Source organism: Panicum virgatum, chromosome 2N, assembly GCF_016808335.1.
Source record: "Panicum virgatum strain AP13 chromosome 2N, P.virgatum_v5, whole genome shotgun sequence".
NCBI classification, from domain to species: Eukaryota; Viridiplantae; Streptophyta; class Magnoliopsida; order Poales; family Poaceae; genus Panicum; species Panicum virgatum.
In genome coordinates this window covers 58,750,740-58,888,491 of record NC_053146.1, presented here as the reverse complement: position 1 = coordinate 58,888,491, position 137,752 = coordinate 58,750,740, and the positions used below count along the sequence as shown (strand labels likewise).

Below are 137,752 nucleotides of genomic sequence, written 5' to 3'. Positions count from 1 at the left end.
TCCATCTCTAGCTCTACCCCAACTTGCTTGGAATGAAAGTTTTTTTTTTGTTGTTGCTGTATCCCTTGGTTACCTATGATGTGGTTGATCGTTGATGTTTTTCAGTTATGTTATTATTATGTAGGTGATATGTTCACTGAGGAACAGAATGAGCTGGTAGAATCAGCTGCAGAGATGTTGTATGGGCTGATTCATGCACGCTACATTCTGACCAGTAAAGGACTGGCTGCAATGGTATATATTCTGCTCTAACTGGTGTATTTACACTGATAGAATTTTATTTATTGGGTTGCTTTTGGGGGCAGCTGGAGAAATATAAGAACTACGACTTTGGGCGGTGCCCACGAGTTTACTGCTGTGGTCAACCATGCCTACCAGTTGGACAATCGGATATCCATCGGTCTAGTACTGTGAAGATATACTGCCCCAAGTGTGAAGACATCTACTACCCACGGTCCAAGTACCAAGGCAGTATCCTAACCATTCTCTTATTAGACTGTCTTAATGCAATAGTGCGTGTTTTTCAAACTTCGACCTCTTTGTGAGAACTCAAAACAAAGGGTACCTTTTTAAGTTTTTATTAAATCTGACACTCATATCATATGTGCTAACACCCATTCACCCACGTCTATGTCCGTTGTCATGAAACACCATTAAACAGTAAACTTTTTTACATAGCCATCAGCAATCGCCATGTGTTTTCAACCCCAATATTGTTGAGTACGTGGAATCTGCTAACTCGCTTGTGTGTTATTGCGGTTCCAAAGTTGCAGAATATTGCCATTTTGTTATATTCTGCTATTTTCTTAACCTTGTCCAGACATTGATGGTGCATACTTTGGGACAACATTCCCCCATCTGTTCCTGATGACATATGAGCACCTCAAGCCCCAGAAGCCCTCACAGCGCTACATTCCTCGCGTCTTTGGCTTCAAGCTCCACAAGCCATGAAACCTCATGTATGAGGCTATTAAGCTCCACAAAGATGCGGCATGACGCTGGGGAAGATGGGAGTTCTGCAAGGTATAGAAACCCTTGAAGACATATATAAGAGCACCATTGGCAAGATCAGCAGATCGGTAAAATTCTATCATGCTGCATCACTCGTGTACCTAGGCTGGGCACGCCTATCCAACATTTGAATGTAGCTCTTAAGGACATCGATGTTGTAACTAACTGCAGTTCTTTGATTATTAAACCAGGACCTCCTACGATGTAGAGTATGGGCATTATTTTTAGCCTTGCGCTGAAAATCGTTTGCAGTTCTATATACTCATCCCATGCATGGTTCTCGTAAGAAAGCCCGAGTTGTGATTTGTGAGGGGTGTGCTGTTTTCTTTTGCTGCGCTCTTTTATTCGGTGGCTAGTTAAGGCCGGTGTCTCTTTGGTTTGTGGCCACACGTTGTACTTCACCACATTTAAGGTTAGGCGGTTAGCCATGTTTGATTCGAGTTTGGCTTTAGTTTGGTTCAGAGCCACATCTGTGTGAGGGTTTGTTTATTAGTACCACACAGGAGACTAGGTGGTTTGGCATCTCTGTCGTGATCTTGTGAAGTGTGTTCTGACGAGCTAAGTAACTGGCATGACAGTTTCGCGATGAAAAATTCACAATATTTGTAGGATGGACAATTTCACTTCTCACAGTTCGATCTCGATCTCTCTCTTTGTAGGACGGACAACGTTTGGCTAGTGGGATCTACCCGACGACCATACATACTCCGGTTCCTCGATATTTGTCATTTTGGGATAGGCGTGCAGCCAACACATTTTAGTTTGATCGTCAGACCTTATTGAATATTTGAAATTAACATACGTCTACCGGGGGCGGGGTTAGCTGGAGCATTAAATTAGCAGATCATCCTATTATCCCAGCAGAAGGGCCCTGTGGTATAAGTGAGCAAGCAGCATAGGGTCAAGTTGAAGAGTCACCCTTGCTATCATCATCAGTTGTTTAGAACCATTACAGCGTATTGATTCCGAAGCGTAGTATATATTGCTCTTGAAAGTAAATATAGTAATATCGACATTTTCATCCATTTCATCTGGTTGAAGGTCCAACTCAATGAAAACTGAAAGCGGCACCAGATCTTGAGCTCAGAGGAAAAATATTCACTAGTACAAAAAGAAATCCATGCAGGATTCAGGTAAAAAGAAGAAACAGAAGTCCATGATTTAGATGGAGAATAATTTATTTAGGATCATTCCCTCCATCCCATGTCCATGAGTTTGCAAACTTCCAACTCACATTCTAAAAATGTGGACGCAAAAGGCAGACGCAAACAACTTAAGGTGTCATCAATTAACTGGTCAATGCAGCATTGAGTGCACTGTGGACATCGACTCCGATCTGAGCCTCAGCCTTCTCCAAGTCAGTTGAGGCTGACCCAAGCTTGGCAGTGAAATCAGCGAGACCCTTCTGGACCAAGGCAGGGTCAATCTGATCCACAGGGACCGCCTCAACAGCCACAATGTCAGCTATGGAGTTTGCATGGACAAATGCAAACCCACTGCTCACAAAGTACTTGGTCACATCATTCCCCTCGTGTACTGAGAGAACACCAGGCTTGAGCTCAGCGATTGTGGCAACATGGCCTGGCAAAACACCCATCTGACCAGTTGTAGCTGGTACAATCACCATGTCAACCTGAAAACAAGTGGAAACAGAACCATATCAATAGAAGGCAACCGAAGAGAAAAACTATTGTCAGATCAGCTACAGCCTACAGAAGAAAGCAACCGATGCCGAACATGGCCCATTAAGATAAGCTACACAAGAAAGCAACCAATGCCAACACGGCACTTAACCATATCATAACGAAACGGTAAAGCAATGTAATCCAGACACCAAATCCTGTTAGATAGCAATCGCAAAACAAGACGGTAGAGATCAAATCCTAAAATCTATACACCAACAGTCATAATTAAAAGTGAAAGAGATGTAATTTGTGTGGAATAATTGCTTGATTAATTGGGAGATACACAGGTTACATATATAGGGCTGAGAATAGCTTGGGGCTAAAGGAAACCCCGAAACCAAATCTACTCAGGACTCTAACTAACCATATCTCTAGCTTGGGGCTAAAGGAAACCCCGAAACCAAATCTACTCAGGACTCTTAACTAACCATATCTCCCTAACCAAACACAGGGCCGGCCGGCTTATACATGCCTAGCGCAGGACCCACACACAACTACACAAGTATATACAGAATCTGTCTAACACGCCCCCGCAGTCAAATCGTCGGGTGACCGAACATTAAGACTGGACCTAAACTCCGTGAAGACGGATGAAGGCAACCCCTTGGTGAAGATGTCGGCGAACTGAGATGTCGTCGGGACATGAAGAACACGCACATCACCAAGTGCAACACGCTCCCGAACGAAATGAAGATCGATCTTCACATGTTTGGTGCGCTGATGCTGAACGGGATTGGAGGACATATAGACAGCACTGATGTTGTCGCAGTACACCAAGGTTGTCTTGCGCAAAGGAGTGTGCAGCTCAGACAGGAGTTGGCGTAACCAGGTGGCTTCAGCAACTGCATTAGCGACAGCTCGATACTCAGCCTCTGCACTGGAGCGAGAAACAGTGTTCTGACGCTTGGACGACCAGGAGATCAGATTATCACCAAGGAAAACGGCATAGCCTGAGGTAGACTTGCGTGTATCTGGACAGCCAGCCCAATCAGCATCAGAATAGACCACCAAATCTGACTGAGAAGAGGGGCGCAGGAACAAACCCATATGTAATGTGCCACGGACGTAACGCAGAATGCGCTTCAGAGCAGTGAGATGAGGCTCCCGGGGATCATGCATGTGAAGACAGACTTGCTGAACTGCATAAGAGATATCTGGCCTGGTGAAAGTAAGATACTGGAGGGCACCAGCAAGACTGCGAAAATCCGTGGGATCTGAAACAGGAGCACCATCAGCTGACAACTTGGGATTCAGGTCTACAGGAGTCGCACAAGGCTTGCAATCTGCCATGCCAGCCCGCTCAAGGATCTCAATCATGTACTGCCGTTGAGATAGAAAGAGATCTGAACCCACTCGTTGAACCTGCATGCCAAGGAACTGATGAAGGGCGCCAAGATCCTTCAGTGAGAATTCCTGTTGGAGAGAGATGATGGTGCGCCTCAGAAGATCAGCGGAGGAAGCCGTCAAGACAATATCATCAACATACAGCAAAAGATAGACCATATCTTCGCCACGATGGTAGATGAACAAAGAAGTGTCTGACTTAGCTTCGACAAAACTAAGCTGCAGAAGATGTGAAGCAAACCGGCTGTACCATGCACGAGGCGCCTGCTTAAGACCATAAAGTGAGCGATTAAGCCGGCACACATAATCTGGATGTGCGGAGTCCTCGAATCCAGAAGGCTGAGCGCAATAGACCGTCTCAAACAGATTGCCTTACAAGAAAGCATTGTTGACATCAAGCTGATGAACAGGCCAGGAACGTGACAGAGCCAGAGATAGAACCGTCCGAACTGTAGCAGGCTTGACCACCGGACTGAAGGTTTCAGCAAAATCAATTCCAGGACGCTGAGTGAATCCACGAAGTACCCAACGAGCTTTATAGCGCTCAAAAGATCCATCAGTCTTGAATTTATGCTTGAAAATCCACTTGCCGGTGACAACATTACACTGAGATGGTCGAGGAAGAAGATCGCATGTATTATTAGACAGGAGGGCAGAGTACTCAGCTTCCATTGCAGCACGCCAATTGGGATCAGCGAGGGCGGCACGATACGTCCGAGGAATCGGTGATAAGGGCACCGCATGATACAGAGCCGGCAGGCGAATACCACGCTTGGCCCTAGTGACCATGGCATGCTGGTTGGTCACAGGGTTGACTCGGACGGCGCCACGAGGGAGGGGAGCAGCAGGTGTAGTCGTGACGGGCGCTGGAGCAGCAGGCTGAACCGCGGGGCGCCGGGAGTACACCAAGCCAAAGCGTCCCAGTGACTGTGCAGCATCAGGACCACTGGGGGAGGATGAAGCCGTGGGTGGCGACGGTGCCGTGCATGGCGCAGCTGAACTCGGTGAAGAATCCGCGCATGGCGCAGCAGAGGGCGTCGTGGCCGCGCGTGGCGCAGCAGGGGGGGGTCGAGGCCGCGCGTGGCGCAGCAAAGGGCGTCGAGGCCGTGCGTGGCGCAGCGGGAGACGTCGGGGCCGCGCGTGGCGCAGCTGGTGCAGGGACCGCAGGTGGCGTAGGAGGTACATCGCTGGGAAGGGTAGCAACCATGCGGGACTGCATGTTGCTTACGGTAGTACCTGCAGGCAGCAAATGCGGTGATGGTGGAAAAGGAACAACCACCGGATTAGTGAACTCGTCCAAAAAATCGAAATCCGCACGTGAGGGAGAGGGAGATGTTTCCGCAAAGGGAAAGGAAGTCTCCTAAAAAATCACATGGCGAGAGATGATGATCCGATTAGTATGACGGTCAAGACAGAGATAGCCCTTGTGGTGAGGAGAATAGCCAAGGAATACACACAAGGCGGAACGAGGAGCGAGTTTATTTGTGGCGGTGGCAGAAAGGTTAGGGTAGCACTTACACCCAAAGACGCGCAGGTGGTCATATGACGGTGGTGTCCCAAAGAGGGAGAGATGTGGAGTAGAAAAATCGAGCGTCTTGGTGGGTAGAATATTCAGGAGATATGTAGCAGTGTTAAGTGCGGCAGCCCAAAACCTGGGGGGGATGCTAGCCTGAAACAGAAGGGAACCAACGACATTATTAATGGAACGAATAATGCGTTCAGCCTTACCATTCTGTGGTGAAGTATGGGGGCAGGACATGCGCAGACGAACGCCATTGGCGAGGAAGAAGATGCGCGAGCTGGAGTTATCAAACTCCCTGCCATTGTCACACTGAAGGCCCTGCACACTGGTGTTAAATTGTGTGCGCACATAGGAAAAGAAATCAGACAAGGTGGAGAAAGTGTCAGACTTAAGGCGGAGAGGGAAGGTCCATAAATAGTGAGAAAAATCATCAAGAATAACGAGGTAATATTTATGACCCGAGACGCTAGTAACTGGCGAGGTCCAGAGATCACAATGTATTAACTCAAAGGGGCGCGAGGCGCGGGATGATGACATATGAAAGGGAAGACGAACATGACGACCAAGTTGACACGCATGACAAATAGAGTTGCTAGCACTTTTATTAAAGCGAGGAGGTGCTAGATGCTAGGAGGGCGGATGCCGGAAGCTGCAACGGATAGAGAGGTCCGGAGCTGTTACATCTGACGATCTCGTTCCGAGTGGGAAGATCCTTCACAGAGCAACCAAAGGGGTCAAATTCCACAGTGCAGTTATTGTCGATAGTGAATTGACGAACGGAAATAAGATTCTTAATAAGGTTAGGAGAAACCAAAACTTTGTTAAGATGGAGGTTATGTGAAAGGACAGTACTGCCGGTGGAGACCACGGGAAGGAGATTCCCATTGCCAACGATGATAGATGAAGGAGAGTGATTAGAAGGAATAGTGGAGGTCGAGAGTATACCAGCATCGGAAGCCATATGAGTGGTAGCACCGGTATCAAAATACCAATCTTGTTGCGGCGGCTGTTGGAGCAACATGGTTTGGAATTGGGCCGCTAGGGCCTGCTGATCCCAGCCCGGAGACAGAGGCGCAGCAGGGGAGGGAACACCCCACTGGCCAGCCCATTGGCCAGGTGGGCCGGCGACGTAGTTCTGGTGTTGAGCTGGAGGAGCGGCCCGCGGAGGCATCGGGGCCCGTGGACCCGGCCACATGTAGATCGCGCCGGTCCACGGGTTGTAGAAGCTGGTGCCGGTCGGTGGAGCCGTCGCAGGGGAGGAGCCGCCGCCAAATGCGTTGCCGGAGGCGCCGCCAGCGGAGGAACCCCCGCCGCCGCCGCCTTTGTTGAAGCGCTTGCCGCCACGCTTGCCGCGCTGGAAGCCGCCACCCTCGGAGTTGGACGCCGACTGTTGTGGCATCTTCGGGGAGGAGTCCTGCTGCTGGGGTGGTTGAGGCGGCGCTGGGGTGGGTGGCTTGGATCCGCCAGAGCCGCCGGTGCTGGAGCCGGAGAGGACGGTGAGGGCAGCGGCGGGGGGAGCTTTGGCCATGGTCAGCACCTCGAGACGAAGGTCGTCGCGCACCTGGAGGAAGGGAGAGGGGTGTTGCGGCGAAGATGAAGACCAAGGACGCTGAAGCGCTCATTGAGCCCACGGATGATGTTGAGGACGAGCGTCTCCTCGGAGATCGGTTGGCCGAGGTCCCGAAGATCTTCCGCCATGCGTTTGAAGCGGCGGCAGTAGTCGATGACGGAGAGATCTCGCATTGGGAAAAGGCCCGGAACTCTTGGTCGGCGTAGAGAGCTCGGGTGGTACGGTTCCCAAGGAATTGTGACTCGATGGCGAGCCAAATCGCACGAGCGGAGGCGCCGCGCTCGGAGACAGAGTCGGCGAGATCGTCGGAGATGGCGCCGAGCAGCCAGGTGCAGACGACACAATTCATCCGCACCCAGGAAGGAGAAACAGGGGCGACGGCGTCGGAGAGAACATGGCGTTCCAGCGAGTACTTTCCGAGGACGTCAAGGACTCCTTCCAGCGGGCGTAGAAGGTGGAGTTGACATCCAGGAGCAGCGGGACGAGAGTCCGGATGTTCTGGACAGAGACAGCTTGCGCATGGAGATTGAGGAGGACGGCGGCCTCCTGTTGGAGAAGAGCGGCCTGGAGGTCGATGTCGTCTTCGCCATGGTGGAAGGCGTCGGCGTCATCTTCCTTGGAGGGCGCGGCCGCGGCACGTTCGGCAGCAGCGCGCTCTTGCGCGGCACGGAGACGAGCGGCGGCGGCGTCGAGATCGGCCTGAGCGGAGGCGGCCTCCCGCTCAGCTTCCTCGGCGCGGGCCAGAGCAGCAGCTCGGGCTGCCTCGGCTGCGCGTGCTTCCTCGTCGCGTGCAGCGTCGGCAGCAGGTTTGGCGGCGTCATCGTCGCCAGAAGTTATGGCGCTAGGCCGGGCGGGCGCGCAAAGTGCAGCGCCAGCGGGCAGCGCAGAGGCGCGCTAGGAGTAGCGCCGGTGAGGTGGGGCGCGCATACAGCGGCGCCAGCAGCGGAAGGAGAAAACCTAGTCTCGTGATACCATGAAAGAGATGTAATTTGTGTTGAATAATTGCTTGATTAATTGGGAGATACACAGGTTACATATATAGGGCTGAGAATAGCTTGGGGCTAAAGGAAACCCCGAAACCAAATCTACTCAGGACTCTAACTAACCATATCTCTAGCTTGGGGCTAAAGGAAACCCCGAAACCAAATCTACTCAGAACTCTAACTAACCATATCTCCCTAACCAAACACAGGGCCGGCCGGCTTATACATGCCTAGCGCAGGACCCACACACAAGTATATACAGAATCTGTCTAACAAAAAGAGTTACATTCTGACATAGGTTTGTACGACACACAAATAAGCAATGTTCAAAATGATCTTGATGGAAAAAAATTCCCCGTGGATTCAACATTAACAAACCCCTGGATTATAATTGTACTTAGATCAACCCTCTGAACACTAAGATCAACAATACCACAATCCATATGAAGCAGTTTCAGGCAACTATTCATCAAAAAACATGAAAAATATCTAGTGATTGGTGGCATATCATGGTATGAGAATTGGTGAAAGGACACAGCCATTGATGTCAGCAAGCTGCTTCTACAAATAACAAACAAATTCGCACCAATTAAACTACCGCTTTGTATATTCACGAAAAGAACAAGAATTATGAACACGAGCAAAGCCAATGGTGGCACCAAGCTACCTTTACACTAAGAAACCAATTCACGCAGATTAAGCCGCTACTTGATCTATTCAGGACAAAAACAAACAACTATTTATGCCACAAACTGAAAAGCAATTAGCAGACAACAGATTAAGATGGAGTTTTATAGCATGGAGCTTCAAAACGACACTAAATCTGTCCAAGTGATGACCTTGTTTAAGCAAGACATGCACAGTTACATGATAAGAATTGGTACAAATCTAGATCACTTATCCTTGATTCACCATTTCAACTAAAGAACTACAGATTGAAAATAAACATTTAAACAAAAATGAAAGCAGCAGGCAAAACACTGTAGGCACCAATATGATAAAGGAGAAAAACATATAATAGGATTACATCCGATGTATCATGCTAGTAAGAATTAACTTTGATCATACAGACATTGAGATGAGGTAATGAATTGGTGAAAGCAAATTCTGCAAGGAATCCGAAATGATGAGACATGAGACACAGAATCCTTCACCCCCAGAAAACAAAAGGATGAAAGTGCATAAAAGGAAGCTAAGCAGGTAGGCATGTATTTTGGCTGCTTAAAGATATTCAACCAAGATGAACTAAAATTGCAGCAACTCATATACATCCAATAACCAAAATAAGAGGAACCATTATCAGCAGTATTGCAGTAATCGTTCGCAACCACAGAAGTCAAACGCTGTAACTCATCAGTTAAGTGACTGAAGCCAACCAACACCGTTTATCTTGACGGCTACACTACATTGACCAATACAAGGGCAACATCACAAACAATGCAATCTCCTTAACACGAAAGGTGGGCTGATTCCCTGGCCGGGCAGCGTGGCCACGTCGCCCGTTGTTCCCGGCCGTCGGATCGGCCGGCCGGACGGCCTAGATCTTGCTTTTCCTGGTCATTTTGCAAAAAAACCCTCAAACTTTATAGAAATCAACCCGCGGTCCAACTTCCTCTCTCAGGAATTTTTTCAAAAAAACCCTCAATCTTTCTCAAAATCAACCCGCAGTCCAATAGTCAGGGTTAAGAAAAATTTGCAAAGAAAACCTTAAGTTTTTATCAAATCAACCAGCCATCCTATCCTCTCTTAAGATTTTTTTTACAAAAACCCACAGATTTTAATTAAATCAAACTATAGCCCATTCCATCCGTTACTTCTACACAAGTAACATTATACGTACAATTTGAACACCAAAACGCATTGAAATCAAAAGTTGCTCAACATAGAATTTAATCAAAAATTCAAAACCAATTTTATCATAGAACAAATTTTAAAATTCAAAGCACTTTCGCAATTCGTTAGCACAAACGCTTACATGCAACCCATTGTACCTACAATTCGGACACCAAAACGTCTTCAAATAAAAAAGTAATCAACACAAAAGTTGCCTAGAATTTCAAAATCTACAACTTTAGCATATAGTAAAGTTTTGTAAATTCAAATCATTTTTGTAATTCGTTCAGCATAACATCTTATTTTGCTTAAAAATATAATAGGGTACCACCGTTCTTCTATGTCTTCTCATGCTATGTCCATAATAACGCATTATATTTTAATATAACCACTACTTTTCTAAATAAATAACACGTCTATTAATCGCAATAAGATTTTATAAATACGTTAAGTATCAGACTAATTGTGCTCCGTCCTCCCTAATAAATTATCTTACCCCTTCTTTCACCACAAAAAATATAGCAACAAATGTCATAGCTCCATTTCGATATCCAAAATAATATAGTACTTAAAATAACGTCACCATAATAGAATGCCCCAAAATATATAAAAAGTGCAATAGTGGACTGCAGACTATGACACCTACGCTTAAAGAAAAACCTACTACATGCATCAACTAAAATTCACATCAACTACAATCGTCCCACCTACATTGCAATCCCGAAAGAAACAACCAAAGAGTGTATCAAGCTACGTACATTCTTATTTCACGTATGAAATAAAGTTTCACCAAATACAATAAAATGGTCACAAACAGGCCTTGCGCGGCAATGCAGCGTGGCCTTTCTAGTACCTGATTATTTTCTAACAACCACTCTAAATGAGAAAGCCTGTAGGAACACGTGAACATTGATCGCATCAAAGACACTTGACCTCAACAAAACTCACTGCACCACCTTACATCGAACCCACAGCCGCTAACCAAAACACGACGACCCAAGACGAAGGTTCACACCGGGCCGTGTGAACCAGATCAAGGCGGGGGCATGTATCCTCAGAACATCGCCTCCATAGGCCAAACCAATCCCCAGATCGCGCAGACCACAAACCCTAGAAACGCCCAAACACACAGATCTGGAATCAGAAATGGCGGAGTGGGCGGGGGCTGCGGACGGCAATACCTCCTTGTTGGCGATCTCGGACTTGTAGGGGAGGACGAAGTTGACGGTGAGTTTGGTGGGGATGGTGGCCGGCGTGGGCGGGCGCGGCTGCATCAGGGAGATGGGCGTCTTGGGGGGCTCGAGGTTGGGGGCGACCTTCTTCCACGCCTCCACGAACGTGGAGTCCTCGGCGGCCTCCGCGGGCACCTCCGCCGTGGCGAGCGCCCGGCGGGCGGCGGGCGCCACGGCGGCGCGGGAGGCGAGACGGCGGGCGGCGTGGCGCAGCATTTTTTTTCTCCCTCTACTACCCTCTCTCGTTTTCCTCTCTGTCGTCGCTTGGCCTCGCTGCCCTTGCGGATTTCGGCGGATGCGGCCGTGGGGAGTGGGTGCTGTTTCCAGCAGGTCTCCTGACCCACTGGGTATGCGTAAAATAGGTAGCAGAGTGTTACTGTTCACCAATGCGGATGCCCAAATCTGAGGACGAGAGAGGATGCGGATTTCTACTATTTCTCTCTCCGTCCCGCAGGTCCCTATTTCTTCTCTGCATAGTGAAAAAAGTTGACCGTGCCGGAAGCCACAGTGTTTTGCGCGGCTTGCGGATGCGAACGTCTTAGGCTAGCTCCAACAGAGCCCCTATGCGTCCCCCCACCCCACGTAAGGGGAGGTAGGGGGAGGTTTGGGGGGAAATCCGATCCAACGGTTCCCTCCAGAGCTCCCTCTATATACGGGTTAGTTGAAACTCCCCCCATAGGCGAGTTCCAACTCCCCTTATATCTCTAATCACACTGTTTCTTCGCGATATTAATCATGTTTGAGCCCCGTAACATGATGATAATGTGTATTATGACATTATAAATATTGTATGATTTTTTTTAAAATTTAAAAATATTAAATAAATAGTTAGTTAATGAGTGATAGTATATAGGGGGAATGTTTGGAGAGAAGGAGTTATAGGGGGAATAATTTTTTAGAGTGAGATAGTAAAATATAGTAAAAAGTACATATAGGGGGAGTTGAATGGGGGAATAGTTGGAGAAGTCTTATCCGTGCCCTTTTACGCGTCCACATCCGTGCGCTGCTGGAACGAGCGTCTTCTCTCCGCAGCACCTGTGGTGGGCCAGGGTGCGAATACGCCGTGTTTTCCGCATTCGCCTTGCGTCTTTGCTGGAAACATGAAGCTGGGGATTCGGGCGATTTTGGAGAGTGAAGAAGAGGGATGGGAGAGATGTTGGGCTGGGCTGGGCTGATCTGCTCGAGCTGGACCCGAAACGAATTTTTTTGGGCTGGGCTGAGCTCGGTGCTCAGATCACCTACTTTCTATCTCAAGTTTTATTCCTTTCTCAAAAAAAAAACAAATCTTCATTTTATTCAAACAGCTCTATAATATCTGAGTTTACCTTCCTCTAAAAAAACAAAATCTGAGTACATCTGACCCACAAAGAACGTTTTTCACCATTACTGTGATTTGGTACAACTATCGACGAAGCCATCCACGAGACATCTAGTAATGGCTCCATGCTGGGGGCAAAAAGGAGCCATTCCACTATGGCCCTTTCACTGTGCTGGAGACTGCTACTGGAGTAGTGTAAAAAAAAAACACTGTTGGTTGGCTAGTAACTGCTACTGGAGTAGTGTAAGAGGAAAACACTGCTAGCTGACTATACTAAAGCAGAACAGAGTCTATGTTCTGATAGGTTCAATCCGAGCACCTCTACAGGTTTCAGGTTTCAAATGGACATTTCTTGACACCCAAACTATAAAAAAATATTTCCGCTTGAGTTATTGCAAATACTGTTCACTGACCATCACAACAGGACTCTGGCATTGTTACCATATCCAACGGAACCAGTGGACAGGTGTACATATTTCTCTGATTTCATTTGCATAGCACAACACCAACAAATCACATTTATGGAAACACTTGCTTAAATATAGAGGAACAAATATGGTATGCAACAAGGAATGATCAAAGCATTTCTCATAATTAACCAAATTATATAAGTAAACCCCCAAAACGATCAAACCACCCTAGATATGACGACCAAATAAAGTTGCACAAAAAGCACTCCCAATTTCCAATCATCCCAAACTCTACTCTCGCCAACATCACCTACACCATTTCAGTGGCATAAATATCAAAACTATATCGAATGCATACATAATGTAAAGGTTAAATATCTTGGCCATGTGCGCTATCCGAAAGGGTTGGCCACCCCCACCTATAGCACCTCTATACAAAGCCACTCTGCAGGGGCCTTCGTGGTACCATGGAGTCATGTAATCGCTGCACCTTGACTTTTGATGGCAGCAAAAATCCTTGAATATTCACATCATACCACTATAGGCCCCGACTGCCTTTCTATACAGGTAAGGGATGAAGGTAGCGCCATCACCATCTCTCGATGCACAACACGACACCTGTCGTCGTCAAACCGCATAGTGAACTACAACGATCAAGAACGAGATAGTTGCAATCCTTGTTCTTCCCAGCACTGGCCGTTGGTCAATAGCCATAGCCATCTTGTACAAGCCTGCCCCGACAAATATCCAATACATAGTGTGCCATGATGCTTGTTTTCGATGCTTGCATCCGATGTCTATGCACCATCAATCCGAAATAGTGCAGAAGGGCACAACCTGTGGGCCAAAGTTGCAACCCACCAAACTTCCAAAATGTGGCTTCAGCCAATCACAAGCTTCCGTTATCACTGTGGAGGTTGGGTGTTATAGTGTGCATAGGATTGAGAGTATAGGGGGTTCATCATGTTCTGCAAAAGCGCAATAATAGTTATGGCTACTAACTTTCAAGTAATGAAGGAAACACTGGATGCAGATACAGGAAGACAACCGACCTGTGACTGGAGAAGGCCAGCAGATGCCATTCCATAATGCATCTGAGATGACTCATCTTGCGAGGGATCATTGTATCCCGTTTGTGTAAACATTCCATGAGAACCATGAGCCATGTGATCCTGTATCATATCAACAGGTTTAGGAGCATACATATGCAAGGGGCACGCTCAAGAATATGTTATTTGACATAATAGTGATGAACTGATATCAAGAAACAGACCTGAGATACAATGTCATTGGTTGTACCAATGTGGGAGTATCCTGGATGTGCATTTTGGTTCATATAATTCCCAGAGTATCCAGATTGGGGTGCTTGTGTAAACTCAACACCATAACCACCTTGAGAAGCCTGTAAATGGGAACTTTTACGAGTCAAAAAAAAGAATAAATAATTGGTTGATTAAATTTCACAAATCCATTCAGCAGATGTATAGATATAGTAAAAATTGCATATGATTAGATGTAGTAAACAAACCTGTGTAGAGAAATCTGCGATGTTGTAAGGCACATGAGATCCTTGACTCTTGAAATCATCTCCGAAGAAGTCCTAGCAAACCAACAAATAAGTATTGCATGAACGGAGTACAAATAAGATAATAATGTCAGGCATCATTTATTGCCATTACCTGAGACATCCCACCAATGGAAAAACCATCACGGAATGTTTGACTGAGTCCTTGGACAGGCATCTAAGTTGCAAAGGAAAACGTTACTATGTGACTATACTGTTATTTATAGTATTATGAGATAGAAACAAGCAAACCTGTGTCATCAATCCAGTTTGGGACATCTGGACTCCACCAGAAGGCTGACTACTAGGATTCTCCAAACCAGGGTAGTTAAAGTTTGACCCCATGCCACCCATAGCCTGTTGAGAATTCTGTTGATGAGCAAGGTGGCCACCAATAGGACCACCCGTATTGGAACGAGGTGCCCCAAAATTTCTACTTCCAGGTTGAGGCACTGGTGGAACAGCTCCAATGGGCCCATGCATTCCACGGGTTGGAATTGCATATGGTTGAGAATGTGGAGCCCCAGGAAATGGAGGAAAAGGCATTCGAGGTACAGCATAGCCTGCTGGGTGCACACCAGGTTTATGAACTCCATTTGGCGGACCATAAGGAACAAATGATTGTCCTGTATTTGAGGGGGAGAGAGGTGTCACAGGTTGAAAGGAAAACTTTTATGTAAAAAAATACATGAATGTGTAACTGTATATACCTTTCCCCCTACCACTTCTTTTATCTGCTGCTGGGCTGGCCCCAGCCCCAAAGTTGGCTCCATGCGTAACACCTTGACCACCACCCAGGAACAATCTCCGGTCATTATAGATCTATATTTACAAAAATAGCATTGATGAGAGAGAAAAACAAACATATCAGAATGCATCGCAGCAGTGATCTGGGGAAAAAACGGTTGAAAAAACGGTTCACCTTTTTTGGCTTCTGAAATTGCACCATACTCTGCTTTAAGTTGTTTAAAGGTCCTTCTACCAGACACTCATGCTCCTAAATACACAATAGTTCAGTATGAAATTATGAATCTCAAAACAAAACATGATTGATGGTCATTCACAAATCCTAAGTGTTTATAAATTGCCACACTTCACCCACAAAAGAACCAAAACCAACAATCTAAATCAACATCCAAATGTATGAAAGGAAAGCTTACCTTGTAATGTGTCAACAAGCTATTCCAAAGGGGCTGCTTGCTCAATACTTTTGGGTTACCAAGAATAACTATGCCATACCGTGCACGAGTTAGCGCAACATTTAACCTGCGTGGATCATTGAGAAACCCAATTCCCTAAGAGCATAGAGAAGGCGTCAGTTTACATGGGCATGCTACAAAACAGTTTGCTCATTAAGGACTAACAGGTAAGAGCTACAAGCAAGAAGGTAATTAAATGCTGCAAATGAAATGGATAAGGCAACGAAATAAATGAAATAGATGAGCAGCCAGGGATACTACATATCAACAGGGACAAAATGGATTCAAGTATCAACTCACACAAACAGTTCACATAGTAAAATGAACATTCAATGGCTAGTAAACTTGTGCAAACCACCACACAAACAGCACATAAGCATACCTGGTGCTCATTGCTTCTAACGCACGACAGAATAATGTAGTCTTTCTCTCGTCCCTGAAAGGAGTCTACACTTGCTACCTGAAAGAGGTGCAGAACTTAAGAAAAACAACCTTCTATAAAGGGATTAACACTAATTTTTTACATGTTTTATCACCAACCTCAATTTCCTTGTAAAGTTGTTGGCGAAGAGAGCCATTCCTTGACATGTAATTTACAATATATGCCCTTTGTCCTTCATAAGGTGTGATAACTCCAATCTGTAATTTCAACAATACACGAGTGTCGCCGTGCCAGGGATTATGTGATGTTCTCCATAAGGAATATTCTGGTCATAAGATGAACAGGGTAAAAATACCTGGCTTGGTACAACACCACTTCTTAAAAATGTTGTTACAATTTTTTCGACATTTGCAGCTTCAGTTCTATTCAAATATGATGTCCCACTAGCACTGATCTCTTCTTGTCCCATCTGCAGAAAATTGTTATAAATATACATGCAATTTGGAAGAGCTTTTGTGTCTCAAACATGACAGATAAAAGATTGTCGAACAAGCTACCTGCACATAGAAGAACATAGGCCGGTTTGGAACAGGCCAAGGAAAATCAATTCCAGATGATTGCCTCTCATTAACAGTTACTCCATTTTGCAGTGTGCCTTCATAGAAGCAGTTGGACGGAAATTCTGAGAGGCAAGGGTGCATTCTATACTGGACCTGTAAATCAGAAATTATTAATTTAGAATGATCGCAGTTGGGCGGATGGTATAGAGTAGTTGTCCTCTAAGTTAATTACTGCAGTCATTGCTTAATGCTTTGGCATAATTAATATGAACAGCAAAAATCAGGCATGGACATCACATTTAGACATTCATTTACACTATATGTGGTTATGTTAAGTATCAAAGATCAGGCCCAATGATGGTGGAAACGCCTTTACACAACATTACAAGTTCTTTCTATAAATGTCTTTTCTTTAGCATCAAATATTTATTCTTTATCCTGAAAAAATATACTTCGACTGCTTTTTGAACTATATAAGCTTGTCCTAAACATCATACATTTGAAGATGGAAGAAGTACAAGTGCTTGCATGCGTAACACATCAATGCAAAAACGTGGTATGATCCATATTAAAAATCTAATGAAAAACCAATAGTTCCCAAATGACCAAGTTTCAGGAATAACCATCTCTACAGAAAATTTGACATGAGAGAACTATCAAATGGTTCAGGCAAAACATAGCCTTCATATATTACTAACATTGCGGGATGAAGCTGGGAAAGAATTATTAACACCAAGGTAGCAATTCTGATACATAACACAACAAACGCAAGTATACCTGTAGCCTGAATGGCTTCACTCCCAGGATAACAAGGCGTTCAAACAGAGATTGTGCTAACCCTGCACGAGCTGCTTTTTTGCACATAATGACTGGACCCAATTGGCAATGATCTCCAACAAGAACGGCCTAAATGCATTATAGTATAAATATAGGATATAATAAAATAAACCTTAATCAGCAAAACTATTGTCGTTACCTGCTTGACACCGAGCACCAAAGGAATAAGACATTCAGGCTCTGTTGCCTGTGTGGACTCATCAATAAGAACCTGATAATAAAGTTCACCATTGCTTCAGGATATATAACAGAAAAGACATCTATGTTAAAACTAATGCAGGAGCAGGTGTATAATCGATTAATCGTTACTTGTCGGAAACGGAAGTTTGAAAGGCGGGGATCTCCAGCACCAACACAGGTGCAACAAATGACATCAGCACTTTGCAGTATCTCTCTTTCAGTGGCACGTTTTAGTGACTTGTACTTCTTCTCATCACTACTGGACAATTCACCTACCAAAGCAAAATATGTATGTAAGAATGCTCAGTCAATAAACTCTGCTATTAAGGGCACATTGAAATCCTCAAAAAATGGTGGATTGTGGCAGACTAACATCACAACATGAATAAATTACCTTGCTCATCTTTCAGTTGTTGTAGCTTGTGCAATTCGCTCTTTTCAGATGTATCAAGGTGCCTAACCTGCATGATTTAAGATATGCATTAGCAATATTCACAGACAAATTTCCATCAAAGCAACCAGATAAAGTTATGGATGTACCTGATAATGAAGTGTAAGATGCTCAACAGGAGATGAAACAGCTTCTCGAGATTTTGCACACAGCCTAACAACCTGAAGCCCAAAATCACAATTAATAACAGATCCATCCATCCATATAAGGACAACAGCCACAAGAAAAGCTTAAAGAACTAAACATTTACTGTTCATGACAGATTCACAGGAGTCAATCATCCAAATGTACAGATCATGCTCAGTTAATCATCCAAACAGCTACGGAATACATTTTTTAGACTAAATAGCAACAGCATGCTTAACAGGAAGTAGAGAAGAAAAATGAACCCAGTGGAGAAACTGTTTAAAGCTGAAATTTCAAGTAGAGTGCAGCCTTAGGGTTATCCAGAACGGATAAATTCCAAGCAGGCTTCAATAGTTCAGTGTACCTTGAGACCTGTTGAGCTTATCTTCTCCGCCAGTTGATCAACAGCAACGTTACTTGGTGCGCATACAAGAACCTAAGATTTGGAAGATAAACATGGTCAAAGAGGTCAAACAATTCTCGCAAAATATATCAGCATAGCAAATAACAGACTCTTACAGCCTTATACCTGTCCTTGACCTTGTTTTGCCATGTGATATACAATTGCAGCAGATGTGACAGTTTTTCCAGTGCCAGGTGGACCTTGAATCAAACTAACTGGCTTCTGGAGGACACTTTTAACTGCTAAAACCTGAACATACACACCACGAAATTCAGAGGACAGCATCAGATCAACCCATACTAACAAATGGATTATATCAGCAGAACGCTACAGATCTTCTGCACACTTAAGAAGAAATGGTAGTAGACAAATATAATGTACCTGGGAAGCATTTAGTTCTGGAAGTCCTGGTGCACCAAAGCGTCTTGGCAAGGTATTACGGATTATTTGATGTTCAACTTCATGTCCCAAAAGGTGATGGTATATGTATCTGTGTGATAGAACAGACACATGTAAAACTTTGTTAATAGTGATACAGCTGTGACAAACACTTTAGAAGAATGGAATTATACGAGAATGATCTCAAATACAAAACTACTACTAACTATTAAGAGTGAAATGCACGAGTGTTTCTTAAACTTGTCATGTCATGGAGTGCCATCCAGGCATATGAACTAGGAAACTTCTTATAAGGGTCTAAACTTGTTAAAATGCATCATATGGGTCCAAGGTACCTAAAATACCTCTAGGATTTTGACTTGTCAATATGAGATCTCCACATTGACATGCCGCATCAGGAACAGGTGGAGTATTTTGGTCAATTAGGACATAGATCATAGATGACAGATTTAACAAGTTTAAGGACCCGAATCTGAATTTTCGACCATTACAAGTTCAAGGACCACTCGGGCATTTCACTCTACTAAGAATATTCTGCAATATGAATAGTTGACAAGTGTAGATCAGAAACAATCCAATAGTTCACCAACTAGCTAAAAATTCTCATTTGAAGCACTTTTTGGAATTAATATGGCCATTTTTAAACAAAGAGCCTAGATGTTCAATCAACTTTAACATGTAAACTGAATAACTTAATCCTGCCCACAAGACCACACATTGAACTCACCCACTGACACTTGTCTCATCCACGGCGAAAGTTTTCATGGCTCCTTGCATTCTATCAAAGCTAGTACTTTTCCAAACAAAATCCACACTGAATCCAACACTTAGTTCAGTGGGTACCCCCTGAAATTCAGAGATACAATTACAATAGGCTGAGCGGAGCTAAAAAGAAACAACCAAAACAAAGTACTTCATACCTGACTAGCACGAAGCTCAAGTGCAACCTCCTCTTGGGCAGTGAGCTTAATCTGGAAGAACAATGTTCTTAGCATAAGGTCAAATTAACCCAACTAAGACTATCAAGCAATTATCAATATGTTTCTAGTACACATACCACATGTCCCACAGACTGCCATGTGGGATGTGAACTATCACCAGGATATCTCAACCGCAGCTCATCTCCAGGCACAAGCCTCAACTCATTATCTTCCTAAAATACATAATTGATTTCCCATGTTAGGCAAAGAATGCACAATGCAGAACCAGCATAGCCAATGACAAATGATGGTGTAAATTCACTAATCCCATTTATTTCAGTTCTTATTAAACAAACCTTTGGAAAGACAAAGTAAGCTACACGCTTCTTGTTCAGCCCAATATCCCACCGAACAGTTACATTATCCTTGCTCTGCGACTCTTTCATCATCTGCAAAACACAAAACGATATTGCAATTCGGTTCTGTGATAGAAAAAATAAAAGAAATATGAGATCATACCCAGAACACAGTACCTTGTCATAATCAGCCTCGAGCTTTATCAGCGGAGCAAAAACATTTTGATACTGGAAAAAAAAAGAGGATATGCTAGTTACAAACTTACAATGATAGACAAACAAATGAGATTTGAAAGATTGCCAATAGTAGAAAGTAATCTGAAGAAATAGAAATGCAGAGATGTTTAGATTTACAAACTTCTAACCTGGTAAGCATCTTCATATTTCAAAACCACGTGCTGAGGTTCATCATCTACACCAGGCTTTTCAAGGTCTTCAAGGGAGGCATCAGGATTTGTCTTCCAGAGCTCTTCTACTTTGTTAATTTGCTGAGCACTAATTTGACGAGCTCTTAGCTGCTCCTGTTCTGAGGGTACCTGGAAAGAAGTAAATTGCTCAACCATCAGAACGTTAGTAGCTTACAGCAGCGCACATACGCATGGTATACCAACCACATAAAGCATCATGAGAAACACTTGCCTTTACAAGCCATGACAAGAAACACCTGTCATCAATAAGTGGACACCACTGACTAAGATCCCAATTCATATCCTTCAATGCATTAACACTCAAACATGGCTCTCTGCACAAAAGAACAACAACATTCTCCGACTTTGCTGAGATAAACCCAAGAAGAAATACATTCCGACAACCACAGTTATAGCATTCAAGAATTGTTTCTCCCAAAGGGCTATCCTTGTGAAGGCACACTTCCTTATGCTTGGCCCTGACCTGCAAACAACAAATGCATGATTATGACCATCTGCATAGCATTGTTTTGTATAAATAGGTGAAAGCAGGTGGATTCTGGCACAAAAGAAACGATGCACTTAAGCATGAGTGATCTAACCTGAACTCAAGATATTTATTATGTGCGCAAAGCTGAAGGGTTTGTTTGACAGAAAGTACAGTAGGCCTAATGTTGACTACTAGAGGATGAAGCGAAAGATTCAGCCTACATGCCACAGGCGGTTGATTTACATATACATATTCCTTGGAGCATATTCTTTCTAGAATAAGTTCAACCAAATACAATATCATCACTTTTTCCATTCTCTCTCCTTCATTTCCCTTGTAAACGGCCTTATGGCTCAGCTTTTGGAGTAAGCATTTATGCGTTCACTTGCTCCAGTTCTTGGTTTACTTAGACAAGCTCATAGCACACAGCAGCAGGCATAGATGCCTCAACACCGAAGGTGTGCCAAGGCTACAGTGTGGGTGGTCTTAGTGGTAGCTAGCAACACTATTTTCTGGGTAGCTGCAGAACCTTACAATAAGCAAATACAGTTCCAACATAACAAGTTCAAAATAAATGTCAATTTTTTTGAACAGAAGATACAACATATCCATGTTGACATTGAATGCCCTATTCCTATACAACTTGACATGGTCTTAACTGAAAATACAGTTGAATCACTTTCCTAGCAAACTGTTTGAATGATGGTACCAGAAATCCACTTGAAAACGACTGGTCGAGTGAACTACTTGCTAATAGGAAACATATTTGCCACAACATGCAGCAACTGTGCATTAAAAAAAACAATGCAAATTTTAATAGAGAACAACAAGTGTCAACCAAATAAGCAGTTCACCAATATTTTCATTCCCACGGCAATATTTCCCTTATATTGGGTGTTTTTGACATCAAAATTCAAAAGAGAATTAACATGACTCAAAGTATCTTACCTACAACTATTTCACCAGAAAATCTTCCTAATCTACTGAAATATCAATCCAGGATGAACACTAGGATTAGCAAATTGCAGAGACTAGATTACTAGAAACACAGCTATCAGCTCTTACGACACAAATTACAGGATTTAACTACTGTGACTCATTGCATTAATTTTAAAATGTTTGTGATCACCTCAGCTACTCAAACACATACTACCAAACATGCAACTGCGCCATCTGAACTAATGTTTACTAATATAACTGCAAAGTACAGCCCAATAAAACATACCGCCTTCTTTTAGCAATCCCAAACCCAAAGGTTAAAATTGATGCAAAGTGGCAGGACATGTCAGTTTCTAAGCAATTATAAATGGAATAAACAGCTAGCCAATCTTAAACATTAACTAACCCATCCTCGTTTACATAAGCAAACTACGCTACAGCATGACAAAAGGTAAGGAAACAGACCAGGTGGTTGACAATGTGGGAGCCGGAGGTGTTCCCCCGCGAGTTGCAGAACCACTTGCGGCAGGAGGGCACGTTGCACCTGGCCACGCAAGCGGGGTTGTGGATCCCACAGTACCGGCAGGCGTGCTCCACGAAGTCTCCCTTGCCATAGTCGTACCCGTCCTCCCCGGCGCCAGCGCCTACAGGATCCTCGAAGCTGAGCGCGGCGACCCCGGAGGCGAGCCCATCCGCCGCGGCAGACGTTCGCGCCTTGGAGGCGGAGCGCGGCGACGGCGAGGAGGAGGAGGCTGGCGGGGTGGGGACGTCCTGCGGCGTGAGATCGGGCTCCGGGGAGGCCGCGTCGGGCGGCGGCGGCGGCGGCGGGGCCGGCCAGGACGACGACGAGGACGCGGTGGCGGCGACGGGCGGCAGCGGTGCGGATCGTGGTGGCGGCTGGGAGAGCTCCGGGAAGTCCGGGTAGTCGAAGTCGTCACCCTGCGTATTGAACTCAAGGAAGGTGTAGGCGTCGCCGGCGGCGGAGGCGGAGGGGTCCGGCTGCGAGGCCGTCTCGTAGAGGTCGGCGGCCGCGGCCGCGGCCGCTGCGGAGGAGGGCGGCTGCGTCGCCATCCCCGCCGGCTAGGGTTAGGGTTTTGCCGCTGCCGACGCAGAGAAGGGCCTGGGGGAAGACGGGGCGAATCGGGAGGGGGGAAGGGGAGAGGACGACTCGGGGCGGAGAGGATGGTGAAAGGGGGTTGGGGCGGTTTGATTTGCTTTGGCTTTGCTTTGCTTTAACCGTGCGGCGGGGGTGATGCAGAGGAGTAGTTTCGTCTCGTCTCGGGATTTAGAGATTGCAAGGGTGCACGAGAGAAGTGGGGGCACACCGGTATGCCTACGACTACGAGTCTACCATGCGACGACTACGGGGCCACTACGCTGCGGTGCGGTGAGCTGTGACGTAAGGTTGCGACCGGGCCACCATTGTGGTAATTCGGCCCACCTGTCTTGTGTGGCCCAGCTATCTACGCTGATAATAAGTTGTGGATCGATTTTGGCGCGATGAAAAATGCTAAATAATTTTAGCTTTCTCTCAAAACAAATAAAGAACGGGTTTCTGTTTTCAAAAGGTAATAAATGATTACAGTTTTCAAAGTAACAACTCCAAGGAGTGGCGGATCTAGGATATTTGAATATAGAGGACTTGTTTTCCTCTTTTTCTTCCTCCTCTATTTTCTTCCTTCTTTCCTTCTCACTCGTCTTCATTTATGGTTGAAAATTGTTGAAGGCTTTGGAGCTTCCTGGGCTGCATTTTCTTCTTCCTCGTTTCTTTCTTTCTCTTTTTCATTCATGGTTGCAAAAAATGTTGAGAGCTTTGGGGGCTCAATGGCTTGCATGAGGTTAGGACGGGCTCCAACCCCCCCCCCCCCCCCCCCCCCCAAAAAAAAAAACCGCGCTAGATCCGCACTCACTCCAAGCCTTGAAATCATCTGCACTGCTTGTCATCCTCGCAACTATAGATCTACATCCAATTTATTTGTTTAAAAATAATTATAGGCACATATGGCTTTCTTCAACTTCGATCCCATCACAAAGCCTAGGCTCAACTCAATAAGAACGCTCGCCAACGTCGCCATCCCTATTTCAAGGAGCGAGTACCCGCGGTCTTGAGAAAACACTTTGACGAATCTTGTTTTTTGCTGTTTTGATGGTATGCGAAACCATAAATCAGTATGATTCCAAAAACAATTCATGTGGATGTGGAGTATAGATAGGGATTCGAACCAGCATGTAGCATTTGGACATGCAAACAAAACAAGGATATCTTGGTTGGAGACTTTCCTATTTAAGTGGTAAACTTGATAAGGGTGCTCGTCTTTTTCTTGCATCAAATTCAGAGGGAAAACAATATATAACACGTAGGCCAGATCCGTGCTCAAATGCTCAAAGCTCGAGTCCAGGGGCGAAGCCAGGAATTTTTGGGGTCGGGGTCCGATGCATTCGGCCGGGGTCCACCACACATATGAACAGTACTAAATAGTGATTCCCCCTTGATTTTGACGAAATCCGTCGGGGTTCGACGACCCCGGTGCCTCCATGCAGCTCCGCCCCTGGTCACTAAGCCACCGGAGCTGCTAGTCATTATACCTTCGGTTGTCCCTTTGCTACAGTTCAGTCAGGGTGAATCGGAGGTGATCCTCTGTCCGGCGACCAAATCGACAAGTTCTCCTCGCCTCCGGCGGCCTCGCCGGCGCTGGATGTTGGAGGAACCTTCGATTTGGTTGTCCGGTGTATATACCCTATACTACTACTACTAGGCTTAATTTGAGTAGGCTAGGGTTAGGTTGCTCGCCGATATTGATGTTGGCTAAGCCATGGGAGTTGCCGGCGGCGTCGTTCTGGCGGCGTCTTGGCGTTCTCCTTCTCCGGCTTGGCGAGGAGGTCTTCTCCGGCGCCGGGGTTGGGATCTGCTCCGCTGGGCGTGCGGGGCTTTTGTTCCTCCTCGGGCTCTCTGCTGTTGACGCCGTCGGCGGTGTCTTCTTCGGCGGCCTTCGAGTGAGGGTCTGTGTCTGGATGGCTGCCGGGGCTGGCCTTCCTGGACTTTGGGGCCTGCTGCGCTGGCTCCTTTCCTCCATCATCCATGGCGTGAAGATGGTTGATGGTCATTCAGAGGTTGAAGATGCGCCCCTACAGGAGGTATGTGGCGCTGGATCTTGCAGCATCCCAAGATTTTGGAGTCTTCAGTTGTGGACATGGGTGGATTTGCTCTGTTTTGGTTGTCACCGGATGGAGCAGCTGCTTGGAGAAGATCCGGTGTTCGTGGGTTGGATCTTCTAGGGCATTCGTTTTGCTTTCGGGCTGTCGGCATGGTCAGCAACTGCGGATCTCTCTTCCGGGTCGTTGATGTGAAGCGTCTCCTCATAAGAGAAGACTTAAAAGTGATACAATATCAGTCTCAGGAGGCTGATAACACTTTTATTACATCAGATGGTACATCACCATACAACTCTACGCGGAAGTGGGCAGTGAAGCGCCACTATCGCGAGAATAACAACTAACACCCACACAACGATATTAACTATGAAGAGGGGGTCATCAGAGTCTTGCGTCATACGGAACTTCCTGCGGGTGACCCTATCCACAGGCAAGGTTGGGTGCAGGACGGAACCTCTGCTCAACGTCTTCAGGAACGAAGTATGGATCTTCCTCTGTAAAAAAATAAGAATGGGGTGAGTACAAATGTACTCAGCAAGTCCAACTACACCCACGGAGGGGTATAAACAGAATATAATACACAGGGTAAATCAAGGATAAGACTATGGTTTAATTTGTGGAAAGCTAATTTTTATGCAGGGGTTCATTTGAAAGAAAGGATTTTCAAAGCAAGTTTTCTTGTACCGAGTAACACGTAGTGTTGATCCACACAGGATCCAAGTTTTAAGTTGCTACCGAACTCCTCATCCGTCGTAGCATACGGCACAGCTACCGGACACTTTTCCAAAACAACTCACGCCAACCCATCCATTCCCAGAAGAAATACTAGTTGTGTGACCAAACCGTAACTCGCCCCGTACCGTGGGCACGGCTATTCGAATAGATTTTAACTCTGCAGATGTGTGCAACTTTACCCACAAGCGGGGTACCGTAGCACGATCACCGTAGTGTCGGTGCAGATCCCAACGAAGCCATTACCCACCTTAGCTAGACCTGACTAGCCACCACGGGATCCACCAAGGGGTCATCGACCTATCTCCGAGGTTTAACCGGGGCCTAAGTTACACAGAGCTTATCCCTTCTCCTTGGTCACCTGTTGCACTCAGCTCTCCTGATGGCTATCAGACTAACTAGTGGAGTTCATGCTAAGCCGTTACCACATACAACGGTCGAGTGGTTTGCACGATAGTTGAGTTAGGCAAGATGACACATCAACTCGGTCCTTAATTGTGACAGGATGGATATCTCCCAACCTTCTTGCTCAACCACAACGGTACGAGCCGCCAACGTATGACAATCCACTCAGGGAATGCCATTCATACATCCCATCCTTCTCTTTAGTTTCTTAAATACCCCATCTTTCCCTTTTTCACAAACTCACGCATTTTCCTTTTTATAAAACATGGTGTACCACATTTTAAGTGTAATAAAACGAGTACCGGGTCCTAAGCGGCGTTCCAGCAGCGATTAACATCCAAATAGAATAAATCATATCTTGACATTAATCTAGGTGGTCAAGGAATGATTATAACAAATCAAGGGGTGGCTATCCAACCATGTTTTCAGCAATCAAAACATATGCAAGTTTGTAAAGCAGGCCAATAGGTTGTGTTTATAAAACTGGGTTAAATATGCAATCAAAGGATGAGATTGAACTTGTCGTCTTTAAAGCCTTCCGGGAAGTCCTGATCGAGGTACTGTCCTTCAGGTTCGGGGTCGCGGAACTGGTCCTCGTTCGCCTGCTTGCAGTACTGCTCGTTGATGGGCTCTCCCTCGTTCACACCGTGATCTACAACTCACACAAACAGGCACACAATTAAGAAAAAGAAATAAAAGTTTTATCGCTGAGCTCGATTCGAAAACAATTAAGATATGAGTATAGGAGTAATATTTTTGGGTGGTTTTCTATTAGCATGGCCAAAACTAAAATAGGAATGGCGTGGTAAAGTTTCAGGTCGATCGGAGATTGTTTGGCGCATGAAATGATAGGTTACAGAGAGGTTTAGGGGTTGGACGGGGGTTCAAGAGCCTTTTTGTAAATATTTTTGAGTGGCAAGGGCTTGGTTGTAATTTTAGAAAATAACTGGGCTATTCTGAAAAAGGTCAGGGGTTTATTTAGAATTAAGTTTATATGGTGGAAGGGTTTGTTTTGGAATATAATAGAGGGAAGGGTTTCTTTTGAAAAGGGATAGAAAGGTGAAAGGGCTCTTAATAGAATAGAGCGAAGGGGAGGGGCCTAAGGGCAAAACAACCCTTCACCCCCTACCTCTCGACAGAGAGCAGAGGAGGGCGCGGGGGGGGGAGGGGGTGCTCCTGGCGCCGGCGGCCCAGGGCGCGGGAGCGGCCGGGGAGGAAGGGAAAATGGAGAGGAGGCCGCGAGGAACCTATTCCCCACCTCGATTTGGGCCGGGGCGCGGCGAGGAGGCGGTGCTACGAGGGCGGGTGGCGGCGGCCACAGCGGCGCAGCAAGGCCGGGGAGGACGGGCGCAGGGGCGGCGTGGCTTGTGGTGGTGGTGGCCGATGCGAGGGGCCTCTTTATAGGCGGAATAAGGCGGTGGAGGAGGGGGTCCGCGGTGGTGATCGGCCGGCGAGCTCGGCGGGCGCCATTAATGGCGTTGGGGCCGGCTTTGCCGCTTGCGGGCGTCGCGGGGCGGCGTGGGCGTCGAGGACGTCGTCGTGCAGGGGAAGACGAGCAGTGGAGGAGGGGGGCCGGTTGCTGTGCCTGTCGTCGTGCTGTTCGCGGATAGTGCGGCTCGGGCGGCGACGTCGTGCTCGACGGCGGGCGGCGCGGCGAGCACAGGTGACGGAACGAGTCAGGCAGCGACGAGCGGCGCGGCGGGCATCCTGGGCATGCGGAGCGCACGAGCAGGGCGAGCGCGCGCGGGGCAGGCTCAGGGGCGTGCGCATGCGCGGGCAGGAAACAGGGGAGAAGGAAGGAGAAAGAAGAAAGGAGAAGGAGGGAGAAAAAAGAAAATAAAAAAAGGAAAAGGAAAAGGAGGAGGAGAGAAAAAGAGAGGAGTGCGGCAGGATTCGCGGCGGGCGGTCGCGCGTGGGCGACAGGCAGCCGAGCGGCACGGGATGGGACGACGGCATGGAAAAAGAGGGAGGGGTACGGTCGGCGGAAAAAGGAGAAGAAAAGATGGAACGACAATTGAAGTCGGGTGTCGGGACGGTGAAAATTTATGGGAAAGAATTAGGGTTTAGGGTTAATTGAGCTCAACGATGAAAAAGTTTTGAAAAAAATATTTTAGCGCATGATTTAATTTGGTGAATTTTTGGGATGTTACAAATCTACCCCACTTAAAATGAATCTCGTCCTCGAGATTCGGCTGGCACCTAAACAGATGGGGAAATTCCTTCTTCAGTGCATCTTCACATTCCCATGTAGCTTCTTCTACTCCATGTCTGCTCCACTGAACTCTGCAATTTCGTACTTCGGAGTTTCTTGTCCTCCTGGTGACAGTGTCCAAAATCTTGACAGGTATTTCTTGGTACCGAAGGTCTGTCTGTAGATCTATCTCTTCTTTTGGCACATGCTCTTTCTCCGGTACTCTCAAACATATCCTTAGCTGGGACACATGGAACACCGAGTGTATATCCGACATTCCTTCTGGTAGCTCCAGTCGGTATGCTACGGCTCCGACTTTCTTCAAAACTTGGTACGGTCCAATGTACCGAGTGGCCAACTTATCTTGTACCTGAAATCTTCGGGTTCCCCGAAAGAGGAAGGGGTACGGTCGGCGGAAAAAGGAGAAGAAAAGATGGAACGACAATTGAAGTCGGGTGTCGGGACGACGAAAATTTCTAGAAAGGAATTAGGGTTTAGGGTTAATTGAGCTCAACGATGAAAAGGTTTTGAAAAATATTTTAGCGCGTGATTTAATTTGGTGAATTTTTTGGATGTTACATGATGTCCTCATCGACGGCTGCGGATTGCATCTCTGGGGAGATGCATTGCTCCCCTGTGAACTTTTACTTCTGGGTTGGCGGCTCCGTCGCTAGCTGCGGAGCTTCTTTCCGATCACCTATTTCGGTGATGGTGGATTTCTTTGGTGTCTTTCTTTTTCTTCGGTGGCAGAAAAAAGAAGACGGAAGACACAAGAAAGAAGGAGTTTCTCCACTTCGCCTGCAGGAGTGTTGGCCGCCATTCTCTGGGTTTCTGTTCTCGAGTTTGTTGCTGGGTGTTTGCATGTGCACGCCGAGTGTTTGTCTGTGCGGCCTTCTATACGAAGCGTCATATAGGTCTGGAGTTGAGAATTTAGACTATTCAAGACTTTTAGATGATCAGGTTGTATTCCAGCGTGTTTGTAATCTGATGATGTACTCAACTATGGTCTAATATATTCCTTCTTTCGTCTCAAAAAAAAAAAGAGTCACTAAGCCACCAATTTTCTTTAGATGCGTATTAGGATAGACACATGTGGGTAGTAGCAAGGTTTTAGGATATACTAGTATAGCACTGAGTCAAACAATCGTGATCCTTCCTTGTATCCTATTTTCATATTACCTTATATTGTTTCGTTTGAGAGTTGCATACAGCTCCACGAGGACCTCACAGGCTCACATAGGACCATAATCCTAACAATAAAAAAGCTTCGTATAAAATCGAGTAATTTATATGAGAAAATGAGTTTTATTAATTTTATCTTGATATGTTTTTACTCTTTTAACTAACATGTGTAATGTAACCATTGGTTTATGTGAACTTTATAAAATTGAGATGTGATAAAATATTAAAGTAGACTGAAATAAAATCCGTCATTAGTCTATTTGATTTTTCAAAGTCCCAACTAACAATAGTTTGTAAAAAAACAATATTATAGGATTGCATTTTACAATATGTTACAAATATATGTTTGCAAAACATGACAGGATCATAGTGAAATGTGACCCTAGTAAACCAGAAAAAACTTGTACCCTCCTATTACTTAATCTGGTAAAGTCAGTACCCAAAGATATTTTTAAAAAATTGCAATTCATTTTCCCACACTTTTTTCGTAGTTTTACTTAAATCCCTAAACCCTCAAATCGTTCATTTAAATCCGTAAACCATATTAAGTAGTCTATCTGGGGTGTCATTCCGGCAAATATTTTAAAAAAATATCCCTACGGAGTTCCATCTCCTATTTGCTCCTCCGTACGTTTCTTTCCCCTTTCTCTCCATGACTCCATCTCCATTTCATGGAGCACGTCGGCTACGGCCCCCGTCGACGAGAACAGCCAGCGAATCGATGCGCGGGATGGCTTGGCGATGACGGTTACGAGGTCGTGGAGCTCAACACCGTGAGTTGCTCGGGGAGGGTTTCCTTTAACGGTGACCGAATGATCACTTCCTGCGGACAGCGGCCACGACGTGGTGTGGGCGAGGGCGGGGTTGTCGGCCACGTGGCGGCGTGCGCGACCTGCCGCGCGGCAACTAACGCCTGGACATCAGGTCTCTAATCAACTGAGCTCTGATGTCAAAGCCTTTATTTAGTTGTTTTCAAAATTCCAAAATTTTACAAGATTTCCCATCACATCAAATCTTTAAACGTATACATGAAATATTAAATATAGTTAAAAAATAATTAATTATACAGTTTGTATATAATTTGCGAGACGAATCTTTTAAACCTAATTAATCCACAATCAGATAATAATTATCAAATATAAATGAAAATACTACAGTATTTTACCTCCTAAATTTAACAAGCCCCAAATGTTAGAGCATCTCCAAGAGCTCTTGTATTTTATTTGCTAAATTTGAAGGTTGTAGACCATTTGTAAAAGTAGAAAAGCATCTATTTCTATGGAGTAATCCAAGAGATTAGCTAAAATTTGATGGTTATATTCAAAATCGTGGACTGAGGAGTGGGAAAGGCGGCCGTGCAGGCAGCCGGCGGCGGAGCGGGCGCAAAGACTAGGGGCGGCGGCCGCGCGAGCTGCCGCAGCGGAACGTACGCGTGGGCTGGGGTTGGCAGCAACCATCGCCGGTCCTGACCATGGCCTTGTTCTCCGCCTGGTACCACACGGGCTGCACCATGTGGTCGTTGCGCTCGCGGAGGAAGTCGGCCGATGTTCACCAGTAAGCCGGCGGAGCTCGAACCTCTCTTCCGTGCCGTGGAAGCTGTCCAGGTGCGCCTCCAGGTTGTGGTAGCACGAGATGTCCATGGTCTTCTTTAGGAACGGCGATGCCTTATGGTCCAGCGCCAGCAACACGCCTAGGTGACTGCGAGGCAGCCGCTAGCCGCCGACGGTGCAGCAGGCGCGCGGACTGGGAGGCGGCCGCGGGAGCAGCCCATGGCGAAGCAGGTGCACCGCACTCCCGGGGACAAGGGGCCAGCCGCGCGGGCCGCCGGCGGAGCAGGCGCGCTGCTCATGTGGACTGGGAGGCGTCCGCGCGCGCAGACTAGGGGCCGGCCGTGCGGGCCGCCTGTGGCGGAGCGGGCTCCCAGATTCGAGACGGCGGCCGCGCGCACAGACTGCTCCTCCCGTTCGCCTCGTGCTCGTCCAGTTCCAGCCACACCTCGCACTCCTCCAGCTCCGGCTCGCACCACCACCCCTCGTGCTCCTCCAACTCCCGCTCACACCACCAGCACCGGCGCTGGCTAGGCGGTTCGCCTGCTTCGTCTGCAAGACGCGGCGCTAGCGGGGAAGGCCCGGCGGCGGAGGGACGGGGCGCAGGCATGGGAGGCTCGGCGGAGGGACATCCCTGCCTGGGAGCGCGGGAAGGTGGGGCCAGAAGCGCCGGAGTGGGATGGCGAGTGCCGCACGCTGGGCAAAGATGCCTAGCGGAGGCGGAAGAATACAAAACCAGAATAGATGACGAGCTGTTTGCAATAGCTGTTGGATGTCATTTTTTCTCCTCTTTTTGCTTTTTTAGCTATCCCACACCATATACAAGAGCTCTTGGAGATGCTGACTCCAGGAGCAGATAGCTAGTTCCTGAACTCGATGAACAAGTGAATAGCGAAAAGATTGACCCGGGGCGCCCCGTCGTCCTCCCGGGCGGCTCCCCCGTCGCGCCGCCTCTACCCCACCCCGCCGCTGGCTCTGCCTCCGCCGCCGCCGGAGCTGCCCGCCGGAAGTCCGGCGAGCGGCGAGGAGGGTGGCGGCGGGGCCATTGTTTTCTCCATCGTTTCTGTCGTTCCCCTTCTCTCTCTCTTCTTTCTTCCCCGTTCTTGCTTCCTCCATGGACCCTAGACATGGCCGGCGGTCAGATCCGCTCCTCTGGAGGTCGAATCCGCGCGCTAGTGGGTCGGATTCGGGCTCCACCGGCCGCTCCTGGCTGGTTCCGGGGTTGCCGGCCTCGGCGGCCGGCGGGCCCTTCACCTAGCTTCAGGGGTGCCCTCCGCGGCGCGGCCCACTGCGGAGGCGGCCACGGTGGTGGCGTGAGGCGCTGCGGGTGGCTCCGTCGGCGTACGACACGGCTACGACGTCCTGCGTCGGCAACCTCGGTGGCGGTGTGCGCCTAGGGGTGGTAATGGGCCATGGCCCTAGTGGTCTCTTCACAGCCCAATAAAACCCTTAAAATTTTTAGTTCAAAAATACATATATTTAGAGCCCGGCCCTTTTAGGGCCCGATCCTTAAATTTTCTAGTTCAAAATGTTGGGCCCTTTACCACCCCTATGTGCGCCCCCTGCGGGGGTGGCCACGGCGGCGGCATGCGGCATGCGGCGCGGCTGGCTGCTCTGGCGGCTCGGCGGAGGCCCCCTGTCTCACCGCACTCCACGAGTTGCTGTGTCCGCACAGAAAACTAGCGCATTGGCTCTTGCCGATTCCACCGTCCCAACTCCAAAATACTGTTTTAAGAAGCAAAACATTTTTAACGATGAAATATCTAGGATATCACTTGGCTATCGCCGTGCAGGACTTATTATAGCTTACAAAAATTCCAATACATGTTTGGTCCACATAGGAAACATGACTCAAGCTAACTGCAACAAGACAGAGATGAAAAATATATATAAGTTCAACATGAACCAATCACTAGCTCTAATGCCCAACTCGAATGGTAAGAGTTCGCAGAGCCAACCCAACTGTACACTGTTGCTAGCTTAGACCACTGAGAAAATAACACTAGAAAACTCATAAAACGTATCATTCCAACGCAAATGGTCCATTCACCGGGTAAAGACTGGTGAGATTCACTGGTGAGAGACAATCAACTCTCCTTCCTGAGGAACAGCAGAGATAACGTGTTCCAACACTCAGGGTCTCGAGATCATAAGCAGCAAGTGTCAGGGGCTGCAACTAACAACTGCATCCCCCAGCCTGAGCCTGAGACTGGGATGAGTTCGCATTGCCGGACCTCAAGTTCACATCAACCATGTCTTCCTGCTTCGCTGATGAGAGGGTCTCCATCCCAGGAAGCGCAGCCGCAATCTTGCGGAACAGAGCCTGTTCACAAGTTAGTGGTGGTCAATGCAAAACAACACGCACTTCCTAAAGAAAAACACACTACTTTGAACTTCAGAGGGAAAAAATTGGAAGCTCTAGAAGCATGTTATAGATATGAACCAAACTTGCAATACTAAATGAGGCATATTTATGAAGATACCTTAATGTTAAACCCAGCTTTAGCACTGGTTTCGATAAACATCACACCAAGGTCATTTGCCTTGCCTTCCCCTTCCTCTATTGAGACTTGCCTGTTCCATGAGATACAACAGAATTTCAGCAAGAATATAAGAGGACCATAGTTCTTCAAGCTATATTAAGCCCTCAGTGAAGATTGACTATACGAGACCATTGGTAGGATATCAATATATGCCAGATTCCAGTTCAAGTAAAAAAAGAAAAGAAACATGCACCTCATTCCAAAAACTTGCACCAGACATTACAAACAGGGCCTGCTTGCAAAGAAGGTTTTGGGATCCAAATCTTTAGGTTTTAGACATTGAGTACAGATGAGAAGTAGACCCTTTTTTTTCTAGAAGAATCTGCTACCCAGACACAAGACTTAGTGTTCATGTGATCGATTCTGTGTTGCAACAGCCATCACTATGGCACCACATACCATAAGCTGCCTGATAGCTCTCTTTTCAGCCCCATAGCATAGTAGAAGAAATAGGAAGTAAGGAAGTAAAGATTTCCTTTAGTTATTGCACATTTTTCTCTTATTTGCTTACCTAATGTAGCACTAGATATTGATCTGGAACTACTCGTTCAAGGTATCTTTTGTATTTTAGGACTTATCTATCATCCTTCCAAATCTAGTTTTAAGTGTCTACTCCTTTCAATCCCAAATATCAAGTCCATTTGGCCTTAGGTCAACCTTTTTGCCTTTGATTATCAATTAAATAGACTGATAATGTGAGATTGATGTTACTAGATTCATCATGAATTATACTTTCATAATATATAACTCTTTAATTTATAGTATTATATTCTTACAGATATTGTTGAGTACTTCGTCAATGTCCTAAAGGATTTATAATTTGGGGATCAGAGGGAGTAATTAGTAATTCCAACCATATCAGATAAAATAGTAATCTGAAGAAGAGCGACAGGAGACAAATAGAAAAGAAAGAATTTTGAAAGATTGATTCCAGCTTTTTCCCAGGGGTCACCCCAAGATCTGTATTCCAACTGAGATTGGGCTGAGGTCCCAGGTCCAACTTGACATACTCAGAGGTCGTCAGAGCAGATAATATTCTTCGGAATCAGACTCTAGGATACCATCCAACTAAAAATTTCGACGTAGTACAAAATGCAGTTATTTGATTTCGCTTGATTCACTGGGTTCGCGGAATCCAACAATACGATAACCGAACTGCCAATTTCAGTTCCACAGTAGATAACATAAAAGACATCTAGAGAACTATGTCTGATATTATCACATAATAAAATCTAAGGGTTTGAAATCAAACAACGGATAGATAGGAATGGCGATACAATAGAAAACAGTTAATAATGTAAACACCACTCACCTCTTGTCAACAAGGTCAGTTTTGTTCCCAACAAGCACAATGATAACATCACTGCCCCTCTCAGTGCGAACTTCCTCTATCCATTTTGATGTATTTAAGAAAGACTGCCTGCCTACAACATTGAACGAATAAAGCTAAGAACAGTACAGTAAACTTTGTGTACCGATCTAATCGGAAAAACAAGCCAACATAAAGTTCCTAGTCAATCTTACAACCAAATTTTCTAAAGAAATTAACTATGTGCAGCATCTTTGTGGATTCATAATCAGAAAGAGGGGGGCAGAGAGGTTACTTGCAACATCGAATACAATGACAGCAACTGAAGAGTCTCTGATATAGCTTGGAATTAAACTCCTGAATCTTTCCTGTCCAGCAGTATCCCTGCAAGAAAAGAATAAATGCATAAGGTCAGGAGTCAGTAGATCTCAAGGGGGATATATACAGACTAACAGATGCAGCAACAGTCACCATACCAGAGTTGGAGTCTCACGGTTCTATCTTCAAGGTACATTGTCTTCGACAGGAAATCAATACCAATTGTAGCCTGCGTCCAAGAGGGAAATTTGAGCAACACTCGATACGCAGAACAAAACTTACTCTAACAAGCCAATCATCAGAGGAATAAATGCAATAAAACAATACTAGTCTACAAAATGCTAAAACAACGTAATAGATCCAGCAACCATAGAATCCAGACAAAGAAGCAATCGACATTAGTTGAGACTCAAGACTAATTTAAAGCCTTTAAAATCATAATGACTGTGAAAACAATTATAATGCACGCCAGAGCTTCCTGCAAAATGCCAAGCCTATGGAGATGACAGAAGTCCCTTGTCAAACTAGCATCCTAGGACAGAAAAAACAATTTGCCTTCCTTACATGTAGGACAGGTATTCAGTGGCATTCTATACACACCACAATCTCTGTCCCAACTGCCCATACACTCACAGATTTAGACTCAGGCATCCCAGAAAATCTCTATCACAGAACAATTTCGAGAGCTAGTCATCCAATCATAGCATCGACATACGACATTGGATCAGTTTCTAGCGCTTTAAAGGTGAGCACACATTATCGGTATCCTAAATTAAGGGGCTAGCCATCAAGGAGCCAAAGCCTTTTAAAGCACTGCATATTCCACGTTCCACCACACATGTAACTGCAACGGTAGCAGAGGTACAGATATGCCAAACCATCCTCCTCGATCAGGGATCATGAACATTCTATTGTTCCGTAAAATAGCATCATCACAGACAAAAAAAAAGGTTTTCTACGCTTAACTACCGAACCACCCGATCCAATCTGGCGCGGAATAGATCACCCTCCTCCGGATCGCATCGACCTACCGATCCGCCCGCGCTGGATCTGGCCCGGCCGCTTGGATCCAACCAACTAACCAAGCCCCGACGCGGCGAGATCACACGACGAACAGCACGCGAGGGATCGATCGGGCCGCAGGGAAGGAGGGCCCGAGGCGGGGCGTCGTACCTGGTAGGTGTTGTCGAACTTGTCGTACATGAAGCGGGTGATGATGCTGGTCTTGCCGACGGACTGGTCCCCAAGGAACACGAGCTTGTACTTGGCGAGCGCCGACACGGGAGCCATCTCCGCCTCCTCCTCCTCCTCCTCCTCCTCCTCTTCTCCCTCCCACGGCAGGCGGCGGCGGAGAGGTCAGGTCAGATCGGATCCGGCGGGGGAGAGGGGGATCTCTCTCGCTCGCTCGCGCGGTCGGCGTGTGTGTGTCCGCCCCCTTGTCTCTCTCTCCCTCGCGAGTGTGGCGCTCCCCCACCCTTCCCTTTGCGCGTCTGGTCGTTTGCCTCCGAGATTGGTGTCCGCCGTTTATTAGCCCTTCGCGGAGAAGGCGGCCGGACCGGACGGCAAATGGCACGAAAGCCTTTTGTTTTGTTTTCATAATAATATATAAATAAAAAACATGATACTGTACAGTCACTGTGCTGGATAGTGATACGGATCCCGTGTATCTGGGCCACAGCCAGTTCGATTTTGAGCTACTTAAAAAAAATCAACTTTGGACAAAAACAATCAGATGACCTGTATCATAAGATTTAAATAAAGTAGATTACATAGTTAAAACAGCCATAAACCATTTGCGACATGTATAAATGGACGCCACAGAATAATTATGAAGCATTGTGAAGATGCCATATGATCAATTTTATTTTATCTCTAATTTTCTTATCGTTGGATATAATAGAGTTCTAACTAATATTTTTTCTGCCCTATCATTCGTAGACATCTTATTATATCTCTAACATCTCCTGATAGCTAAATAAAATGATAAAACTAATAGGGTAATCATTTTTTGAAGGTTAAATAGTGTAATGATAAGATACCATACAAATCAGAATTAGGAGATGCTACTCACCCCATTTTTTTTAAGGTGCACATACATTTCCAAATCTCATTTCGTGACTAACAATTAATCTCATCTAGTATAAATTTTATAATTAAAATGTGATATTATTTCTCCATATCAGTAGATTTTTTATTATTACGATTTTGTATTAATATTATAGCATAGTATAAGTAAAGGATCAAATTGTGAGTACCTTTTCACTTGGCTACAATTCTTTTTAATGGAAAAAATAACTTTTAGTGACTATTCTTATCTGATGGTCAACTTATATCCTCTTTTTTAATATATAGTTGGTGACTCGGTGTTTTAAAAAAGATAGTGATTATATCCTTATGTAGTTTATTAACTATATCAATATATTTTAGGAGCTTTATTTTAGTTGTAGAACGTTCATAGCTATCCTTAGACAAATCTAATGTTTTTTTTCCTTTTGCTTTCTTCGTGACTATGGCCGTGTACCTTTTGATTTTGGCGCTAGGTTCCTCCCTATCATGCGTGCTTCTTTCATTTTCTCTCTCCATTGCTCTATGCGGGTGCTCGAGGAGTTGGTGTTAATTGGTTAGGGCCTGTTTGGCAGGGCTCCGACTCCTCCAAAAACAGCTCCGGCTCTGGCTCCCCTAATGGAGTGGCTTCTCTGGTGGAGCTGGAGCTGTTTTAGAAAACGTTTGGCAAAACAGCTTCACTTGTTGGATTGAGGTGCTAAAAAGTCTAAATTGTCCTTTTTTTTCTTTTTTTCCACCTTTTTCCTTTTCTTTTTTCCTCTTCTTATCTATTTTCTTTCCATTTCTTTTTTTCTCCTCTCTCCTCTCTCCTCTTATCCAGTCGCCAGCCCCTTCCTCGCATTGCCCAGCCTCGCCGCCTCCTCCACCCAAAGCACCAGCGGCCAGCGCCTCCTCCTCCCTGCGGCCGCCGTCGGCCACCTCCTCCGCGCAGCTGCCGCCGGCCACATCTTCCCCGACCCCGCAGAGCGTGCCCCTAGGCTCGCCGCCGGCCACCTCGTCCCGGCCCTGCAGGCCGCGCCCGTTGGCTTGCCGCCGGACCCTACTCGCGGCCGCTGCCGCACTTCCTCCCCATGGCTACCGGAGGCCACGGCCTCCCCACGGACCACACGCCCCTGCGACGTCGTCGGCCGGCCACCTCCCCGCGAACCGCGCCCCGGCGAGCCCCATCCGGGGGCAGGCCATGGAAGAGCCACGGGAGTCGGACGGAGCCACGATTCGTGGCTCCACCTCGCCAGATCCGCTCCAGTCAGCGGGATTCGAGGGGCTCCAAGCTGCTCCAAGGTTGGAGCCATCCCTGAAAATGCCGTTTGGGAGGGCTCCAGCAGAAGCCGGTGTTGGAGCCGGAGCTGGAGCCCTCCCAAACAGGGCCTTAGTTTTGACTCAAGATTTCGTGACAAGTATTGGACTCCCAAACTAAGATTAATCCCACCAACGGGTTTAATGAAACACACAATATTAGCCTATCTACGATCTATTTGACCTTTTTAAGTTTTTTCTTGGGCAGAACCTTTTAAGTTTTAAGCAGCGGAGTAAAATGACAGTAGTTTGATTGATGGATCAATGAGATTATTTATACTTTTTATTTAGACACCTAGAAAGTATTATTAGGTGTATTCTAACTCAGAATATGAAAAACCCTAAGGCTATTTCCAATTGGAAGTTTCACAAGGTTTCATTTTCATTAATTGGCATGTCATATAAGATTTTTTTGATGACATTGCATCAAATATAAGAAGAGAGAGAGGGAGAGAGAGAGTAAACCAGTTCGGCTACATGAAACTATGTATACACGATACAAACCCTTATTGAGTTATAAAATTAAATATTATTTGGGGCATATGAGTTCATACTATAAAATTAGGCATTGTAGAAAATAGTTTCAAACACCATTCCATTTCTTTGTTGCTTAGCTTGAAAATATCAATATGAAATACTCCACCGAGATTAGTCTACTAGAGTATGAGTTTCATATAAATTTTGTTAGAGCTTTATAGGAAATATAGTTATTTTTCTCTCACCCAATGGGTGAGGACACCCATTTTCCAGGAAATCCACGCGTACCATCGACCTGATGCTTCCTTTTTTTTTTAATCAGTGATGCTTCCTTCTTGAAGAAAAGCATTGCCCGCTCTGACCGGTTTGCGCTTCAGAATTGCCGCCATTCGTACGAAAACCGGGTTGTCGGCAGCGCGGCCCGCGTCAACGAACCCAACCGGGCAGCGGCGAACGGCAAAACGCCCGGCCCCGCGTCGCCCACACACACGCGCGCCGGAGATAATTCGGGCAAAAGCATCGCCGACTGCTACAGCTCCACTCCTCCTGTCCGCTGGTTACCCAGGATCACTGACACCACCGGCCAGAGCCTCCCCGGGAAGAAGCCGCCGGCGCGGGGATGGCGTCCATCTCGCGGAATCTCCGGCGATACTTTGCCCCCGACCGCCTGCGCCGCCTCCTCCTCCTCTCCCAGCACCCGCGGGAGTACGTGACGGCGGAGTGCCACCGCCCCGTCGTCCTCCACAAGCGCGGGCCCGACATCCTCCACGACCCCTGGTTCAACCGGGTACGCCTCGTCTCCGCTCCGCTCCGTCCGGGTGCTCGCGGCGGCGGCGGCGGCGGCGGCGGTGCTCCCTGACTTGACTCGGTCGCGCTTTTTCGGGGGATTCTGGACTTCTGATGCTACTGGCTGGTTGCTGCAGGGCACTGCGTTCTCGATGACGGAGAGGGACCGCCTCGGCATCCGCGGCTTGCTCCCGCCCAACGTCGTCTCTTCGCAGCAGCAGATCGACAGATTCAGTACGTGTCCCCCGTCCCGATCAGCCGTTTGATTGCTTGCTCGGGCTTTTGAGTTCGCCACTTGCTGCATGAACCCCCGCGGGATCTAATTGGGTCCGCCGCTGTAGTGTGGAATGGTGTTTCGACGATTGTGGCGTTTGGAGGTGGCTTGGTTTTGAACCAGCCTCCTGGGGGCTAGGTCGAGGTTTGGAGATTGAGAATGTTCAGCTGATGCTTCAATTGGTTAGGATGTGGGGGGTGCTTGTGTCTTATAATTGTATACAGAAAGGCTGAGAGGCCTTTTATATGCTCAATTTTCTCCAGAAGCTACGGACAAACAGAAAAGCTTCCCTAAAAGTTGCAATGAAGTATGCCATATTTATGACATGAAAGGAGTGCACAAAGTTGCACATTCTTAAAAGTCACAGCTAGAGCTAGAGGAGATGCATCAGAGGCTGGTGGTATGTTAGCTGGTTTAAAGTAACTCTGTAAGCTGTTTTGGGAAAACAATATTGAAAAATAGACTGTAACTGTGTTCTGCAAATTTACTTTTAAATAAATATAAATAAATTCTAATTTATACTTTGGTTACAGTGCTTGATCTGATACGGCTGCAGAATTATGCAAGAGATGGGCCATCTGATACATATCCATTAGCAAAATGGCGCATCCTAAACAGATTACATGACAGAAATGAAACAATGTACTACAAGGTGTGTACCTTCACGGTTGCGCTTGCACACTCACATAAGCACAACCTTATTTTTTGTTGATCATGTACATTCTCCTAAGGTAACAATATATTTGATTAACACCCACAACATGTGGTGGCCATGCACCTTCTGTTTAACTTTATTACTACTGCAGTATCAAACATTGCTGATTGGAATAGTTGACTTGAATCCTACGAGTTGAATTCTACCATTTCGAAATGGTTGCCTTATATTTTTTTCATTTTTTGTTAGGTCCTAATAAATAACATTGAGGAGTATGCGCCAATTGTCTACACACCAACCGTTGGACTTGTTTGCCAAAATTACAGTGGATTGTTTCGACGGCCTAGGGGAATGTATTTTAGTTCAGAAGATCGTGGGGAGATGATGTCTATGGTGTACAATTGGCCAGCGGATCAGGTATGTAGTTGAACTATCAGTGCTTGTACAGTGTCCACTTTACTAATTGGTCTTCTGTAGTTGAACTATTCCATTGTTTTCTGTAGTACAGTTGGGTTAAGGTATTCTACTTTTCAGTCCTTTACCTTTTGGAGATCTAAAAGGATAAAAATTATATGAAACAATTCCAATTAAATAAAAATTGCTTAATCTGCCAACTTGTTGCAGGTTGACATGATAGTAGTGACTGATGGAAGCAGGATTTTGGGCCTTGGTGATCTGGGGGTGCAAGGTATTGGCATTGCTATTGGGAAATTGGATTTATATGTTGCTGCTGCTGGAATAAATCCTCAAAGGGTATGTTGAAAATGTTCTTTAGGACTCTATAATTTCAGACTCTTCCCCCTTTCCCCATCTTCCATTTTCGATTCTACAGTAAATTGGCCAAATTTTTGGCAAGCAAATAACAAAATATTTGCATGATATAATGCCTCAAAGATTGGGATTGTTCTTTTGTTGATTTGGTATTGTTATTTGGATGGAGTCAATTTGATAATAAAAAAAAAACTCAAAGAAACCCCATACAAGATATTAGTTAAAGAACTATATTGGAACTGTGTTTCTTTATGAAACAACAATAGCTCGTGAATTTTATGAGCTTTGTCTAAAATGAAACTTTCAAGCGATTTACTGCTATTTTTTTACTTGCTTATTATTGGTTTTTCATGTGGTCAACTAGACAATTCTCTTCCGTATCTTTGATTGTTTTCTTACTTTTTTCTAGGTTCTTCCTGTTATGATCGATGTCGGAACGAACAATGAGAAGCTCCTTAAGGATCCTCTTTGTAAGATCTTGGCTGAATATTTTTGTTGTTAGATTTATGATACTTACAGTATTTATTTGCCTGTCAAATTCTTAGCCTTGTTTTCGCATATTCGCCATATGAAACAATATGGTCACTCTCAAAATATAAAGGAAAAGATTATGTAACAAATGCATTGCTTGCCATGTTTATTAATGCATATAATGACACTTATTCAGACTAGATACACTGTATTAAGAAAATCTGTCATGTTATTCTAACTTATTTCCTTGTCATTCAGATCTCGGGCTACAAGAGCACCGTCTTGGGGGAGACGAATATGTCTCAGTTATTGATGAATTCATGGAAGCTGTTTTTACTCGCTGGCCAAATGTTATTGTACAGGTACTATTTTACCATTCTATGGTTCATTTGGTTAACCTTTTCATTACATATGGCTCAATCTGGAATAATATCACAAATACTTATGTTGTGTTTTTGTAGTTTGAGGACTTCCAAAGTAAATGGGCCTTTAGGCTGTTGCAGCGTTACAGAAAGACTTATCGCATGTTTAATGATGATGTTCAGGTCAGTCCTAGTTTGTGGAAATTTGTTCCTAAGATGTTCATTAGGTGTCTTCGTCTTGATGAGATATGTACTTTGTACTTTCTTTGTGATTCGCTGGCTAATAAGCGGCATCTGTAAAACATACATTTTATTTTATCATTTCAGTTCATGAATACCTCTGAATATGTAAGCAGTATTTGATACATACTTTATACCACATTAAAGTTAGCAAATTTTGATAAAGTGTGGCTAGTGTATGCTTCATGTTTATTACTCCGCCTCACTACACTCGTTATACACATATTTTCCGGCCAAATGTTTCCACAACTGTGGAACTCGTTCGCCATTGAACATGTGGCGTACCAACTTTTCCATCATGTTTGTGGCAATATGTTGCTGGAAACCAAACAAGACCTAGCTTGAGGATGCTATTGCACAATCTATTTATTTATCAAAGGATTGAACAATACTGTATCTTCAGGCTCATGTGCTCTGCATTGTAGCAAGTGCATGTTCTAGCTTTAGATACAATATTCATCAGCATATCTTTATGTTCAAGCCTTTACAAGTCAAACACAGCTCGAGTTTTGGACTTTTACATTGTTATTGTTGGATTCACAAACTTTTCATTCCAGTTGGTATATTCCATCTTTATCAAGAAGAGTCATTGAAGTGCTCTTGAAATGATTGTTCTTTGTGTACAAAGGGAACTGCTGGTGTTGCAATAGCTGGCCTTTTAGGAGCTGTACGGGCACAAGGAAGGCCAATGATAGATTTCCCAAAGCAAAGGATTGTTGTTGCTGGTGCTGGCAGGTCCGAAACACTCTCAATCCTTTTTCACTTAGTAATTAGTATAAAATTAGGGTATACACATGCTAAGTGATTCGTGGCAACATCTGTAGTTATTGTTCTGATCATAACTTATGAGTTAACATATTCAGTTCACAAAGAATCTTAAAATACGAGTAAAGTTAACACTTTGCTATTCTTGTGAAAGAAGTATATTACCTCTACAGCATTTCACTTTTTACAGTGCTGGTATTGGAGTGGTGAATGCTGCAAGCAGAACTATGGCAAGAATGTTGGGAAACAATGATGTTGCTTTTGAGAGTGCGAGGAGCCAATTCTGGATAGTTGATGCCCATGTAAGATGGATAACCAAGAACCCTTTAACGTTAATAAATTTGCAGGGTTGCCTATTATTTTATCCTATCCACTCCTATCCTTGTAATTGGATTGATAATCTAACTGGAAAGAATGGAATGGGTACTCATGCTCTAAGAAAATTAACTAGATCAATACTGTAGTATCTATAATGTTAGTGATAGTGCCTTTTTGTTCATGCAATGATTGATTAACTTTATCCAAGCATTCAAAATGTGACCTGTTGTTTTTGCTAAGTTCTGCACAGCCTAGTTGTCTGTACTTTATCAACTCGTAACCTGATTTGCTCTTCCATTATGCAGGGTCTAATAACAGAAGACCGTGCAGACATCGACCCAGATGCACGACCTTTTGCTAGGAGAAAGGGCGAGCTTGGTCACCAGGGCCTAAGTGAGGGGGCAAGCTTAGTTGAAGTGGTACTGTCTAATCTTGTACATTGTGCTGTTATAAGCATGGCAGATTACTAATTTTTAAAGGATGAATTTCCACATTTTGTGAATGATATGTACTCCCAAATGAAGTTTCTAATATGGACCTGATTCATTACTACAACATTTATTTTACTTATTTGCAAAGCTTTTCTTTACCGCGTATTGCTCTTTCCAAGGAGTCCGAAGTATGAATCTAGGTTTGAGAAGTTTGGAGAATAAACTTAATACCCCTTCACAACAAATTCTAAGGAGCATTCGTTGCTCACTATTGCGATGCAGAACCACATACAAAATGACATCACCTCATGACTTTAACACTGTTTTTCTGTGGTCTAGAGCTAATGCCATTTCATGTGGTGTTAGACGGCTCAGATAACAGCCCACTTGGGGTTTTCTGTTATTTCTGGATTTTCTTGCTTGATACATTTCTCAGTTTATGTATGTATATTTGTTTAAAAATTCAAATTTGACTTAACGAAGTGGACTTCAACTCATAAAAGAATAACATTATACTGATGTGGAATATTTTGTATGGGTACCTTGTCTGTTGTGCAGGTTAAAAAGGTGAAGCCTGATGTCATACTTGGATTATCAGCAGTTGGTGGTCTGTTCTCGAAGGAGGTAAGAGCAGTTGCATGCTAATTTCTGTTTAGTGCGAAGCATTTACTCTGATTGTACAGTACTGATTCATGTTACTGCCCTGTTACCTTTTTTTTTCCTTACCTTCTGCTGTTTTCCTTCCATGAGTTTTTGCTACTTCTTTTTTGTAAGGGAATGACATAGGGATCTTGAATTAAGAGCCACTGGCTCAAAATCAACTTAAAAAGTACAAGATTACAAACATAACCCAAATCTACAGAAATTCTCCTTTTCCATCTATTCATATTGGTAAAGACGAATACTTTCAAATAAACAAGTCTTCAAATTACTCTTATAAATAGTTGCAACTTAGAATACAAGTAAGCAAATCCATGTGTATTAAATATTTAGAGAGAATTGATTGGATCACAGTCTGTACAGACTGGGATTGCTACCTTTAAACTAGGTTAAAGTGCATTGTAGGTTCCTCAAGTTGCACATGTATGTCACTTAAGTCGTTAAACTACAGAGTTGCACGTTTAGGTCCCTTAACTCATGTAAATGGTCAGATCGACAAAGGTTGAACTCTAAAAAAATTTGTTAATTTAATATCATATAATATCTTTGGCTTGATCTAAATTATTACCACATGATGGAAAACTGATGTCTTCGGATTTTGAAGAGAAATTAAATCTTTCAAAAAAAATCTACTACCCTCCCTTTGCTATTACTTGCAAGCATGCATTCAAAGTTTGGCTTAAAGTTCGAATCTATTGTGTCACCAACATTTGCCAATTAAACAAGTTTTTAAACTGAAATGTGCAGTTCTAAAGTTAGAGATATAAGCTATTAATCCGTGTAATACTAGGGTGCTAGGATTCACCTTAGTCTATCAAGTAATATAGATGTATTATAGCACTAGTGCAAATTGTATTTCTTGCTAAAGACCTCCTGCAAATCCTATGCTTGTCCCAAGCTGTAGACCTTGTATCATTACAAGTTGATTGCATGTGCTCTAGATGTCGTACCCACCATTGTTTGATTTCGAAGCCACAACATTGACACGAATGCTCATCATGGGTACCTGTACCTTCAGGTTCTAGAAGCACTAAAAGATTCATCCTCTTCGAGACCAGCAATTTTTGCAATGTCAAACCCAACTAAGAATGGTTTGTGCTGTGTAATTTTGCTCTGTTTATTATTTGCCACTTCTTTTGTCTAATTCTGTACTCATTCCATTTTTAGCTGAGTGTACACCTGGAGAAGCCTTTTCAATTCTGGGTGAAAAGGCCATCTTTGCTAGTGGAAGCCCATTCCATGATGTGGATCTTGGTAGCTCTTCCCATTCATATTCGTTGTGACTCGTATTTATGCACAATTTTCATTTTCAGTAGTAGGATCTCATTTTTTTTTCATATATTGAACTCGGCCATTGATGATTCTTACAGGTGATGGGAAGATTGGCCACTCCAATCAAGGGAATAACATGTACCTCTTTCCTGGGTTAGATCATTAACATTATCATTGTATGCTATGAAATTGAATTTATTCTTGTGAAAATTATGATTTCATTTTGCATTCACTGCTGTGCAGAATAGGGCTAGGCACCCTTCTGTCTGGTGCTCGGCTTATCTCTGATGGAATGCTGCAGGCTGCAGCAGAACGGTGACTCCCTTGATCTCTGAGCACCTTGTAACATAATCAGGTTACTTTTTCGCATATTTAACTGTTTCATTGCTGTGTAAATTTTGCTGTAGTTTGGCTTCATACATGAAAGAAGAGGAGGTTCTCCAAGGGATAATTTATCCTCCCATCTCCAGGTTTTATAATTTTAATTCTGATTTTCCTGTTTGTGTTGTATGTTGTGCCTTCTAATATGTTCTACATGCAGAATACGTGACATCACTAAGGAGGTGGCGGCGGCAGTTGTGAGGGAAGCAGTAGCGGAGGATCTAGCTGAGGGATACCGTGAGATGGATGCACGTGAGCTTGCACGACTCAGTGAGGTGGTTAATCTCTCCACTTCCCAAGCGTAGTACATTTTGGTTACTACATATTACTGTGTTGACCTCAAACTCATTGTGATACAGGAAGAAACTATTGAATATGTCAAGACGAACATGTGGAGCCCTGAATATCCAACAATAATATACAAGGCAGACTAGTGGGGTCTGTTTGCTATTTCACATATTTTCAATGATCATGTACAATTTACTTTAGCCTGCACTCTGTATGTTACTTCAGAAGTGTAGGTATGCTAGTTATAAGCAAGCAGCCTTGACTGTTTTCGTGCATCTGCCATGTGGTAGGTCAAAGGCATACCTGAGGCCTATATTATAGGCTCCATTTGCTGACGTGTTTCATTGAGCTGAACATTTTTCTTTCTTAAATGTCAGCTGTACCATTGCTGGAACTCCAATTCATTTTTTCTGGACTGTTGATATGCTGTGTATGTTTGAACACAGATCAAGTTACAATGCAACAGGCTTTCTTTATAGTTTCTTGCTATGCCAGCTGTATGGTTATTCTTTTTTTTTTGAACGAACTAACACTGTATGGTTATTCTTGTCTCATCAGTACTTGCAATTTGCTGCTATAACTTGTTTGCTGTCCACAGTGGCGTGTGAACCCGATGGTGAATTGATACATCCTGCCAGTGCAGGCCTGTAGCCGTCCAGTTCATGGAACAGGTAATCCCTTGGAACACGCTACTTTCCCTCTCAAGATAGGAACTGTACCAGGTCTGCACTATAAAGGGTAAGGCAAACCGTGCTGTTACTGTTACTTGTCTCTGTCAGTCTGTACACATTGCCATTTGGCTCCGGTGTGGCAGTTCTAGCTAGTGCTATCCATGTCAGCTATGATGCCATGTTGGTGAAGATAGCTTGTGGTTCAATGGTGAATTCTTTTTGGTTGCGTGGTCTATGGTAGCAGTCAGCCTGGTTTCATCTCGCCTACCTTAGTTGATCATATCATCAATTCATCCGACCATTGACGTGCACATGTCAAAATTTGGATCTGGTCCATCCATGGTTTTCACTCGAACATGGGTTGTCCTGTAGATTTGTAGGGTTGGGGCTTATGCTGTTGAAGTGATAAGATTTTCAGTCAGTTTGTTTAAGCCTTGACCTTAACTGTTTTCCTCATCCCTCTTTGTTTTCTTTGGGGACAGGGCAATATCATTCAAAGTTACATTGGATATTACTTCCCAATTGACTCTGCACGGACGGTTTGCACCTATTCCTTTCAACATGTTGTTGGCAGGAAAGCACTTAGCCTTTCCGAAAGGAATGGATAGCCTGGAAAGCACTCTTGTAGTCTTGTTTCTTTCCCCGTTGTTGCAGCTGCCAATGTTGAGCTGCAGCATGCCTGACTCTGACTGCAATTTTTGTGGTAGTCAACTTCTTGCGTGGTTGGGTAATGCTCGTTAATTTGGTTACTAGTTCATTTCATTTGCTTATTTATGTTGCTAAGGGAGCGTTTAGTTTTCAATTTTTTTTTTGCGCACAGTAACTTCGAACGTTTGACCACTAATTAGAAGTATTAAATGTGAATAACTGACAAATCTCATTTCATAACCCCGGGTAAAATCGCGAGACGAATCTAATGAATCTAATTATGCAATGATTAGACAATATCGTGCTACAATAAATAACCACCAATAATAGATTAATTAGGCTTAATTGGATTGTCTAAGCTACAATAAACAACTATTAATAATAGATTAATTAGGCTTAATATATTCGTCTCGCGATTTTTCCGTCCATATGTGTAATTAGTTTTATAATTAGTCTATATTTAATACTCCTAATTAGTGTCGTAAAAGTTGCCAAATTTTTTTGGTAACTAAACAGGTCCTAAGAGTTTTTTACTTGATGTGATGCTCAGAATCGTCACAACAACGGTGACATGATCTTAGTTTAGTTCATAACACCAACAAAAAACTTTTTTCTGATGACAACTTCGAAAAAAAATATTTGATTTTGTATTCTGGACCCCTGCGGTGTCCTAAAAATGGGCCCTTGGGCCGTAGGAATTTGCAGTTCGTCGATTAAAAAAAATGTCCTCTGTTTTAGCGTCTGCACGTGTATTGGCTACTTGGAACCTTGCTAGAGTGAAATCGAATCCAGCCAGTTTGTATGTCTACTACAGACTACAGTCCCCACTTACATAACATCATTATTCATCCCTGCCAAATTCAAAGCAAGCCCTTACCGGCAGTAGCTGTCATTCCCTATTGGCACTTTTCTAAATACTTTTTTTTGTCCCAAATTATTAATCGTTTTGGCTTTTCTAAATTCATGAATAATGTTATGCACCTAGATATAATATATATAGATGCATAGCAAAAACTATAAATCTAAAAAAACTAAAACGACTAATAATTTGGGATGGAGGAAATACTCTCTTCCAAAACAGGGCAGCACTCCTTTTGGGTATGTCCGGAACACATGAAATTTTACAAGCAGAGCACAGGAATTGGACAGATTTGCAGAACGTGCAGTGCAAATTGGTTACACGTTCCACATCCTACAGCACCAAAACTCCCGTTCGCATGCAAGCAAATAGGAAATACCCCACTGTATGTAAAAGTTTTCTTTGCCAGCTGTAAAAGTCAAACTCCAAAACCAAATTCTCCAAACACGGCAAGAAAATTTCTAAAACAGCCTCCAAAAAGCGGCCACTCTTACAGGAAGAAATGAAGAAAGGATTTACAAGAACTTAAGCTGTCAGGGACGTGCACACCCAGAAGCATATTCAACAACGGCATTGCCGTCCCCATCCATTCAAAACCAAACCAGCTCGTAACTCGTGAGCAACCAAGGGGAGGCACCTCAAGTTGAACACTATAAATATATGGCTCTGTCTCTCATCTTATATATGTACAATATAATCTTCTAAGCCTTGTTGCTCGTTGCTGTACCATCGATGGCTTTTCCCCTCTGTTGCCTCTCAGCTTTGCTTTATCTATCTGTGCTCATCTCCAAGGCTACTGCAGATGCAAACTTCACGACGTCGAAAGCAGTATACTACCCCAACAAGAGGGACCGAAAGTAACATGTGCTAATAAAAGTAAGCAGTATGCTAATGATAAAAGTTTGCTATGTTACTAGGCTTGTGCAGAAATATCCGAGTAAACCATACATTATGAAAGGACAATTGTGTTTCTAACAAAGACCTTTTTAGCTGGATCATGCGAGTATGGAGCGTATGGGGCAACACTCAATAATGGCGATGTTTCAGCATCAGCAAGTCTCTACAGGAATGGGGTAGGCTGTGGTGCATGCTACCAGGTAAATTCATCTCTGCTGGTAGTAGTTGTGTAAACAATGAAACATAACTCTGCTTACACTAAAATTGTTTGCGACTGCCAACAGGTTAGGTGCACAAATCCTTACTACTGCTCCCCAAGTGGTGTGACAATTGTGATCACAGACTCTGGGGCAAGCGACGGGACTGACTTCATCCTGAGCCAGCACGCATTCGCTGGAATGGGGCAAAACAAGGACGCTGGTGCAACACTGCTGAACTTTGGCTATGTTGAAATTGAGTACAGGAGGTGCATGCATAGTAAACATGGCTACAGTTCTATACTTGAACAATATACCTCATTGCTTTCTTTGCATGGCAAAGAAGCTGAAAACTACAACACAAATGATCTTGCATAATGAGTTAATGACATGACATTGAAATTTGCATGGTTTCTCTCAACTTCAGGGTTCCCTGTATCTACCCAGGCAAGAATATTATTGTGGGAGAGAATAATGCTTGTATTCCTCCGACCCTAGAAGGGTGGGTATATATAATACCTATACATGGGCCTCTAGATGGGACTCTATACACATGGGCTCAATATACTCCAACACCCCCCCGCAGTCTGAACTACCGGCGCAGCAGTGTTCAAGACTGGACAACGAGAAAGCTAACACCCCCCGCAGTCTGAACTATCGACGCAACGGTGTTCAAGACTGGACAAGAAGAGAGTACAAATAGAGTACAAAGGGCAAATACCCCTCTGCAGCCACAACTAGCCACCGGCTACGTTGAGGCTGGATCGAAACTCCGAGAAGGTCGAGGAGGGCAGCCCTACGTTGAGGCTGGATCGAAACTCCGAGAAGGTCGAGGAGGGCAGCCCATTGGTGAAGATGTCAGCAAACTGGGAGGTAGTCGAAACATGGAGTACCCGAACATCGCCGATTGCGACTCTGTCGCGCACGAAGTGTAGGTCGATCTCCACGTGCTTCGTCCGCTGATGCTGGACGGGGTTGGTGGAGAGATACACGGCGCTGACGTTGTCGCAGTAGACGAGCGTGCTCTTGGCGAGCGGGCTGTGGAGCTCCGCCAAGAGCTGTTGTAGCCAGGACGCCTCTGCTACGCCGTTAGCGACAGCCCAGTACTCCGCCTCGGCACTGGAGCGGGAGACAACCGGCTGCCGCTTGGACGACCAGGAGACCAGGTTGCTGCCCAGGAAGACGACGTAGGCGGAAGTGGAGCGACGAGTGTCCGAGCAGCCAGCCCAGTCAGCGTCGGTGTAGACCACCAGCTCAGCAGAGGACGAGCGGTGAAGCACCAAGCCAAGGTCCACAGTGCCACGGAGGTAGCGGAGGAGACGCTTCAGCGCAGCAAGGTGTGACTCCCGGGGATCATGCATATGGAGACAGACCTGCTGGACAGCGTATGTGAGGTCCGGCCTGGTGAATGTGAGGTACTGCAAAGCACCAGCCAGACTCCTGTAGTCAGTAGGACCAGCCACCGGATCACCCAGATCAGCGGACAGCTTCGCTTGAGTGTCGACAGGAGTGGAATAGGGCTTGCAATCAGTCATCCCAACCCACTCCGGGATATCGAGTGCGTACTGCCGCTGGTGCAGGAAAAGACCAGACGGGCGAAGACAGTGACGCCCAAGAAGTGGTGGAGCTGACCGAGATCCTTCATAGCAAACTCCTGCTGCAGAGAGGAGATGACACTCTGAAGCAACCGCTGACTAGAGGCTGTGAGCACAATGTCATCAACGTAGAGCAGCAGATAGAAAGTCTCATCTCCACGGCGGTAGACGAAGAGAGACGTGTCAGATTTGGCCTCGGTAAACCCCAATGTCAGCAAGAACGTGGCGAACCGAGAGTACCAAGCCCGAGGAGCCTGCTTCAGTCCATAGAGAGACTTGTTGAGCCGGCAGACCATATCCGGACGACTCGAATCCACAAATTCCGCTGGCTGAGAGCAGTAGACAGTCTCTGACAGAGTGACGTGAAGAAACGCATTCTTCACGTCCAGTTGGTGCACAGGCCAAGAGCGCAAGCGAGAGGACCGTGCGCACCGTAGCGGGCTTCACGACTGGGCTGAAGGTCTCATCATAGTCCACACCAGGCCGCTGAGTGAACCCCCGGAGAACCCAGCGAGCCTTGTAGCGCTCCAGTGTGCCATCAGCCCGACGCTTATGCGTCCAGATCCACTTGCCAGTCACCACATTGCAACCAGACGGACGCGGCACGAGGTCCCACGTCTGGTTGGCAAGAAGAGCCACGTACTCCTCTTCCATCGCGCGACGCCAGTGAGGATCCGCCAAGGCGTCGCGGACAGAGGAGGGTACCGGAGAGACCCGCGGCTCTCCCTCGGTGGCGGAGAGAGTCGCGGCCTGAGACGTCATCCGCCGAGTCACCATGGGATGGATATGCCGAGGATCCCGATGAATGACTGGCGGGTGATATACCTCCGGCTCGGCTCGAGAGGGAGCCGGAGGAGGCGGCGGCGGCGGCGACGGCTCCGGCGTCGGCGTCGCAGGAGCCTCCGGAGCAGGAGGCGGCGCCAGTGTCGGCGCCGAACGACGCCGGTACAACTGCACTGGCTCAGCGTACCGCTGCGGTGTCGGGGTCGGCGCCGACCGACGCCGGTACACCTGCACCGGCTGAGCGTATCGCGCAAGTGCAGGTGAAGGCACCGGGGCCGCGCGTGGCGCAGCGGGAGACACCGGGTCCGCGCGCGGCACGACCGGGGACCGCGCGTGGCGCGACCGCGGGCACCGGGGCCGCGCTCGACGCAGCAGGGATCACCGGAAACGGTGCCGGCGTGCCGGGAAAACCTGCAGGAAAAGGACAGACAGGTAACGGTGGCTGAACCACCGGGTCAGTCGGAAACAGAGACTTCAGCTCGGGGTCAGGAGAAGGTGTAGAGGAGGTAGAGTAGGGGAAATCCGACTCGTCAAAGACGACGTGTCGGGAGATCAGAACGCGCGAGAGGTGAGGTCAAAGCATCCCCAGGCGAGTCCCAGGCGGCGGCGGGAGCCGGAGCAGAGGAGGGGAGGGCGGCGGCCGCTCCAGCGGCATATCCGGCGGCGGCCCTGCCCTGCTCGGGATCGAGCAGGACCAGGGAGGCGGCGGGCCTGGTAGGCCGAGCGGGCCATGGCGCCGGCGCAGAGAGAGGGGAAGGAAGGGAAGAGTGGGAGGGGAAGGAGGAGAGGGGAGGAGGAGGGGCCGGCGGCCGGCCATGGTGGCCGGCGGCAGCGGTGGCGGGCTGGAGGGTGGATAGAGGAAACCTAGGCTAAAGATACCATGTGGGAGAGAATAATGCTTGTATTCCTCCAACCCTAGAAGGGTGGGTATATATAATACCTATACATGGGCCTCTAGATGGGCCTCTATACACATGGGCTCGATATACTCCAACAATTATATTCAAGATTACTGAGAGCAGCCATTTCCCCTACTATTTTGAATTTGAGATCTGGTATCAACAAGGCAACCAGGATATCATTGCAGTCCAGCTATGTGAGGTAAACAGTAAAGCACATCATGTTGAAAAAAGACAGTAAATTTTATGAATATTCAGAAAGACTCTAAATATGCAGGAATGTAAATTGAAATTCTTAGTCCTAAATACCTGTTGATGGTTGAATGCAGACTGTAAATCTGACATGCCAGCTTCTGAGCCGAACTCGTGGTGCAGTATGGGCTGCTGTCTCCCCACCAAGTGGCCCTCTGTCCATAAGGATGCTATTTAGCAGCGGAGAACCAAATGGTGGCAACCAGAAATGGTTAGTTCCCACAAGCATAATACCACAGAACTGGACAGCAGGGGCCACGTATGATTCTGGGATCCAAGTGCAGCTGCAGTAGCTATGATTGCGGGAATATATAGCTAGTATGATGATTGATTGTTCTATAATCATGTATAATCTTGCGGCATATTCATTGTAATATCTGAAGATTTTGATGCCTATATATGAATAAATATCTCATTGAAGAATATGCAATGTACAAACTACAAAGTTTTCCGAACAATTGACAAAGCTTTGTTAGCACATCAAATGGATCTGGAGCCATCTTTTATTTGCCCACGGCGGACCAAGAATCACTGAAATGCATTGGGGGGATGGGTTATGCTACTTTATGCAGAGAAGGCACAGGTTCATCAAAATTGGAGATAATTAGCACCACAAATACATCAACTTGGCCACAGATAAAACTCTACACCATCAGACCATCATCCTTATGTTCAGTTCAATTTACAAAGGCTGGCTGACCCCCTCAATTCATAGGAGTATACAAGTTGTTGGTGAGGAGGATTCCCAGCAATCATGCAGCCCTGAACGGCTGAACTATCAAAGAAACAAACCAATTGTCAGTAAACTTTCAAATAATTGTAGTTAAAATTTATAAGCTTAGCAGCAAGATTTCCTATTTCATTTATATTTGAGAAATTAAACAATTATTAGAGGGAATGCCTAAACATCCTAACGTTTTAATCTTGTGGACAAACACAACCTGAGTCTAAACTAGTTATAACAGAAAAATAAAGGAGCAAGCAAATACTAAGAAGGAAACCACCATGTGTTTAGGAAATCTGGTTAGATGTGAAGTAAAACAAGAGATAAATTCAGCATGTTCCCCATACATATCATATCAATGAAAGACCATTTAGTTGGCCAAGTATTGGCAACTATAGTCAGGGTAAAATTTTAAAGCGTGTTCCTCCACCTTCGCTCAATTTGGGTCAGACCTTGATGCAGTAAAAATGGGTGTTCCTCTAATGCCAAACAGCTGACATTAGTGAACTGGGTGCATATATTAAGCTCACACCCCATAATATTTTGTACTATTCTAACACCATTTTTGGTCTATTCTATATGAATCATTAGAAAATCCAGAAATTTCCAAACCCACAAAACTATATACAAATAAATTTTCCTACTGCCATACCCCCAACTTTGAGGTTCGACTAACACAGTGAATTCTTCGCAGTTCAAGTCACTGCAATGCAGTGAATTCTTCGATGTTTTGTGATGGGAAATAAAATCAACTCTTTTGAGTAAATTAACACCAATTACTTACCAATGTTGCTAGTATGATATAGACTATAGATTGCAAATGTTCCATCAAAGCCCTATCAGACCTGCCATCACCCACGTGATTTCCATTCATTAAACACAGGACAGAATGATGATATGTTAGAAGTGAACGTTATAGATTATACCATTTGTTGTCTGTGCAACAGCTCCTGCTTGTGTTGTATGGCCAGGATGTTGGCTGCCTACAAAGGAAATCGCTTGACTACTTGAAGCAACAGCATGATTTCCCATATCAGGATAGCCTGTCTGTAGAATATTATCAAGATGCTTCAGAAGAACACTTGATTGGCTTTCAATATACGACATTGCCTCCTCAGATTTGGAAGCCCTTGAAGCAATCAAGCTAGCCAACCGGCACATATTATTGAATCGGGCTTCTGAGGCTGATTGCATAACACTGCCAGTTCCATAGGTTGGTTCCTCCCCAATTTGAACAGAACGGGCATCTTTTCTCCATCTTTTCAAAATATATTGTTCTGGGAGCTCTTTGATATTCTTGAGATCAAGTACCTTCAGTACATGACAGCACTGAATTCCAACAGCCTCAAACTTCTTGCAGCTGCAACTGGCTGAGCCATCTAGTGCATCAAATTTGACAATGTTTTCTGATGGCTTCTCATCAAGCACAATTTTGTACTCTGAGATTGTGCCGACCACACCACAGGGGAAGGACATGCAATTCATGTAAGTCTCAAACTCACCCTGGAACATCTTGAAAGCCTCAGGTGTATAAGCATTTGATGATTGTTTTAGCATTCGCAGTGACGGGATAGGCAAAGTAACCTGGCTGCCATCAACATCAGCGTGCAATTTCTTTGATCGATGCTCTTCCAGAATAGCCTCATAACGCCTAAAGAACTGCAGAATATCTTCTTGCTCACTGAGCTCTCGTTTCAGTTCGTTAATCATGTTATCCTTCTGAAGAGTGGTGAGTATATCAGCAGAAAAGATGTTTCTCTGATAAGGTAAAGCCCATTTTTCTTTCTCCATGAAAAGACCGCTGAGCCACTCACTCTCGCTGATGTCATGTTTCTCAGTTAGCCTTTCCCATGCTGACAAGAACTCCATCTCATCCTCATAGTCAAAGAGAAAATGGCTCAAAGCATTGCTGAAACTCTTTGAGCTTTCAAACACCTGCTTCAAGTGCCTCTTTGAATTGTGGTATATATGCCACACACTTGTGCAACGGTTGCTTCCAGGCCAGACCTCTGCTGCTGCAGCAGCACACTCAGGACGCTCATCGATCAAAATAGTTTGTGGCTGCCTAGCACGCATAGCATCAGCAAACACCTCAAATACCCATTTGAATGACTGAATGCTTTCATCATAGAGTAGTGCTGCACCAAACACAAGTAACTGTTTGTGGTTGTCTACACCAACAAACAATGCAAATGGCCGTCCATAGATATTCAATCCATATGTTGTATCAAAGCAAACGACATCCCCAAAACTCCTGAAATCAATTATTGATTTCGCATCAGCCCAGAAGAAATTTACAGCAGATTTCCCATCAGGCCCAATCCCTACTGCATAATACACTGAAGGATTCCCTAGCTGCAACCCCTCCAAGTATTGCAATGCTGCACCAGCATCACCGAGCTGCACACCCTTCCCTTGCTTCCTCCGATGCAGGTCCCCCGCCCCAAGCTCATGTGCCCGAGCCCTCATCTTATGTGACCGCAGCTTATGCACGCTCTCCGGATTGGCGAGCGGATGGTTATGGTCTGGGAAGAACTTCGCCACACGGTATGTCCGGCAGGGGGTGATCTTGATCACCATTCTCGCCTGGCATCCTGTCCGTGTTGGTGCCGGGCCGGGCCTAGGTGTGCCTGATGATCCTGCAACACCATTTGCAGTGACTATGGCTCCACCCTCTTGTTTGGCACGGTCGCTGACACCCTCGCGGGAACAAACAAAGATCCGTGACACTATCATTCCGCGCTTGCGCTTCTTGTAGGAACGGCGGACACTGAAGCCTACGTGCTCAGCATACCTGTTGTAGAAGACATACGCGTCCTCTTCGGTCTCGAAGTGCATGTCCACATGTGGCCCATCCCTTGGGTCCGGCAAGCTCGCCGCAGTCGCTATGCTGTGGTGCGATGAGCTTGGTGGCAGTAAGGCCAGAGAAACGGCAGGCGCCGCGGACGCGAGCTGGTGGTTGTGCTCGGCGACGAAGTCAGTGACACGGAAGGCGTTGGCAGAAGGGATGAGCTTGATCGTGAGCGACGCCAGGCAGCCTGTGCGCGAATCAGGGCACCGAGGCGCCGGCGCCGTTGAGGACGGGGACACGACTCTGGCTCCGGCCGCATCGTCCTGGGGCTTCTTGGGCTCCTGGCGGAACCCCTGCTTGGAGCAGACGAAGAGGCGGCGGGTGACGGTGTGCCGCGAGTTCTTGGACTTGTTGGACTTGCGGACGACGAAGCCGAGGCGGGCGGCGTAGGCCTTGTAGAACTCGTAGGCGTCTTCCTCCGTCTCAAAGTACATTCCCAAATGCGGAGAGGTGGGGACATCAGCGTCGGCGTCGGCGTCATTGCCGCCGGCGGAGGTCGATGCAGTCAGGGCGAGGTTGGTGGCGGAGGCGTCGGCGGCACTAGAGGAGGGCGAGGAGGAGGTGGGGGACGACGGCGAGGACTCGCCGGAAAGGCGGGAGGGGTCCCCGGCGGCGGACATTAGGGTTTGCGCCAGGGTTTGGAGGAAGGAGGGAGCACGAGGAGGGAGAAGGGGGACCTGCGGTCGGAAGGATCGCCTGCGAAGACGGCGGCTGTGGGTCTGTGTGTGTGAGGGTCAACGCCTGCGAGGCTGCGAAGGCAGCGGCGGTCTGCTGCTACCTGCCAGGGTCATGGGCTCATGGCTGACTCCCTTTCGAACCATTTCCATTTGCTCTTCGTGTACTATCTCCGTCCCGAAATATAAGTATTTAATGACTTCTACTTATCATATTTGACCACTCATCTTATTTAAAAATTTGAGAAAAAATAAAAATAATTAAGATATACTTTAAATATATACGATAATAAAATATGTTATAACAAAATAAAAAAAATTATAATTTTTTTGAATAAAACAAATGGTCAAACATGATCAGTAGAAGCCAACAAATGTTTATATTATGGGACGGAGGTAGTATATGCTAACCTTGTTACGGTGATTTTATTCTGGAGTAAAAGAGAATGCTTTGAGCCATTTTTTTTAGATGCTATTAAAGTTGAAAAAAAATCTCCAACATGTTAAAGATCAAATAAATATAGTACTAAAAAATAAAAGAAACTATTATCAAAAGTCATCTAGCTCCTTGCCGCTCACAATGCTCGTGACTGCATCGCCCTTGGAACATTTTATTTAGCAACAAAGCATGGAAACTAGAATTACAGAGCAATTCAATTACCTAGGAAAGAAAAAAAAAGTATTGGTCTAGTTTTTCTTTTGTTAATTTGAAGATTCCTTTGTGCTATGAATACATGTGGGCATAGATTTTTAGCAATTGTAACCATGTAGAGAGCATGCTAGTTGACTCACTAATTTGAAGGGATAAAATACCTCCATCCTGATATACCGACGTTCCTTTTTTGTGCAAAGTGAAATATAAAATTTTAAAATTCTTCTATCGTGACAATAAACGTCTCTAACCTGAAAAGACAGATGGTTGTATTTACCAAAATTGCATAATTTGCAAGGTTCTCAAACATCACTTAAGGCTAGTCTCAGCGCATAGTTTCATGGCACGGTTACTTAGTCTGTGAACTAGATAACTGTATGCCAGATGGATTTCATGGTGATAAAACTCTCCTTACATCCTATGAAATTCCATTCTTCTCTCTTCTTATCATGTCAGCAAAATTGATGATATTTAATACCATGAAATCCTCCATGAAACTTTAATTGAGTTAAGATACAGAGAATTGTTGCACAAGTTCTCGATAAATTATCCTCAAACTTTGGATAATTTCATCTACTCTAAGCTACTTAAAGCCCCAATTGTGATTTCCTCCTTTGATGGCCCCTTGCTCAGCCAATGAATTCAAATTCTGTCCAGAAATTGCATGAGATCAAAGCATACAAAAACTTGGCACAATATGACAATCCCAGGGATACAACAAAAAACTGACAAATCCAGTGTAAAGCTTCACCATTCGTGTAAATAAATTTGGGTCTTGGCACAACTGCTCATGGGAATCCATGGGCAATGGCACTGTAGCCAGCATGCTATGGCATGCCAAAATCTGCTACGACATCTGAGCTCCTTTGGGTAAGAGATCCATGGCTGGTAAGAAACCGGCTGATTCAATAGTGTTCTATGAGAGAGGATAAGCCGAACCATTGGGATTTGAGTGGTTTGACAAAATCAACTGGGATACAGTGGTAGTTTGAACTTTTTATCAGAGCATAGTCAACAGATAAGAGGTGATGAACAAGTAGTGGCAGGGCATGCTTACACAAGTCATGAATGTCTTTGTCCAACATGCAAATGCAAAGGATCTAAATAAACATTATGGGTCAAAGCAAACCTTTGCTAACTTGAGGGATCAAAATGGTCACTAGCCCTATTTATCTAATACCTGCCCATGACCTGAAAGCTCGGACATCTTCTATCCTTTTGTTTTGAGTTTCGTTTTTTGTTATGTAATGAGTTCAAATTCCTATACAAGTTTCCGAGGAAGACATGCCTGTATTTCCACTTATCACAATAAATATTATATATTTTGACATGTAACCAAGACCTTCATCGCCCTAGAAAATTGCCCACATTCAAGGAAATCCAGAATCAAGCAATCAAGCAAGTCCCTATCCATATCTAGCTCTCCATATTCGAGTATGTGCTTTATTTCTTGCCAGAGCATGGTAATCTCCCTATGCATCCATTGAAGAATAACCACACAACATGTGGCAAAATATATAAGAAGTGGGCCTGATATTTTGTTCTCTAAGAGCAACTCTAGTGTATGAAACACGGGTAGGTTCTAAAACCATGCCACGTCATGAGTGCTAGGTTAGCAAAATTTCCCCTAATATATTGCACTTTTATATGGACTAAGCTAGAATCCACAGACACACCGAGACAGCTTTTCCCAACCTCCCCCTCCTCTCCTCCCTCCTCCGCATCTACCTCTCCCCCTCCCCTGCTTCTATGCACCGCACCGCGGGCCACGTTGGTGGCGCCCCTAGCCCCCACTCACGGCCAGCATGTAGGCGCGCGTGCCGCCAGCCGCCATGGCCGTCAGAGGGCTCGAGGTCCACCCCATGGAGGAGCAGCGGTAGGCGGGGGGCGCACATGCACTCCCTGAGGCTATTGTCCAACCTATGCGGCCGCCCGTAGGAGCCTGTCGACGGGCTGTCCCCGCACTCGAAGATCTCCGAGGAGGAGACTAACCGGGTCCCCGCCGCAGATCACTACTTCAATGCTGAGGAGGAGCGGGCGGCGGAGGAGCAGGGGTGGCGGCGGCGGAGGGGCGACGACAGAGAAGCCGGCGCGAGCAGTGGAGGATCAGGCACACGCGGCGAAGAAGTACCAGGCACGGCGAAGGGATGGACACGCGCTTCCTGTCTCCTCTAGCACCGGGTGTCTAAATAAAATACCAATGCTAACAAGTGTGTCCCAACCGTACAATCGGCGCATCTCTCGGCGACCGGCAGCCGTACGATCAAGTGTGTCGCTGGGTGGGCCCCAACCTCCAGACCCACCCCTTCTCTCCTGGAAAAAAATTCTGTGGTCGACGGGTCCATGGGTGGCCGGTTCGACCCCTGGCCCCTGCCCGATGGATGCCGCGTGCCCACCAATTCCATCCAACGATCAGCTTCTGGATTTCCAGCGTAGAGCCAAAAGAGCACCGCATCGGCTCATCTCCCGGCTCCGGAAGCAGCCAGCGGCTCGGCTCTCGATCCCCCAACACAGCATTCACCAGGCGGCGGTCCAGCACTCGTCCGGCTGAGGCGACTGCATCCGGCCGGACCCCGACCCCGCGTCGCCAGCGGGGGACAAGGAGGGCGGGCGTCGACAGGGCCGTGGCGGAAAGCCCGGTGCTGGTCGGCGGCGGCGTCCGACCGGGCTCCGACCCCGCGTCACCGGCGAGGGACGACGAGGGCGGGAGGGTGGGCATCGAGGGCTCGAGGCTGCTACAGGGGCGTCGCCGACGGGAGGGCGAGAGCCCGGTGCTGGTTTTGGGGCGCCGCGGCTGCAGGGGCACATCCGCACGGGGAGCGAGGCCGCTCGCTGATGCCCCGCCCGCGACCGGCGGCCGCTGCCGCCTCCCCGCCTGGTCGCCTCCCCTCCGCCGCTATCGGGGCAAAACTGAGCCGAGCTGGCGCAGCAGCCGAGCGGGCCTGCAGCTGCGCAGTATTGCGGGAGGCGAGCCGAGGGTAATCGGAGCGAGCGCTTGGATCTTCGGATGCGTACGTAGCGCAGGTGGCGTCGATCCATATTTTTCCTCTCTCCTCCGCTCTCTCTCCCTCTCGCAGTCTCTCCCCATTTGGGCAAAATTGGCTATGGGACACCATTCAAAGATAGTTTTTGTCATAAGCCACTAAAAAATGATGTCTTTGCTCTAAGACACTATACAAGTGTGGTCATTTACTGCTGGACATTATAGCTCATATAATAGTATTTTCTATTCAAATAAGTCACCAAACAAATGTAAAGGACAATATATCCCTGCCTGTATGCCCGTCGTCTGCTCCGTCGCGTCCAGACGGACCAGCTGCTCCCTCCCACTGCCAGGGTTAACCGAACCGTCGGTAACCGGTCCGGTTTGACCGGTTACCGGTCAAACAGGTCCGGTCCGGTTCCGGTTCGGTCCGGTATGAAACCGGGCCAAATTCAAAATTTAAATTTGAATTCAAAAAATCCCAAAAAATTCCTAAAAATACTTCAAGGTGCAACGAATCTAATGGTGTCAAATTTTCTCCAAAATTCATTCGTTTAACATACCTTTCAGGCATTTAAAGTTAAAACAAAAAAGAAAAAGAAAAAAATGAGACGGCCCATTAAGGCCCACTTGATAAATCGGTCTAACCGGCCGGTAAACCGGTCAAACCGGCCAGTAAACCGGTCTAACCGGCCGGTATACCGGTCCAAAACGGTTACACATGCGATTTTAAATTTGGATTTGAATTCAAACCGGCCGGTAAACCGGTCTAACCGACCGGTATACCGGTACGAACCGGTTGAACTGAATTTTTTGAATTCAAATTTGAATTTGACCGGTTTCTACCGGTAACCGGCCAAACCGGTCCGGTAAACCGGAACCGGTGGCCGGCGGTTACCGGTTAGCGGTCGGATACGTTAACCCTGCCCACTGCTCGCAGATTCCCTCCTATGCATCCTTGCACAGCAAAGTCGAGCTCCCGCTGGTGCTATGCAGCTGCATGAGTGAGGGTGGCTTGCGACTGTTGATGGCGTGGATGCAGGGAAGAAAAGAGTGGCGACTTGCTCAGATTTGGGGGAAGATGCAACCAGTGAGGTGGATTTGGTACTTGACGAGGTGGAATTGCAGTCCACGCAGCTGAGGTCTGGAAGAAAATGAGCAAAATACTGTTTTCTTGGATTTGCTCATGTCACACAAATATTTGTTTGGATTTTCTCGGTGAAAGGACATGCGGTTGCTGCCATTGATTTCTTGTTGGTTCGGTGGAGAAGAAAAGCAGAGAAGGGAGCAGGCTCCGACGCAGGAGAGGGTGCGAGCATGCGGCCGCCTTGAGCGGGCTCCGCCGCCGAGCGTGGGAGCAACGGCCGCATATTGGCGCCGCCGCCGCGGGGAGCGAACGCCGCCTGCCTGAAGCAGCCGGTGTCCGATGGGAGGGGGCGCCGCCAAATCGATAGAACGAAGTAGCGAGGGGGCTGATTCATTTTGGGCTGGTGTCCGATTGCGATTCGTTCGGCAGTAGTAAACTATGGAGTACAATTGAGCAGGGGTGAAACAGTCAATTCATGTAACTTTATATTAGATTTAGATATAATAATAGATATAGTGTCCAACAGCAAATGACCACACGTATAGTGTCTTGAAGCAAAAACATCATTATTTTAGGGGTTTGTGACAAAAACCATCTTTGAAGGGTCCCCTAGCAAATTTTGCCCCCCATTTGCTCCCGAACCGCATCTGCTTCCGTGCTTCTTGCCGGGGCGCCGCCGCCGCGCTCACCTAGCAACGCCCGGCGACATCGTGGCCTCCACGTACGCGCGCCTCCCCTCGCCCGAGTTGGAAGGTAAAATCCCATCCTCCTTCACCCTTCTTCTCCAAGTAAAATTGCGATTTGATTCAGTTCAAAACTTACTTGAGTGCTAATTTAGGTCCGAGTTGCTTCGGTTCCATTCCATTTTTAGTTGAAATTTCGAGTAGAAAGTTTGAAGTTTTAAGCTAAAAAAGGTTTAGATTTCTTGGTGTCCAAAGGATGAAATCCCGTGTTTGGCAGCAGCTCGATTTCTATGTTGAGAGGGCAATCTTTTTTTAGTGTTGAAATGGCGGGGTGCGGCAGACGGTGGCGCTCTCGCCATTGGTGCCGCCAGAGACGTGGGTGGAGGATGAACAGCATGTGAGTGGCGGGCTGGTGGAGGTGGGAAGCCGGAGCTTCCATCGGCTTGGCCAGCGGCTATTGCACGTATATTACTGAGATCTTTACCTACTTTATAAGATGTTTCAGGTGAATACGTCAATAGAATGCTTCAAGTTTTTGTGTACTTTAGGATGCAGGTTTCTGGTATTGTAACACTGAGTGATGACACTGATTGTGCCATGAATCGAATTCAGTAGTATCACTCCATGGCACGATCTGTGTTCAGGACCAGCTGGTATCGTGCCATGAATCGAATTCAGTAGTATCACTCCATGGCACGATCTATGTTCAGGACCAGCTGGTATCGTGCCATGAATCGAATTCAGTAGTATCACTCCATGGCATGATCCGTGTTCAGGACCAGGTGGTAGTATTGTTTAGATCAATATTAGTGTTACACCACTCAATCCCAGGTCTAAGACAAAAAAAAGAATATGTGTTCAATCAGATTTAATGGCTGCAAGTTAGGGTGGACATGTGCCATATGGCAATCTAAATTCAGTGACACCAATTCACTGATTCCCTTTCCCACAAATGGCGTTTGTGCATGGCAACACCATCTCTGTTTCCCTGGCTCTTGGATTAGTCCCTAACAGATTCACCGTCTTCTCTGGCGCTAGCACATGCTGCAGGAGATGCACCGTGCCATGGTGCTACATGGCTTCACTGCCTGATGGAAGGAACTTACTTGAAAGCTTCATTGATGCAAGTGATTAGGTCATTTATATTTTTGGAACTTGATGTCGTCTCTCTAAGTGATTTTCTGCCCTGTTGGCCCGTTCATATATAAATTGTGATAAATGTGCAATGTCAATGCAATAAAACAGTAGCACGTGCGCTGCTACACTTCGGTTCGATGTTTCTTTGTTGCATTCTAACACGCTCATTTGACATGCTGCAATCTGGACAGTTTTGCCTCTACAAATATGATGGTATTTTGCCCCTATAAATGTTTTATGGCAAAAGGAAGTTCTTATTGTATCAAATATCCACTTCTCTGGTTGCTTTCATTATTCTTGTCGTGGTGTGGTAAACCACAGCCGGGTGGCGGAATGCACCCGCCTAAGCCCAGAGGGTGAGTACTCGGGGGTTAGCTAGGACTAGTTCGATCTCGCCGGAGCGTAATATCCTACGTCCACTGTGTTGTATTCCCTTTGCCTCGAGAGAGTCTGAGGGTCCGAGAGTTTGAGCGTGTGTCTGAGTCCCTCCCCTGTGTACAGCGAGCGCCTCCCTTTTATATCTCAAGGGAGGCGCGTATATGGCCGTTGGGTCCCCGACAGGTGGGCTCAAACGATGTAGTATAAAATAACATACTGTTCATACATTATGGCGTTGCAGGCGAAGTAGATCGCATTCCTGGATTTTCTTGCCTGCTCTTGGGAATCCTCCGTCCAGCATACCCATGCGCTGTCTTGTCGAAACGGCGCCAGACGTAGCTTGTGGCGTCGCCTGCAGCGTAGCTGAACGGGCCGTGTAGCTTGTGGCGTAGGCGGTATAATGGAAAAGCGTCGTGCCGTCGTATCCAATTAATGCGGCAGACGGGCTCTGCGCGGATGCGGCGCAGGCGGCTGCACTGTGCACCTCGGTAATGTGCGGTCTACAGTGAGGCCTGACAAAGGCTGCCCCGCGTGCCGCGGCGGCAGAGCACGCCTCAACCACCCGCATTGAATGCGGTGGGTGGGCGAGTCTTCCAGCGGAAGACCCGCGCCCGCTCCTGCAGGACACATGGCGCCTCCAGACCCCCCCCCCCCCGGCAGTATGTTGGTTCTACGCGCGTGGGAGGTCCGGATGGACGCGGGAGGTCCCGGACCCCTATGGGGGGGGGGTCCGAGCCCTCGGCCTGTCGGTTCGGAGCTTCCCCTCCTCAGGGACACGTGGCGTCATCGGACCTGTCCCAGAGCGGGGAGCGGGTCCGGGGCCGTTGGCCCGGTGAGGAAGGAGCCTGACTCGTGGGGCTTGGCTGCTTCGCCCCTCATCGCGTAGTTACGGATGACTACACGAGTCCTGCCTTGCTGCAGTAAGAGTGGGTATCCCTGCTACAGGGTACCGACAATTCTATTCTTCTGGAAAACTTGCTGGCACTTTTCTCCTTTTCTTTTCTGTTTGCGCCCTTGGTAAAACTTATGAAAACAAAGGAAGCACCTTTTCCAATGTGGGAACAATTGAAGGGCAATGAGGTCATTCTGTATACCTGTGTAATTTCTGTATACAATTCTAAAAACAACATATATTTCACCTGGAGTGTGTGGAAATTTCAGTGATGCTGTCTTCTCCAATTTATTCACAGTATATGTGACGATGCACACAGTGCTGTAGTTGTAGGTGTGCTCATCATGCCTCCGCTAAGGATATTTATACAAAGGTCATGACATAGTGGCTCTATTTTCAGGTTAATTTGGAAATTTTGGATCAATGGAAGAGGAAGATTATAGCACTGAATCATCTAATGAAGAAGATGCGCAAGAAGATGGTGAGAAAGAAGGAAATGCTGCTGAGAATGAAGTCTTCAAACCTGTTGATATAGATCCGGCATGTTTGCCAAAAGTAGGGATGATATTTGACTCTGAGGAAGATGCCTTTCAGTTCTATGTGACATACGGCTGTCATGCAGGTTTTGGTATTACAAGAAGATCTAACAATACATTTGATGGTTTCCGCTATCGCTCTACATTCATATGTTCCAAAGGAGGGCAGTCTAGACTGAGATCTGGTGTGACAAGACCTGCAAGGAAGCGGGGCATGAAGACTGGCTGCAAGGCTAAGATGATAGTTAAGGATGCACATTTTCAGAACCGCTGGGAAGTAATTGTTCTTGAGTTGGAGCACAACCACCCGCTGGATCCGAGCTTGCTTAAATTCAACAGGCATTTGAAGAACTCTCCTTTCTCTCTAAATCCACCCCGTATGTCTGAATCTGAGGGGCCACAGAGCAGCTCAGCTGTTGCACTTTCAAGCAGAGGTGGTGATACTGCTGTAACTTCATCTGCACTGATTGAATTTAAAACCAAGATAGACAGAAATAGGAAATTGAAGCTTGCAGAAGGAGACTTAGAGGCCCTGTTGGGTTTTCTCAACAAAATGCAAGACCAAAACCCTTGTTTCTTTTACAGTTTAGATATGAATGAGCAAGGGCAGCTAAGAAATGTCTTTTGGGCTGATGCCAAATCGCGCAGTTCATACAATTACTTTGGTGATGTTGTTGCTATTAATGTCACAAACTTCAGTGATCAGTATGATATGCAATTTGTGTCATTTGTGGGGACTAACCACCATGCACAGCCAGTGTTACTAGGATGTGGTCTGCTTGCGGGTAGATCTCTTGGAGCATATGTGTGGCTTTTTGGTACATGGTTAAGATGTATGAATGCCAGGCCACCACATTCAATAATTACTAACTACTGTCATGATGTAGCGATAGCTATTAAAAAGGTTTTTCCTAATGCAAGACACCGTTTTTGCCTTTCCCACATCTTAAATGAGCTTCCTGAAAAGTTGGAAGAAATGGAAAGTAAGGATGAAGTTATTTCTGCATTCATCACACTGGCCTATGATTATGTTACTATGCCTGACTTCGACAAAGAGTGGCAAGATACCATCCAACATTTTCGCTTAGAGGGAAATGAATGGTTGTCTAAACTATATGAGGTCAGGATGCAATGGGCTCCTGTTTATGTGAAGGATTCATTTTGGGCAGGATTGTCTGTCATGGACAGAAGTGATAGTGTTACAGACTATTTTGATGGCTGGTTGGCGTCAGGAACCTCTTTGAAAATGTTTGTTGAGCAGTATGAGGAAGCTGTTAAAGATAAGTTAGAAAAGGAATCTTATGAAGATTTAAGATCATCGCAGATGAGGCCACCAATGATGACAGGGTTACCTGTGGAAGATCAAGCCGCAAAGGTGTACACTGCAGAAATCTTTCAGAAGTTCTTGAATGAAATAGGGCATTCATTTAATTGCAATTATAGTATACTTGACCGGAATGATTCAGTGGTTACATACATAGTTTCAGAGCATATCAATCAAACAACCAAGGTAGACTACAAGGTTGTTTATGATAATGTTGAAGATGACATATGGTGCCTCTGCCAGTTGTTCCAATCCAAAGGAATATTGTGCAGGCATTCACTCACTGTACTGAGACAGGAGCTTGTGCTGATTATTCCACCAAAATACATCATTCATCGCTGGTGTAAGGATTGTAAACAAACATGTGCTTCCATATCCCAACCTGTCTCAGCGAGTAATCAGGAACTAGGAAGCTATGATGATCTCTACAAACTTGGCCACCAATACTTCGCAGAAGTTGTGGAGTTTGGTTCTATGAACTCAGAATCAAAAGAATATGCTTTGTCAATCATGAGGGGAATCAGAGATAAAGTGATCTCATATGAGAAGTCACTAAGAGATCAAAGGGTTGACAGTCATGTTTCAACAGCCAACTTTGCATACAATCCTGTGAACGAGGATTTTACTGATGACGCGTTGCCCATCTCTCTTAGTACAAAGGGCTGGGATCTTACCCAAGGCCAGTCCAAACGTTCCCGCAAGAAGAAGCTGGCAACCCCAACTGTTCTTGATACCTTGAAAAAGAAAACTAAAAGGGCATATAACAAGAGGAGAAATGCCACCGCAAACACCGTAAACACAGTGGTCTCTGCAACTGACAGCGTAACTGATGCCACAAATGTATGTGATGCTATTAAATATGTATATTTGGCTAGCACTTGTTGTTTTGGAAATATGAAGTTTTCATTTATTTTTTTATTAGGCCCAGGCGAATCCTGTAAACGAGGGATGGCCGTTAACGTCGGCTGGTGCTCCAGAAACTTTCTCTTATGGAGTAAGCTCAGAAATAAGCTTTCTGTTTTTGTCTTCTCTATGCTTTTTCAGGAGTTGGTAGAGTTCGTGCATACTAATGCTCATTTTTGTAGGTGGAGACCATTTCATTTGATCTGTCACAATACAGCAATGCTCCAAGCTTCCATTGGCCTGAAAGTAGCAGCAGGTCTCAGATCCAATGAGAGGAAGCAGCAGTGCAATTGTGGATCTCTTCCAATAGACTATTCTAAGGAAAACTAGGAGTGATAGATCAGGTCTGACCTCCGTGTTCAGTGCCTCGAAATCGGTGAACACAGGTTGAAAAGAGAAGATACCAAATTTGGTGAAAACCCAGAAAATCGACCATCTTTGAACCATCCGGGGGATTTGTCCAATATAGGGTGTGCCCCGTTCTAATTGCCGAGCTGTACATAGTCATTTCCCTTTTTTTTTTGCTTCCTTGGACATTTGCAACTCCCATTAGGTTTATCCGGACCATGTTAGGCCAGATGCACTTGAGTCGACTTCTGATAATTTGACCTGATGTTTCCCTGTGAATCCATTTGCAATCAGATGTTTTCTGCTTCTCTGTTTTTCAACACTCTACCCTAGCAAACTGGGATCTGGCAAGTTGCCCACGAAATCTCTATCCGAGCCTGGTGAAGAACATATCTAGGAAATTGACCGGGACATAACCGATTGCTTTGCTCTGTCCAGGTCAGGAACATAACAGCTGGCGCTGCTGCTTCCCAAGGTTGGTCTCGTCAGCCGCTCGTGGTGCTCCCTCAGCTCCGGTCGTCGCCGTGGTGCCCGTGCCACCGCTGCCGATTCTCCTGACCTCGTCGCCGGATCCGCCTGGGACCGCCGGACCTTGCTCCGGTCCGCGGGATCCAGGCGTAAAATAATATACATCACATGACATCTCATAAAATCTTAGTTCTTGGCACCCGCATTCACCTGATAAAGACTAGTGGTCGTGATGATCATGATCCCGTCGATAGCAGCAGGTCAGAACTGAATCCTATGGTGCCACGCCGCGGCATTGCCAGTTTGTCACCAGTCAGGAGTCACCACTCACTCACCACCATCCTTCACGCATCAGGAGCTGTACGTGATGGCAACTCCTCTGACAGTGCCATTGCTATTATTGTTCTTCTCTCTCTCTCTCTATCGTGTTGCAAGAATAAGAAAAACCTGCAACCTTTTTTTTCTAATACTTCTCGAGAATGCAAACTTTCAATCTCTTTGGCCTCACTCTTTCACCTGTGGAAGCAATGCGTTGTGATGCGCACGGGTGCAGATGCAGTGGGGAGCGGTACCTCTAGAATAATACTCTGGGCTCTGGCAGTAGAGGTGTATCGTGTATGGAATGATGCAAAAGGTTTTTTCTACCGCAGGTCTCACGTGCTTCCCCCTGGGAAGCCACAAAGGGTGTGTTTAGTTCCCACCAAATTTCTAAATTTTCCATCACATCTCCTATCACATCGAAACATTAAATATAGAAAATAACACATGCATGGAGTACTAAATGTAGTTAAATAAAAAAAACTAATTGCATAGTTTTGATGTACGTTGCGAGACGAATCTTTTGAGCCTAGTTATGTCATGGTAGGACAATATTTATCACAAACAAACGAAAAGTGTTACAGTGTGCTACAGTGACTGATGTGACTTTTTCTCCCCTTTTCACCTCATCTAAACAAAGCCAAAGAAAATCGCTTGTGCTCCCAACAAGATTTCATTCATTTCTACTCCCTCATAACCACGTCTAGTTATCACCTGCAGCGACTTGGGTAGTTGGGTTAGACTAATGAGTCCTTGGAAATCTTTTGAGCTTGGCTACTGGCTAGAAACGACAGCCCTGAATAACTTCTCGCCGCAGCGGCTAAGGCGGGTCCACACGTCAGCCGCACTGGTCCTGGAACGAATACAAGTGCAGCCTTGAGCTGCGTGCAGCCGTTGACATCGAGTCCGTGGCGAGCATCAAGAAGGTCGGTCCTGTCCTAGCTCCAGGTCCCAGCCGCGACTAGGCGCTTCAGATTGGTATGCCATTGGCTTAACCCCATCAGATTAGAACAGGATTAGATAACCTAGCTATCTGGTCCATACCCCACATGGAGTGTATGTGCTGTGTAATCTCAATCTTACAAATCAGGCTGGAGATTTTGCATCATTCTCAATATCTCAACAGAATAGGATGATGATTTGATTTATTTGCTCCGACGAACAATGTTTGCACTACCATTCGGTTTTAGATGTGTGCTGTCGTAGAACGCGTTTAATCGTTCGATTATCATGTAACCATAGAAAGTAGTGGTTAAAGTTGCACGTCTCCTATGTTTCACTTTGTTCTTTGTTAGAATAGTGGATTCGACCTCGCTATGCGTTTATTGGAACATTGAGGTCTTTACAGTTCGGTCCTACTTTGGTCTCTACATGTATGTCTGCTCTCATATTTTTCAACTTTGCCCCCCATTGCCCCTCCTTTGACCAAGTCAACGTATTGTTGCTTTTGGTTTTGCCACGTTTTGCCATCAAGAGTACGTAAAACTAGAGGCAACACAGACTTCATCGTATTAGGGACAAAACGTGCAATCAGTGATCAAAGTTTCTTTTTGAAATTTATTCTAGTAATAATCTTTACAAAATTCCATTTCTTTGCTGCTACGCAGCAATTACATATAAATTTTACACTGAAGAATCCCCTGCTCCCCTTCCTGATTCTAAATTCTTACTGCCTAATGTTTCGCTTCGTTCTTCACTGAAGAGTGGATTCATCAACCTACATGTTCAATGTAAAATGCGAAAAAGCTCCTTTCTGTTGAAATTTATTAGTCTCATAAGTATCAGTATACAAAGTTCCATTGTCTTAGTGCAAGTGACCTGTTTACAAATGCATCCCACTCCTTTTTTTTCCTTACAAAAAGCGTGAGGATTCAAACTCAAAAATCACCAAAAACCCAGCTCGCTCACTCACCCAAGCCTCCGCCACTCCACTCCACACATCCCACCCCAAAATGGGGAGGCTGCTCCCCCGCCACCCCTCCCTCCTCGCCGCCGCCGTCGCCGTCGCGGCGATCTGCATGTCCAGCAGCCACCTCGGCGCGGTCCGGTGCGCGCCGGTGTACCGCCCCGACTACCTGGTGGACGGGAACCAGCTGGTGGACATGCAGTACCACATGGGCCCCGTCGTGTCCTCGTCGCCGACCAACCTCTACCTCATCTGGTACGGGCGGTGGGAGCCCGCGGCGCAGGCCGTGCTCCGGGACTTCCTCGCCTCCCTCTCGGCCCCGGCCCCGTTCCCGGCCGTCTCCGACTGGTGGGCCCGCACGCCGCGGATGTACGCCGACCAGACGGGCGCCAACGTGACCGGCGCGTTCACCGTCGCCGGGGAGCACTCCGACGCCGGCTACTCCCACGGCGCCTCGCTCCGGCGCATCGACATGCAGTCGGTGATCCGGTCGGCGGTGTACGCGTACCCGGACCCGCTGCCGCTGGACCCCTACAGCGGCGCGTACCTGGTGCTGACGTCCCTCGACGTGCAGGTCGACGACTTCTGCCGCGCCGTCTGCGGCTTCCACTACTTCACCTTCGCGTCCGTGGTCGGGGTCACCGTGCCGTACGCGTGGGTCGGCAACAGCGGCACGCAGTGCCCCGGCAAGTGCGCGTACCCGTTCGCCGCCGCCGAGTACGGCGCCGGCGCCGGTGGAGGAGGGGGAGGGCAGGCTGTGCTGCGGCCGCCGAACGGCAACGCCGGCGTGGACGGGATGGTGATCGTGCTGGGGCACGAGCTGGCGGAGATGTCGACCAACCCGCTGGTGAACGCGTGGTACGCCGGGGACACGCCCACGGCGCCCACGGAGATCGCGGACCTGTGCCTTGGCGTGTACGGCGACGGCGGCGGCGCGGGGGGCCTGGTCGGCAACGTGTCCCGCGCGCCCGACGGCAGCGCCTACAACGTGAACGGCGTGAACGGGCGGCGGTTCCTCGTTCAGTGGCTCTGGAACCCCGTCCGCGGCGCCTGCTACGGCCCCAACTCCAGCTACTGACCGCGGCGCCTGCTTCCTTCGTCTTCGTTGCAAGGAATGGACAGCTCAGTTCTTCAGGCCATTATGCTCAATGGCATTGCAGAAGAAATCAATGGTGGATCCATGAATGGAAGGAGAAGATAAGAGCGTTCGATCTCTGGAGCAATGAGCCAAGAAACTCTGAAGCAACACTTTATGGGGTCCTGATTCCTGAATGGTTACCTGAACTGTGTGGGTTCTGAATTTCTGATCGATCTGCACCTCAGTAGGAAACAGTGAGAAAATGTCGATTTGTTCTTCGATTTGTTTCGATTTTGCAGCATAAAGTATTACCGATTTACCTTGCTTTCTAGTAGCACTTGAATTTGGTTTCGACATGATGAAACAAAGTGGTCACCTGCTTGATTGTTCCCTTCTAGCTTTACCACTTTTGACTCTGCAAGCTTGGTCTCCTGGCCTATGCCTGGCCTGATGACCCTCCCTTTCCTATCTCTTTCTTCTGAGAACCTGTTCCCCCTCTTACTGTTGTAATTACAGCGGACAAGCATCGAATTTGGAAGTGGAGTAGTACAGTTTGTTTCCTCCTACATTGGGTCAGAGAGTGTTTGAAGGACTTCTTAACTGCTGCAATTACAGCGCGACATTGGATTAGGGAGCGGAGAGATTATCTTCTCAGATGTCAGGGCCCTCGCCGGCCACCGCATTGACATGAGCCGCTTCAACCAGCTCTTGCCGGTACCTGACTGCTGACAAGAACACAGAGGCCATAACGGTGGTAGCATAGTTGCATGAAGTGAAGCATAAATTTCCCCCCAAAAAAAGTTGAAATACTGCATCTCAATCTCATCTGGGGATGCAATTTATTCGCAATATCATCTGGGACTGGTAGCAAGTTACTAACTTACGACTGCTGATGCTCAAGGATTCGGTGTAAAAACAAAAGAAAAGAAAAGAACTCTGAAGGATTACATGTTCATATGCATTCTTGAAGAGGTGGATAAGAGAATTAGAGAACCAGTCTACAATACCCAAACTCCAAAGGTTCATTCATGTGCCAGTGGTCTATGGTTGTGCTGGTTCATTTCAACAGGCGATGACTCAAATACCACGAGCGATGATTGTGCTCTTCCAATTAGTGAGACCAAGGCGCTAGCAATCTTCAGCTACTGCTAGTGAGTTCATTGCTAACGAGTGAATGCTCCGCAATGGCATCTGCAGTCCACACAAGATACAACAGAAACAACTATCCTACTAATTATTGTCATCTTCCCTCTACGTCCAAACTGAAGTCCAGTACTCAGAAAGAGTAACAAAAGTTTTTGCATCCAGCAAAAAGAACTTTGGCCGGCCGCAACAGTTAAACCAGTGAAGTTTGCTAGTGTATTACATAACCTATGGATGAAACAGAGCCAGTACAGAGCGCAACTCAAAGATCACTTGATCAAATGGACACCCTGTCGTCCTTACCCAAAAGCGAGGACTCAAATGCCGCAAGCAAGTTCATCACCAGTTACTGTTGCTGCCTTTGAGTTGGTCACCGATACGTACCAAGTGCTGCCACTGCTAGTGAGTTAATCACTAACAGACGACTATTCTGTATCATGCATCTGCAGTTCACATAAGAGAAAATAGAAACAATATAGATGCCTTTGCCCAACTAGTTGTTCTCATCTTCCTTCCAAGCTAAACATCTCAAGCATTCAGAAAACAGTGACAAAAGTTTCAGCATTCAGCCAAAAGGATTTCACTAGCATTTCTCAGGCATGCCAAGTATTCGAGAGAGTAAATTAGGTTCAGCATGCAGATGGAAACTTAAAATAGGACAAAGCTAACACAGCTCCGATACATATGCTAAGATAAGTTGGTTCAACTGATGCGTGATACTTTCAGATGGCACTCCAGAATGTCACTTCGCTCGATTTCCAAATCGTTCACAAACTGTTCAACTTGGAGATGAACTTCTTCTTTGCCCTCAGCTGAAAAAGAACGTTGGGGGAAAAAATCAAAGAATGAACGAACAATCAAATACAGTGCATATTGGTTTTACAAATTGTTCTGAAACAGGACGTGGTTCAGCATAGTAGACATAGACAAATAAAGAAACTAGTGCAAGCATTATTTTAATTAATGAACTTGGGTAGTAAACTCCAGTAACATCTAAACTAATTCAGCACTATCTATATAACTGGAGTACAGTGACGCCATTTTATATCAAGTTATCAACTCTTAAACAAGCATTATATGATGACTGAGGTGATTAGCATGGGAAATGCTACAAAACCAAGAACATAAACGGTATAATGCAAAGATGAGTAAAACCAAGAACATTACTACTGTTATCCTACATATAGAACATTTGGATTCGATGGCAGGGGGGAAAACAAGGATTAATTACCTCGTTGGTGTGGCCACACTTCTTCTTGCGGCAGTTTGTGGACCTGAAGGGAAGGCGCGCATAGCAACTGCAAAGGCATTACAAGCACACAATCTTAAGCTAAAGAAAAAGACTGAAGAGGCACAAAATCTCAAGTCTAATCCATACACAACCATAATAATGCAAAGAGGGTAAACAGCACAAAATTTTAGTAAATTGAACAAACATATATATATATATATATATATATATATATATATATATATATATATAAATGGGAATAGCAAGCTCATAAGTCAGCTTGCATATCTCATGGTTCATACTCGTTTGACAATGAAACAGGACCAAACCAACAAATCAGTATGTATGGTTTGGTCCTGTTTCATTGTCAAACGAGTATGAACCATGAGATATGCAAGCCTTAGTTACCTCGATCTTAAAGGCTTGAACACGACATACAGTACCATATACAAAAACACTAAACAATGAACAAATATATGTGCTGTGTTTTCCTAGCTCATACGGCAACTGTTACTTCATATCATTGCAGTGGACAAGGTAGCTACTTAGCAGTTTAAAAACTCATTGGATCAATCTCATCACTTATATATCATTTGCAAGAAGTGAAACAGTACAAGATTCTACATGAAACAGAAATTGTAGATCATCCTCTTGAGTTCAGTTACCTCGACCTTAATACTACAAATTTGGAGGCTAAACATGCAAGAATGAAGAACAGATAAATTCGGAGGATTCCTTGTAGACCAAAGCATTTAACTAAAATTACCAACAATCACAAGGACTTATAATTTATAATCCAATAAAGTTATGATATTGAAATACATATCAAGACAAATGTTTTTTTTAACTGTACAGCAGGGGAGACCCCCACTGTGGTAGTATATTAAAAATAATAAAAATAAGTAAAAAGTTGTACAAAGCATGGGGATGGCATGATCCCCATTAAAAAAAACAACTTCAGATGCTACACATGGTAGCTACTGTACAGAATTGACCCAATTTAGAAAGTCCTCTCTACTGTTATCTTTTAATCTGTGAGATTGTAACTTGGCCTCCTCAATGAAGTGGAAGGTCCATGAGTTGATGGATGGCCTGATGCCCTCAAATATTAAAGCATTCCTCTGTTTCCATATATTCCAGCAAGCTATAATAAAAATCTCCATGAAGAAACTGTTGTTGTTTAATTCTTGAGCTGTCTTCATCATTCTGAAGAATGGAAGGTTCTGATTCCATTGCATGCCAATCTTGCCCCAGCAAGCTCTACCAAAGTTGCAGTTGAAGAACAAGTGAAATGCTGTTTCTTCAATGTTTTCATTACACATTACACAACTATAATTTCCTCCATTGATATGAAAACTCCTTCTTCTCAATAGGTTCTTTGTGTTTAATCTGTCCATTAAAAGAAGCCAACAAAAGACTCTCAACTTGTTGCTGCATTTGGACTTCCATATCCAGAGAAAAGGGTCTGGTGGCTTGATGTTTCTAAATTGAAAGTTATAGAACTGCTTGGAGGAATATTTGTTGGAACCCCATATGTAGTGCCAGGTGTCTTGTCGATCTACTGATACTTGTATTCCCTGGATGATGCTTTGAAGTTCTTCAAACTCTTGGTAGGCTTCCATTGATAATGGTGTGTAGAATTGCTCTTCTATAGTGTTGGTTTGTAGGAATTGTGCCACCGATATATTCTGGTTTTTTGCAAAGCTAAAGAGCCTTGAAAGTGAGTCCTTTAGGAGCCTGTTATTCCAAACATCTAACCAGAAAAGAACACTTTTTCCATCTCCCACCGTACATGTAGCCACACCTCTGAATTGGTCACATAGCTTCAACAGATCTTTCCACCAAAATGAACCAACCTCCTCGGCTGCATGAGGAATTGTACCATCTGCATAATAGGTACTCCAGATGAGTTTGACCCATGGAATGTCCCTTTTATTGTAGAATTTATCTAAATGTTTTAAGAGCAAGGCTGTATCAAGACAAATGTACATACATAACTTTTATATTCAATCTACATATTTTTGAAATATATGATTTGTACCTTAAAAGGTTTGACTGCTAACTTGCAAATAAGAAACGATTGTGTGAGAACAATTCAGATCATGTATTTGTGACTAGGTGGAGTAACTAAACAATCCAGTTCAGATCATTGCGCAGCCAAGCAATTAGCAGTTGTCTCATGGCACCAGTCTCCATTACGTATTTACATGGCATTGGACTGAAATGAGCTAGATCGACGACACACTCACACACACAGCAGGCACACATAGAGACATGCCACATGCAGATATTTAGAGAACAGATTATTGAATACCAGAATCAAGCAGGGCTACAACGTACCTGCGGCAGACCATCTTCTTCTCATTGTGTTTGCGGGCAAGGTTGATGAGGTCCCACGGTACGGTCACGGTAGGGTAGCCGCCCCTGCCGCCACCGCGGAGGCGAAGCACCAGGTGCAGCGTGGACTCCTTCTGGATGCTGTAGTCGGCCAGCGTGCGGTCGTCCTCCAGCTGCTTCCCCGCGAAGATGAGCCGCTGCTGCTCCGGTGGGATGCCTGCAAAATAAATTGATTACGCAACGATCTTCATGGCTCCAGTAGGAAGATTGAAATCCGAGTTCCAAAACAGAGATCTGATCATTTCAAATGATCTCAGGAATCATCAAGAATCTCAGAAGTACAATTAGCTAGAAAAGCAAGGCAATCAAGACCTTTTTTGACCGTATCAAAAGGAAAGTTCTGATCTTTCAGGTTAATATATCCAGATCGAAACATCAAATTGCTCTGCTGCCTGTTCTAACCTCAGAATCGTGAAAATCGGACATCGCGACATGGAAACGCCATCAACCACATTAATGATCAGTTAACCACCCAACACACCACGCTCAAATATACAAAGGGAAAACTAGAATATCCCAACGCGTGTAAGGGCCGGTAGCGAACACATCAAACCCCACAAAAGGAGCAAGCTTTCAAGCACTAAACGCGGCTGTGACCCGAAACACAACACCGCAGAGAGAGGAGGGACAGAGGACGTGTGCCGTGTGCGTGCGAGGGAGGGGGTGACCAAAAACATCGAGACCGAAGGAAGGGGCAAGCTTTCGACCGACTTCGTAGCGACGGAAAGATGAAGAAGCAGGCGGCGGAGAGGAGCAACGCAGGCAGGGCGGCGCGCGGCGGAGCTGGAGTTTGGGGTTTTACCTTCCTTGTCCTGGATCTTGGCCTTGACGGTGGCGATGGTGTCGCTGCTCTCGACCTCCAGCGTGACGGTCTTCCCCGTCAGCGTCTTCACGAAGATCTGCATCTCCGCCGGCCGGTCGCGCTCGCTTCCTCCTCCTCGGTCGCTCTCCTCCCCTCCGGCCGGGGCGAGGGTTTTGGGGGTGGTGGCGGCGGTAGTGGAGAGGAGCGGAGCGGTGGACTGGTGGTGGTGGGCAGGCTCGGACACGTGGTCGCCCTTTTGTAGAGGAGGGGAGGGGAGGTAACGCGGCCGCTACGAAACAGTAGGCTCCCCTCCCGGCTGGGGAGTGGGTGACAGCGTGACACTGACGCGGGCGCTACGAAACCGCCCCGGAACGGAACGGCGAGACCAACCCACCATGGTCGCCGTACGTAGGCGCGGCAACGGAACGGAGAAGACGAGGGTTTTTTTTTTGAGAAAACCGGGATTATATTTCACATAAGTTTCTGGTAGATTACATCCCAAAACTTACAAAGACAAATCTTAAAGTAAAACAAACTACATCCAAGTCCTTGCAAGTTTCTCCCGGTCATCCCCGTCGCTGACGGTCGAAGCTGCTGCCCGTGAAGCCGACCACTTTTCCGACGAAGGACATCAGAAATTTTCATTGGCACCATAAGCAGCACATCGGGGACATCAACATGCCTTGTGAACGCTGAACGAACAAGCCGAATCACATCGCCGGTGTATAAAGGATCTGGCGCCTCAATCACCAACAACCCCGCCACGCCGGACGACGAGTCACCCAGAAGGGGAAGCAAACCACCAGAAGCAGTGGGAGATGAAAACCAACCCGATTTCCCAACGAGTCGGTCGGCAAACCTCAAAGGTGGACCAATGGAACGGACGACGCCATGACCACCAAAGAGGTAGAAGAAACTCCTCTGACCTCTCGTAGCTATGTCGCTGGCATCAAGGCCGACGAGGCTACTAAAAGCATGGGCACGCCCGGCAACAAGGAATCCACAGAGGATTGGAGCACCGACGCATAAAGAAAAAACAACGAAAAGCTCGCCGGTGCTGAATCCTCTGACTGAAACACCGAATCTGCACTCCACACTCTTATCAACCATCATCAGACACCCAACACCATCGACAACTATGCCACTAGAGCATCCAAGGAGGAAACAAAATCGGGATCGAACCAAAAAGGGGATCGAACCACGCGAACCCGATCTCTCGAGTTCAAGGTACACATACCTCACGAGCCAACCGCCGGAAGAAGCGCCGTCGCCGACGCAGACGCCGGGGACGGCTCGCGGGGACAAAATAGCCGGTGGAGACATCACCATCGCCACCGTAGAGCACACTGCAATCCGGCGCCGCACCGGAAGCAGGAAACCGACCCTAATCTACTCAGCAAACCTATAGGAATAGACTAGTATAGACAACCAGGCGCCGATTCCACCGTTTCCCTCCTTCTCCGGCACCCGGAGAAGACGAGGGTGGTGGCTGTCCCTCCGGAGGGGCAGGCATGCATGGGCCGGGCTTCTGTCGGGCCTCCCTGGAGCTCGGCCCAGAAGGAATGTGCTGGCCCAGTACTGGATACGAGCGTGTGTAAAGAAGTCATGTAGTACTTCCTCCTCAAAAAAAAATGTAGTGAGTACTTATCATTTTTCTGGAATACGTGTATGTTGGATGATAAATGGAACGAATTACTCAAAAAAAGGAACAAATGGAACGACATTTTTGGTGGTGCGCTTTGTTAGTGCTGGAAGATAAGACCCTGTTACCCGCAAAGTAGTGTACTTGACATCCGTTTGTTTCATGAGTATATCGTTTGATTTGCAAGTCTGGTGAAATGTAAATAGTGACAGACTGACAACAATGAGATCTAGCTAGTTCATTTTGACCGTGTCACTTGCTTCTCTCTCTCTCTCTTGGGGGTTGGGGGGCAGGGGCCTGCCCCCCTATTGCTCCCGTAGCACCATTATCAAAGGTGGAATTCACCCCAGCGGCAATTTGCGGTAAGACTGTTGGCCTCCCAAATCACTGCTTGCCCCCCCCAATGATCAAATCCTGGCTCCGCCGCGGGGGGGGGGGGGGGGGGGGGGGGGCACTTGCTTCGAAATCTTGAGTAGCAGTTCACGTAAATGAGTTTCAGGTCAGCCCAATTAGACGGCTTCAACATTTTATACATTGTTGAGGTAAACATAAAAACAAATACTTAAATAGCTGTATATTTCCCCAAGTCACATTCTATGTTTTGAATAAAAATCTGAGATATACCTCTCTATCTCATCTATAGGTAGAAATAATGTAACATTAGACGCCTGTGTTTAACATTAACTTAGTAAACATTAATCATCTATCAATACTGAATATATAATCTTCATTTCACTTGCCATCGCCTAGACGCACATTTAGACGGCTGTGTACATTTAGACGTACTAACTTAGTTGACTGTCTTCTAGCATTTGTAGACGCCCATCTAGACGCCTGCATAGGCGAACACTAACATCAATCGGCAATTCGCAAAAAAAATATATATATACCCAAGCTAATTTACCAAAAGCAACATCCAACAAAAGGCATATCCAGTACCATTGGTAACAATGCCACTGCCACGCCACGAAATGACATCGATCGAGTTCATGAAAGAGTAAAGAAGGTTCAGCATTAAGTTGAAAATTAAAGTAGGACAAAAACTAACAACTCCTGATAACAGATGTAAAACGCTCGAGACAAATTATTCAGCTGATTTGACGCATGGCGTTATCAGATGACCCACAGATTGTCGTCGCTTGTGAGCTTTAATTCCCAAATGGTTCACATGAGCTTCTTCTTGGCCCTCAGCTGAAAAGGAAATTTTGGGAAGACATCAGGTCAAAGGATAGACGACATTATTCACTATCCCAACTTATTAATTAAACTATGTTGTTTGCTCCTAGATAAGTTGAACCTTGTTTACTCAATAGTGAATAATGTCGTCTATTGAAATCTACTAGTACCTACCATTGCAAAATGGACTCTTAGGCTTTAGAATAGCAGATGTGGAGCATATTGTAGTAGAATAAAAAGAGCAAGCATAACATAAATTAAAACTTAGGCTAGACAATCCCATAGACGTCAGAAGAGATATTTTACTATATCTGAAAAAGGGCAAAAAATGCTACAGACTCTTGAAAATTCAGGCGAGTATCATGGAAGTATTTTTATTTTAATTGAGAACATATACAGACAATCAAAGAATATGAACGCTCCTGAGAATACTAGCATGGTGGTGACCCATATATAACTAATGTGCCGTGAAATTTAAAGAAAAAGGATCTCACCGCGTTGCTGTGGCCGCACTTCTTCTTGCGGCAGTTTGTGGCCTTGGGGTGAAGGCGTGCATAGCACCTGAAAATCAAAGACAGTCAAGAAAGACTTATGAGCACCGATTCAACTGCTAAACAAAAAACTGAGAGGCTGAACCTCACTGCTGGTTGAAAGGAAGTGAGCCTTCCCATATCTAAGATTATAACATCATACTTGCAGATAGAAGAACAAACAAACTTGGAGGATTGAGCAGTTCGTAAAGAAGACAAATCCACGTACTAAATGGTTCATTGTAGACCAAAGCATTTAACTAAAAGTACCACCAATCACAAGGACTTATAATTTGTAGACCGAAATGTAGCTTTGACCACTGCTTTCTATAATAATATGTATGATTCAACAAAACTATATATCAAGACAAATGTATAGCACCTTGGTTTGACCAGTACATTGTAAAAATAAAAGATAATTGCGTGGCAGATTAACAATTCAGATAATGTCTTTGTTACTAGAGGGAGTAACTACACAATCCAGTTCATATCACTGAAATTGCGCAGCCAAACTAATTAGCAGTTCTATCATGCATTTCAGGAGTCTCCATTACATGGCATTGGACTGAATCACTGAAATGAAGATCGACGACACACACAGTACCTCGACATACGGATAATGCAGTTATTTTGCCAACAGGGATTATCAGATTGCAGCATCAAACAGGGTTAGTTAGTTACAACATACTTGCGGCAGATCATCTTCTTCTCATTGTGCTTGCGGGCAAGATTGATGAGATCCCACGGGACGCGCATGGTGGGGTAGCCGCCCCTGCCGCCGCCGCGGAGGCGGAGCACCAGGTGCAGCGTGGACTCCTTCTGGATGTTGTAGTCAGCCAGGGTGCGGCCGTCATCCAGCTGCTTCCCGGCGAAAATGAGCCGCTGCTGATCCGGCGGGATGCCTGCAAATTTCCATGGCCGATTAGTTTACCACAACTGCAACAGCAAGACAACCATGCGGAATTCTTTCAGCTCCTGCACCGCGTCGCATGCAAGAGTGATGGATTGATTATTCCAACGAGATCAAAGGTAAAGTAAACGATCAAAAGTACAGAGAAACGATTAAAAAGACTGGGGCGGCAGTGGATAAATGCATGCATCACCTTCCTTGTCCTGGATCTTGGCCTTAACGTTCTCGACGGTGTCGCTGCTCTCGACCTCGAGCGTGGTCGTCTTGCCTGTCAGTGTTTTCACGAAGATCTGCATCTTCGCCGGTGGCTTGCGATCCCGGGTTGTGGCGACGGTGTTGGTGGTGGTAGTGGGAGATCAGAGACGAACTGTGGATGAGATGTGTTCGGTGATGGCGGCGGACGTGGTCTCCTTTATGTAGAGAGAGGGGGGTGAGGTGAGCGTGCCCGTTACGGAACGCTCCTCGGAAGCGGCGAAATCCACGGCGCCAGCGACGCCGCGAATCCGCCATGGTGGTGGTTGGGTTGCCTTGCGGGGAGAGGAAACGAGGACGCCACTCGCGCATGGCCTGCTGCATTGTTGGGCCGGCCTGGAGCGCCGCACAGAGGCCGGGCCGGGCGGCACGCAGGCCACGTCTCCTCCCTCGGCCCAAATAGCAAGGGCCACGGCCCAATAAACCACACCACACCATTGAGACGGCCCGAGCGCGTCGCTGCCGTGCGTTCCACCCCTCTTTTTTTTTTTCTTTGTCCCGTCCAGGGTCCAACTACTCACCTCCCCCTCTCTCCAGACTCAAAAAAAAAAAAAAGCTCTGTCTCTCTCGCCTACTTTCCGGGCGGCGACGACGGGGCAAGCAGGCACGGCCCCGAGACTTCGACACGTCTTCGCCGGCGAGCACCCCCCAGGTACGCCCGCACGCTCTCTCCCCTTCCTGCTGTGCGAAACGGAGAGCCGCGAACCCTAAAGTAAGCTATTTGCATTCGGATCTGAGCCCCCCAATTACAGGTATTTATGCATGTATTATACCTACTAACTTCGATTTTCCTGTTTGCAAAAAATTATCCGGTGTACATCTGTACGCCCATTTCCTATACTGTGTCTGCCGCTGGGTTCAATCGAACCCACCATGGCTGATGCCCCTGCTCGGTATTGAGCTCACTGCTCACCATTCAAGAGTCACCAGCTCTCGTATGGAGGACGCAGCAGGAAGCATTCTTGCGTCCCTCGGCCGCGTGCGCCTCGTTGATCTTACGGCCTGCGAGGGGCTCCCTACAGACAACTATAAGATATGCGTGTCGACCCTGATGCAGTCCTTGGCTCAGTATTCAGCAGCCATCATTCAGCTGCCTCCTACTGAAGGTGCCTTGTTAAGGTCCGGCTTGGACTCTGCTGGCCTCTTCTTCCATCAGCGAGGGTACAGTTCCAGCGAGGCTGTCCACTTGGATGATGCCCGCGAATGGTGCAAGACCTCTGGTTACTATGTGGATCATCAGATGTGGCTGGAAACCTATGATTACAGGCCTGGTGTTACTGTGACAGAGCCCAATGGTCCCATGGAATTGCCTCCATCGGGCCTACCGGACATATTTGCAGTGCTCGGGAAAGTTTCAAGAGATATTTTGGATGCAATCAGTTTCTCATTGAATTTAAGAAGCTGTGCATTTACTGACATACTCGACAACATACCCTTGAGAAGCCAGGAGGTGTCATCTTCTGTTCTTTCGGAATGTTGCCATTCAAGGCCGTCATTCGAAGGAGCACGGCAGCATAGCATTGCTTCTCAAGACGATGGGCAGTTGATCATATTTGCTGACCAGGATCAACAGATGGATAAGACTTTGCTTACCCTAGTCAGGTCAGATAGATCTGGTCTATATGTCAAAGACATGCATGGCCAATGGATTCTTGTTGATGGGGATCTTGGTCCAAATGATGTTGTTGTTTATCCTGGCCTTGCACTTTATCAGGAAACTGCTGGCTATGTAAATCCAGCTGTATACAAGACAGATGTTGGAAACTTGCAGGGATGTATGTTTGGGCGATGTTCTTTGGTGTTCAAGCTCATGCCCAGGTCAGTTGCAAGGCTGAGTGGCTCAGAGATGAGAGCTGCTGGCCACGGCGTTGATGCTCAGTTTCAGGTCCCCATACCAGTTAATGATTTCATGCAGACGGGTCATTCTGTTGATCAACTTTTTCCCAAGGATACTGAACCATCATCACATGCAGAACAGGATTCAGGTAACTTAGTGCCTCTACATGAAGCTCCTGATGTGCCTCCTGTCAGGATGCTCTCTCCTCCAAGCCATTCTCTTTATATTAGAGTGCATGATAATATGAGTTTACCATCGGTTGGTTACATGGCTCAGAAAAAAAAAAGCTGCTTACTGTCACCAACTACTCCTGGCTACACCTTTTGTATTTAGGTGTGTTTTTGTGTGAATATGTTCTCAATAGACTAGGTCTAGTCTAGACCATGAAAATTGCACTACATGATTATGTGACACTAGTATATTAAATATCACAAAATTTGGAACTGAGTGAACTCTATGCATTATTAGCCTAATCATTGTGTATTACTAGATATGGTTTCTGTTATTCATGTTAAAGGACTTGAATCCAAGGGCATGTCAACTGTGTAAAACTTTTTTGGAAAGACATCTTGGTAATACTATCGGACCATACTGATAGGGATATATGATAATATATAAATGTGGTTGATCCAATTTTCATTGTTTATGTATATGAATCTTGGGGTCTGGACCTCATGAAGCTTTCTTTTATTGGAGTATTATGTATTTGTAGCTTATTGAATTGTTTGATTCAGCATCATTTAACTCTGTGATGAAGAAAAAGAATGGAAGTACAAGAACAAAGCCACTCCCTCCTTCTAAAAGACTTCGCCTAGAGGCGCAGAGGGTGCTCAAGGAGCGTGTTCAGGACATTGCAGACAAGAAAGGCATCAAACTGAGATTTTGCAATATCAAAGAATGTGAAAGCCACATCCGGTCATTGGATAGTCCCTGTGAGAATATCAGAACTGAAATTGGGTGGCCACAAGGGGTTCCTTTTGTCCATCCACACAATCTCCCAAACAAGGCAAAGCTTGGGTTTCTAGAAGCTTATGAACCTGGATGGACTGCCTCCCAGCAAGAAATAGAGTTAAGTTTTACTGAACCACAATAGGTCCATTCTCGTCAACATCTGTAATAGTATTGGTAGCATTGTCAAGTTACTGTAGTCCTTACTAGGTTTCAGAGTCGTTTTAATTTTGGAGGTACAGCATACAACCAGGTCTGCTTGGTTTATAGGAAAATGCGTCTTTTGCATATACGCATATTAGGGAAACATTTTGCAGCACAAGATGAGGCTGTGAGCCTTTGAATTTGCCATGTTTCCAAGCTATCCAATTAGGTGCATACGCATTGCTGAAGCAACCTGAGACCAGGTTTTTCTTTGTTTTGTCAGTCCCCTTCCATTGCGATACACATTCTGTAAAGTGTAAAACTCCTGCTACTTTCTGATCCCAACCGTTCTGCTGTTTACAGCTCACCCCAGTAAAGTCAATAGCTTGGCCCATCTATCGTCAGCCATGGCCACTGCACTTTGAGTTTGACAGAATCTCTCAAGCTATAAAGCCATCAAAATGACCGGTCACACTGTGTGCACTGTTGGCATGCATTTTAACAATTTTCCATTTTCCGGTGCTTTTTTACGTCTTCCGGTCTACTAACATAGCTTAAATGAACTCTCGTCTGCAGGAGCCAGCCTCAGTAAATTTTGATGTGTTACCAACCTTGGACATGTTTTAAATTGCCAAGGCTGGTCGGCAATTTCCTTCCCTTTCATGTTGAGGAAGCAGCAATGTACACTCAGTCACATCGATTACTATAGCAATGGAAATGCAACTATTGCCTAGATTGTTAATGGTGGTTACCAGTTACCATGTTTCAAGTTGTAATAATTTATTCTTTACTGTTCAATGGATTTTCCTGGATGAAAACAATGAAAAGAAAAGAAAATAGTTCACTTAGTTATCTACAATGCGGAGTTACTCAAAGCTGTAAATTTCTTTGGAGCCCACCTATAGTTTGGCCCCGTTTGGGAGGGCTTCTGGAGCGGCTTCACGAGCGGCTCCAGGTGAAGCCCTCCCAAACGTTTGTTTTGTAACCGGCTTCACGTGTGAAGTCGGTCCTGAAGCCATCGGCGGCTTACACAGGCAAGGTGAAGCCATGAAATCGTGGCTTCACGCGGCTTACATATCAATCTAACAAGTGAAGCTGTTTTGCCAAACATTTTCTAAAACAGCTCCAACTCCACCAGAGAAGCCGCTCCATCTGAGGAGCCGGAGCCGGAGCTGTTTTTAGAAGAGCCGGAGCCCTGCCAAACAGGCCCTTTGTGTCATTCGGCTTCAAAATATAGGCCTGGTACTGGCAGATAAACTTTTTCCCCACACCCCATTTGCTTTGGTGAGTGACTTTCTCCAAGTAAATCAGTAAATGCAATTTGTGGTAGCATGAAGAATTCTGCTTCGCGGAAGCATGTTGATGACAAGCATCCCCTGTTTTCCTCTAGGCATACATAGATTAAAAAAAAGGAAAAGAGAGAAAAAGGTAGCGTAACATAGAGCTCACTCATGCCTGAGGTAAGAGCAGCACCAGGCGCTACCAGTGTACGATGATGGCACCAGGCGAACCATGAAAGCATCAGATCTCGAATGCAGTTTCAGTCTTTCAGAGCGACTGCCGAGGAACGCGAGTCCCATTGCGAATCAGTTGTCCTGTACCGCGTCGACGACGTGTCGAAATCACCCCGCGCTTGGCCGCCGGCCGCGGCGGCCACGGGAAAAGGCGCTTGTCCTGCATAGCGGGCTGCGGGCGGAGTCGAGACGAGAAGCTTGGGTGGGAGGACGCACAGCGCGGCGTTGGGAGGCGCAGCACGAAGGGGGCGGCAGCAATGGAGATCAGGAGAGGAATGGGGGAGCAGGGATTGGAGGTGTAGTCGCAGGAATCCATTCTCCGCGGCATGGCTGCCGCCGTCTCCACCTCGCGCAACTCACCCAAGGTTTAAAATCTCCGGCTAAGCCATTTAGCGGCTGGGCTCTAGAACAGCTAAGACCAGCTATAGCTGGCTATAGCTGCAGCTAAACCATTTAGCGGTTTTGAAAAAAAAAGGAAACTACAGATGCTAAACTTCATACATGACCAAATCTGAGAACCAAGACCATAAATTAAAGCACACAACAGTTCCACTTAGTTCCACTTAAAGAGTTAAAGTACAGAACAGACCATGACCAAATCTAATGAGTACTTGACATAAACATTACAGTAAGTTCACCATAGAATGATAGTTGATAGCACAGTAAGACACTTAGTGCATGACATAAACATAATGTTGCATTCTAACGATTGGAATCAGTAGGGAGACTCATAATCAGAATCAGAGGATCGCATTGCAACATCAGCACCACCATCTTCTGAATCTGATGAGGACTCAGACTGTTGGACAGCAACATCACGCAACAAAGATTGCAAGCTTCTAATCTTTTGTTTCTTCTTCTTAGGGTGCACAGGCACATGCCTCTTTCTTTTTGCTTGTGATGTTGGTGCTCCATCTTGTGCTTGTACAGGAACCACATTTTGTGAAGGTTCTTGGACATCAACCACATCCAGTGAAGGTACAATGCCAGTAATGAACTCATTTTCTTCATCGCCCAAGACATCATCAACTTCTTTCTCTAAAGGATCTCTTTCTTTGATCTCCCTCTTGTTCCTAAGTTTGGAGTTAAATTTCACAAATACTAGATCTCTCATCCTACCATGAAGTAATCGGGCGCGCTTCTTTGTATGAACCTATGAGTTAAGTAGTGAACATAGGTCATGGATAGGTAATATAAAGTTTTTAAATGACAATATTGGAGAACAAAGATGGCAATTTTTTTTGACACTTTGAGTGATAGAAATAGAATCATAGAAGGGGTCCAAAACATCTATATCCTCTCATATAAATCCTAATGTTTCAGTCCAAGTGCAATTTACCTGTTCAAAAACTGACCAATTCCTCTCACAAGCAGATGAACTGCAGGTCAAATTTAGAATTCTTGAAGCCAATTTCCTCAGGTTCGGTGTGCTTGTGCCATGGTTTAGCCACCACTTTGCTGCAGAAACAATTAATAATTACACAATGTTTATAGTAAAAGCCATAATCATCAATCTTATATTCATGTTGGATTCACTTATTCACATGGATTGAAATTCTTGTTTCTCCTCTGCCTTTTGGCAATTTCATGACCAAATGTCCCTTGTTGATCCTGATATATGTTGAGCTCTTCAAGAATTATCTTGTCTTGTATTTCTTCATCGTCAATCATCTTTGTAACACATGCAATCACTGCAGCTCTAAAGGAACCATCATGCTCAATCTCTGGCCTCTTTGGGTAATAGAAGTAAGGATTCAAATAGTACCCAGCCAAGTGAAGTGGAGTCTTGAGCTTGCTGTCCCACCTTTTATCGATGATATCCCAAACAACTCTGAAGATACTCTCATCATTGTCAAACCTCTCCGAAATTTCTTTCTTTGCCTCAAGCATTAATCCATGAAAGAAACCCATTGCTGGGACATCACTATCCATTCTTCTCAGCACATTAGCCAATGGTTCAAAAAAATTGACAGCTGTATCAACATTTTTCCAAAAGGTTTCAGATCTGACCACTTTATTGGCTTTCTTCCCCTTGGCTTTCTTCAAGTAGTTCAATTCATTAACCTCATCTGATCTGAACAACCTTAGCAATTCTTTCCTGTTGTCTAGCAAGCTTCTCAAATTCAAGTAAGCAGTAGCAAACCTAGTAATCCCAGAGCGAACCAAATCTTTCTTAAGAAAATTTCTCATCAAATCCAATAGCCTTGTGTGATCATATAAGAATGAAGTCACTTGTCTTGCACTAGCAATAGTCTCCTCCACCGGTCCAAGCTTACCAATGTCTTCTAGCATGAGATCTAGACAATGAGCAGCACATCCATTCCAAAATATTGTCTTTCTTTTTCCTGCTAATATGCCAGCTGCTGTCACATTGACACTAGCATTATCAGTCACCACTTGGACAACATTTTTTTCCCCAATTTCTTCTATGCATTTGTCCACAAGCTCAAATATGTATTGTCCATCTTTCCTTTCACTTGAGCAGTTCACTGAATCCAAAAATAAAACACCATGAGCACTGTGCACAACCAAATTCATTACTCCCCTTCTCCTCCTATCTGACCATGCATCTGTCATAACTGTACACCCTGTGAGCTTCCATGACTCCTTATGGTACTTGAAACCATCCATCACCTTTTGCTTTCTTTTTTGCAAGAAAGGTCCACTCATCTCATAAGGGCTAGGCCCTCTCAAACCTCTGCCAAATTGTCCAATAGCCTCAAGCATATGGTCAAAGCTAGGAAGGGTGACTGTGTTGTGTGGTATGCTAGCTTCATAGAAAAATTGGCATATGTACTCACAAGCTCTATCCCTTTGCTCTTCTCTTTTCTGAGTTGTCAATGTTGTTTGAACCTTGTTGCTGAGTTTACTTCCTTTCTGCATTATCATAACTGACTCTTCTATAGAAGGAGGCTTGTAGTATTTCTCCATAGTGCCACCACCTGCCACAGATTTAGAGGAACTAGATCCTTTTGTGGGTTTCTGTAGAAGAACTGCATTACAATTATCCAAATCTTCTTCACCACAGCTGTCATCTGAGTTATCTATGTCAATTTCACCTCTTTCCCTTTGCTTTTCCTTGGCTTTCTGATCCTTTTCATCTGTCTTCTTTGTAAGCAAATCAAACATCTCTTTCTGCACTGGAGGGGGGCATTTTTCACACTTTGTCACATTGAATCCTTTAATGCCAGCAAGATGATATTTAATTCTTGTAATACCAGCTTTGCAAAGCTTATCACAGTACTTGCACTTAAGCCAATGCTTTTTGGTTGGATCTTCGCAAACACAATGAGCCCATGCAGGGTCATCTGAGTTGATAACAACCTCTGATGTTTTTTCTACCGGCACTGGGGCAGAGGCAGCACTGGATGGGTTACCTATGCATACAAAACATTTCAGAACATATCCAGCATATGACTGATTTTAGAACCTATGCATACAAAATTACAAATCCAGAGGTACACAAGGTGAAGCTAACGTGCTGCAGTGATTTTACAAGAACAGGGCATTTACTATCTCAATTTCAGTCACTGATTACTGATTGCACTTGCACAAGATCAAACAAAATTAAAAATCTACATTAGGGGCATACCAATCGGTTGAGGGGAGGAGAAGAATGAATAGAACATGCCTGTTTCTCCATCATGCCCAGACTGAGACATGGCGTGGGCTGGAGACTGGAGTGCTGGACGGGTGGTGCAGTCACTATTCGTCGCTGCTGCTCTTAGGGGAGAGAGGAGGAATCGCTGACGCCCAACCTTGCCCTAGTGGAATCGCCGGTCGCCGCCGCCCCTGCTGGCTTGGAGAGGTCGCACTGTCGCAGGTTCGCAGAAGGTCACAGGCTTGGAGAGCTCGCACCGTCCCAAGCTCGCAGAAGGCAGTTCGTGGTGAAGAGGACTGCAGGCGCCGGGCACGCTTCTTCTTCTCTCCTCCGTTTCTGATCGCCGCCGCCGCCGTTGGCTTCAAGCACCAGTCGCCGCCGTCATTTTGCGTGAGTCAGATAGGAGAGGAATGAGGCTAGGGTTACGGGAAGGAGTCACGGGGGTTCTTTTTGGGCTGTCCATCCCGCCAAGCGATTTAGAATTTGGAGACCACGCGCTTCATTTTGAGCCCATGGGCTTCCTTTAGCGGCCGCGAAATGTCAGCCCATTTAGCGGTAATCTCCAGATTTCTCCGGCTTTTAGCGCCTCACATACGTTAGCGTCAAATTTGAGCTCTCCTAGCGGTGCTGCTCTCCAGCAGCTATCTCCGGCTATAGCGGCAGCTATAGCCGGAGATTTTAAACCTTGAACTCACCACGGCGGGGTCCATCTTCCACCAGCCGCTCGGTATCGCCTCGCTCGCGTCTTCGGCGCCGCTCGCCGCCACCAAGACCACCATGTCCAGTCCAGGCCACGCCACCTCAACACGGCGGCTCGATCACTAGGCATTAGCTCTCAACACAGCGGCTCACCAGCTGTGGAAGATACAGAAGCAAGTATCCTCAACCAGGTTATCAACGGAAGCGTTGTTCCGTCCAGACAGCTCCGGCGGTGTACTGGATGGAGTGGCGCAAAGGAGCCCCTGTCCGGAGTCCGGACAGAGCTCGGTGCGCGCGCCATGCTTGCTGGGCTCTCCCGCCGCGCCGAGAGCGCCCGCCTTGGCGCCTTCTCCTGTACGAGCCACAATAGCGTAGACGAGCTGGCTAGATGCCACCTGGAGCGCGACGAGGCGGCGGCGTTCCCATGCGACAGCTGGGGGCGTACGGTATTTCATATACCGACCGGGTCCACCCCGGAGTCCTATGAGCCGTTCAATGGGGCCTGTGCGGCCCAGATCAAGCGCATCTCAAGGGGTCGGCATCAAATTCTGACGGTATCACTTTGAACTTAATAAAAGTTTTCTTTTCCAAAAAAATCAAATTCTGACGACAGAGACCGTGCAGGTCTATCGGCGCGGCGGAAGGAGAGGGCTGCTAGCCCGCTCCCTGGTGGGGGAAGATTGACGGTGGCGGCCGGAGACTTGGTTTCAGAAACGCCACGGTCTCTCAGCCTCGGGAGATCTTTACAAGCGCCCACGTTTCCAGGACAGGATCGGTGTTCCCCGATTTCTGTGACTTGCCATTGCCAGCGCTGCAGCTATCACCTTCTACCTCCAGCTAGTGAATGAAGCGCATGCTTGTGTGTCAATCATTCCTTTGTTCGCAGTGAAGAGCGATTAAGGCTGAACACTGCTGTGAAACTGCAAAACTGCAGTCCAACTTTGAATGTGTCAAAGCTTGGAATTTCTGTAGCAAATCAAGAACAGATGCTCTGTTCATGTTGCGTTGTGAGAGAAGCAGAAGAACAAGATGTTAACGAACGAAGTTGCATTGTGACCTGGCCCCAGGCGAACGATGAAAGCATCTCATCTCGAATGCAGTTTCAGAGTTACTGCCGAGGAACGTGAGTCCCATTTTTAAGGCCGCCACTCATACAATCCCCGTTTTACAGCCACTGCGCTAGATAGCCAACCTACTTTACTAAGCCATATACGCATAAATAAATGAATAGCGGTCTACAGTCTACACACACCCAACACGATGTTAGCAAAAATATACATTTCTTGTATACAGGGGTTCCCGAGAGTTGCTCTGGCCGGACCAGCGCCCATCTACTACTGCTAACTAGTCGTTGGATTTTTCGCTCTATGCACTCTGCACTACAGCATTACACAACACGACATCATCCACACTGGAAACATTGGGAGAGGGAAAATCCCAGCGTTCTGCTGAACGTAAGAGAAACGAATATGGCGCTAATGGCAGGAGCCTAATGCTCATCTGAGGTGATTTCCTCCACTCTGTCTTCATCGACTGTTTGAGCCGAAGCAGGATGTGATGCATCTGAGTCCCTGGTCTCCTCAAGAGGAGAAGATTTCTCCATCGGCTCCTCTATGTCCATGGTGCTCCCAGCATTGAAAAGTGGATTGTTTTGTTTCAAATCATTGTCATCAGATGGTACAGGCATGTCAGCTGCTCTGCTGTTGCTCGCTCCAGCAATGTCACCCACAACTCGCAATTCAGGAGCCAGTGGAGCTGATTTATCTGATTCAGGCATTCTGGCTGCAGCAATGTCACTAATATCTTTTATTGGTGATCCATGAGATTGGCTAATCTTGTCATCTACCAGAGCAAATCCAGTTGTCTGACAGCTAATTTCAGGAGCCTCACAGCTAATTTCAGGAGCCTCTGACTTCGATGTACAGGTGGCCTCAATGGCTTCTGAATCTTCCATGTTTGGGTGCGATTCTTCAAATGTGGGAGGTGCCTCATCTTTCCCCAGACTGCTAGCGGAAGATGATGACAAAGACTTCAAGTTGAGCGACGGGGCACCATCATTGCAATCAACAGTAGGAGGGGCAGGTGAAGCTTCAATGGATGGGGGTGCGGGAGTTGCATCACGATCACCTTGGCCAGATCGAGTTTTGGAATGATCTACATTGGAGGACGATTGCTGAAGCTTGCGGAGTTTCCTCTTCTTTGAATTAATCCTAGGGTCCTTTGGGCGAGAAAGAGGTGTTCCCGGTATCAAGAATGGAGGTATTGTCGGTTCTTGTCCTCCAAGAAGAAGGCAAGCAGATTGAGCAATTGCTGAAACAGTTGCAGGTAGCTCACGTTCAAGGGGCTTAGATGAAGGAGCACGTACAGCATCCTGAAGCCAATGAGGTAACTTGTTTGATTTCAAACCTCTGAGGTCACTAGTATTATCAAGCTGAGGATTTGAGTGGTCTGCGCGATTGAGATTCATCTCCATGGGCTGTTTGCCTAATCTCACACGACGCTGCATCTCATGAAGTAAGTTGATCTGCCCATCTGAAACACCATGAAGGAGAATGCTCTCATGAGAACTTGGTCCGATTTCGTTTGGCAGAATGGTACTATTGTTTTTTCTGTTTATGGGCAGCGAACCAATGCTATCATTCATAAAAGGATTTGGCATAAATGGTGGGATCAACCCAATATCAGGCTTCTCCAACTTGTCAAATGCACTCCCAGGAAAATCTCCACCATAACCTGATCTATGCTTGAAATCCTGCCATGGTATTGGAGATGGGCCACCCTCACCTGAGTTCATGTAATTAGCAGCTTCAACATGAGGAAGTCTGGACAGGATATCACTAGACCCTAGTTGAATATCAGTTAAGTGGGACTGTAGTTTAGGTTGCTCCATCCTCAGTTTTGAGAAGTTACTTTCATTCAATGCCCGGGACATCATTGCATCCGATATTCCAGGAAATGGTGTAGAGCTGGGACGTCTAGTTGCTGTAGACATTGGTTCCTCTATAATTTTCTGCTCCTCCAAAATCCATCTTGACGCCAGTTCTTCACTAGTTCGGTTGTTCAGAAACTTCAGCTTTGGATCTCTAAGCATGGCATCCCAATTTCCCCTTCCATGCCTACGAACTCCTATCCACAGAGTGTCAAGTTCATCTTCTGACCAATAATCTAGTTTTGATCTCTTCTTCAAGAATTTGTTTGAGGCATATTGAGCACGCATCATTATATTGTCCAATACCTTCTTGTGATTATCAGGCATGGCTGAATGGATTGGTTGTGCTCCGCTTAGACCCAGCCCTGGAAGCAAGCCAGACATAAATGACTTTTGCTTCGAAGTACCAGCAATATCTGCCATGAAGTTTGGTAACAACGAACTGTCTGGTAACTCTGGGACAGAATTACGAATATAATAATCCTTCTGAGCACCCAGTGACAGGTTGGGAAGCATATCAGGTATAGACTTCATATGCTTAAGTGGAATGTTGTCATCCAGACCAAAGTTTGGAAGACCCAGCTTCCCTTGAAATGAAGCGACAGAAGGTCCAGAATTTTCAACAGGATCAACCCCCTTCCCTGGCATAGGAGGAATCTGCACACGAGAACAAATGTTATTTTTCATGCACCTTAATGCTGCTCTTAACTCAAAAAATGGTACACTCCTCTCGAGAATTATTTCTTCACACTGTTAACACTATATATCTATAAAATCAAATATCAAAACCAGTGCTACGTTGTATATATGAAAGTGAGGAACTAATCAAATATGACGAATGATAAAGCAAGAACTGATTAATTGAATAATTCAGCAGACTAAGTTCCAAAAGAAGTGGCAATGCCAAAACAGATAAGAGGACATACATGAGTAAAGGGAAAATAACTATCTGGAATGATGTTATTTAGCCTTCTCAGAGCCTCCTCAGATGCACCAGCAAAGATGGCCTTATCAGAAACTGATTGAGCTTCATTTATATGCTCACTAGAATGGTCAGCAGCAGTTGACAGCGGTTTGTTGGCTACGTCACCACTAGGCTTTTTATGCTCTTTAATGCTTGACCCACTAATTGAGTTTTTGTATGAATTCACCTGATCAGCATTTGGAGCACAAAGACCAAGTACAGGTAGCATGTGATTCGGGGTCCCTGGGTTGAAGACATCTGCGCCCTTTGAGTGGTGTTTGGATGAGGCAGCATTACCAGGAATTCTGGCATAAAGATCTTCAGGGACTTCAGCATATCTCTTTGATTTCTTTGAGGATTGCCTCATTTCTGCATTTGATTCACTGAAACGTTTAGCCCCAGATAGCAGTGAAGAATTTGGATCTTCTACTATTATCAAAGGATTTTCGGCATGTTCATTAGCAATGGAGTCATATGGTGCCATAAACTCTTCAAATCTATCATCAGAATAGTTCTTGATTATGTGCCGTTGAGCAATCCTTTCCTTTTGTCTAGCTCGGAGCCTTCCACTGTAAAAAGCATAGGTAGATCAATGCCTGAAGATTAAAATTGCACCTGTGCAAGGTAGCATATGGCCCAACCCTGCAGTGTGACAGAAAGCAAGGGAGAGAGTGGGGAGGAGGGCATACTATTTTTCCTTTAAGGCCAGTCCAGCTGCAGTATATTCTCTCTTTGGTTCATCTCCCTCATCAGAGTCCTGCATACCAATATCAGCAAAATGTTGCACAATAACATAAAATGTAGGAAGATAAGCATGAAAGGGCAGCAGCAAATGAAGAGTGATAATGCAGACAAACATCTATGTAATGTGCAAAATACTCAGGACAAAATTCTAGTATATGTAGCCATATGAGATAAAGTAATTAGATTATTCTTTCTCTAAATTCATTCCTAGAGCAGCCTCTATATGGAAGCCTACTAACTAGTAAGCTCCACATGGTCGCACGGACAACATTCTACACCAGCCCAAGGCACCAATACACACAGAAATCAAGTTTGGCGACATGTTTGAGTTAACTTACAAGATCACTGACTTATTTGCACCTACAAATAGTCCCATTCACCATAAATATATCAGTCACAGCACTCATGAAGAATGGAGTGAAATGAGCATGGACATTGTATGACAACACATTTACAGACAAGATCTTGTGGCTTAAATGGCTTTATTTGCAACCAGAGGGAGTCATGCATTTATGGTATTATGGTGAGGGCATTTTTTTCAATTTATCGCCCAAATAAGAAATGTCCCTAGTCAAAAGTGCAATCTATTTGAAAACAGAGGGAGTATTCACTAGTCATATATTTTTCATGTAGTTAATAGCGAAGTGGTAAATGAAGCATCATTGCTCCCTGATGAGAACTGAATAAATACGTGCAAAAAGGTCAGTGCAACACAAATGTACCTCACTTAGAGCTTCATTAGGAAGTGCTGCAAACGTTTCCCTGTAAGAAACAGCCTTCCTTAAACGTTTGCCTCGACCAAGAGATGCCTCCTCCTCAATTTGATATTGCTCCCATCTGAAATAACATTATTTTAGTATCTATAATCTATCACTAGGGGTGCAAATTGGTGACCCTTAGGTGCACCTCCAATCCTCTTTAGTTCAAATATTTGTACTACGTTTCTAAAATAGGACCTCATTTTGAAGAAGCAATACAAATATTTGAATTGGAGGCGCATCTAAGGGTCACCAATTTACACCCCTATCAATCACCATGGTCAAAATGCGAGCGACAGAAAGAGAGAGAGAGCACTAAGCAAGCATACCAAGCATCAGAGTAACTAGACGTCTAGACTACCTAGGCCTTTCCTTGCCTCAACCAATTATATCCTTCCCTTTTGCTCTGCCCACTCTCCGTTCACACAGCTAGCAAAGCGGAGGAAGGGTGGACAGCAGGTACCACGAGCCCTGGGGTCCCACACATCTATCAAGAAGCAAGTGTAGTTCACCGGTTCCAAAAAAGTTTTGGACTCGAAAGTTTTTCCAAAAGATGCATAAGGCAAGTATTGTATAATAGTTCTGTTTTCCACGATTTTTTCCATTCCTCTGTGTAAATACCTTAATATGGGTTCGCCAGAATGTTTCAGTTTATGTTCCTACCTATTGTCTGGATATACCAAGAGAGATCTACGGTCTAATGAGGCTACTATAATATAAGTGGCTAGATTCTCACTGCAAAAGGTTTCCTAGGTTTGAATGAGCTCATACGGGCACCAAAATCCAGTTCACTCGGTACAACTACAAAATTGCAGGTGCAATTTCCACCCCAAATAAGGAATAACACATGTATGAGCATTTGTTTCCCCTAATAAGCAATGGCCCTTCTTTGGAGAAATAGCCCAGGGGTTATTTTGAGGGTTAAAGTTTAGCCCAAGAAAACAGCCCTTCAATGAAATAGTCCTTGAGGTGTTTGATCCAAGAGCTATTTGGCTCCTAAAGTACTTTTTCAATCATTTGGCTGCCACTTTTCCAAGGGAGAGAAAGAGAGAATCAGTGGGCCCCACCTGAAATAGCCCCAAATAGCACCGGGGGGGGGGGGGGGGATGGTTTTTTGGGGAAGGACTATTTGCAAATAGCCCAGAAATAGCCCTCCTGTTTGGCTCCTCTAGGGCTATTTGGAGGAGGACCGGGGGGGGGGGGGGGGGGGGGGGGACTAAAAAATAGCCCATGGATCCAAACAGGGCCAATGACATAAAGTTTGGCTCCACTGTGATGACATAAATCATAAAAGTTGATAAGCTGCAATATTGAATTGTCTATTGTTTGTGCATGCCAGCATTGGAGTATGCGTTCTTGCAATTTTATTGTCCTTCCTGGCTATTTCTAAGTAATTTTTTATTTCACTTGATAGATTATAAACTATAAGCTAAGCACAGAGAACAAGGAGAATAAAGTGAGGGTATGCTTTTTAAAATGAGGTAAAAGTTTTTAGTACATCAGTAAGATCATCACCTGACACCTACTTAACCCTCTGAATTATGAACTCTTCAACACAAGAAATACAGGTTTGTACATTACTGCAGAGTACCTGACACGTAAAAGTTTGTCCCATTCGTTCTCTTCTGCACGAGTAGCAGCACCTTGCTTTGATTCAGATGCCTGCTCGCACCCACCATTATCGATATTTGGAATATCCTCATTGGTTCCAGGGTCATCATTCAGCTCATCATTCCAATCTATTGACTGCTTAACAGAGGCAAGTGAAGAGAAAAAGTATTAGGAACAACTCCAGAAACATGCTATCAATAGCTCAAAGTAAAACCTACATCACCCTAAAAAAGGGATAATGGAAGTGTTCTCCCAGGCACTCTTCAGGTGGCAGCCTATCATCTAATCAGCGACCAGGTGGGCCTAGGTGGATGTCTGGGCAGGATAAACTGGTGTGGCAGAATGCATCTCTTAGCACCCAGGCAGCAACTGGGAGACCAGGAAATGTAAATATGTGCTAGTTAAGGTGCCAAGAACTAAAGATCCAAACTTTTGTGGAGAGACTTTGTAACAGAATCAATAATTTCACCAATAATTTTGACACACGGAAACGTACATATTCTTATATCGTAATTTACCAGAAGTACTTGAATACATAATCAACATTTTTGTAGAGAAAGCACACAGATCAAATTACCTTCACAGTACCAAGCATATCATTGTCCAAGTCCCCATCAGTACTTTCAGCAACTGTTGATGGAAGGTTTGATCTATCAAGCAGCTTCATGATAGCATTTTCATCCCAAACAAGCTTGGCAGAGCCATCAATACATTTGTCCTCATAAACGTCGCCTAGGCCACCAGTTCTTCTTCTATGCTTAAATTCAACATCAGCTACAACACCCGAAGCTTCATTGTTATCTTTACCATCTACATTGTCACTATTTCTGAAGAGTTCCTCTGTTCCCCAGCGAATGATATCTTCCACTTCTTTCTGTGATTCTGATTTGTTGACAAAAAGTTGATCAAGCATCAATTTCTTCTTTGCAAGTTGCAAGATACGCTCTTCAACACTAGCACGTACTACAAGCCTGTAAACCAGAAGTCTGTTTGATTGTCCAATTCTGTGTGCCCTATTCATTGCCTGTATATCAGCATGTGGATTGAAATCTGAATCATATATGATAACTGTATCTGCAGTGGCCAAATTAATGCCAAGTCCACAAGACCGTGTAGAAAGCAAGAAAACAAAACGTGTCTTATCCTGATTAAAACAAGCAATCGCTGCCTGGCGCTCTGCCACAGACACCGAACCATCAACTCTTTCGAATGTTTTAGGACCGAACTCTAAAGTTAGATAATCTTCAAGGATGTCAAGAAGTTTTGTCATCTGAGAAAAAATAAGGACACGATGACCATCCTTGTGTAATATTTTAAGCATAGAGTGCAATAAGGTTAGCTTTGCTGAGGCCTTTATGCGCATTTCATGCAGAAACTCTGGTGTACCAGATTCCGGTTCAGTTCCAGGAATAAGATATGGATGGTTGCAGACTTTTCTAAGCTGCATTACTATGTTCAGCAAAGACTGATGAGCACCACCTTTTCCAATGTTGCGCAATACTTGATAGTTCTTTGTAAGCATAGCACGGTAGTATTCAGCCTGGATTGATGTCAATTCAACAGGCACCATTCGCTCCGTCTTTGGAGGGATATTTTGCATTGCATCTTTTTTCAACCTCCGAAGCATATGAGGAGCTACGAGTTTCTTCAGCTCCTCTACTTTTTCTGCTGTTGTAAGGTCATTAAACTTCTCCTCAAATGATGAAAGAGAGGGAAAAGAAGTAGGTTGTAAGAAGTTCAATAGGTTATACATTTCACCAATGTTGTTCTGTAAGGGAGTTCCAGTCAACAAAACCCTGTGCTGAAATGAAAATGAATTGAGTAAACTAAAGAGTTTGCTGCTAGAATTCTTCAGACGATGTCCCTCATCAACAATAAGAACTTCCCATGAGACAGATCGCAGATATGCAGCATCAACAAGCACCATTTCGTAAGTGGTGAGCAAAACATTGAACTTGTACGATCTCTTCAATTTACCTATCTGACTTGCATCACCCGCATGCCACTCATATTGGCGAATGATGGATCTTGACCGTGCAGACCCATGATACTCCACAACATTCAAATGAGGAGCCCAAGATGCAAATTCAGCCATCCAATTGGGCATTGTAGAAAGAGGAACCAAGACAAGACATGGCAAATTAACCTTAAATTCACAGCACAGGGACGACAGAAAAGCACAAGCTGACACTGTCTTTCCAAGACCCATCTCATCAGCAAGAATAACATTTTTTGACTTGTACCAGCATTTTCGTAGCCAGTTCAATGCTTCCAGTTGATGAGGGAAGAGCATGCCTCCTTGAAGTTCTTTTGGCTGATCAACCAACACATTGAGATCTAGTCGGTTCCTTGCATTTGCATTATTATCTGCCACATCTTTATCCAAAGCCTGGCACTCAAAATTTTTGAACTGGGTGACCAAATGGCTATATTTCATCACGGTAGGTTCATCTAATCTTTCCCAAGTGCAATCATCATAAGGAAGACCACACCATTTGATTAAAGCCTCTTCTACATCATCTAAGGAAGTACGAAGAGCAATAACTCGTTGTGGCTGGCACCACTGTTCCTTACAAATGTTTATCAGACTCGTTCCATACTTTGCTTTGTAATTTTCTAGTTTCCTTTTTGCTAATACTTTTACCTCAGATTCAGAAACCCAGCTGTTGTGGATATTTGATTTTCCAACCCATTTGATCAAGAACTCATATCCAACATCACTGTAGTCCTTTCCAGATATTTCTTCAATTTTTCCATGCAACTTACTTTCAGCTCTATGCTCTTTCTTGGTCTGGACCATTGTATCAGCTCCTGAAACTGGAAGATTGGTATCATCCTTTTCTTCTGGTAAATCAGATGTCTCATCTTCATCATTTATTGAAGCTGAAACATTTTCTCTGACCACTTGGTCATCTCTAATTATACTGGTTTGATCACTTGAACGTCCTGATACTGTTTTCGTGACTTGTTCTTGCTTTAGTGGCTCCTTATTTTCACAGGATTTACTGTTTATTTCCTTTTGCTTTTCTAAATTGTGCAAATGATCTTCATCGTCATGATTTACCAATTCATCAGCACATACATCCTCCGCTGTACCATTGCTAGAAGACTTGCTAGAAGACCGGGTTCCATCATGAGATCTATTAGAAATGTCATGGCTACTTTCTGGTCCACCGAAAGCACAAGGAGCCATATCATCCATCTGAAGCCGACAGCCCAGGATGCGATCAACCTAAGCAAAGGGTAACGTATTATGATAATCAGATTACATGACACAAATAATAGGACAAAGCAGAGGGAAAACTAAAACTGATTGTATGAAGTTGTAATGTTGAGCATATAGATAATGCGTAGATAGCACAACTGATATTCGCAATAGTAGATAACTGTCATAACCAACCTGCTGATCTTCCTGAGTTGTTATTTTACCTTCTACCACGCCCTGCTCCTGCACAATGTTTACAAGTATAAATCATCCTATGATATTGATGGAGAGAATAATGGATGTATTCCTCCAACCCTAGAAGGGTGGGTATATATAATTCCTATACATGGGCCTCTAGATGGGCCTTTATACACATGGGCTCAATATTACACCAACACCCCCCGCAGTCTGAACTACCGGCACAGCGGTGTTTAAGACTGGACAACAAGAAAGCCAACACCTCCCCGCAGTCTGAACAACCGGCGCAGCGGTGTTCAAGACTGGACAAGAAGAGAGTACAAAGGGCTAACCCCCCCCCCCCCCCCCCCCCCCCCCCCCGCAGCCACAACTAGCCACTGGCTACGTTGAGGCTGGAGCGAAACTCCGAGAAGGTCGAGGAGAGCAGTCCCTTGGTGAAGATGTCAGCAAACTGGGAGGTAGTCGGGACATGGAGTACCCGAACATCGCCAATGGCGACTCTGTCGCGCACGAAGTGCAGGTCAATCTCCACATGCTTCGTCCGCTGATGCTGGACGGGGTCGGTAGAGAGATACACGGCGCTGATGTTGTCGCAGTAGACGAGCGTGCTCTTGGCGAGCGGGCTGTGGAGCTCCGCCAAGAGCTGTCGTAGCCAGGACGCCTCCGCCACGCCGTTAGCGACAGCCCGGTACTCCGCCTCAGCACTGGAGCGGGAGACAACCGGCTGCCGTTTGGACGACCAGGAGACCAGGTTGCCGCCCAGGAAGACGGCGTAGCCGGAAGTGGAGCGACGAGTGTCCGGGCAGCCAGCCCAGTCAACGTCGGTGTAGACCACCAGCTCAGCAGAGGACGAGCGGTGAAGCACCAGGCCGAGATCCACTGTGCCACGGACGTAGCAGAGGAGACGCTTCAGGGCAGCAAGGTGTGACTCCCGGAGATCATGCATATGGAGACAGACCTGCTGGACAGCGTAGGTGAGATCCGGCCTGGTGAAGATGAGGTACTGCAAAGCGCCGGCCAGACTCCGGTAGGCAGTAGGATCAGCCATCGGATCACCCAGATCAGCAGACAACTTCGCCTGAGTGTCGATAGGAGTGGAGCAGGGATTGCAATCAGTCATCCCAGCCCGCTCCAGAATATTGAGTGCGTACTGCCGCTGGTGAAGGAGAAGACCAGACGGGCGAGGCTCAACAGTGACGCCCAAGAAGTGGTGGAGCTGACCGAGATCCTTCATCTATGTTTTTAAAGAGGTAAGGCGAGGCGAGGCGATCCACCACCGCCTTATCGCCTAGGCGGGCTAAGGCGAGACCATAAGCAAGGCGAGCCGCCACCGCCTTGTCGCCTAGGCGACGCCTTGAAAACAGAGTCCTTCATAGCAAACTCCTGCTGCAGAGAGGAGATGACACTCTGAAGCAACCGTTGACTGAAGGCTGTGAGCACAATGTCATCGATGTAGAGCAGCAGATAGGCAGCCTCATCCCCACGGCGGTAGATGAAGAGAGACGTGTCAGACTTGGCCTCGGTGAACCCCAATGTCAGCAAGAACGTGGCGAACCGAGAGTACCAAGCCCGAGGAGACTACTTCAGACTATAGAGAGACTTGTTGAGCCGGCAGACCATATCCGGACGACTCGAGTTCACAAATCCCGCTGGCTGAGAGCAGTAGACAGTCTCTGACAGAGTGCCGTGAAGAAACGCATTCTTCACGTCCAGCTGGTGCACGGGCCAAGAGCGCGAGAGCGCAAACGAGAGGACCGTGCGCACCGTAGCGGGCTTCACGACTGGACTAAAGGTCTCATCATAGTCCACACCAGGTCGCTGACTGAACCCCCGGAGAACCCAGCGAGCCTTGTATCGCTCCAGTGTGCCATCAGCCCGACGCTTATGCGTCCAGATCCACTTGCCAGTCACCACATTGCAACCAGACGAACGCGGTACAAGGTCCCATGTCTGGTTGGCAAGAAGAGCTGCGTACTCCTCTTCCATCGCGCGACGCCAGTGAGGATCCGCCAAGGCGTCGCGGACAGAGAAGGGTACCGGAGAGACCTGCGGCTACCCCTCGGTGGCGGGGAGAGTCGCGGCCTGAGACGCCATCCGCAGAGTCACCATGGGATGGATATGCCGAGGATCCCGATGGATGACTGGCGGGTGGTACACCTCCGGCTCGGCTCAAGAGGGAGCCGGAGGAGGCGGCGGCGGCGACGGCTCCGGTGTAGGCGTCGCAGGAGCCTCCGGAGCAGTAGGCGGCGCCGGTGTCGGCGCCGACCGACGCCGATACACCTGCACCGGCTGAGCGTACCGCGCAGGTACAGGGGAAGGCCCCGGGGCCGCGCGTGGCGCAGCGGGAGACACCGGGTCCGCGCGCGGCACGACCGGAGGTCCGGGGGTCGCGCGTGGCGCGACCGCAGGTACCGGGGCCGCGCTCGACGCAGCAGGGATCACCGGAAGCGGTGCCGGAAAAACCTGCAGGGAAAGGACAAACAGGTAACGGTGGCTGAACCACCGGGTCAGTCGGAAACAAAGACTCCAGCTCGGGGTCAGGAGAAGGAGTGGAGGAGGTGGAGTAGGGGAAATCCGACTCGTCAAAGACGACGTGTCGAGAGATCAGGACACGGCGAGAGGTGAGGTCAAAGCATCGGTACCCCTTGTGGTCAGGGGAGTAACCGAGGAACACACAACGAGTCGAGCGGGGCGCCAGCTTGTGAGAAGCGGTGGCGGAGGTGAGTAACACGCACACCCGAAGACCCGAAGGTGGTCGTAGCGAGGAGGGGTACCGAAGAGAGCGTGGTGTGGAGTGGGAGCAGAAGAAGCAGTGGACGGAAGACGGTTGAGCAGGTAGGTGGCGGTGTGGAGGCTCTCAGCCCAGAAGCGCGGGGGCAAAGAGGCATGGATCAGAAGGGTGCGCACGACGTCGTTCGTCGTGCGAATCATCCGCTCAGCCTTGCCGTTTTGAGGAGAGGTATACGGACAAGACATACGCAACTGAACACCCCGAGAGAGGAAGAAGGAATGGGAGGTGGAGTTATCGAACTCCCGCCCGTTGTCACACTGGACGGCCTTAACGGTGAGGCCGAACTAAGTGGACACCCAGGCAAAGAAGTGGAGGAGAGTGGGGAAGGTCTCAGACTTGGCGCGCAAAGGGAAAGTCCAAGAATAATGAGAAAAATCATCAACAATGACCAGATAATATTTATAGCTAGACATACTGAGTACAGGAGATGTCCACAGGTCACAGTGAATAAGATCAAAAGCATGCGCAGCATGCGAAGAAGAAGAAAACGGAAGTCTAACATGACGACCTAACTGGCACGCATGACAGAGGTGCTCAGCAGGAGCCTTAGTACATGGAACATCGGTACTACGACTGAGCTGAGCCAAAACGTCGCGGCCGGGGTGACCTAGCCGGCGGTGCCAGGTGGTGGAAGAATGTGTCACGGCAAAAGCAGTAGACGAAGAAGTCGAAGACGGAGCAGCGGAACCAGGAAGCCGAAGAGTGTAAAGGAGCCCCGGGCTGTCACATCTGAGGAGCGGACGCCGGGAAGCCGAATCCTTCACAGTAAGACCAGAAGAGTCAAATTCGATAGAACAGGAGTTGTCAGCAGTAAACTGGCGAATGGAAAGAAGGTTGTGAACCATTTGAGGAGCAACAAGAATATTAGGAAGACGAGGAGCAGAACCCACGGCGGTGACAGGAAGGCAAGACCCATCACTAACCATGATAGAAGAAGGACAAGAGGGGTGTGGGGGTCGGACAGAAGAGAGGATACCGGCATCAGGAGTGGTGTGGAACGAGGCAACCGAGTCGGCGATCCACTCGGTGCTGACCGGCGGCGTCAGTCCCATGGTGCTGAAGGACTGCGCCAGAGTGGCCTGGTCCCACCCCCCAGGCCAGGTCGGCTACTGGCTGGGCTGAGCGGGCGGGGTCCAGTACGGCGCGGAGAGGGGAGCACCACCGGTGAACATGGCCGCCGGCTGGAGCTGAGGACGAGGCCCCCCTCCCGGACCCTGGAACAACCACATCGAGATGCGCCCTAACCATGGGTTGCTGAAGGATGGCCAGGGCGTACCTCCAGGGGCAGGGGCCGGAGCGGGAGTCGGAGCCTTAGCCGGAGGAGTCGCGCGCCCCGACGGCCCCCACCGGTACCGGTACCCCCAGAAGCACCACCACCACGTCCCCCCCCCCCACCTCCGGTCTGCCCGGCGGGAGCAGCACCAAGGAGAGAGGTGGCGGAGGAAGCCGGTGGAGCAGCGACGAGCGCGATGGAGGTGGACGAGGGCGATCCGGGCGCGAGACCCCTGGTGATCTCCTCGAGGGCGAGGTCGTCCCGGACCTGCAGGAAGGAGGGGAAGGGCCTCTGGCGGGCGATCCAGCTCTTCAGGTGGTCATAGGTGCTGCTCAGGCCCCGCAGGACATTGAGCACCAAGACCCGATCGGACACCGGATCCCCGAGGTCGTGAAGAGCATCGGCCATGCCCTTCATCCGCCGACAGTACTCGCCAACGGAGAGGTCCCCCTGCACGAAGTTGCGGAAGGTGGCGTCGAGCTGGAGGGCGCGGTACTCGGCGTTGCCGAGGAACTGCCCCTCGAGCGCCACCCAGGCCTGCCGTGCGGTGCCGCCGTGGGTCCTGACGAGGTCCTGAAGATCTAGGACATGGCGACGCTGTCGAGGCGCAGCCACGCCACGTCCTGCGCCTCGATCGGCATGTCGAGGAGGACGTGGTCGTCGAGGGCGTAGCGGCGGAGGGCGAGCAGGACCTGGTCCCGCCAGCGTCCGTAGGAGGACGTCGGGTCGAGGAGGACGGTGACCAGAGCCCTGATGTTCTGGACACCGGGGGCCTGGAGGTGGAGCTGGGCGACCATGAGGTCGGTCGGGTCGTACCGGGCTCCAGATCCAGCGGGCGGGGCCTGACGGGAGGAAGAGGCGCCGGGCTCGGGGTCAACGGGCAGCTGGCCGGAGGAGACGCGGAGGAAGTGCTCCGCCTCGGCGACCCGGAGAGCGGAGGCGTCCGCCGCGGCGCGCTCGCGCTCCCAGGCGAGGGCAGCCATGCGGACCCGCTCCTGGGCCGCCGAAGCCTCCGACTTGGCGGCAAGGAGGGCCGCGGCGAGAGCGGCGTCGTCCTGCTGCCCACGGAGAGCGGCGGCGGCGAGTGGCGCATCCGCGGGAGACATCCCGAGGCCAGACCACGCGGCATCAGGCGCGGCGTCGGCGGCAGGCTTCTTGCCCGCCGCGACATCGGCGCGGTGGGCCGCAGCGGCGGCGGCGGGATCAGCGCCGCAGCCTGCAGGGCAGCCGGATCGACGCCCGCGGCCTGCAGCGGCTGCGCCGCGGCCCGCAGGGCGGCCGGATCGACAGCGGCGGCGCGCTGCTGGCCCCCGCAGCCCCCGCGCCCGCGCCAGTGGCGGCGGCGGCGGGCAGCAGGGGGCCCTGCTGGGCAGCGTCCTGCAGGGGGCGGAGCAGGGGACCTTGGGTGGCGGCGTCGAGCAGCTGCAGGGGCTGCTGGGGCGGCATGGGAGGCCCCTGCTCGGGCAGCAGGGGGCCGGCGGCGACGTCCGCAGCGCCGGCGGCGCCCACGGCGGCGGGCAAGACCGCCAGGGCGGCGGCCGGGCCGCGCCAAGGGCCAGCGGCGGCGGCCTGGATCAGAGAGGATCCGGCGCCGGCGGCTGGGAAGGAGGAGAATCCGGGAGCAGGGGAGGAATGAAGGGGAGGGAAGGAGGAAGGGGAGAGAAGGGGCGGCGGCGGCTGGGTAGGGAGGAGAGGAAAAAAATCTAGGCTAATGATACCATGATGGAGAGAATAATGGATGTATTCCTCCAACCCTAGAAGGGTGGGTATATATAATTCCTATACATGGGCCTCTATACACATGGGCTCAATATACACCACCACCACCAACAACAACATAGCCTTTTTCCCCAAACAAGTTGGGGTAGGCTAGAGATGAAACCCGAAAGAAATAAGTTCAAGGTTCAGGCACATTGATAGCTAGTCTCCAAGCGCTCCTATCCAAAGCTATCTCTTTAGAGATATTCCAATCCTTAAGGTCTCTCTTAACCGACTCATCCCACGTCAGTTTAGGTCTACCTCTACCCCTCTTTACATTGTCGACCCGCTCAAGAACCCCATTACGCACCGGTGCCTCAGGAGGCCTTCGTTGGACATGTCCAAACCATCTCAGCCGATGCTGGGTAAGTTTCTCCTCAATTGGTGCCACTCCGACCCTATCCCGAATAACTTCGTTCCGGACTCTATCCCTCCTTGTGTGCCCGCAAAACCACCGCAACATCCGCATCTCTGCTACACTCAGTTGCTGGACATGTCGCCTTTTTGTAGGCCAACATTCAGCACCGTATAGCATCGCCTGACGAATTGCTGTCCTATAGAATTTGCCTTTTAGCTTTTGTGGCACCCTCTTGTCACAAAGGATGCCAGAAGCTTGCCGCCATTTCAACCAGCCAGCTGAAATTCTATGCCTAACATCTTCATCAATGTCGCCATCCTTTTGTAGCACCGATCCTAAATACCGAAAAGTATCCTTCTGGACCACCACTTGTCCATCTAGACTAACGTCTCCCCCCTCATGCCTAGTCGTGCTGAAATCGCACATCATGTACTCGGTCTTGGTCCTACTAAGTCTGAACCATTTCGACTCTAACGTGCGTCTCCACAGCTCTAACTTCCTATTAACCCCTGCCCTACTCTCGTCAACTAGCACCACATCATCAGCAAAGAGCATACACCAAGGGATCTCACCTTGTATATCCCTTGTGACCTCATCCATCACTAAACTTAAAAAAAGATATATTTGTGTTACAAAAATACTATGCTGAGCTTAAAAAAAGGGCTATAACTGAACCAAAAAAAAAAGGCTCAAGTCAAGATGTCAACTTTAACAGAAGAAAAATTAATATGCTGAAAAAAAAGCATATACAGTACATTTTGGCAACGAAATGTGAACTTTACATACTAATGTGTCTAACAAAGCAGAAACAGAGTTACTTAGGAACATTTTTGTGGAAAAATGGCATAGAGTTTATTTACTTGCAGAATATTAGGACATAACAAGGTGTATGCTTCAATACCTCAGGATGCTTTTTATCAACAATTTTCACTTTCTTTTTCCCTTTCTTGGTACTAGATGAAGGTGTCTTTCCATCTGAGGGTTTTCTTTCTGGTGGTGATTCACTGTTATCAAGAGATGTCGATGGTTCTGTCGAGGAAATGCTGTCATCATCAGATGTTGAATATTTAAGCTTTTTTGTACCAGATCTTTTACCATCTCTCTGGCTATTTTGCCTCCTGCTTTTAGATTTATTTGGAGATGAGTCTGTACATGGTGGATATTTCTTCAGTTTCAAAACACTTCCATGTTTCACAATTTTCTCTTCTGAAGGTTCTCCAACAAATTCTGACTTTGAGGATTTAACATTCTCTGATAATTCCTTGGTTGAACGCTTCTTCAAATGTAATATCAGTGTCTTCTTTTTCTCACCTTCGTTCTTGTTTATACTAGGGTCACCCCCCTTCAATGTGCCACCAGATGACTGTTTTCCTTGTTCATTTGATCCAATTTTGTCTTGTGTGGAGCTACGGGTCTTAAAAGAGACTTTTGTGAGGGAAGGTGGACTATCTGATGCCGTGCTTGTGAGCGTCCTCGTAGTTCTTTCATGCTTAGAAGTGTCAGCTTCTGCATTACCTAACAGCTTCAAGCTACCTTTTTTCGGACGGCATCTTGGACATTGCCACTTCCCAGGGGGTGGACGCTAGATTGGGGATGGAAGAATGTAAGAGATTAAAATATTGTCATTATAATTAAAATGTACAACTTTCAAATCAAACAACAGAGTCAATACAAACCTTAAGAGGAGGATTGAGGCATTCCAAGTGGTAAACACGCGGACAGCTATCACAGCAGAGCAGATTGCCACCAAGATCACATACTACACACTCATAGAAATACTGAGGAACAAAAAGTAATGTGTATAAGCAAACTTGAAAAACACAACTGAGATCAGATACAAAGCAGTTCATAAACAGGAAGTGTATAAATCTCGAAGGTAAAAAAATAATTCTTGTGTTGATAATTTGAGGAAAACAGAATTGCTCAGCCATTATTCATAACCATTTGTCCCGTTGGAGTTACTAAGAATTTCCCGAGGCCATGCATCATAATTAACCTAGATATGTCATTTCAATATACTTGCAGGCCAGGCATGTATCTTGAGCAAAATAGCATCATGGCAGCTCAGGCATATCAAGCTAGTAAGAACAAGTATGATAGGCTATTGCAGGTGTTAGAGAGTTCGCATGTTAGCAAAACATGTAGGCTCCTATTTCACTCAGCTTGCTTACTTCTATGAAAAGGTTTCCTAAATATCTGAACTATGGTCCAGGAATTTCACCAGAATTGTACTATGTCTGCTCCATGAAGCATACCTTTTCTATAATGGCCACATTATTAAATCATTGTTAAGCCTTCCGCTCGTGCTTACATGGTAGCACAGGACAAAAAGAAGTATTAATATCAAACAATATCCTACCACAAAGATCAAACAATATATGCACGGAAGACTAAGGTAAACTAGAAATGAACAGGTAGTGAGTGAGAAATTCACCCCATCGTTCCCTCTTATCTTCTTGGCAGATGGAGAAATGTTAGGGTCATGCTTCAGCTTCTTTTTGATGGAACCATAGCCCCTTGGAGAGTCTGATGTTGGTGAGGTAGCCTCATTTTCGTTAGATGGACTAACTGTTAGCTTGCTTCTTTTCCTTTTGTATTTCAAACCCCAGTTTCCATCTGCTGCGCTATCACATAAAGAGCTCCTCTCCTTCATCTTCAGCGCACTTGCATCAGAGGCATACTGCAACCAGAAAGAGGAGCAATGCATTTATTTCATTAGTAGCCGAACTCAAATGAGACCACCCATAATAAATGAGCTAACCACTTTGCATTGTAATCTAATACATGTGCCATCACAATACATGCACCAAATCTCAAGTGAGATCAAGCATAGCTTAAACAAGTATTCAAGTATAAGAATACTATGGGTTGATGCACTTGAACAACGGATAGAAAGATTCTAGTAAGGTATAGTATGATGTTCTCATGTCAAAATAAAGCATTCATGAAGTCAAAAGCTCATAGTAACTATCTGTCATAGTGATATGTGATCTCAAAACACACAAAAATGCACATATTGCAACACAATATTCATTGCACTTGGGCATTTGGTTCCACTGAATTCCCAATTCTCTTTGGACTATTGTTGTGGAGCAGCAAATGCAAAATTAAAAAAAAAAAGAATTCGCAGAGTAGCAATAAATGAACAAAGCAACCCAATATCATAGAAAAAAAAAGTGTTAGCATGTTGCTTGTAAATATCATAGAAAAGACAAACAAGGTTAGCCAGAAGCCCAGAACTTGCTGGTTGTTGCTTGTAAATTTATTAGCATGCCACTGTTACTGTAATTGGAACTTTACATATAAAGACAGAACACAATAAATAGCCAAAACCCATAAAGATCAGATAAACCGTTCCTTCCTAATCATTTTTACACTGCTAGCCAGCATTAATCATCTGCATGATACACTACCTAACTGTTGCTACAAATTTTTCCATGTTTTGTTGCTTTAGACTGACATGATAAAGCTGTTATAACCATTATCTAGCACACCACAACTAGCACTAGAGGCCAATCACCAAAACAAGTATCACAAGGCCACTACTACTTTCAGTCCGGACACCCCATGCTTCACCTCGTGCACTGAATCTCCCTAATTTTGGCGTCCACTGCATTTAGACCCTAGTACAGAAAACAAACTAACCAACGAACTAGCTCTCTCCACATAGAGAGACAACTAGGCCAACTCCCAACCGGAGCGCGCAAGCTGAAGCATCAGAGTTCGCAAAAAGTACTAGCTCGCCGCCGGTAACTAACTCGACAGCCTCATACAGTACATCCGCCGCACACGCCCAAATCCGAATCTCCGCCCTAACCCCCCGAACTCCATCCGCCGGCAAACCATTTCACAACAAAATTCCATACAGAACCCCCATAAACCCGCCCATAAACCGCAAAAACCGCGCCGAATCGCGCGGCAGAGATCCGCCTCACCTCCCCGCGCCGACGAATCGAAGCCGGACCAACGGACGCCGCGGCGGATCGCGTGCCGGCACCACCTCCGGAGCCCGCAGGGCGGAGCCGAGGCGGCGGCGAGACCTACGATGCGGCGGCGGCGGCGGCGCTGGGGCGAATAGGGAGGGGGGGGGGCGGCGGCGCTAGGTCAGGGAGGCGGGCGAGGAGGCAAATGGGGAACGGGGGGCAGGAGAGCGGCGCGGCTATCGAGGGGCAGGGGCACCCATCGCATCGGGGGTTGTGGAGGGGGCGCGTGACGAGGGCCGAGCGCTGAGGGCAGCAGGCGGGCGGGCGGGCAGGCAAGGCAGAGCGCTTCACGCGTCGCTTTCGGCTGCCCACCCCCGGGGACGGTGGGTGACAGGCGGGGCCCCCGGGCGGCAGGGGGACACGTGGGGGAGGGTGCGCACCGCGCGCGGGTGGGCGCCGCGCTCCCCGCGGTGGCGTGGAGACGGCGAGGGGGCGGCGGGTGGAGTGGCCGCGCGCGGCCCGCCGCTCCAGGCGCGGCCGCGGGCGGGGGAGCCGGGGGATTGCTGGGCGGAGCGGGTGGATCATTTGCGAGGGAAGCTCGCGATTTCTTCCGGGGTTTTATAGGTTTGCAAGACCGTTTGAGCTTGGCGAAAAGAAGAAGACTCCTTCGGCTCCGTAGGTGCGGCTTTATTACTTTTTGTTTTGTTTTGTTTCTTTCTCCCCTCCTCGGATCTCATTGCCCTTTACCGTGTTTTTGTAATTGTGTATAATATCAGTAATGGCAGCACAGATCAGGAACTTTTTCAATTCTTATTTTGTTGGGACGTAGCATTTGTCACGTTAATATAGAGACTTGTCTCGATAGCGCCGTACCACTTGTGTATTGATAGTTAGTCAAGTACGCTAAAAGAGTTATGACATAGAACTAAAAGCTAAGTACTTCCTCCATTTCAAAATGTATATCGTTTTGACTTTTCTACATTCATAGTGTTTGCTATACACTTAGATATAACATATATATGATACATAGCAAAATATAAAGTCAAATCGATCTACATTTTGGAACGGAGGGAATATATCTTTATTTGCCATTGCTTGGTGGAGAGATCGAGGATATAACCATGTGTGTGCTAGTAATAGGACTACACAAATGATAGTCTTAGATTAATAGAACATATACAATAAAAGTGCTTAAACATTATGTTTAGATATGAAATTTTTTATCACTTCATTTGCATGAAGTACTTACAAAAACATGAATGCTTTGGGCAGCTGATGTGCTTTAAGCACGAGGGCGTGCTTGAAATAAGGAAGCATCAATATCAATAATCGGTACTCATCGGTCTTGTAATGTCATAGAGAAAAAGTATTTTAACCCTCTATCAAATGGTAGCGCTAAAACAACTTATATCCGCTTATGTGTATGTATTGTGTGCATCCTTAGCATGACTGATCCGAACTATATTGAAACTTTGAAGATATTACACGTTGAATCCTCCCTAACTGCAGTAAATATGAAATCCTAGAATCTAAATCATTATGAAATTATGTAGAATCCAAGACAATGTCATGCAAAATTGACCATAAATCCAAGTTGGAGAATAAGGGAGACAAGAGCACCTTCTTCCAGGAAAAAAGATAAAATTATATTTCAAATGCATCAACAAATTAACATGGTAGAAAATTAAAACAGCCAATGATAGCAACTACTAGAAGGATGGAAACATAGCAATTAACACCTATAGATAGTGACCAGCAAGAGGCTATAACAACAATTATGCAATTTTGTTGACGTGTAGTAGCAACGTACAGTGACCAACATCAACTATTTAAGTGGAAATTTATTTAATGTTATATTATAATATAAACTTATGGAGTGCACAACCTAAGTTATTAACTACTTACACTCATATACACGTCTTGGAAAAGTTGCTCACGTTTTAATCTTTTTCGAGGGAACTCACATCTTTAATCTAGCTCTAGCATTATAGTTTTTTGTTGAGCTATTTTTTATTCCCTTTCAAAGTTCAATTCATATTTTGTGGTAGATAAAAAGGCTAAGAAGATTATAGATGGATAAAGATAAGAGGTTGTGATCATAGATAATGTCATATGTGTATTGAGGAACTAAATATAAGGAAGATGTGTGTTGTTTTAGAAATGCAAGATCGAAGATAAGATATACATATGCATGTAAAGATGAAATCATACATTTTTTTAAAATATGATGAATATTAATTACATTATGTTGCCTCTTGATGCTTATCAATTTTTAACCGTCCGATCGAGCCTTGTGAGCCATCCATTCCCCCCCATCATTATAAAAAAGTTGATAAATTTATAGTTGCAAAAACTTCTAATTTCACGTAAATATCTCATGTTTGAAACAACATAGCCAGAGTTATGTGCCTTGTATTGACTATGATGAAACAATGAAATTATATATTAAACTTTGTATTCGCATAACAAAAGTTCGTGGGACTCCGACCCTCTTGAGCCAAGTCGTCTACCCTAGTCTGCTAGTACGACGATACATATAGACGTGATTGCATTGGTAGGATCGCTAACGCCCTATACATGCTTGTGGAATACAACCTAATTTTGTTTAGATACAGAGCTATCCGTTATCCGATGATCTTAGAGCATCTCCAACAGATTACTCATACCTCATACTCTAAATATTCTCTCTCGATCATTCATAGCTACTTTAGTTTTTTTAGATAATGGTTGATGCAGCAGATTACCAAAATTCAATCACCAAGGATAGGATAGAGAGAAAATCACCTTCAATTAGGTGAGAGAGAGGTGTGTTTTGGTGATTACAAAAACTTATAGGTAATGGGAATCGGATTGGTAATCTGCTGGAGCATCTCCATCATCAAAACATCAATTTTTTGGTATTGGGGAGAGGGATGAGTAATTTGTTGGAGATGCTCTTAAGATGGACGCGATTTAGGGCGTGTTATTTCGCAAAATTTTTTGGGTTCGGCTACTATAGCATTTTTGTTTTTATTTAGTAATTAGTGCCTAATCATGAACTAATTAGGCTCAAAAGATTCATCTCATCATTTACAGCTAAACTGTACAATTAATTATTTTTTAAATTTACATTTAATACTCCATACACGTGACCAAAAATTTGATATAATTGGAAATCTTGAAAATGTTTGAGAACTAAACATGGTCTTAGGTCCGAGTGTATTTGTAAGTTTTTTTTTTATACACGTATGGCGTGAGTGAGCCGTGCATATAACAGCTGTCTTTGCGTCCCCACAGCTCCGAACTCCATTCTCCATTTCAGAGCAGGTCCCCACCTGTCACGCGCGCGGCGCATCCTTAGGGACGGGTGGACTCCGCAGCAAAGGTCCACGCGGGGCCAGGGACAGCGCGATGGTGGCTCGACGGTTCGTGGTCCGGCAGGGGCCCGCCGCCGGTGTCTCCGGCGAGGGGGAGGCGGAGGAGCACGAGGTGGAGTACGACACGGACCATGGCATCGACGTCCTCCGCTTCCAGATCTTCTCGCTCACCTCCGTCCCGCCCGACCTTCAGAAGGTTCGCCCTCGTTCCCCCGAATCCCAATTCCCTCCTCCACCAACCGCGCGGACCGCGATCCGGCCGCCGCTGCCCCGTTCTCTTCTATGTTCTGACGCGGTGCACACCTGCAGATCGTGGTGGAGGCGGATGGGTCCGTGGTGGACGACGGCACCGACCTGGAGTCCCTCTCCGAGCGCCTGCGCGTCGTGGCCATCGGCGAGGATGAGGGGGAGGATGCGGTGGCTGCGGAGGCGGCCAGGGCGCAGGAGAAGTCCGACGAGGAGCTCGCGAGGATGCTTCAGGTGCGTCATCGTTAGTACCCCTGATAGCTGCTTTGGTTTGGTTTTGGACTTTTGGTGGCTTCATTGCAACACGCATTGTACAGCGATGTCGGCAGTTGGTGGCAGGTTCACTTTTGTTAGATGATTGGTCGGAGTTTGGAGGACGTGTCTTGGAATAGTGTGTGTTTCAACTAGAAACGACATGCAATTGCCTTGCACTCTGGTTTGGATGACACAACTATTAATGTAGGTCACTCTAATCATGGTTTGTAGTTGCGACACTTGGTGCTTTTGTTCGACCAGGGAGTGAGGTGTTTTTAAGTCATTAAACACAAATATATTCTGTGATACATGGACATTTCACTTCACTCCATCACTGCTTGGGTAGTTCTTCAACTTTTGTGCTTTTTAGCTGGGTGTGTTTCAACTAGACGCAACATGTAATTCTGTTGCACTCTGGTTTGGATATAGATAATTTGCATCTACAATTGGTTCACATGTTTAAACTCCATAGATATATTTGGTTGCTGGTTTAAGCACAATTTTTTCCAGGGGAAAAGAAAGGAATAACCCCAAATAGCTATTGTCATTGCCAGCAGAACTATGCTTACTTCTTGGAATTTTTCTAGGCGGAAGAAGAGGCACTTCTCCTACAACAGTACAGTGTTCGAAATGATGGTGAAGAGGTTTTTAGACAGAGAATTGAGCCTTACATGAACCAGGTTCTGATGGTATGGAATTAGAATGCATTTCATTTACGAAGTGTTGCCTTGTGTTATGGGTTTTCTATATCTGGTGTTTGAATATATATTTGGATGCAGTATGAAGATCCAGTGCGACAAGAAGCAGCACGGAAGACGGTTCCAATACATGAGCTTGAGGAGAAGGCATTAGTTTCACTGGCCAAGGTTCTCCCTCCCACCCTCCCTCTAAACTTGACTATGGTCTTTTTTTTCTTCTAAATTACTAGTAAAGTTTCCTTTGGTACAAGTTTGACTCCAAGGAAAACTGAATTTTATGATTCTCTTATTGATTTTACCACTATGGCTTTATCTAATTTTTTTTTGACAAAAGTATGGATTACAAATTGCTATGCTTCGAAAGATTCTTATGAAAGATTCTTTTAGTAGGAAGGGAATTTCCATCCTTCGAAAGCTGAAGAGAATCACGCCTTTCTGCTGCAATTGCTTTTCTGGTTTAAGCAATCATTCAGGTCACTGCAACACTTTCATGTCTTTTTTCTCAGTCATTACTTTGCAAATGTTTGAGCATTTGTGCGTGTCTAATATCACCCATATTTCCGTAAATCTATACTGCTGTCCATATTTTGAGGAATAAGTCCATTTTGCATTCCTCGCTCACATCCCTTAGCTATCAAAACCAATGCAAATAACTGCCTGGGTCAATCACCCTGCTTTATGTGGTATCTCAGTTTGAAAAGATGTTCAGTCATCTGTGGTAATTTGGAAAATAGAAAAAGTTTGCCCATTCCCTTTCCACCCATCCTTTTCTTTTGCGTGTGCAACCACGCTTTTCAGCCAGCGAAGTTGTTTTTACCCATGTTTCGATTGTGCTCACTGGTCACCTACCGTCCACATCTGCGCCACATGTTTCCTGCGTCTCATTCTCAGCAGGCCAGCATGGCATTGCACCGATCGTTAGCAGCTATTAGACATGCACACCACCCCTCACTGACAAACAGCTCATGCAGACACAGGCCAGATGGCATAGAAATGGTGAGGAGGTTGCCTAAGACAGTTGAGTAGTGGGGGTTGCAACAGTACAGATGCTGAGAAGGGCTTTTCAAATTATTATTGGCATTACTTGAATCAACAATTTTGAATCAGTAGTGTCAATACATGAGTAATCAGCATTACTTACTAGTTTTAGACTAATATTGAATATTTCAATAGCTGAGGGTGGTGGATGGACCTACTTTCATTTATTATGTAAACTAAACATGTGATCATCTACTGTGATTGTGAAATCTCAGTTTTAATCTGTATCTGGAATAATACTGCTACTGTAAACATTAAAAGCCACACCTAGAGAAACAAAGAATATGAGTGACCAATTAGATGCTTAGAACAAATGATTTCTGGTAATACTTACATCGTGTGACATAAAACTGATGACTGACTCTATTCTTTTTGTCAATTTTATCGATTTAAATTATATAATTTGCCATAATAACTTGACCCTGTTACGCTAACCTGTAATGCTTTTTACTAAAAACATTTGCATACGTTTACTATGCTCAATTCGCAGTCTGTATATATGATAGGACAGCCAAAAGTGGTGCTCACATCTTTCGAGTGATGTTTGTTTTTGCAGATGGGTTAACGCAGCACCTTGTGACAGCTGTGGCCGTGAGACCTCCAATGTTGGAATGGGCAACCCACTTCCCTCAGAAATCGAATTTGGTGCTTCGCGTGTTGAGCTATATAGGTAGCTGTCAGTAGAATGTTTTCTATTTGTCTTGCATCTCGTGTAATTAATTTTGGAAGTGTGATCTCATTTCATGACTTACAAATTCATTTCTTGTGAATCATATTGCTACTACCTGAAGCCTAGCTAGCAGTTCCATATTCGATGTTGTTTGTAATAATATTGTCAGATTTACAATCTGAATTGAACCCTAGCAAATGACCTACAAATTCATTTCTATTGAATCATATTGCTACTACCTGAAGCCTAGCTAGCAGTTCCATATTCGATGTTGTTTGTAATAATGTTGTCAGATTTACAATCTGAATTGGAACCCTAGCAACATTGTGAATAAATGCCAAACTAAATCAATTAGTGATACAATAGGTGTTGTGCTTGTGCTGCCTAGTTTCTTACACCTATGCCAATGATAAATCTGATGAATTTAGTGCCCTTTTTTCCTTGTTTTTTGTGTGCCTATTAACTGGGAAAATTTAACTTAAAATACAGGTAGCAGATGTACCATTATACCTCATAATTAAATTGCTGGTCACTTGTATCGATGTTTGGCCGATTTCTTTGCTTCATATGCGTATACTGACATATGCTATCTGTAGGTGTAACCATTGTTTTAGTACCACCCGGTTCCCAAGGTACAACGATCCGCATAAGGTATGAGTAACATGCCCTATGATTCAATTGGGTGTTTACTTTTTAATATATCCCACCAAAAATGAAAAATCGATAATCAAGTTTTATGTTTTTGTTGCTTTGGAAGCTTCTACAAACTAGGAGGGGTCGCTGTGGAGAATGGGCCAATTGCTTCACATTCTACTGTCGAGCTTTTGGATACGAAGCTCGTTTGGTTAGTTCAATAATGCTAATTGAATTCGCTGCAACTAATATGAGAATTTTGGCTACCATGATTTTGGTTGACTTCATTTCTTGTTCATTCCTTTCCCATCCATATTCAAATTTAAAGAACCTGTCTGACCTAATTCAGATTTCTTGCCTAGTCTAGAGTCTAGACATTTTATGGTAAGTTGCTAGGACAACCAAGAGGTTTAATTTTTTTCGAACGTAGTCTGTTAGCATGCAGATGCTCTTATGTGAATATTGTCGAAATAGAGGATGCTTAAGTATTAAACACTCCATATTGTTGGAGTATATTGAGCCCATGTGTATAGAGGCCCACCTAGAGGCCCATGTGTATAGAGGCTCACGTAGAGGCCCATGTATAGGTTCTATATATACCCACCCATCTAGGGTTGGAGGAATAGAAGGAATTATTCTCTCCATCATGGTATCATTAGCCTAGGGTTTTTCTCTTTCTCCTCTCTCTCTTCTCCCCTGCAGCCGCCGCCCCTGTTCTGGGCGCTGCAGCAGCCGCCGCCGGCGCCATGGCCGGCCACCGGCCGCCGGCGCCGCCCCTCCCGGCGCCGTCCCTCTCCTCCCCTTCCTCTTCCCCCCACTTCCCTCCTCCCCTGCTTCCGCGGCCGCATGGCGCCCCGCCCTGACCCCTGAAGCCGCCGCCGCCTCTGCTACCGGCGCGGGGGGGGGGGGGGGGGGGCGAACGCGGGGGGCACCGGATCTGGCGCCGGCGCCGCTGCCTGGGGCTCTCCGGCCTGGCGCGCGCCGGCCGCCGCCCTCCCTGGATCGGGCGCAGGCGCGGCGGGATCCGCCCTCCCTGGGCCGCGCGCGGGCACCGCGGGGCCTGGAGCCGCCGCTGCCACCCCGGCAGTGGCCCTGGCCGCCGTTCTTGGGCAGGACGCGGACGCCGCCGCCGCCGGAGCCCTGGACGCCGCCCTCCTGGCTCCTGGCGTAGGCCCAGGCGCGGGAGCTGCCCCTGGCGGCCCCCCGCAGCAGGCCCTGCCTATGCAGCATGACCTGGACGCCGCCCTTCCCTCTCCAGGCACGGGCCCAGGCGCGGGACCCCCCGACGGTCTCCTGCAGCCGGCCACCACAGCCCACCGCGCCGCCGTCATCGATCCGGCCGTCCTGCGGGCCACGGCGCAGCAGCTGCAGGATCCCGTAGACGCCGCCGCGGCCCACCGCGCCGCTGTCGCCGCGGGCAAGCAGCCCGCCGCCGATGCCGCGCCTGATGCCGCGTGGACCGGGCTCGGGATGTCGCCTGCGGATGTGCCGCTCTCCGCCGCCGCCCTCCGCGGACCACAGGCCGACGCCGCCCTTGCCGCGGCCCTCCTCGCCGCCAAGTCGGAGGCTTCGACGGCCCAGGAGCGGGTCCGCGTGGCTGCCCTCGCCTGGGAGCGCGAGCGCGCCGCAGCCGACGCCTCCGCTCCGGGTCGCCGAGGCGGAGCGTTTCCTCCGCGCCTCCTCCGGCCAGCTGCCCGTCGACCCCGAGCCCGGCGCCTCTTCTTCTCGCCGTGCCCCGCCCGCTGGATCTGGAGCCCGGTACGACCCGACCGACCCCATGGTCGCCCAGCTCCACCTCCAGGCCGCCGGGGTCCATAACATCAGGGCCCTGGTCTCCGTCCTCCTCGACCCCGCGTCCTCCTCCTACGGCTGCTGGCGGGACCAGGTTCTGCCCGCCCTCCGCCGCTACGCCCTCGACGACCCCGTCCTCGTCGACTTGCCGATCGAGGCGCGGGACGTGGCGTGGCTCCGCCTTGACAGCGTTGCCATGTCCTGGATCTTCAGGACCTCGTCAGGGTCCACGGCGGCACCGCGCGGCAGGCCTGGGTGGCGCTCGAGGGCCAGTTCCTCGGTAACGCCGAGTATCGCGCCCTCCAGCTCGACGTCACCTTCCGCACCTTCGAGCAGGGGGACCTATCCGTCGGTGAGTACTGCCGGCGGATGAAGAGCATGGCCGATGCTCTTCACGACCTCGGGGATCCAGTGTCCGATCGGGTCTTGGTGCTCAATGTCCTGCGGGGCCTGAGCAGCACCTACGACCACCTGAAGGGCTGGATCGCCCGTCAGAGGCCCTTCCCCACCTTCCTGCAGGTCCGGGACGATCTCGCCCTCGAGGAGATCACCAGGGGTCTCGCGCCCGGATCGTCCTCGCCAACCCCCTCCGCGCTCGTTGCTGCTCCACCGACCTCCTCCGCTGCTACTGCCACTTCTCTGCTCGGTGCTGCTCCCACCGGGCAGACCGGAGGAGGGGGGGGGGGCGTGGACGTCGCCGGCGAGGGGGACGTGGTGGTGGTGGCAGCACTGGTGGCCCTGCTTCTGGGAGCACCGGTACCGGTGGGGGCCGTCGGGGCGCGCCGACACCGGCTCCCGCTACTGCCCCTGCCGCTGGAGGTACGCCCTGGCCATCCTTCAGCAACCCATGGTCTTGGCGCATCTCGATGTGGCCGTTCCAGGGTCCGGGAGGGGGGGGCGTCCTCAGCTCCAGCCGGCGGCCATGTTCACTGGCGCTGCTCCACTCTTCGCGCCGTCCTGGACCCCGCCCGCACAGCCCAGCCAGCAGCCGACCTGGCCTGGGGGGTGGGACTATGCCGCTCTGGCGCAGTCCTTCAGCACCATGGGACTGACGCCGTCGACCAGCACCGAGTGGATCGCCGACTCGGGTGCCTCGTTCCACACCACTCCCGATGCTGGTATCCTATCTTCTGTCCGACCCCCACACCCCTCTTGTCCTTCTTCTATCATGGTTGGTGATGGGTCATGCCTTCCTGTCACCGCCGTGGATTCTGCTCCTCGTCTTCCTAATGTTCTTGTTGCTCCTCAAATGGTTCACAACCTTCTCTCTATTCGCCAGTTTACTGCTGACAACTCTTGTTCTATCGAATTTGACTCCTCTGGTCTTACTGTGAAGGATTCGGCTTCCCGGCGTCCGCTCCTCCGATGTGACAGCCCGGGGCCCCTTTACACTCTTCGGCTTCCTGCTTCCGCTGCCTCACCTTCGGCTTCTTCGTCTTCTGCTTTTGCCGTGACGCCTTCTTTCACCACCTGGCACCGCCGGCTTGGTCACCCCGGCCGCGACGTTTTGGCTCAGCTCCGCCGTAGTACCGATGTTCCATGTACTAGGGCTACTGCTGAGCACCTCTGTCATGCGTGCCAGTTAGGTCGTCATGTTAGACTTCTGTCTTCTTTTTCTTCTTCGCATGCTGCGCATGCTTTTGATCTCATTCACTGTGACCTGTGGACATCTCATGTACTCAGCATTTCTGGCTATAGATATTATCTGGTCGTTGTTGATGATTTTTCTCATTACTCTTGGACTTTCCCTTTGCGCGACTAGTCTGAGACCTTCCCCACCCTCCTCCACTTCTTTGCCTGGGTGTCCACTCAGTTCGGCCTCACCGTTAAGGCCGTCCAGTGTGACAACGGGCGGGAGTTTGATAACTCTACCTCCCGGTCTTTCTTCCTGTCTCGGGGTGTTCAGCTGCGTATGTCTTGTCCGTATACCTCTCCTCAGAACGGTAAGGCTGAGCGGAAATTCGCACGACGAACGACGTCGTGCGCACCCTTCTGATCTAGGCTTCTCTCCCCCCGCGCTTCTAGGCTGAGAGCCTCCACACCACCACCTACCTGCTCAACCGCCTTCCGTCCACTGCTTCTCCTGCTCCCACACCACACCACGCTTTTTTCGGTACCCCTCCTCGCTACGACCACCTTCGGGTCTTCGGGTGTGCGTGTTACCCTAACACGTCCGCCACCGCTTCTCACAAGCTGGCGCCCCGCTCGACTCGTTGTGTGTTCCTTGGGTACTCCTCTGACCACAAGGGGTACCGATGCTTTGACCTCACCTCTCGACGCGTTCTGATCTCCCGACACGTCGTCTTCGACGAGTCGGATTTCCCCTACTCCACCTCCTCCACACCTTCTTCTGATCCCGAGCTGGTGTCTCTGTTTCGACTGACCCGGTGGTTCAGCCACCGTTACCTGTCTGTCCCTTTCCTGCAGGTTTTCCCGGCGCACCGGCACCGCTTCCGGTGATCCCTGCTGCGCCGAGCGCGGCCCCGGTGCCCGCGGTCGCGCCACGCGCGGCCCCCGGACCTCCGGTCGTGCCGCGCACGGACCCGGTGTCTCCCGCTGCGCCACGCGCGGCCCCGGTGCCTTCCCCTGCACCTGAGCGGTACGCTCAGCCGGTGCAGGTGTACCGGCGTCGCTCGGCGCCGAACCCGGCGCCACAGCGGTACGCTGAGCCGGTGCAGGTGTACCGGCGCCGTTCGGCGTCGACACCGGCGCCGCCTCCTGCTCTGGCGGCTCCTGCGACGCCGACACCGGAGCCGTCGCCGCCGCCGCCTCCTCCGGCTCCCTCTCGAGCCGAGCTGGAGGTGTACTACCCGCCGGTCATCCATCGGGATCCTCGGCATATCCATCCCATGGTGACTCGGCGGATGGCGTCCCAGGCTGCGACTCTCTCCGCTACAGAGGGAGAGCCGCGGGTCTCTCCGGTACCTTCCTCTGTCCGCGACGCTTTGGCGGATCCTCACTGGCGTCGCGCGATGGAAGAGGAGTACGCGGCTCTTCTTGCCAACCAGACGTGGGACCTCGTGCCGCGTCCGTCTGGTTGCAATGTGGTGACTGGCAAGTGGATCTGGACGCATAAGCGTCGGGCTGACGGCACACTGGAGCGATACAAGGCTCGCTGGGTTCTACAGGGGTTCACTCAGCGGCCTGGTGTGGACTATGATGAGACCTTCAGCCCGGTCGTGAAGCCCGCTACGGTGCGCACGGTACTCTCGCTTGCGCTCTCGCGCACTTGGCCTGTGCACCAGCTGGAAGTGAAGAATGCGTTTCTTCACGGCACCTTGTCAGAGACTGTTTACTGCACTCAGTCTGCGGGATTTGTGGACTCGAGTCGTCCGGATATGGTCTGCCAGCTCAACAAGTCTCTCTATGGGCTGAAGCAGGCTCCTCGGGCTTGGTACTCTCGGTTCGCCACGTTCATGATGACACTGGGGTTCACCGAGGCCATGTCTGACACGTCTCTCTTCGTCTACCGCCGTGGGGATGAGACTGCCTATCTGCTGCTATATGTCGACGACATTATGCTTACAGCTTCCAGTCAGCAGTTGCTTCAGAGTGTCATCTCCTCTCTGCAGCAGGAGTTCGCTATGAAGGATCTCGGTCAGCTCCACCACTTCTTGGGCGTCACTGTTGAGCCTCGCCCGTCTGGTCTTCTACTTCACCAGCGGCAGTACACCCTCGATATTCTGGAGCGGGCTGGGACGACTGATTGCAAGCCCTGCTCCACTCCAGTCGACACTCAGGCGAAGCTGTCTGCTGATCTGGGTGATCCGGTGGATGATCCTACTGCCTACCGGAGTCTGGCCGGCGCTTTGCAGTGCCTCACCTTCACCAGGCCGGATCTCACCTACGCTGTTCAGCAGGTCTGTCTCCATATGCATGATCCCCGGGAGTCACACCTTGCTGCGCTGAAGCGTCTCCTTCGGTACGTCCGTGGCACTGTGGACCTCGGCCTGGTACTTCACCGCTCGTCCTCTGCTGAGCTGGTTGTCTACACCGACGCCGACTGGGCTGGCTGCCCGGACACTCGCCGCTCCACTTCCGGCTACGCCGTCTTCCTGGGCGGCAACCTGGTCTCCTGGTCGTCCAAGCGGCAGCCGGTTGTCTCCCGCTCTAGTGCCGAGGCGGAGTACCGGGCTGTCGCTAACGGCGTGGCGGAGGCGTCCTGGCTACGACAGCTCTTGGCGGAGCTCCACAACCCGTTCGCCAAGAGCACGCTCGTCTATAGCGACAACGTCAGCGCCGTGTATCTCTCCACCAACCCCGTCCAGTATCAGCGGACAAAGCACGTGGAGATCGACCTACACTTTGTGCGCGACAGAGTCGCCATCGGCGATGTTCGGGTACTCCATGTCCCGACTACCTCCCAGTTTGCTGACATCTTCACCAAGGGGCTGCCCTCGTGGACCTTCTCGGAGTTTCGATCCAGCCTCAATGTAGCCGGTGGCTAGTTGTGGCTGCGGGGGGTATTAGCCCTTTTGTGCACTACTTGTACTCTCATCTAGTCCAGTCTTGAACACCGCTGCGTCGGTTGTTCAGACTGCGGGGGGTGTTAGCTTTCTTGTTGTCCAGTCTTGAACACCGCTGCGCCGGTAGTTCAGACTGCGGCGGGGGGGGGGTGTTGGAGTATATTGAGCCCATGTGTATAGAGGCTCACCTAGAGGCCCATGTATAGGTTCTATATATACCCACCCATCTAGGGTTGGAGGAATAGAAGGAATTATTCTCTCCATCACATATGACTTGAGTGATTTGTGTATTCCGATGAAGGGGTTCCAGGTTCTGTTCTTGCTATTCCTGTGTCCCTATCATATGGTGTTCATAATTGTGGCTTGTGGGGAACTCCCTCACAGGTTTGAATCCAAAAAGAGAATGCTGCCCCCAAAGCAGTTCAGTTATTTTCTCTAATTGAACTTTGTAGTCTATATTGTGGCTGGTCACTTGTTAGTAGGCCCAAATTTATGCGGTTAACTGGTTATTAAAATACACGAAGATGAAGCAATGCGTTTTTCCTCCTAGTACAATAGATTGATCTGCCTTGCCAATTTATAATTTACAGACCCTGGATTTCACTGATCATGTGTGGACGGAATGTTTTTCAAACTTGTACGGGAGGTCAGTCAAACATTCCCACTGCTTCTAAGTTTGAATTTGGTATTTTCGTACCCTTATTCTTGACGCTATTGTTCTTAAATGTCTAGATGGATGCACCTAGATCCGTGTGAAGGAGTCTATGATAATCCCCTACTGTATGAGAAAGGGTAAAGATTTGTTCCTACCAACTGGTTTGTGCATATTGCATTGCCCTACCTGATGTTTTTGCAAATTCTGTGCATTTGTTCTTGCTGTATGGCATTTTCTTGTAGGTGGAACAAGAAGTTAGATTATATTATTGCGATTTCGAAAGATGGAGTACATGATGTTACAAAACGCTACACCAGAAAATGGCATGAGGTAGGAATTTTTTGCTGGTTATGACCTGTGTTCAGCATGGTTGGCTGCCTCTTGTTTTTAACTGGGTTACCATTATTTTTAGGTTAAAGTGGTTTGACTTATGTGTCGCATATCTGCCCCTGCAGGTTCTCTCTAGGCGAACAATTACCTCAGAAGAAACCATTTCAGCTGTTCTATCATCCATGACAAGAAAGTATCGCACTGGATTGTCAGCTGGTGCTCTCTCAGTCATAGAAAACCGTGACAAGGAAGAGTCTGAGGAACTTAGCAAAGCTGCTTATCTTGAAGTTGAAACAACTTTATCCTTACCTGGAAGGCTAAGTGGTTCTGTGGAATGGAGAAAAGCAAGGTCAGAGTTGGGCCAAGCAGATTCACTTAGTTGTTCATCGTGCCCTGTTCGGAAATGTGTTGATGCTCATGTTTCAAATATATATGATGCTCTGTCTGCTCTTCTTTCGCATTTTTGTGATAGAAAGGTCCCTAAAGAAAGAATTATTGAAGTTTTTCATGCTTTGAAGACGTTGATGCTAAATCTTAAAGATGCTAACTTTAATTGTAGAAGAGCTACATTAGACAAGAAAACACAGCAGCTATTTGAGGAGATATGTTCTTTCATTGAAAGACTATTTGCTGCTGTTTCACTGAAAGCAGAATTGGGTACTGATGGGCACCAATCTGTGACTGTGGTTGAAAATCCAATAAACTCATCCTTAGCATTACCAGTAGCGTTGGATGCAGTTGACGAGATATTGAGTAATTATAAGAATAATATATTTTGCACAGAAGGTAACCAATTCCCAAGAGGGAACAGACTAAGCTCAGGTTCAGTCCTTGCAAGCAGGGAACAGCTCCCGATCGGAATTGTATGTGACGGCGAACTTGTGAACTTTTAGTACCCATTCATCAAGGTTTGCCATACATAAGTGTGTTTGAAATTGTTTCAGGCAACAGCAGCATTTGATGGTATTCATTCATCAAAATGGGAAGAGCCTGATGGAGCTAAAGGTAATCTGGTTGCACTGTATACTAAGAGATCTCGTACTACTACCATGTTTTATTCATAGTTTATTTTGTTCAATCAAAGCTACCCAGATTGACACCCCTAGTGCAGCCATCCCTTTTTCTTAAGTTCTCTTCTGCACTACTGAATCAACTGCCATGCACTCATTGATTAATTGGATATAATTTAACCCCGAGTATTTTTTTAATTTATATAAACATAGGTAATACTGCTGTAAACTTGATTCTATCTGAATTTTTGAGCTCTGAATCGATAGTTTCACATTTTTTTGTACGATTCCAATTTGGTTGAATAACAACAATACTGGTGTGGGCACACATGGTTCAGTGCATAGGTTGATTCCTTTTTAATAGTAACTATGAAGAAGTTTGCAGTTTGCCTAACATTTTCTTTTACTTCCTATTGTCTCGCTGATGGTTAATCCATTTTTCATTTGCTAGATTAGAACTTTTCTCAAACACTCAATAGATTTGAAATTGAATTTTGAGGTTCCGTTGGGAACTTAATTGAGTTAGTATTTATTTTTCAATTGTTGTAGAAGTTATTGTTGGTATGTCTTAATTCAAAGATTTGAGATGGTAGACCTTTTCTGCTCCCTGGAGCATATCTGCATTTGGCATCCATCTCGAAGTTTTCACACCTGATGCTATGTGATGGACTATGGATAAAAGCCCCCACCCCTCCCACTATAACACCTGGGTTTTATGGTCGGCTTGGCTAGGTGGGGCGCGCTAACATGGTACCAGAGCCGAGGTCCCGGGTTCGAACCCACCCGGCCACGCATTTCCGCTGCGCGATTTCCCCTGCGCCTCTCGTGTGCTGAGACCTGCTGCGGGCTACGCCGGGCACTAGAACCTGCTGCGGGCTACGCCGGGCTCGCACGCCGTAGGGGGAATGATGGACTATGGATAAAAGCCCCCACCCCTCCCACTATAACACCTGGGTTTTATGGTCGGGTTGGCTAGGTGGGGCGCGCTAACACTATGTGTCAACTTTTTCAGTAATGTCTGGTCAATTGTGTTCTGCTGGTGTTTTCAGATCTTTCATCTTGTGGCAAAGATGCTATTTAAAGAGTTTCACGTACAGGCAAATGTAGAATATTAGTTATAGGCTAATAAAAGAATTTTGCAGGTTGTTGGCTGATTTATAAAATGCCCGATGGCCAAACTTGTGAGTTGGACTCATATGATTTGATGTCAGCTAATGATGCTCCAGAGAGGGATCCAATGCACTGGTAAAGTAACTACACTATCCGCAATGTTGCACTTCTTTCTTGCATCTAGCAGAATTCAGCATATATTAATTCATATTGTACTGATATCATCCAGTATCTTGTGTCTGTTAGATAATTACTCATGCTCTAGCTTGTCTAGGTTCTACGCTGGTAGGGGCTCTTGCTTCTGCTCAGTCAAGGCTGCCTCTTCAATGTTGGGCGGCAAACACTATTATGTATAGTAGCAGCTGCAGTTGGCAGCATGGTAGCAGTAGTGACTAGTAGTAGCTAGTAGTGGTAGAGGCTGCATAACACTATAGCGTCTTACCTTGTAAATGCTCACATTGACTACTTGTGTCTATAAAAGGAGAGAGCAACTGCATCTCACAGATTAAGCAGCTCCACTTCGTGTGCTCTTCCTGAGTCCTTCTTCCTCTCACCTTCTTCCTCCACCTGCAAGCAAGAAGGTGTTGTGTGTGTGTGTGAGGGAATGCCAACAAGTGTTATTCAGAGCTTGAGTGTTCGAGCTTGGTGGCCATGGCTTCCCTGGATCGTGAGCATGGGCGCGGGCGTTCTTAGGAGCGTGGCCGTGGGCGCCAGACGACGTACGTCGTGAAGAAGACGGTGCGGGACGTCGGCGGCGCACAGTACCCCATGTTCACTCGCACGAACTACGCCGAGTGGGTGGTGCTGATGAAGGTGATGCTCAAGGCGAGGCGCCTGTGGGCAGCGGTGACCGTGGGCACCGCCGACAAAGAAGATGACCAGTCGGTCATGGATGCCATCCTCAAGTCCGTGCCGACAGAGTACATCGTCCCGCTCGGCGCCAAGGACTCCGCCAAGGAAGCGTGGGAGAACCTGGAGACGATGCGGCTCGGCGGCGACCGCGTGCGCAAGGCGAAGGCGCAGCAGCTCCGGCGGGAGTACGAGGCTATCGCGTTCCGCGATGGCGAGGCCATCGAGGCCATCGAGGACTTCGCGCTGCGGCTCACATCTCTGGTGAGCCAGCTAGCGCAGGTCAGCGTCGACATCGGCGAAGAGGAAGCGGTGGCGAAGTATCTCCGCGTCGTGCCGCCGCGATTCGCGCAGATTGCGCTCTCGATCGAGACGCTGCTCGACATGAGCACGCTCTCGATCGAGGAAGTCACCGGGCGGCTCAAGGCGGTCGAGGACCGCGCGGAGGCCCCCGCCCGGACGACCGCCGGCGGCCAGCTACTGCTCACGGAGGAGCAGTGGGCTGCGCGCCTGTGCGAGAGGAAGCAGGGGGAGGGCTCCTCTGTTTCGCGCAGCGACGGAGGCGGCGCGCGCGGCAGGCGGCGCGGCAAGCCACAGCGGAAGGCGCCGGCAAGGACGGCGGAGATCGTGCCGCCGACAAGGATCGTTGCCGCAATTGCGGCGAGATCGGGCACTGGGCCCGCGACTGCAAGGAGTCGCGGCGCCAGGAGCGGGCGCACCTCGCCCAAGATGACGAGGAAGAGCCTGCGCTGCTCATGGCGCGGGTCTGCGCCATCAACACCGAGGCAGAGGACCGTGGCGGGCGCGTCGAGCTCGACGAGCCGCGCGCGCGGGTCAACCTCGGCCGAGCAGAGGAGGAGGCAGAGGAGCTGTGGTACCTCGACACCGGCGCGAGCAACCACATGACCGGAAACCGCGCGGCCTTCTCCGAGCTCGACACCGGAGTCGTCGGCACCGTGAAGTTCGGGGACAACTCCGGCGTCGACATCCAGGGGCGCGGCACGGTCGTGTTCCAGTGCAAAAATGGCGAGCACAAGGCGCTGACGAATGTGTACTACATCCCCAAGCTCCGGAGCAACATCATCAGCATCGGCTAGCTCGACGAGCGAGGCTGCCAGGTGCTGATCGACGGCGGCGTGCTCCGGATCAGGGACCGTGAGCGGAAGCTGCTCGCCAAGGTTGAGCGCAGCAGGAATCGCCTCTACACCTTGGCGCTGCGCATTGCGCGCCCGGTGTGCTTGGCGGCAAGGTGCGACGATGCGGCGTGGCGCTGGCACGCGCGCTTCGGCCATTTGAGCTTCGATGCTCTGGCCAGGATGGCGCGGCAAGGCATGGTGCGAGGGCTGCCACTGATCGAGCATCCGGCGAGCTGTGCGACAGCTGCCTTGCCGGGAAGCAGAGGAGGCTGCCGTTCCCCAAGAAGGCGAGCTACCGCGCTGGCGACACCCTCGAGCTCGTCCACGGCGACCTCTGCGGGCCAATCACGCCGCCAACGCATGGCGGACGGCGCTATTTCCTGCTCCTGGTGGACGACTGCAGCCACTACATGTGGCTGCACCTGCTGTTGAGCAAGGACGAGGCGCCAGCGATGATCAAGGAGTTCCAGGCGCAGGTGGAGACGGAGACGGGGAAGAAGCTATGCGTGCTGCGGACGGATCGCGGCGGCGAGTTCACCTCGGTTGAGTTCGGCCTCTACTGCGCGGGACAGGGCGTTGAACACCACCTCACGGCGTCGTCCTCGCCGCAGCAGAACGGCGTCGTCGAGAGGAGGAATCAGATGGTGGTCGGCATGGCTAGGAGCATGCTGAAGGCCAAGAAGATGCCGCCGGCGTTCTGGGGCGAGGCGGTGAGCACGGTGGTTTTCATCCTGAACCGCGCGCCCACCAAGAGCTTGGAGGGCACGACGCCATTCGAGGCCTAGCACAGGAGGAAGCTGGACGTGTCCTTCCTCAGGACATTCGGCTGCGTCGGGCACGTGAAGAAGACGAAGCCCAACCTCGCCAAGCTGGAAGACAGGAGCACTCCCATGGTGTTCCTAGGGTACGAGCGCGGGAGAAAGGCTTATCGGCTCTACGACCCGGCCAGCAGCAAGGTGGTCGTGTCCCGCGACGTCGTCTTTGACGAGGCGGCGTGCTGGGGCTGGGAGTCCGGCGATGGGGAAGCGACGCCAGGAGGCCTGAGCAGCTCCTTCACCGTCGAGTACATGGCGTACTCCGGTGCGGGGGAGCTGGCTCACAGCGAGGCGGAAGGGACACCCTCGAGCGAGGCGGAAGGGACACCCTCGAGTGCGACACAGGGGGCACCCTCGAGCGAGTCGCAGGGGACACCCTCGAGAGCGGCACAGGGGGCACCCTCGAGCGAGGCGCAGGGGGCACCCTCGAGAGCGGGGCTGGGGACTCCGATCTCCGCCGCAACTAGCACCGTTTCGTCGATTTGCTTCGTCACGCCTCCGCCGAGCGCCTCCCCGAACATCGACGCCGATTACTCCGGCGAGCCACTCCGATTCCGTCTGGTGGATGACATCGTTGGCATGGGGAGTCCGCCCGGGCAGGCGGCCCATGTGCTGGACGACCTCGAGCTGCATCTGGGCAGCGCAGAGGAGCCACCAAACTTCGCCGCAGCAGAACAGGAGCACGCTGGCGGGCGGCGATGCTAGAGGAGATGGCGGCGGTGGAGGAGAACCGCATGTGGGAGCTGGTGGATCCGCCGGTCGGTTGCCGGCCAATTGGGCTCAAGTGGGTGTTCAAGGTGAAGCGGAACGAACGCGGCGAGGTGGTGCGGCACAAGGCGCGACTCGTCGCCAAGGGATTCGTGCAGCGCGAGGGCATCGACTTCGAGGAAGTCTTTGCGTCGGTGGCGCGCATGGAGTCCGTGCGCTTGCTGTTGGCGCTGGCGGCGGTGAGGTGCTGGAAGGTCCATCACCTGGACGTGAAATTGGCATTCCTCAACGGAGAGCTCGCCGAGGAGGTGTACGTGCAGCGGCCGCCGGGATTTGTCATCACCGGCGAGTGCAGGGCGTGCCAGACGCCCATGGAGGAGAAGGTGAAGCTGTCAAAGGACAGCACTGCCCTCTTGGTGAACGCCACGAGCTACCGGAGCATCGTCGGCGCACTGCGTTACCTTACGCACACGCGGCCGGACATTGGGTTCGCCGTGGGCTACGTGAGCCGGTTCATGGCGGAGCCGCGGGAGGATCACCTCGCCGCGGTCAAGCATCTGCTCCGCTATGTGGCAGGGACGCGCGGCTACGGGCTCGTCTACCCAAGGAGGAGCAGAGGAGAGCTGGAGCTGATTGGGTTCAGCGACAGCGACATGGCGGGCGACGTTGATGGACGAAAGAGCACGACTGGTGTGCTCTTCTTCCTTGGAGCGTGCCCGATCTCCTGGCAATCGATGAAACAGAAGGTCGTTGCGCTGAGCACTTGCGAGACAGAGTACATTGCGGCGGCGACGACATGTTGCCAGGGAGTTTGGCTGGGGCGGCTGCTGGCAGAGCTCACCGGAGAAGAAGCTCGTGCACCCGTCCTGATGGTGGACAACCAGTCCGTCATCGCCTTAGCAAAGAACCCCGTCCACCACGACCGGAGCAAGCACATCGACACCAAGTATCACTTCATCCGTGATTGCGTCGACGGTGGACAGATGAAGCTCTAGTATGTCGAGACAGCTCGACAGCTCGGGGACATCCTCACCAAGCCACTTGGGCGCGTTTGACTTACAGAGTTGAGGACCAAGATTGGAGTTGAGGAGATCAAGCAAGAGCAGTGCAATTAGGGGAAGAATTGTTAGATAATTACCCATGCTCTAGCTTGTCTAGGTTCTACGCTGGTAGAGGCTCTTGCTTCTGCTCAGTCAAGACTGCCTCTTCAATGTTGGGCGGCAAACACTATTGTGTATAGTAGCAGCTGCAGTTGACAGCATGATAGCAGTAGTGACTAGTAGTAGCAGCAGTAGCTAGTAGTGGTAGAGGCTGCATAACACTATAGTGTCTTATCTTGTAAATGCTCACCTTGACTACTTGTGTCTATAAAAGGAGAGAGCAGCTGCAGCTCACAGATTAAGCAGCTCCACTTCGTGTGCTCTTCCTGAGTCATTCTTCTTCCTCTCATCTTCTTCCTCCACCTGCAAGCAAGAGGGTGTTGTGTGGGGGGGAGTGCCAACAGTGTCAACTTCAAGTGAGATCACTTGCTAGCCTTATTTAATCCTAATCCACGTGGTATTGCGTATACTATTTGTCAAACACATAAAAGTAAATCACAATGTTGTTCCTTCTTTTCATATTAGTAGTGGTTTACTGGGTTGTGGGTTGCATAATGATTCTATGAAGCCACCCATTGTGTCAAACAGAATCCTAGTATAATCCATCTTTAGGCTAGAAAAAAATAGCTTATGAGATAAAGAATTGAACTTGTATGAAAAGCCTCACTTAAATATAAATTCATTTGGTGAGTGGTTGGCCCTTGTTAGCTTACAAATCTCTCGGTTAACATTGTAGCTGTTAGACTCTTTTTTTGTATTGGTTGTAGCTTTTAGTCTCGCTACAATCGGAATATAACCTCTGCTGTAACATTTTCCTTAAATCAAAGACTAGTCCCATAACATTTTCCTTAACTCAATAACTCGTTAAAACTGTAGATAATATAACTTTGCTGACAAGATCATTAGTTTGAGAATTATAGGGAAAACCATGTTTCAAGCTAGAAGTTGTGGGCAACATTTTTTAATCAAAGTTAATGGTCGATGTACCTGCAACTCATAAGCATATGTCACAGGGTTCTTGAAGCGAGCACGGATGGAGGCTCCACCTGGAATACAATTGACACTCGCAGTTCTGAAATATTTGAGACCCGTTTCTTCCGGAAAACATTTACAGTGGATAAGAGATGTAAAGCAAATGCTTTCCGGTAGGTTCTATATTACTGGCTGATGCCACACTCTGAAGTAATTAGTATCTCTCCTGTTTGACTGAACTATTCTTTTTTCCATTGCCAGGTTCAGGTTTCTGTGCGTAAGAGAATCACATTCCACTCCAAGGTTTCAGATAGGATCTATTGATCTCTATGGGAGAACCGTGTGAACTTTCCCGGAATTGTAAAGAGCTGAGCAAGTGGTATTCATAGCTTTCTAGAACTCCTGATTTCTCGAACCTGTGCAGCATGAAGGCGCATCATAAGATTGTGAAGTTTGTTTTTATTCTGGAAGTAGCCTTCCCTTGAATGGTAGAATGATTGAGGATTGATTGAGTAATTACGGACATGAATATACGATAATCTATTCTGGTGTTATTCAATGTACTATCGATTAGCGATGACGTTGAGATACTTTTCATCATGGGGACTACGCATCCTTTTCCAGGCCGCCCGTGATGGATACACTATACATTTTTTTTTACAACAAGAGGCATGAGTCTTTGGAGTATTGGTTCCTCTAACTTATCAGATATACTGCAGTTCAATTTTTTTTACTTATAAGCAGTAGTAAAACTGTGATTATTTTTAGGACAAAGCACTTCGCATCTAGTATCCAAAATGGCGGTGGCTTAGAGAGTTGATACCGTGCGTGTTGCCTGAACGCAAAGTAAGCTAGAACGGGTTAGGAGATTCTGAATGTTGGTTTGACTTCACGTGGTTTTCTTGAGCGAGGATAAACGGAACGGAAAATCCCTTACCTGGTGCAGCAGAGTTACGCCAAACCGTGCGAATCTATCGGAGTTCATTTATGCAAGACACGAGCAGTGAAAAACCGTCGGTGGAGCGTAAAAATGCAACGACATCATCTTTGTTTTTAGACCTATATGTCACACTCACCACAACCTTTTAGTTACTAGGTCAAGAAAGCACATAGTTTTTCGCAGCCGGTCGGTAATTAACGACGAGCAGCTGCTTCGCTTCAAGGCTGTTAAGCTGTCCCAGTTAGTTGGGCTCTGCAAGTTACTGAACTTTGAGACACAACACACACACACACACACACACACACACACACACACACACACACACACACACACACACACACACACACACACACACACACACACACACACACGAGAAAATGAGACTGATAAAAAGTATTCACATCTGCATGGATGGCTACCTACTAATAACACTTTGATGGAGATATCCAATAACTTGCACGGATCGAGAGCAGTGTTGGACAATGCTCTCTGAAACGTGGTGGTTATTTGTATCCTGCCGTCGCTTTCGTATCCAATCATGGCGAGGCTGCTTCCAATTTGTAGCTTGAGCGAATAATTAGCTATCTGCATGTGTGTAACAAAGCTTACCTAAAAGGCTAAAAGGAGAGGAGAAATAGAGAATTATATGGCCGCAAGTTGAAGTGTACGGCTTATATAGTTGCCTTCTCCATCAACTGCTGGCTGCTGCCTATTGCTGGAGGTTTCTTGCGGCTTCCTGTGGTTACAATCGTGGCGTGTGGTTTCCGGGTTGTTTCTTGCACTGTTCTCCGATAATCGTCTCCCTCCTTCCTTGTGAGCTATAAATATGTGGTTAAATTAAAATGGTACGTCTTTTTTTAAACGTTTTGTTGCCTAAAGGGCTCCATCAACGTAACTTCATAAAGTGGTTTTTACATACCTTTTCAACCAGGATGTGTAAGTGAGGAAGAATGGAACTTTGTGAACTAAAAAAAAATAAGAAATTGGTGTTCTTACCTCTACTTTGCAGTGCAATTGTGATTATACCCTCGTTTTTCTTTCACTTTGTGATTTTACCCTTGCCATTCATAAGTCAACGTAATTTTGCCCCTATTCATCAACGCGATTTTGCCCCTACTTTGATTGTTGATTAGGGGCAAAAATGCGTTGACTAGAAGCAAAATCACTTTGACTTATGATTGGTTCCGGCTAAATTACAAAGTTAAGAAAAATGAGGATAAAATCCCAATTGCACTGTAAAGTAGAGGCAAGAACACAAATGCCCCTAAATAATTCAGGGTCTGAAAACCATTTCCTAAGCAGCAAGTGCCTCCGTTGACATTGGTTTATTGTTGTCCTTGGGTATGTTGCAACTGAGTGAATTAATTGGAATATATCCCAATATTTGATTGGGAGAACGAGATAAGGAGGGGCGCTAAGTGACATGCTAACGAATTAATGGTATATGACGAGTTCGTTGATATTTTGGGCTTGTCATGCATGTCAGTAAATAAATCTACCACCTTTGTCAAAGAAATAAAGGAATATGCATGATAATAAGGCCATTTCCAGTGAAGAGCTTCAATTCACGATTTCTAATAGTGCTACATCATATAAATTAAGACAATTGATTTGATGAATGAAACAACTCATCCAAGGCATAATTTCATATGTGCTATGAAACAATTTGGTCACAATAGGGTTTGATTTCAGTTTCTAATGTATATGATGAAGCAATTTGGTCACAATGAGGATTTCATTTCATTTCTATGGCACAGGTAACCAGCATGTACACCGAGTTTCATCTAGAATTCTAGATTAAAAACATTCTTTCTCTCTTTATAAATATCTTACTATATCATCGGCTTAGCCTATGTTGCACCTCATTTAGTAAGATTGGAACTCTGATGAAACTGCCATAGGGAATGACCTAAAGAAACAATTTACCGTCCATTCTAAATAGCTAACATTCGGAAGATACTTTAAATCAATGCAATGTAACATCATCTTTAAACATTTTGTATGGATCATACATTTTTTTGTCTAGCTACTGCTTTTGATGGCCCTGCTGCGTAAAAATAAAACCCCCCTCTATTTATCATCTTTTTTGCAAAAATAGACCAGTAGTTGGGAACTTCAGATACAAACTGGACTTGAAGCAATCCAAAATGAATGGGATGTACATATACCAAGTTACCGTCCAAATATATATACGATCAGTTCATCTGCCTAACTGAATTGATCTTTTATATGAAACTCGGGATCAAGCTGCTACATATTTGCCCTGGATGTGCACAATACACTTTTCTATACATTGATAAACTTAGATAGTGTGTGGTGCATACATACACTTTTGCATTGGATTCTGCTTCTCAAACATAAGCAACATGCATGGCTACATATAATTTTACATAAATCTATACATTTTCACATATAATTATACTTTACATAAGAAATATATATCGAAACCCAAGATTAATGAATGTAAATACCCTTTAACAGACATAACTATATATGATATACTGAATGCAATACTATTTTATGTGTCATTCACATTTTCTTTTGAAACAATCATCTTTTATATAATGATGTATGGAATATCTTGATGATGGGCAAACCGTACATAATTTGATGATAACATATTTCCTTTAACTTTTAGTTCACATTCTAGTATGGAACCATCTTATAGTTTCAACATATTCTTTATTTTATTTTGAAAAATACCATCACTCCCTATATATACAAATTAAAACACCGCATTTGTTTACTACAATTTGTTGTATCTAACTCTTTCATATAAATAATAGGATACATTCAAGAATGCGTGGAAAATGATGCTTTTTTGTAAGGTATGAAAAATGATGCTTACCATCCATGAAAAATATAGAAATGATCAGCATGC

General features: G+C 47.1%; 15 protein-coding genes, 1 long non-coding RNA gene and 1 pseudogene across 27 annotated transcripts in view; 8 read left to right on the top strand and 9 right to left on the bottom strand.

Moving 5' to 3' along the window:
• The window catches only part of LOC120661410 (putative casein kinase II subunit beta-4), a 6,057-nt gene extending 4,741 nt beyond the window's left edge, over positions 1-1,316 (top strand). Inside the window, exons 3-5 of one of the 2 annotated variants that reach the window (XM_039940269.1) lie at positions 125-234; positions 306-468; positions 821-1,316. In XM_039940269.1, the coding sequence (XP_039796203.1) occupies positions 125-234; positions 306-468; positions 821-951 (404 nt within the window). In that variant the 3' untranslated portion in view covers positions 952-1,316. Of the gene's footprint in view, positions 1-124; positions 235-305; positions 472-820 lie in introns of both variants that reach the window. The other variant, XM_039940268.1, reaches the window with a different exon arrangement.
• Positions 1,317-2,012: 696 nt separating this feature from the next.
• Positions 2,013-11,520, bottom strand: LOC120661411 (ATP synthase subunit delta', mitochondrial-like). Its single transcript, XM_039940270.1, has 2 exons — positions 11,130-11,520; positions 2,013-2,644 (listed from the first exon to the last, which is right to left on the bottom strand). Exons 1-2 carry the CDS (start codon positions 11,394-11,396, stop codon positions 2,300-2,302), a joined length of 612 nt encoding a protein of 203 aa, XP_039796204.1. The 5' UTR covers positions 11,397-11,520; the 3' UTR covers positions 2,013-2,299.
• On the bottom strand, positions 2,921-4,972 carry LOC120661409 (uncharacterized mitochondrial protein AtMg00810-like). The gene has a single exon (XM_039940267.1). It carries the CDS (start codon positions 4,197-4,199, stop codon positions 3,216-3,218), a length of 984 nt encoding a protein of 327 aa, XP_039796201.1. The 5' UTR covers positions 4,200-4,972; the 3' UTR covers positions 2,921-3,215.
• A 1,536-nt stretch (positions 11,521-13,056) lies between the features above and the next one.
• LOC120661408 (regulator of nonsense transcripts 1 homolog) lies at positions 13,057-23,279 on the bottom strand. 3 transcript variants are annotated; one of them, XR_005669880.1, is made up of 29 exons: positions 22,587-23,279; positions 20,925-21,176; positions 20,651-20,821; positions 20,463-20,513; positions 20,286-20,378; positions 20,067-20,162; positions 19,930-19,980; positions 19,737-19,855; positions 18,992-19,100; positions 18,737-18,859; positions 18,572-18,643; positions 18,171-18,242; positions 18,025-18,091; positions 17,760-17,902; positions 17,590-17,661; positions 17,391-17,519; positions 16,611-16,766; positions 16,409-16,522; positions 16,212-16,310; positions 16,054-16,131; positions 15,633-15,767; positions 15,395-15,469; positions 15,183-15,294; positions 14,725-15,098; positions 14,588-14,650; positions 14,437-14,508; positions 14,182-14,323; positions 13,961-14,080; positions 13,057-13,876 (listed from the first exon to the last, which is right to left on the bottom strand). XR_005669880.1 is itself a non-coding variant. In XM_039940264.1 (29 exons), the coding sequence occupies exons 1-29, from the start codon at positions 23,190-23,192 to the stop codon at positions 13,814-13,816; spliced, it is 3,816 nt and encodes a 1,271-aa protein (XP_039796198.1). In that variant the 5' UTR covers positions 23,193-23,277; the 3' UTR covers positions 13,057-13,813. The 3 variants fall into 3 exon arrangements, 2 of the variants coding, with proteins under 2 accessions (XP_039796198.1, XP_039796199.1); XM_039940264.1 differs by having other exon boundaries at positions 14,182-14,310; positions 22,587-23,277; XM_039940265.1 differs by lacking the exons at positions 13,057-13,876; positions 13,961-14,080 and having other exon boundaries at positions 14,181-14,323.
• A 9,812-nt stretch (positions 23,280-33,091) lies between these two features.
• Positions 33,092-37,089, bottom strand: LOC120661407 (ras-related protein RABH1b-like). Its single transcript, XM_039940263.1, has 6 exons — positions 36,675-37,089; positions 35,660-35,730; positions 35,479-35,567; positions 35,187-35,298; positions 33,815-33,905; positions 33,092-33,654 (listed from the first exon to the last, which is right to left on the bottom strand). The coding sequence occupies exons 1-6, from the start codon at positions 36,789-36,791 to the stop codon at positions 33,508-33,510; spliced, it is 627 nt and encodes a 208-aa protein (XP_039796197.1). The 5' UTR covers positions 36,792-37,089; the 3' UTR covers positions 33,092-33,507.
• Positions 37,090-39,766: 2,677 nt separating this feature from the next.
• Positions 39,767-47,501, top strand: LOC120661403 (NAD-dependent malic enzyme 62 kDa isoform, mitochondrial-like). The gene is made up of 19 exons (XM_039940262.1): positions 39,767-40,125; positions 40,262-40,358; positions 40,932-41,050; positions 41,303-41,470; positions 41,678-41,806; positions 42,234-42,294; positions 42,554-42,657; positions 42,757-42,840; positions 43,526-43,632; positions 43,853-43,964; positions 44,286-44,399; positions 44,970-45,035; positions 46,090-46,162; positions 46,239-46,325; positions 46,442-46,496; positions 46,587-46,658; positions 46,751-46,813; positions 46,885-46,999; positions 47,084-47,501. The coding sequence occupies exons 1-19, from the start codon at positions 39,958-39,960 to the stop codon at positions 47,156-47,158; spliced, it is 1,869 nt and encodes a 622-aa protein (XP_039796196.1). The 5' UTR covers positions 39,767-39,957; the 3' UTR covers positions 47,159-47,501.
• Positions 47,502-49,648: 2,147 nt separating this feature from the next.
• LOC120661402 (protein FAR1-RELATED SEQUENCE 5-like) lies at positions 49,649-58,168 on the bottom strand. Of its 3 annotated transcripts, XM_039940260.1 has the most exons (5): positions 55,464-58,168; positions 55,322-55,382; positions 54,048-54,583; positions 53,871-53,968; positions 49,649-50,023 (listed from the first exon to the last, which is right to left on the bottom strand). In XM_039940260.1, the coding sequence occupies exons 1-2, from the start codon at positions 58,006-58,008 to the stop codon at positions 55,366-55,368; spliced, it is 2,562 nt and encodes an 853-aa protein (XP_039796194.1). In that variant the 5' UTR covers positions 58,009-58,168; the 3' UTR covers positions 49,649-50,023; positions 53,871-53,968; positions 54,048-54,583; positions 55,322-55,365. The 3 variants fall into 3 exon arrangements, with proteins under 3 accessions (XP_039796194.1, XP_039796193.1, XP_039796195.1); XM_039940259.1 differs by having other exon boundaries at positions 53,871-54,583; XM_039940261.1 differs by having other exon boundaries at positions 53,871-54,588; positions 55,464-58,118.
• Positions 49,888-50,901, top strand: LOC120661404 (annotated as a pseudogene).
• Positions 53,520-54,236, top strand: LOC120661405. The gene is made up of 2 exons (XR_005669879.1): positions 53,520-53,763; positions 53,891-54,236. It is a non-coding gene; the product is annotated as an uncharacterized LOC120661405 (long non-coding RNA).
• Positions 58,169-63,409: 5,241 nt separating the features above from the next.
• On the top strand, positions 63,410-69,293 carry LOC120661401 (protein FAR1-RELATED SEQUENCE 6-like). Its single transcript, XM_039940258.1, has 4 exons — positions 63,410-63,537; positions 66,275-68,574; positions 68,657-68,728; positions 68,820-69,293. Exons 2-4 carry the CDS (start codon positions 66,298-66,300, stop codon positions 68,907-68,909), a joined length of 2,439 nt encoding a protein of 812 aa, XP_039796192.1. The 5' UTR covers positions 63,410-63,537; positions 66,275-66,297; the 3' UTR covers positions 68,910-69,293.
• Positions 69,294-71,659: 2,366 nt separating this feature from the next.
• Positions 71,660-73,146, top strand: LOC120661396 (protein EXORDIUM-like 7). Its single transcript, XM_039940253.1, has one exon. The coding sequence runs from the start codon at positions 71,724-71,726 to the stop codon at positions 72,753-72,755; it is 1,032 nt and encodes a 343-aa protein (XP_039796187.1). The 5' UTR covers positions 71,660-71,723; the 3' UTR covers positions 72,756-73,146.
• Positions 73,147-74,378: 1,232 nt separating this feature from the next.
• Positions 74,379-78,574, bottom strand: LOC120661398 (ubiquitin-like). Of its 2 annotated transcripts, XM_039940255.1 has the most exons (4): positions 78,329-78,571; positions 77,470-77,683; positions 75,130-75,196; positions 74,379-74,710 (listed from the first exon to the last, which is right to left on the bottom strand). In XM_039940255.1, the coding sequence occupies exons 1-4, from the start codon at positions 78,429-78,431 to the stop codon at positions 74,666-74,668; spliced, it is 429 nt and encodes a 142-aa protein (XP_039796189.1). In that variant the 5' UTR covers positions 78,432-78,571; the 3' UTR covers positions 74,379-74,665. The 2 variants fall into 2 exon arrangements, with proteins under 2 accessions (XP_039796189.1, XP_039796190.1); XM_039940256.1 differs by lacking the exons at positions 74,379-74,710; positions 75,130-75,196 and adding an exon at positions 75,892-77,014 and having other exon boundaries at positions 78,329-78,574.
• Positions 78,575-80,883: 2,309 nt separating this feature from the next.
• Positions 80,884-83,084, bottom strand: LOC120661400 (ubiquitin-like). The gene is made up of 4 exons (XM_039940257.1): positions 82,780-83,084; positions 82,365-82,578; positions 81,641-81,707; positions 80,884-81,161 (listed from the first exon to the last, which is right to left on the bottom strand). The coding sequence occupies exons 1-4, from the start codon at positions 82,880-82,882 to the stop codon at positions 81,135-81,137; spliced, it is 411 nt and encodes a 136-aa protein (XP_039796191.1). The 5' UTR covers positions 82,883-83,084; the 3' UTR covers positions 80,884-81,134.
• A 275-nt stretch (positions 83,085-83,359) lies between these two features.
• On the top strand, positions 83,360-86,636 carry LOC120661395. The gene is made up of 3 exons (XM_039940252.1): positions 83,360-84,823; positions 85,410-85,743; positions 86,344-86,636. Exons 1-3 carry the CDS (start codon positions 83,719-83,721, stop codon positions 86,357-86,359), a joined length of 1,455 nt encoding a protein of 484 aa, XP_039796186.1. The 5' UTR covers positions 83,360-83,718; the 3' UTR covers positions 86,360-86,636.
• Positions 86,637-87,818: 1,182 nt separating this feature from the next.
• Positions 87,819-88,990, bottom strand: LOC120661397. The gene is made up of 3 exons (XM_039940254.1): positions 88,826-88,990; positions 88,621-88,739; positions 87,819-88,434 (listed from the first exon to the last, which is right to left on the bottom strand). Exons 1-3 carry the CDS (start codon positions 88,950-88,952, stop codon positions 87,997-87,999), a joined length of 684 nt encoding a protein of 227 aa, XP_039796188.1. The 5' UTR covers positions 88,953-88,990; the 3' UTR covers positions 87,819-87,996.
• Positions 88,991-92,631: 3,641 nt separating this feature from the next.
• LOC120661394 (protein CHROMATIN REMODELING 4-like) lies at positions 92,632-112,517 on the bottom strand. 5 transcript variants are annotated; one of them, XM_039940250.1, is made up of 11 exons: positions 112,106-112,517; positions 110,605-110,850; positions 109,847-109,948; positions 109,072-109,752; positions 101,988-102,035; positions 99,165-101,819; positions 98,568-98,722; positions 96,941-97,055; positions 96,164-96,231; positions 95,662-96,043; positions 92,632-95,167 (listed from the first exon to the last, which is right to left on the bottom strand). In XM_039940250.1, exons 2-11 carry the CDS (start codon positions 110,821-110,823, stop codon positions 93,071-93,073), a joined length of 6,522 nt encoding a protein of 2,173 aa, XP_039796184.1. In that variant the 5' UTR covers positions 110,824-110,850; positions 112,106-112,517; the 3' UTR covers positions 92,632-93,070. The 5 variants fall into 5 exon arrangements, with proteins under 5 accessions (XP_039796184.1, XP_039796181.1, XP_039796180.1 ...); XM_039940247.1 differs by having other exon boundaries at positions 95,437-96,043; positions 101,988-102,029; positions 112,106-112,516; XM_039940246.1 differs by having other exon boundaries at positions 95,437-96,043; positions 112,106-112,515.
• Positions 112,518-115,374: 2,857 nt separating this feature from the next.
• LOC120661393 (peptide-N(4)-(N-acetyl-beta-glucosaminyl)asparagine amidase-like) lies at positions 115,375-134,618 on the top strand. Of its 2 annotated transcripts, XM_039940245.1 has the most exons (17): positions 115,375-115,645; positions 115,759-115,929; positions 116,538-116,639; positions 116,730-116,816; positions 117,039-117,121; positions 118,243-118,356; positions 118,953-119,007; positions 119,114-119,200; positions 125,837-125,892; positions 125,979-126,038; positions 126,144-126,231; positions 126,357-126,580; positions 126,791-127,094; positions 127,176-127,236; positions 128,384-128,486; positions 133,973-134,104; positions 134,193-134,618. In XM_039940245.1, the coding sequence occupies exons 1-17, from the start codon at positions 115,484-115,486 to the stop codon at positions 134,275-134,277; spliced, it is 1,974 nt and encodes a 657-aa protein (XP_039796179.1). In that variant the 5' UTR covers positions 115,375-115,483; the 3' UTR covers positions 134,278-134,618. The 2 variants fall into 2 exon arrangements, with proteins under 2 accessions (XP_039796179.1, XP_039796178.1); XM_039940244.1 differs by having other exon boundaries at positions 115,380-115,645; positions 126,357-127,094.
• The last annotated feature ends 3,134 nt before the right edge of the window (positions 134,619-137,752 follow it).

Coding starts and splice junctions, on each gene's coding strand:
- LOC120661397 (XM_039940254.1), bottom strand. CDS start 88,952: ATGATTGACGATGAAGAAATACAAGACAAGATAATTCTTGAAGAGCTC. Junction 88,740..88,825: donor AAACAAGAATTTCAATCCAT/GTGAATAAGTGA, acceptor TTGTTTCTGCAG/CAAAGTGGTGGCTAAACCAT. Junction 88,435..88,620: donor ATTGGTCAGTTTTTGAACAG/GTAAATTGCACT, acceptor CTTAACTCATAG/GTTCATACAAAGAAGCGCGC.
- LOC120661407 (XM_039940263.1), bottom strand. CDS start 36,791: ATGGCTCCCGTGTCGGCGCTCGCCAAGTACAAGCTCGTGTTCCTTGGG. Junction 35,568..35,659: donor ACCGTGAGACTCCAACTCTG/GTATGGTGACTG, acceptor CTTTTCTTGCAG/GGATACTGCTGGACAGGAAA. Junction 33,655..33,814: donor AAGCTGGGTTTAACATTAAG/GTATCTTCATAA, acceptor ACTTGTGAACAG/GCTCTGTTCCGCAAGATTGC.
- LOC120661393 (XM_039940244.1), top strand. CDS start 115,484: ATGGTGGCTCGACGGTTCGTGGTCCGGCAGGGGCCCGCCGCCGGTGTC. Junction 126,039..126,143: donor CCCCTACTGTATGAGAAAGG/GTAAAGATTTGT, acceptor ATTTTCTTGTAG/GTGGAACAAGAAGTTAGATT. Junction 126,232..126,356: donor ACACCAGAAAATGGCATGAG/GTAGGAATTTTT, acceptor CTGCCCCTGCAG/GTTCTCTCTAGGCGAACAAT.
- LOC120661394 (XM_039940246.1), bottom strand. CDS start 110,823: ATGAAGGAGAGGAGCTCTTTATGTGATAGCGCAGCAGATGGAAACTGG. Junction 102,036..109,071: donor TTGATAAAAAGCATCCTGAG/GTATTGAAGCAT, acceptor AACATTGTGCAG/GAGCAGGGCGTGGTAGAAGG. Junction 95,168..95,436: donor GTTATTTTCCCTTTACTCAT/GTATGTCCTCTT, acceptor TCTCGTGTGCAG/ATTCCTCCTATGCCAGGGAA.
- LOC120661408 (XM_039940264.1), bottom strand. CDS start 23,192: ATGGCGACGCAGCCGCCCTCCTCCGCAGCGGCCGCGGCCGCGGCCGCC. Junction 16,132..16,211: donor AACTTTACAAGGAAATTGAG/GTTGGTGATAAA, acceptor CACCTCTTTCAG/GTAGCAAGTGTAGACTCCTT. Junction 15,295..15,394: donor AATTTCAGAAGCCAAAAAAG/GTGAACCGTTTT, acceptor TTGTAAATATAG/ATCTATAATGACCGGAGATT.
- LOC120661402 (XM_039940259.1), bottom strand. CDS start 58,008: ATGTCCGCCGCCGGGGACCCCTCCCGCCTTTCCGGCGAGTCCTCGCCG.
- LOC120661398 (XM_039940255.1), bottom strand. CDS start 78,431: ATGCAGATCTTCGTGAAGACGCTGACGGGGAAGACCGTCACGCTGGAG. Junction 77,684..78,328: donor CAAGATCCAGGACAAGGAAG/GTAAAACCCCAA, acceptor TTTATTTTGCAG/GCATCCCACCGGAGCAGCAG. Junction 74,711..75,129: donor AGTGTGGCCACACCAACGAG/GTAATTAATCCT, acceptor GTTCTTTTTCAG/CTGAGGGCAAAGAAGAAGTT.
- LOC120661395 (XM_039940252.1), top strand. CDS start 83,719: ATGCCCCTGCTCGGTATTGAGCTCACTGCTCACCATTCAAGAGTCACC. Junction 84,824..85,409: donor ACATGCAGAACAGGATTCAG/GTAACTTAGTGC, acceptor TGTTTGATTCAG/CATCATTTAACTCTGTGATG.
- LOC120661403 (XM_039940262.1), top strand. CDS start 39,958: ATGGCGTCCATCTCGCGGAATCTCCGGCGATACTTTGCCCCCGACCGC. Junction 40,126..40,261: donor ACGACCCCTGGTTCAACCGG/GTACGCCTCGTC, acceptor TGGTTGCTGCAG/GGCACTGCGTTCTCGATGAC. Junction 46,163..46,238: donor GTCAAACCCAACTAAGAATG/GTTTGTGCTGTG, acceptor TTCCATTTTTAG/CTGAGTGTACACCTGGAGAA.
- LOC120661411 (XM_039940270.1), bottom strand. CDS start 11,396: ATGCTGCGCCACGCCGCCCGCCGTCTCGCCTCCCGCGCCGCCGTGGCG. Junction 2,645..11,129: donor CCGAGATCGCCAACAAGGAG/GTATTGCCGTCC, acceptor ACTTGTTTTCAG/GTTGACATGGTGATTGTACC.
- LOC120661400 (XM_039940257.1), bottom strand. CDS start 82,882: ATGCAGATCTTCGTGAAAACACTGACAGGCAAGACGACCACGCTCGAG. Junction 82,579..82,779: donor CAAGATCCAGGACAAGGAAG/GTGATGCATGCA, acceptor GGAAATTTGCAG/GCATCCCGCCGGATCAGCAG. Junction 81,162..81,640: donor AGTGCGGCCACAGCAACGCG/GTGAGATCCTTT, acceptor TTTCCTTTTCAG/CTGAGGGCCAAGAAGAAGCT.
- LOC120661396 (XM_039940253.1), top strand. CDS start 71,724: ATGGGGAGGCTGCTCCCCCGCCACCCCTCCCTCCTCGCCGCCGCCGTC.
- LOC120661409 (XM_039940267.1), bottom strand. CDS start 4,199: ATGGTCTATCTTTTGCTGTATGTTGATGATATTGTCTTGACGGCTTCC.
- LOC120661401 (XM_039940258.1), top strand. CDS start 66,298: ATGGAAGAGGAAGATTATAGCACTGAATCATCTAATGAAGAAGATGCG. Junction 68,575..68,656: donor GCGTAACTGATGCCACAAAT/GTATGTGATGCT, acceptor TTTTTTTATTAG/GCCCAGGCGAATCCTGTAAA. Junction 68,729..68,819: donor CAGAAACTTTCTCTTATGGA/GTAAGCTCAGAA, acceptor TCATTTTTGTAG/GTGGAGACCATTTCATTTGA.